Genomic DNA, 128,092 nt, shown 5'->3' on the forward strand with positions numbered 1-128,092 from the left:
AATGCTTGTGGGTGTCAGGGGCAGGGAGAGCAAGCTCAGAACTCCAGCTCCTCTACTAGTCTTGGGGGCACACAGTCCGAGTGAGATCTTTGTTTTGGCCTAAGAAAAAATTCACAAAAATTTAGTATCAACAAGAACAGTTAATTTTTATTAAGCACTTACTATGTACCAGGTACCATGCTAGACACTTTTCAGGTATTATTATTGTGCTTCATTCTCACAACAAAACTGAATTGCATGTTGGTGTTATCTCCATTTACAGATGAGGAAACTGAGGCACAGAGAAGCTAGGCAGTCAGTCCAAGGTGGCAGAGCTAGTAAGTGGTGAGGCCAGGACTAAAATCAAAGCCTTGTAGTAGAATGTGAGCCCATAACTACGTCACTCTGTGCCCTGGAACAGATCTCCTGAGTCTGCATTTCTCAGGAGGGGCTGGCATATATATCTTTAGCATGTTCCTTCCTCTGTATTTCTGTGCACACCAACGTTTGGGATCCACTGGCTCTAGTGAGTGGGGCCAGAGTTCTCATGGCTTCCCATGGCAGGAATTTTCTCATGGGTGTTTGAGTTCGCCCTTCCCATCCGTAGGACCCTGACCTGTGTCCAGGGTGGGGACTCCCATACATCAGGCTTGAGAAGGAGATGTGAACAGTGTGTGCAGAACAGGAAACCTTCTTCAGGATCGTGCTCGAAAATGCTGGAAGTTTGGGAGTTGGGAATAAAGAGGACAAGAACAAAGGAAAGCTCAAGGTCTGGATAAAACACAGGCTGGGGGCTGAAAGATTACTTACTGGAAAAATACTAGACTTTGGAGCCAAATTTGCCCAATCTGAACCCCAGCTCTGCACTTTACTAGTGAGGTGATCTTAACAAGTTTTTCACCATTCTGAGCCTCAGTTTTCTTATCTACAAAAGAGAGATAATAACTTACACAGAATATCTGGAACAATCTCAGTACTTTCCAAAATGTGTGACTAGGGAGGAAACAAAAGGGGAAAAAGCATGACCAGAGAGGAAAGGAGGAAAAATCTGTGGTTTAAGAAAATAGATAAAGAGGGGGCTGAGCCTGCATAGAAAACCTCAAGGCTGAATGAATTCCTGCTAATTATTTGCTTCACCCAAGTCTTAAAATACTATATCAAAAGGGCAGAATATTTGAAATAAAGATAAAATTAACAGCCAGTATGTGTTACCTCCTAACACTGTTTTTAGAATACTGACCCATATTAGAAAAAAGCCAAGCAACTGACAAAGGCTTAATTTACAAATATACAAACAGCTCATAAAACTCAATAATAACAACAGCAAAACCTCCCAATCAAAATATAGGCAAAAGACCTAAATAGACACTTCTCCAAAGAAGATATACAGTTGGCCAATAGGCACATGAAAAGATGCTCAACTTTGCTAATTATTAGAGAAATGCAAATCGAAACTACAATGAGGTATCACCTCATACCCATCAGAATGGTGATCATTAAAAAGTCTACAAATAGGGACTTCCCTGGTGGCACAGTGGTTAAGAATCTGCCTGCCAATGCAGGGGACACGGGTTCGGTCCCTGTTCTGGGAAGATCCCACATGCCGTGGAGCAACTAAGCCCGTGTGCCACAACTACTGAGCCCACGTGCCCAGAGCCCGTGCTCCGTAATAAGAGAAGCCATCGTAGTGAGAAGCCTGTGCACTGCAAAGAAGAGTAACCCCTGCTCGCCGCAACTAGGGAAAGCCCGTGCGCAGCAAGGAGATCCACCGCAGCCAAAAACAAATAAATAAATAAGTCTATTTAAAAAGAAAAGTCTGCAAATAATAAATGTTGGAGAAGGTGTGGAGAAAAAGGAACCTTCCTATATTGTTGGTGGGAATGTAAACTGGTGCAGCCACTATAGAAAAGAGAATGGAGGTTCCTTAAAAAACTAAAAAGAGAGTTGCCGTATGATCCTACAATCCCACTCCTGGGCATATATCTGGAGAAAACTCTAATTCGAAAAGATATATGCACCCCTATTGTAAGCACTACTTACAATAGCCAAGACATGGAAGCAACCTAAATATCCATTGACAGATGAATGGATAAAGAAGGCATGGTACATATATACAATGGAATACTACTAAGCCATAAAAAAGAATGAAATAACACCATTTGCAGCAACGTGGATGGACCTAGAGATTATCATACTAACTGAAGTAAGTCAGACAAAGACAAATATCACACGATATCACTTATATGTGGAATCTAAAATATGATACAAATGAACTTATTTATAGAACAGAAATAGATCCACAGACATAGAAAACAAACTTACAGTTACCAAAGGGGAAAGGGGAGAGAGATAAATTAGGAGTTTGGAATTAACAGATACACACTACTCTATATAAAATAGATAAACTAAAAGGTCCTACTGTAGAGCACAGGGAACTATATTCATTATCCTGTAACAAACCATAATGGAAAAGAATATGAAAAAGAATATATCCATGTAGATATATATACAACTGAATCACTTTTCTGTACACCAGAAACTAACACAACATTGTAAATCAACTATACTTCAATTTAAAAATATGCAAATAGTACATACAACCTATATCAATGGATAATTGTATTAAATAAGGCAATACATTTAAAACCCTCTACTGGAATCACAGTAAGCAGTTAATAAATGTTCGTTATTATTATTTACAAAAAAAGAAAAAGAAAAAAGCCAACATGTAATCAGGTATTTATGATGGCATAATATTATAAGGATGGAAATTAGAAGGCAGAGAACCTGATCTCTTTCAACAGAAGGAGGAAAAATACTCTCTCACAAATTCCTGAATGTAGGAGGCAGTGAGCTGACATTTTCTTAGGTGACCATCTCCCCTAGGCATTCACATCACTTACCCTAAAGATCCTTGAGACCATGTGATCGCCCAAGTCCTGCTTGTGTGTGCAGATTATTATTCTGCTTATTACTTGAGTTTCATGTGAAAGTCAAGTGTGGTTTGCACTGCTGGGGACAAGCTGGCTGGACCCACGGAGCTACAATGCCATCCCACTTAGCTCTCTCCATTGCTTTGAAACATGCTTTTAAGAAGGCACATCATGGGCTTCCCTGGTGGCACAGTGGTTGAGAGTCCGCCTGCCGATGCAGGGGACACGGGTTCGTGCCCCGGTCCGGGAAGACCCCACATGCCACAGTGCGGCTAGGCCCATGAGCCATGGCCGCTGAGCCTGCACATCTGGAGCCTGTGCTCCACAAAGGGAGAGGCCACAACAGTGAAAGGCCCACGTACCGCAAAAAAAAAAAAAAAAAAAAAAAAAGAAGGCACATCATTCTTTGGAAAAGGTGTTTTGGTCAGTGAGTATACAAGGCAGCTTTTAAATAAAGTTAATACTTATCAAATTTACTACTAGTGGTAGTAACAGCTATAATTATTGAGTGTGGACTTTTTAATACTGCTAACATCTTTAGGAGGCATAAGAATGAGATAAGGAAATTGAGGCACAGTGAGGTTAAACATGGTGCCCAAATTCACATGGCGGGTAAGAAGGGAGACCAGACTTGCATTCCGGGCATCTGATTGCAGAAACTCCTCTCCTCCCATAAGACAATCCCAACACATTACCTTGGGGAGATGTTAGCTCTCCACTCATTCCCTGTCCCAACTCACTTGAGGACTAGGTGATTCTGATTGTTCTCCATTGCCCTCCCCACTCCCTGCCCTGGATTTTGATATCACTGGCTTTGACGTTCAGTCTCTTGCCCAACATATACATTTATCTAGTGACTCTGTACACATGCTTAGCCTACACATGACCACAGGATTACATGGGGAGTTTGACTAAATGCTACAAAACCAAAAGTTGTTGCTTATCAGGAACACCAAGGCAAAGGATTCTCTGGTTGATGTGAAATTTAAATATCAACCATGGAGTTCAGTATATTTCACAGGAGACTGCCAATGTATGAAACCAATGTGGCATTAAGCTTCAGAACAAACTGAAGACCCCTTCTACCCAGCTATAAATCTGGCCCCAAACATCACATCTATGTCTTGGGTAACTCATCAGTGTCACCACTGGGTATTGTGAGTGGCCACATGGTGATTGTTTGAGCATTCAGAATTCAAAGTCGGGTGGATATAAGTAGTGAGAAAATGGTGGCAGAAGTCAGACAAAAGCGCAATGCAGCACTCAGGACTGATGCCAATCCTTTGAAACCAAGACCCAGAATGGGGAAGGCAAGTCTCTGAACATGACTGGAGGATCAAATCAAAGGCCAGCTCTCACACAATAAATTGTTTCTAAGGCTCTCCAGTTTCCATGGCATCCATTATACTGACATATTCTGCATTGTTAATGGTAATTGTAGCTGCCAGCCAATATCAAGGTGTATCTGCATTCCATTTTCTTTTCTCCTTTGGTGTGGCAGTGATAACCATCCGCCTGCTTTGTTGAAGTATCTTGTATTTGACCAGATTAACAAAATAAGAAACCCAGGGGCTACTCCTCCCATTCCATTTATTTTTATTTTAGTTAGCCTTTAACCAGATTACCATTATGATTAAGAAAAAAGAATGACCTTGTACATTTCCTGACAAATCTTGTTGGATGACATCAGTAAGACTCATTTATTTGCAGATTCCAAAGATTACTGTTAAGAATTCAATCAGGAGGGGTTTTGCAAATCACTCCTCCCCACCCCACCCCACGCGAGCGCACACACAAAGGCACACTTTGTACCTTTTTTCTTTTCTAAAGACAATCTGGCATTTACAGTGTGATAAATTAACATTTGAATAGTATTAATTAGTACATACATCTGGTTAGATACCATTAAACCTCTAAGGCAGAAATGCAGGTAACTGCAGGGATATTTGTCTCATGCTTTAATAATTTCACATTCTCAGGGATTTGCAATGTCTGCACGAATCCTTCAGTGTGTCAAGAAGAGATCTTAGACCAGCCCACTCTTGGTGATATGCATGTAGCTATGTTTTTAAAGCCAATTTGTGGACTCTAGAGATAATGGCATACTTAACTTATGGAGGCACCAGTGGGGCCTGGCAGTCTAGGACTTTCCCCTAAGAGGGAGGAGCCCACTCAAAGTATCCGCCACTGCGAACTTGTAGGGGTGACAGTGTTACCAAAAGCTTGGCCTCTCTTTTGGTAAAACCGGGGCGGAATCAAATCTCAGAGACAGAGTTCTGAGTGAAGTAGAAAAGGAAAACTTTATTACTTTGCTGGGCAAAGGGGGACACACTGGGCTTCTGCCTCGAAAAACTGCGTAGCAACCCGGGAGGGTTTGATGAGGGCTTTTATAACAATGGGTCAAAGGTGGGGTCTCCAGCAAGATTAGGGCGTGAGCAGGGCTTGCACTTCCTTTATCTCGTCTCAGGTGGTTGGTCTCCTAATCTTGATGAGCGTCTCTGTTCCCTTTAGTCTTGCCACAGGTGGTTTCTCGGCTACTTCTCCCTTGATTAGCAAATGTTCAACTCTGGAACTCAGGGAAGGTCATGGAGGCTGGAGTCTTGCCTACCATGAACAGGGAACAAAGGGGCCTCCGTGCCTGGGAGCCCCACAGGGCCCCGCTTGGTTTCAACAGTAAACCTGCAGCATCTGGCTTTCCCACCTTCCTCAAGGATATTTCCCAGCCCCACCACAACTCTGGCTCTAGGGCTTGCACCCCTCTTTCCATAAATCCCTACTGCATGAAAATCATTGTTGGAAACAAGCTTATATAGAAATGGAAACAGCTTGAGAGTTTGTGGATTGCCTTCCCTGGTGAATGGTTTCAATAATCAATAAAAGCCATAACACAAAGGAACTGAATTCTTGTAATTTTGCCTCTATTGGGGATGTGTATGTGTGTGTGTATGCACATGTGTGCATGTGCATACATGCATGTCAGTGAATTAAGTCACATACACACACTGAATTTCTTGGCCAGGTTACCAGTTTCTTCTCAAATCCCAAAAGGTACACTTAGGGGCTTCCCTTGTGGCGCAGTGGTTGAGAGTCCGCCTGCTGATGCAGGGGACACGGGTTCGTGCCCCGGTCCGGGAAGATCCCACATGCCACGGAGCGGCTGGGCCCGTGAGCCATGGCCGCTGAGCCTGCGCGTCCGGACCCTGTGCTCTGCAACGGGAGAGGCCACAACAGTGAGAGGCCCGCATATCGCAAAAAAAAAAAAAAAAGTACACGTAAAATCCCACTTGATTGGACATCTAGTTGTTTGAACAGTCCCTCCAGGCATCATGTCCTTATGCCCTGCAGCCAAATACCACCTCAAGTTAATCTCTTTCAAGCACAGCTTTGTTTCAGCCACATGTTAACCTTTTCCACTTGAAGCCCCTCCTGACATGCTCACCCCCACTATAAAAACTTCAATAGATCCTCATTGTCTAAAAGTAAAACAGGAATTATTTGACTGACATTAGTGCCCTTCAAAAATTGGTCCAGGGGACTTCCCTGGTGGCACAGTGGTTAAGAATCAACCTGACAATGCAGGGGACACGGGTTTGATCCCTGGTCTGGGAAGAGCCCACATACCACGGAGCAATGAAGTCCGTGCACCACAACTACTGAGCCTATGCCCTAGGGCCTGTGAGCCACAACTACTGAGCCCGTGTGCTGCAACTACTGAAGCCCATGTGCCTGGAGCCCAGGTTCCACAGCAAGAGAAGCCACCGCAATGAGAAGCCCGCGCACTGCAATAAAGAACAGCCCCTGATCACCGCACCTAGAGAAAGCCTGAGTGCAGGAAGGAAGACCCAACTCAGCCAAAAAAAAAAAAAAAAAAAAATTGGTATAAATACACACTAGTGGCTTTGAAACACTATCTTAACTCATGCCACATCTCAGCTAAACTAGGGAGTGAATGTGAAGATGACAGAGGTCCAAACACTTAGTGTGGGTAGGCCAATGCTTAGAGGATTGGAATAAGAGGGGGATTTAGCAAAGGCAAAGGACGGGGCCAGTGAGGCAGAAGGAGAGCCGAGAGAGTGGTGTCCTGGAGGCCAAGGAGACAGTGTTTCCTGGAGGAGGTTGCCTGCAGTTTGGTCAGACCTGGCTGATGGGTGGACTGAGATGAAGATTGAGCGTTACCCACGGGGTTGGGCAACGTGAGCTCACTGGCGATCTGGATAAAAGCGGTGTGGTGGAGGCAAAAGCCTAATGGAAGTGGGTTCAAAAGAATGTGGGATCAGAGGATGCAAAGACAGGGAGTAACAGCTAACTGAGTCTTTACTGTTGCAGGAAGGGAGACCCCTTCCAGGGCCCGAGAGTGGGCTTTTGTTTAACACTCTGATACGAATTGTCCGAGGAGACACGTGCTGACAAAGCAAGAGGCTTTATTGGGAAGGGGCACCAGGGAGGAGAGCAGGAGGGTGAGGGAACCCAGGAGGACTGCTCCGCCATGTGGCTCGCAGTCTCGGGTTTTATGGTGATGGGGTTAGTTTCCGGGTTGTCTCTGACCAATCACTTTGACTCTGGGTCCTTCCTGGTGGCGTGCGCATTGCTCAGCCAAGATGGATTCCTGTGAGAGGGATTCTGGGAAGTTGGTAGGACATTTGGATGGGATCTCCTCTCTCCTTTTGACCTTTCCCGAATTCTTCTGGTTGGTGGTGGCTTGTTACTTCTGCGTTCCTTACCAGGACCTCCTGTCGCAAGATAACTCATGCAAGTGGTTACCATGGTGCCTGGCCCGGGTGGGCGGTTTCAGTCAGTGGTTCCCCTAACGTTATTATAAAGGAGAGAGGAGATATAGGGTGGCAGCTAGAAGGGAGCACAAGGCCAAAGGAAGTTTTGTCTTGTTTTTAAAGGATGGAGGATATTACTGCATATTTAAATGTTGCATGGGGATGGGCTTGTAGAATGGGACGAAGTGATGATGAAAAAAAGTGTGGCAGTTCCAGAACAGGCTCCTTGCCTCTGTGAGGGGCAGGGGGTACTTCGTGCCCAAGCGGACAGCTCCAGACAGGCCATCCGTGGTAGTAATGGAGGGACGAGCAAGGGGGAGACATGAGAGAATTCAGGAAGGCTGGAACACTGGTGTTTTTTTTTTTTTTGCGGTACGCGGGCCTCTCAGTGTTGTGGCCTCTCCCGTTGCAGAGCACAGGCTCCGGACGCGCAGGCTCAGCGGCCATGGCTCATGGGCCCAGCCGCTCCGCGGCATGTGGGATCCTCCCGGACCGGGGCACGAACCCGTGTCCCCTGCGTCGGCAGGTGGACTCTCAACCACTGCGCCACCAGGGAAGCCCAACACTGGTGTTTTAAGGCTGGGGAAGTTATCTTTTTTTTTTTTAATTTTTATTTTATATGGGAATATAGTTGATTAACAATTTTGTGTTAATTTCAGGTGTGCAGCAAACTGATTCAGTTATAGATATACATATATCTCTTCTTTTTCAAATTATTTTCCCATTTAGGTTATTATAGAGTATTGAGCAGAGTTCCCTGTGTTATACAGTAAGTCCTTGTTGGTTATCTATTTTAAATATAGCAGTGTGTCTTTTGATTGCTTCTGTTTTCTCAGTGGAATAAAAAGCTGAGAGGGAGAAAAGGGGAGAAGGTGCTCAAGTATGAGGAGAGAAGAGAAGGTCTTCAACAGCCCTTCAGCCGAGGGGAGCAAGTTGGCTGGGGGATGCGGTAAGACTGCCAGTTGGCCCTAAAGGCTATTTAAATATGTGGGCAGGAATCTAAACTGAGACAGGTCAGCAGGGTTGTGAGTTTTCTCCAACTGAATTCAGCTGGAACTTTGTTTATACTGAAATTTATTCTTAATTCAAGAGTTACGTGGGTTTTTTATTACTGGTGGGAATATAGACCAGGATAAACTGGATATATATATATAGAGATGCTTCAAAAAGGTTTATTCTTTCAACTAGTAATTTGAATTTTATGAATTTATCCTGATGTAACCAGAAGCTTGGAGAAAAATTTTATGTACAAGATTTCCATTGTATTGAATAATATTCATTAAATAACAAGTGGAAACAATCTCAGTATTTAGTCATAAGGACTTAGATTCCTGGAATTTCATTATATGTCAGTTATAAGGAAATAGAATATGCATAGCCCAAGAACAGGCTATTTATATGTCCTTTAAGTATTGTGTTGTTGTTGTTGTTGTTTTGGCTGCGTTGGGTCTTCATTGCTGTGCGCGGACTTTCTCTAGTTGTGGTGAGCAGTGGCTTCTCTTGTTGCGGAGCACGGGCTCTAGGCACATGGGCTTCAGTAGTTGTGGCATGTGGGCTCTAGAGCGCAGGCTCAGTAGTTGTGGTGCACGGACCAGGGATTGAACCCGTGTCCCCTGTATTGGCAGGTGGATCCTTAAGCACTGCGCCACCAGGGAAGTCCAAACTGGTTTCTTATTTATTCTCCCATCTCTAGAGAGCAGGCTCAGTAGTTGTGGTGCATAGGCTTAGTTGCTCCGCGGCTTGTGGGATCTTCCCAGACCAGGGCTTGAACCCGTGTCCCCTGCCTTGGCAGGCGGATTCTTAACCACTGCGCCACCAGGGAAGTCCCTGTGTTTTTTTTGTTGTTGTTGTTGTTTTTTAACTAGAAATTGATACTGAGAGATTCTCACAAAATAGCATTAAGTAAAAAAATCCAGGGACTTCCCTGGTGAACCAGTGGTTAAGAATCCTCCTTCCAATGCAGAGGACACAGGTTCGATCCTGGTCAGGGGAACTAAGATCCCACATGCCACGGGGCAACTAAGCCTGTGCACTCTAGAGCCTGTGCACCACAACTAGAGAGGAGTCCAAGTGCCGCAACAAAGATGCCGCAACAAAGATGCCGCAACTAAAACCCGATGCAGCCAAATAAATAAATATATATATATATTTTAAAAAAATCCATTACAAGAATCCTGGTCAAAGTCACTGTATCATCTTTCACTTGAAATATTGCAAAGACCACTTAGACGCCCTGTATCCACTCCTGTCTGCCACCAGTTCTATTCTCCGTACCATAGCAAATTGTTAATAAACATCTTTAAAACACAAATTTGACACTTCTTTACTTGTAAGCTTTAAATGGTTTCCCACTTCTTGATCTCATATTCTGAATGCTTAATCCAACCTCCAGGGCCCTGCGTGATTTGCCCCGTCCCTGCACTCAAGCCTTTTTGGACCCGTGTTCTGCAGCTTCATCTGCTCCAGGCTCCTGAGCATGAGCATGCTGTTTCTTGCCTTCAACTGGTCTCCTCACCTCCCTCCCGCTTCAGGCCTGCTTAACTCCTATTCATTCCTCAGAACTCACTTTATACCTCCCTTTCTCAGAGAAACCTTACCTGACTCATTTATGCCTCAAATCATCTTAATCACCCAAGCTGTGACAACCAAATTAGTTCAGGTAACTGCAAAATCCAGGGTTAGTTTCTGCCTTGATCCGGGACTCAAAAAGTGTCACCAGGACCTGGTTATCTTCTCATCTCTTGGCCGCATTTCTTTGGTGCTGGTTCCAAAGAGAAGCTCATCTTTCATGCTAAGATGGCTTCAGTGGCTCCAGCTTCCTTCTTCATCTTCAAACCTAGGAGGAAGAGTGGATATACTTCTCCAAGGATATTCCAATAAGTGTCCCAGAATTTAGTCTTGTTGGCTTAGGTTACTTGACTCCAAGCATATGCCTATTTTAGAGCCAATCATCATCACCATGGGAAAGCAATGCTTTGATCCACCAGGACACTGTCAGGCCATGTGCTACTCCTAAGGCTAAGCGTTATGTGTGTGTTGGGTCCCCAAACCTAAACTGGGATTTCAGGAGGTAGGGAGACTGGATCCTGTAGAGGCAAACAACAAATGTCTGCTAGGATTTTTTTTTTTTTTTTTTTTTTGCAGTACGCGGGCCTCTCACTGTTGTGGTCTCTCCCGTTGCGGAGCACAGGCTCCGGACGCGCAGGCTCAGCGGCCATGGCTCATGGGCCCAGCCGCTCTGTGGGATGTGGGATCTTCCCGGACCAGGGCACGAACCCGTGTCTCCTGCATCGGCAGGCGGACTCTCAACCACTGCGCCACCAGGGAAGCCCCCTGCTAGGAATTTTTTTACTACATGTTTGCATAGCACTTTCTCCTTTGTGATAATTACACATTTATGTATGTTAGTTACAGAGAAAATTATCTTCCCTATAGCACTGCACACTCATCTTGGGAGGGACCATGCTTTTTTTTTTTCTCATTGTTCTATGCCCAGTAGCCAACACAGTTCTTGGCACAAAGCAGATGCTCAATTAATATTTGTTCAGTTACCAAAAAAAAAAAAAAAAAAAGCCCCAAACAAACAAAAAAAATCAGTAGGATATAAAACAGTACATATGGTAGGATTCCAATTTTTGTTTTAAAAACTAAATCTCCCTCCTCTCCTCTGTGCCTGTAGAATAAAAATCTGAAAGGAAATATACCAAATGTAACAGTGGTTATTTCTTCATGGTAAGATTAAGAGTGGGGCTTTAAAACAACACTTCCCTGTATTTTCCAAATCTACAGTGAACCTATAATATTTTTTAACTGAAAATTTTCTAAAAATACTCTTTAGAAACATATTGGATAGTGTTCTTTTATTTGGAATAAAAATGTCCAGTTTTGAAAAGAAAAGAAGTTTTCTAAAAACATAAGTCCTCAAACCACAAGTTTCCCCATGACGAGGTGAATTCCTGAACACTGCAGAGGGGATTACTGGAGATGTTGATTGCTTGAGACACTAATAGGAAAGCACTGAAGAACAGCAGGGCCAGGCTTCAATCAGATGTGTGCTGCCATGCAGGAATTGCACAGGCTGGCTTTGAAGTTGGCTTCTCCTTCACTTCTTTTATTTTATTAAACTTGTAGCTTTACTTTCCTCAATTTCTAGAATATCAGTTTCTAGATATTCTGGGTTATGGACTGTCATCATTTTGCTTTATTCCCATGTCCCGGATTTGTAACCTCACCCACCCCACTTCCCCTCTATGGACTCCACGGTGGCTTTTACTGAATTCTCTGTACTTTCTGTTACTATGAGTTATAGAGTGATCTGAGAAGTGAAACTCATAACTCGAGTTGACCTCCTACCAGGGCTCTGTGCACAGAATCACACCAATCTGCTCAGAGGTGGCCTGATCTGAACCACATCCCCCACTGTGCTCCCTGGCTTCTGCTTATGGCAGTAGATTTGGAATCAAAGGCACCTTCAGGATTGGACCATCTTCCCGGTGGAGTATCGTGATATACAGGACCTCTGGGTGCTCCTTGGGGTTGGCCTCATTATTGGTGAACCTGCTGTGGAGTTCAAAAGGGAGCAAAGATGGGATAGGGAAGTCAAGACTCAAAAATGCAAGTAATTCCACTAAGATCCATGAGTATTCTGAATAAACACGGCTTATCCCCCACTGTGTGTCCTGAGTGGCTCTGCCAGGTGTGAGGCTTCAGCGGGAATCAACTTGAGCCTCTGAAACCGTGCACCTGAGATTGCGACTTGAACCCAGCCAAAACCCTGATTGGGACTTGAACCCGACCAAAACCCACAGTCTTCCAACTGAGATAACACACCTGGTTTCAGGACTTAATGAAGCTCAGGTTCTTGATGTCTCATCACAGAAAGAATTCAGTGAAAGACAAAGTGACGGGTAAGAAGTGGATTTATTTAGAGAGAAACACATTCCACAGAGTGTGGGCCATCTGAGAAGGTGAGAAAAGCACCAGGGTATGGGGTTTTCAGTTTTTATAGGGGTGGGTCATTTCATAGGCTAATGAGTGGGAGGAGTATTCCAGCTATTTCAGGAAGGGGCAGGGATTTCCAGGAATTGGGCCATCGCCCACTCTTTGATTCTTATGGTTGGTCTTGGAACTGTCATGGAGCCTGTGGGCATGTCATTTAGCTTGCTGATGTGTTACAGTGAGCGTATACTTAGGCTCAAGGTCTAGTGGAAGTCACTTGTCTCCCATCTTGGACCCATTTGGTTCTAATCAGTTTATGTCATGTCCTTGGGCTATGTCATTCTTTCAAAGGTTGTGCCCTGCCTCCTTCCCTCCTGTTTCATTCCCCTCTCAGAGATTTTACTCCCATATTCTTATGGGAAGCAGAAGGGCATGGTCCATCTTATGTAACTGCTTCAGGGCTGAGTGCGGGTGTGGACCCTGCCTGTCAGGGAGTAAAAATCTCTGGATGACTGATCTAGGGGCCCCAGGGTCAGGGCAGCTCCTTGTTTTACGTCATTATGGGCTGTAATCCTCGCATAGCCATCATCTTGGTGTGGAACTGTTGTAACTGCTTCCATAGCTTTTCTATAAATCTCCTTGATGATGAAGCACTTTTTGTAACAGCATCAGACTACAAGAATATCTATAAATGACAAAAGACTTAAAAGTCATGGTTAAACATCTGATTATAGTGTAATCAATAAGGAAACTTGGTTACAATAACCAGAATTCTGACTGATTACATTTAACTTAACATACCAAATAATCCTAGTTAAATATTTCTCTTTAAGATACCTCAGGGGACCTCTAAAGTACCCCAAAGTTAGCTGGAAATCAAAAGAAACAATTAAAATTTGATACTTGGGAAGTTTGTCAAAAAGTTTTAAAACACTTGGTCAAATAAGATCATAGGTCACTGTGAGACAATACTTATTCCTTAACCAAAGTTACAAAAGATCTCAAAAGCAAATACAAGTCACTTAAAGGCAAAGAAACTCACACAATCTGTTGTCAAAAGCAGAATTTCAAGAATACTTTGGAGGGAGAAACCAAGTCCAGTCTTGTTCCAGCCCATTCCTAACAAAATCCATTTACTCAACTAAATTCAATCCAGTCTTAGAAAATCCTAATCATGAATAACTGTTTTCAGTATTTTTCATTCTTCACACCTTCTTTTACTAAAAACGCATATCTTACTTTTCTTAGAAGTTTTTTCACATTGAGATACTTTTCTTGTTGACAAATTTGTAACAGAGTAAGGTCTTATTTGACCTCTAATAAACCTAGGTACAACACAAGTATTATACTCAACACGGATGACTCTAACTTGCCTGTATTAATCAAACCAACAAGCTTAAGCCACCTTCAATACCAGATATCAGATTAGTACTGAATATTTTCCAGATGACATGAACCTGAAATTCATTCTGGCCAGATTATTTTCTGTTTCTGAGTATTTATATAATTGCTTTTTTTTTTTTTTTTTTTTTGCGGTACGCGGGCCTCTCACTCTTGTGGCCTCTCCCGTTGTGGAGCACAGGCTCCGGATGTGCAGGCCCAGCGGCCATGGCTCACAGGCCCAGCCGCTCCACGGCATGTGGGATCTTCCCAGACCAGGGCTCGAACCCATGTCCCGTGCATCGGCAGGCGGACTCTCAACCACTGCGCCACCAGGGAAGCCCTACTTATTATTATTATTATTATTATTTTAAAGCCAATTAAGTAGAGCTCTTTTACGAATTCATTTTTGGCAATATCATACACCTACAATGCACATATAGATACATATGAACACACAAACACAGAGGCCTCATAGTTCCCATTCCAAAATTTCAGCCCTGAGTCAGGTACAGCATAAAACCATCAGTAACAGGGGGTTGGATTCAAACTGGGCTTCTAGCAGATGGAAAATCAAGGTCACCTACCTAGATGGCTAAACCCTATTTACTCGTGTTTACAGAAAAGACACTTAAGATTTCTATTTATCCTTGACAAGTCAAGTTCTAAATTACTTTACCCTCATTTTTAAAATTTGCAATTACAAAGATGGCAGAGATAAGGCTTTCTGAGAAGACCAGATAGGACATTTTCATCTCAAAGGTACAGGCAAATTCCTCCTAGGATGACTTTGTTTCCCCTTTCTTTAATACTTACAAGCCTCTTAAAATACATAGGGAAGGTTTTGGGGGTGGTAAAAGGATTGGTGGGTTTTGGATTATTTTTGGAGCCACACCTCTGGTCCTATAAAGACTACATTTGTCAAACAAGGACAGTTTTGTTTTCTTTTTCAAAGAATTGGGTGGTTACCTCAATGATACTGAAGGACTGACATACCCATTCACCTAAGTTTTACTTTTCCTCATTTAGCTTAGGGGAGAAAGCCTCTTCCAAAATTCCCATCAGGCTCTGAATATCAGCTATGGTCAGCTTAGTCAGACCAGTGGCCTCCTATTTTGGTAATCTTCTTACAAACATTTTTGAGGATCTTCCCTAGGTTTAAGAAATTTGTACCTTATATTCAGACACTACATAACACTTTTTACTTAATAATCACTGGCTGGATAACTTTGGCCAAGCCCAGAACCTCGATATTCCATATTCCAGGGTCTACTAAGGCTTCTATTTTAGCTTCAGATTTTATCTGTTCCTTTTTGCTTTTTGTTAGAACCATTTGGTGATGAGGGTGGCTCCCTTGCCCCTCAAGAAACAGAGTGGTCCCTAACTTAGTTCATAAATCTCTTGCAATTAAAGGGATGGGACAGTCAGGCATGAACAGAAAGGAATGTAAAAACAGTTGGCCGTTGATCTTGCACAGAAGGGTTCCAGGAAAGTGTGTCCCTGTCTCTTCCCTGACAACCCCATTACGTATTCCTTATGACTGCTAAGGTTTCCAATCCTTTGGGTTAAGACCGAGAAGGTTGCACCAGTGTCTATAAAATAATTTTATCAAGTGGCCCGCCACATCAATGACCACCTGAGGCATGACGTTAGTTATGTAGATGGTACTTCTAGGCAGAGCCACTTTCGGCCTTGGGACCCATTAGTCTTTTGATTGCAAAACCATCAATAGAGGAGGGGGCCCGTCACTCTCTGGCGTCTGGGGCATTCTCTCTTCCAGTGCCCTGGCTGTTTGCAAAGGGCACATCCATCACAATCCTCCTTCCAGTGCCCCTTTTGTCCACACAGGGTAACACTGACCTTGTATGGGTACCCGTGGGCCTTGGGGTCTGTCAGGGCCAGATTGGCCCAGAAAAGCCAGCTTCCCCTTTGGTGGTCTCTGAGCGGACAAAGCTACTGCCATCATTTGGGTCTTTTGCATATTTCTCTGGGTGTGTTCAACCTTTTTGGCTACATCCCTATTACTGAAAACCAAATAAACCAATTGGAACAAACCATTCATTGGAGTCTGAGGACCAGCAGTTGTTTTCTGAATTTTGCACCTGATGTCTGGGGCAGACTGGGCTATGAAATGCATAACAAAAGGGCCTGTACCTCAGGGGAGGAGGGATCCACGTTCATTCGGGATCCATGGCCCTGTAGGGTAGGTCAGTTAAAAAGCCCTCTGTGTCCTTCCTAGAGTTACCCCTCTGAGCTACACACGCCTTAGATTTCTTTTGGGTTTCATTGCCTAGATACAAGGCCGTGAAAATCTGAACATAGGGTACTTCATTTTAAATTTCCTAACTCATATTGTGGCCAAACCTGATAACATAACCTACTAAGTTTTTCCTTTTAATTACTGTTGTCCAAATCTTTCCCAGTCCCAGAGTATATGGTCCAGGGGGCATTGGTTGAGATTGATGCAGCCTGGCCAATTTCAGACAAGCCTGAGCCTAACTCCTGAGCTATCCAAATTCTACTCTTAAGTCAAAATCCACTGCACAGGGCCTCCCAGGTGGCGCAGTGGTTGAGAGTCCGCCTGCTGATGCAGGGGATGAGGGTTCGTGCCCCAGTCCGGGAAGATCCCACATGCTGCGGAGTGGCTGGGCCCGTGAGCCATGGCTGCTGGGCCTGTGTGTCCGGAGCCTGTGCTCCGCAACAGGAGAGACCACAGCAGTGAGAGGCCCGTGTACCATTAAAAAAAAAAAAAATCCACTGCACAAGTTGGTCAAGATTTGCACTTACGATTTTAGATGCTATCCTTTCCAAGGTAGTCTCCCAACCAGGTTAGGGCCCCAGAAGTTGCAAAGAAATGGTGCAGATGTCCCCAGTGGTGTTGACGATGAGTGGGAGTTGGTCTAGCTATAAGCTGGGAATGAAGGGTCAGCACTTGTAAGGGTCAGAGGGACGGAAGTAAAAGTAATAAAAAGTACACCTTGGTGGTCACACAGGTCTTCTGGGGTTAATAGAAGAAAGAAAGAAATAGAGCAGGAATGAACAAGAATGCAAGAATGTAGGAGAAAAACCTCAGAGTCAAGGAGAAGAGTATAGGAATTGACAGTTTTGTCGTGGATCTGCTGTTGGATGTGCAAAAGTATATGGGGTTGACCTGCCAGTCAAAAACGAGCCGACAATCGACAGAGCCTCCTCCCCAGTGTGCCTGGCTCATGGCGTCCCATGGGCCTCTTTAGAACCAAGACCAAACTCTCAACATTTTCTTACCTAATCACTGTCCCTTTGTGGTTGCCAGCTGAAACCGTGCACCTCAGATTGGGACTTGAACCCATGTGCCGGGACTCAAACCCAGCCTAAACCCAGATGAGGACTTGAACCCACGTGGTGGGGACTCGACCCCAGCCAAAACTCAGACTGGGACTAGACACACGTGGCTGGGACTGGAAACCAGCGAAAACCCACAGTCTTCCAACTGAGATCACATGGCTGGTTTCAGGACTTAATGAGGGTAAGAAGTGGATTTATTTAGAGAGAAACACATTCCACAGAGTGTGGGCCATCTGAGGTGAGAAAACCACCAGGGTGTGCGGTTGTCAGTTTTTATAGGGGTGGGTCATTTCATAGGCTAATGAGTGGGAGGAGTATTCCAGCTATTTCAGGAAGGGGCGGGGATTTCCGGGAATTGGGCCATCACCCACTCTTTGATCCTTATGGTTGGTCTTGGAACTGTCATGGAGCCTGTGGGTGTGTCATTTAGCTTGCTGGTGTGTTACAGTGAGCATATACTTAGGCTCAAGGTCTAGTGGAAGTCAACTTGTCTCCCATCTTGGACCCATTTGGTTCTAATCAGTTTATGTCATATCCTCGGGCTATGTCATTCTTTCAAATGTTGTGCCCTGCCTCCTTTCCTCCTGTTTCACCTTGGTGCCTTGATTGTAGGCTCAGCTCGGCCTCATTAGCCGTCTATGGTTGCCTTGGTCTCACCGCCTCTGAGACTCAGGCTCTCATCTGTACAGTGGGCACAGCACCCCCTCTTTTACAGGTTGTTTGAAGGCCAGATAAGACCACCTATGTGAAGTGTCCTGCCCTGAGGGTGACTTTGGCTGTGATGTGGGAATTTGGAGGGAAGAACATTAGAGGGCAGAAGCTCAGGAGAGTGTCCTCTGCCCATCGCAGCAAGGTCGTGAGGGAAGGCAAAGGATGGTCCTATTCTTGAACCAAGCTTTTCCAAACCTGGGCCATACAGTAAGGGAACTTTCTTCTGCTTTTATCTTTTACTTAACTGTCAGGACAAGAGCATTGAGATTTCTATAGCTTTAAGCCTCACCTTTAGCATTCCCATCTCTTTCCACTAGCAACAAAATCCTTAAAGCAGAAGCTCCACAGAATGGGCAAGGTGGGTGGGACAGGGCTGGGCCCTGCCCTGAAGTCAGATAGAAAGGAGGAGGCACAAAGTTTAGACCGAAGCCAAAATGACCAAGAAAGGAAGAAAATGTACCCTGAGGGTAGAATTAGTTTAGAAAGCAGCTCTCCTAAATTTACAGTAAATTGCAGATCATCCCATAGCCTGGGGTTTAATTATTGCTTAAATAATCCTCTTCTAGTTGAGAATTTCCAGGTTGGAGACTGGGGTTGTCTTGGTGGCTTTTAGTGCATGGGTTGCCTTAAGGTAGGGAAGACCCACTCCCTCTTGCCCACCCTTTGACCTCCTCTCACTTAATTCCAGGCACAGAGGCTCTCTTTGGGGTCTTTTGAGAAGAACAACTCTTTTTTTTTTTTTTTTCCTTCAGTGCACTGGTATCTCACCTCCACATCTCATGTCACCTTCTCAGGGGGAGGCTCTCCCTGACACCCCAGCTAAATAAATGTAGCTTCCCTTGTGCCTGTCCCAGCAACCTGTACTCATCTTCTTGGAAATCTTCTCATCTACTTAGCACTCATTACTTTCTAATGATCTATTTATTTGTTTATTATTTGTTGAGCCACAAGAGATTATAAGCTTCAGAAGAAAGTGCTTGTTTATTCCCAGCTGGATCTCCCACCCTCCTTCTGTAGGACTCTGCACAGAGAAAGCACTGATTAATGTGGCATCAACGCACAGATGGATGGAGCTTCCCTTATTTCCAGGTCACCTGGGCTGGACCACACCGCAGAAGGCAGATCTGAGGATTTTCACCAATTTTGGCTTCCAGAAACCACTCAGGCAAAGGTTCTTAACCTTTTTAGGGTCACAGATCTCTTTAGGTATTTGATAAAACCAAATGACTCTCCCAAATGAACATAAAAATGCACTCATAACTCTGCTTACAACTTGGGGGTTTGGAGACTCCTAACGGCCCAGGTGGAAACTCCAGACTTAAGAAAAACCAAGGGGAGAAGGAGAGAGATTAGAGGCACCACGCCACAGTCTTAGGAGACACCTCTTAAAACCGGGCCAGTTTAAAATGACCTATGCCCTTGGATTGCAGATATATATATATATATAATGCATGAATATGTGTGTATATGTATATATATGTGAAAAGAAAGAAATCAGAGGCAAGAAATCGCTTCTTGCCAGCAGAGTTCCAGATCTGCCAAACGCTCCCCGCCTTACGCGGTTTAGGACAGGACAACCAGTGACACTTCCCGCAAGTGTCTCGGGAGATCTCTTAGCCAGGTCTGATCAATGTTTGTGGGATGAATGAATGACACACTCGCTCGCAGAGTCAGGAAAGCAGCCCCCTCGGCGCTCCCCGGGCGGAGCCCGCGGGCTCTGGTTCCCGGCGCCTGGGCCTAAGAGGCTGGAGGCGGAGGCGCGCGCGCAGGTGTATTCTCACCTAGGGCAGCCCACGCGGCGCGGGGCGGGGCCAGCTGCGGCGGGGCGGGGCGGGGCGGGAGGAGGAGGGAGGAGGGAGGAGGAGGAGAGGGAGGGGGGAGGAGGAGGGGGGAGGAGGGAGGAGGGGAAGGAGGGACGTAGGGGAGGGAGGGGGCAGGGAGGGAGCTGGTAGGAGCCGGAGGGGAGGGAGGGCAGAGGCGCGGGGAGGAGTCTGCAAACTTTCGCTTCGAGGGCATTGTGGGAAGCAGCCATGGTCTGAGGCGGGCACCTCACCTGTCAGCCGCGCCGGCTCCTGCGCTCGCCTCTCGCCCTCGAGTCCACCGCGCTCGTCTCTCGCCCGCGGGGACGGCGGCGGCGGCCCGGCCACCATGGTTAGTGCTGGAGAGCGGGGCGGCGGCGCGGACCAGGGCGGACGTGTGTGTGCGCGCTCCCGGGAGGCACCTGCTGCGCCGAGCCGGGCGCGCGGCCGGGTGGGCGAGCAGCCCCATCCCGCCCCGCCGGTCCCCCAGCCCCCCGGCCCGCCCGCACCTGTAGTCCCGGCGCCCGGATGGTGCGGATGCGCCCGGGGCGCTAGGGACGCCAGCTTGGGACTCTCGGGCACTGCCGCTTCATTCATTCCACCGTTTGCTGAGCGCTTAGTCTGTGCCAGGCGCGGTGCCAGGCGGTTGGAGATGTCGCGGGGACCAGGTGGAGTCCTTGCTATTGGCGGCTTACCGTCTAGGAGGACGATGTGGAAGGAGGGAGATGAGTAATATACCAGTAAAATGAAGATAACTTCCGAGAGTAAGTGCTCTAAAGTCTCAAGTACAACCGGATGGAGGGATGGAGAGGCGGCAGCTGCAGAGCGGGCAGGCAGTGAAGGCCTCCTTGAGGAGGTGACCTCTGAGCTGTTGGAAGTCCTAGGGGAGCTCTGCAGGTAGTGGGAGCAGAGAGAGCAAAGGCCAGAGAGAAGGAACCCTTGCTTGTAGTGAGAAAGGTAGACAGGGGCCAGACGAGGCAGGTCCTAATAAACCAAGTTAAGGAGTTTGGATTTTATTTCCACTGAGTGGGGGAGCCTTGGGAGCGGTTTAAGCGTGAGAACTGACTTTATCCCTTCTATACTTTTAAAAGATCGCTTTGGCTGTTGGTGGAGAGTAGCCTGGGGTACGTGTGTGAGGAGGTGTGGAAGTGGAGACAGGGAGACCAGTTTGCAGTGCTCCAGGTGAGAGGTCCTGGTTGCCTGCACTTGGATGGAAGCAGTAGCTTCAGGCACCTCTTGTTCTTGCCTTCTGTTTAGGGTAGTGTTTTGAGAGTGCGGTGGCCTGAACTGCACGAGTTCCACTTCCCCAGCTGAGCTCACTTCCCAATCGGAGGAGGAACAGAAGTGACCTGCACTCTGGGCTTGAGTACCCTCCACAGGCAGGAGGAGGAGGGCCATGTGGGTTACAAAAGTTGATGGACAAGGAGAGAAGTGGAGTGCCAAGCCCCTGGACGGGAAGACCACAGATGCTTTCCAAGGAGAGGTTTGGCTGCACAGACTGGAAGCGCCATTGTTGTTTGTTGAGGCTTCCTTGTAAATATAGCATGATGCAAAAAGGAGGCTGTAAATAATGGAGCAGCTCTCCTGGCTTGCTCAGGTTTCTCAAGGAAGAAGGTGACATGTGTGCAGCCCGCCACATTTTTTGCCTAATGGAGGGTGGAGCAAGGCCCTGGAGTTTCTGAGTAGCAAACATCTTCCATCCCGAGAGCTTGTGTAGGGTCCATGCTGTGGACAACACCTGCAGTGGAATTTTATTTTTTCTTGCTGGTGTCAAATGATGAGTTGATCAGAAATGTGCAGTTTCCCTAGCTTTTCTACTACATCTAGCCCAATGGGAAATATTGATGTTATTGAGTGCCTGTGATAGGAGGATGCTCAACTCTTTACCTTCATGATCTCAGTCAGTTCTTGCAACAACCAACCAAATGAGGGTATCATGCTCTTTGTATTTTACCTGCTCTGACCTGTCCCAGCAATGTGTCCTTGGACCATGACTTGACCTCTCTATGCCAGTTTGCTCATTTGTAAAATGGAGATAATAACTTCCCAACTCATAAGGCAGTGGTTCTCAAAGTGTGGTCTGGGTACACTTAGGAGTCCCCAAGACTTTTTAGAGGTACACAAGGCCAAAACGATTTTCATAATAGCACAGAGATATTATTTGCCCTTTACACGTTCATTCCTACATGACTGTACATGACGTTTTCTCAAGGCTAACGTGACCTGGGAGAGTGCAACAGAGTGAATGCAAAAGCGGTAGCAGAGTCCAGCTGTCTTCTATTGAGCCAGACATTAAGGAAATTTGCCAAAAAGTAAAACAGTGCCACTCTTCTCACTATTTTTTGTTTGTTTGTTTTGGAAACTATTGTTACTCTTCATCAAAGAGTTGTTTCTGATAATGTGTAACAGGTTGATTATAATTTTAAAGTGAATCAATAAGTGTCTAAAATGTTTCTCTATTTAAATTTACAATACCATACAGTAAATTCACCTTCCCAAGCTGAACTGTGAAGTTATTTCTTTATCTGAATTTATGTTAGAAACAGCATGAGTGCTTCCCTTTCCTAAATAGGGTAATTCCAAGTTTCCCATGTTCATCATAATCTCACTGTATTACAGAGAAATAGGAACTGTGAGAAGCCGAGAGGGTGAGGGTGGAGATATCTAACTCTGAACCTGGAGATCCTGCTGTGAACCCCTCTCCAACACCCAGTATATCAATTTTATTGTCTGAGGCTTAAGTAAATTGTGATTAGTATGTATTGTTATTTTGGTGGTTTAAATTCCAGCTTGAGTGAGGAAGCCTATTATGGCAGCGGTAGCGGGCGCTGTCCTCCACTGAGACGTGGTCTGGGCTGCTGGCCAGCACTTACTGTGGGGTTGAGGGGTTGGGAAGAGACCCTCTTTGGTGTTCAGTTATCCCAAGAGGGTTCACCCACAACAGGCCCTTCCCACGGGCCTCCCAACAGCACCAGTGAGACTTGTGTTTACCCCTCCCCAGGGTTGTTACTTCTGAGTTCCCATTACTGGTTTCTGTGACAAATACTGTCAGCAGCTTACAATTTTTGTGTGGTATTTTATTGACAACAGCTGGCAGGAAATGGTCAGCAGATTGTGTATTTGCCCCACTGTTTCCAATGTCTGTCCTTTTGGGTCCCATGAATTATTTTATTACGGATGAAGACATAATGGATAAAGTCACCCCTTCCCCTAACACAAATAAAGAAAGTTCCTGTATGAGTCCCCAAAGATTAGCATTCCTTGACATCTCTATGAATAATTCTTTCAATTTTATTTTCTTGTTACTGTACAGAGATTCTCCGAGTGAGCTGAGATTTCACTGGTGTTCCTTCTTTCCTGAGGCCTGTCCTTGCCTCTCTCTCTCTCTTTTTTTTTTTAATGTTTTCCACAGCAGCTACACCATTTTATTTAAATTATTTATTTATTTAATATTTATTTATTTATTTGTTTGCACCGGGTCTTAGTTGCGGCACGTGGGCTCCTTAGTTGCAGCTCACGGCCTCCTCAGTTGCAGCACGTGGGTTCCTTGGTTGTGGCATGTGAACTCTTAGTTGTGGCATGCATGTGGGATCTAGTTCCCTGGCCAGGGATTGAACCTGGGCCCTCTGCATCAGGACCGTAGAGTCTTATCCACTGCGCCACCAGGGAAAGTCCCCTTGTCTCTCTTATAGTCTCCCTTTCTCACGTATCTTGTTTTTCTCTGATGGAATTCTTTGTTTTCTAGCCCTTTACCCAGGAGAAGCTCCCTTTCCAGATCCTGTGATGTAAAAGAGTGTATGCAGAGATCAGAGGCAAACACCCCTAAAATCCTCTCAAGGGTGTACTAAAGTGTCTTGCCAGTACTCTGACTAGCAAAAGAAAATGTACTTCTTGCATGGCTGCTAACGTGGGATAAATTAAGAATTTTTACAGTGGAAAGGGGGTACTGCACACTGTTTCAGTTAGAAGTGAAATGCCACTGACCATTATGAGGAAGCTGGCCTTCAAAAAATCTCCCACAAAGTCCCAAGTCTGAACACTTCCCAACAGGTAGAGCTGGGTTCTGAAATAGCTCTGTAAATAGTTTCTGAAAACTGCCTGGGGAAAAATAATATAACCACTTGTTAGTCCCTCAGTGCGATGGGGCGTAGACCTATATTACATTCAGTCAAGAGCATAGGCATGCAGGATTCCATTTTTAATGTCCTTGTTGGATCTTCTCTAGCAGGGCTTCTGGGCCGGTAAGAAATGATGGGTGTGTGGCAAGGTTCAGTGGCCACTTAAATGCTACAGGAGCCTTCCTTCTACACTGGGTCTATTAAGAGGAGGAACTAAGGCCACAGTACAAACTGTGGTGCTTCTGCCCTTTGTATACTTGCCCTTGTCGAGGGGGGACCTTCAGGGGTAAAAACAACTCATCCAGCTCATTATCGACTAAAAAAAAAAAAATTTTTTTTTTACATTAAAACATCAATGTATTTGGGTCCAAGAGGCAAAACTCCCATAAACTTTAAAGATAAAAACCTAAGAAATAGTTCGTTTATGGCTAGTTGCTTAAGGCTGACCCTCCAGGTCTCACAAGGCTACCTGCCTTTTCTGCAGTTCTAATTATTTGGGAAGAGAAATTTGAGACAGTGTTCTAAGGCAGGTGTCAGAGATTTTTCTGTAAAGGGCCGGATTGTAAGTATTTTAGGCTTTCTGGGCCTTACAGTCTCTGTCACTATTGCTCACCCCCTCTGCTGTAGAGTGGAAGCAGCCATGGACAAGGTGCAAATGGCTGTGACTGTGTTTTAATAAAACTTTATTTACCAAAACAGGTGGAGGGCCAGAATTGGCCTGGAGGCTGAGTTTGTTCTGTAGACCCATGGTTTTAGGCAACTTCCATTAATTCACGCATGTGTACCTTTGACAAATAAATTGGACACCTGCCCTATGACAAGCAGTGTTCCAGGCAGGACTGGCTATATAATTTGTGGTGCCCAGTGCAAAATGAAAATGTGGAATCCCTCGTTCAGAATTTATTGGGAATTTCAAGACAATGGCAGCAGAGCATTAAATCAAGGGTGCTCCCTTTGTGAACCCAGGGCTCTGGTGTCCACAAAAGCCAGCCCTGGATCTGGGCCCCAGCGGTTGTATTGAACAAGCCAGAAGCGCTCCTGCTCTCCTGGAGCCCACGTTCTTGGCGGGAAGTTCTCTAAACTTTCTTAATATGTATTTTGTATCAAGCATACAGAAGAGGATTATACTATAAAGCACTGGTGAGTCATCATCTCATTTTTACATCATGGAAGTTGTAGATGATTCCCAGGCAGGTGGCATGGGGACCCGAGCAGTGCTGATCCTGGTGGCTACGTCAGGCCCTGCCATCCCTTCCCTTCTTGTCCTGAGGTCGTGGGGCCGTTCGTCCAGCTGGCTCGGACTGTACTTGGTCATTTCCTGAACCAGTTCTGACTGGATGGGGAGTTCTCAGCCATACCCATCTCCCCGCGTTTGCTGTTGGTTAGATCCTTAGGTTGTTAGTGCTTCTGCTGCCCTCATTGCCTCTGTCCACGTCCCTGTGGAGCCCTGGGCACGGGATGCCACGGCTTCCCCAGCTCTTCCTGGGTCTGCCCTGATTGTCAGGTGTGGTATAATTTGTCAGCTTGGACAAATGTGTGTAAAATAATGACACAGATATACCTGCAAATAAACAGAAAACTTGTAGAAGGGTACGCTAGAGACAGTGATTGTTTCTGGGAAGGGCTCTAAGCATCTGGTGTTGTAAAAAGAGTCACTTTTTATTGTGTGTTCTATTAGACATCTCAGTTTTTTTTTGTATTTGAACGTAGCGCCTTTTAAATTATACGAAAAATGACTTTTAAAATGTTCCCATTTATATTACTTCTCCAGCAAAACTCTGCTTTGTTTTTCCCTATGTTTTGTAACTTCTTAAGCCTGGATGTGTCTGGAATTGGATGGAAGCAGGAGTTTCCTTAAAATACGTCCACACACACACACAGACACACACATACATGTACACACACATACATGTGCACATACATACATGTACACACACAGACATTTTCTCTCTTCTCTTCTCTTTAACTTGGGCTCTTGGTCAGGCTTCCAGGACTCCTGTTTGTACCTTGTTTTTTTTTTTTTAATTAATTTATTTTATTTATTTTTGGCTGCACTGGGTCTTCATTGCTGTGCACGGGCTTTCTCTAGTTGCGGTGACTGGGGGCTACTTTTTGTTACTGTGCGTGGGCTTCTCATTGCGGTGGCTTCTCGTTGCGGAGCACAGGCTCTAGGCATGTGGGCTTCAGTAGTTGTAGCACATGGGCTCAGTAGTTGTGGCTTGCAGGCTCCAGAGCGCAGGCTCAGTAGTTGTGGTGCACGGGCCCGGCTGCTCTGCGGCACGTGGGATCTTCCCGGACCAGGGCTCGAACCCGTGTCCCCCGCATTGGCAGGTGGGCTCTCAACCACTGCGCCACCAGGGAAGCCCTGTACCTTGCTTTTGAATGAGAATCGAGACTAGCTGAGGGGGAAAAAATTGTGATCCATCTTTCTCACTTCAGCGACTCTGAAAACTTTTGGTAAAAAGGTAAAATAATATTGCTAGTCACTTCACAGGATGGAAACATGAAAGCACAGAGATGCTTGTCAGATGAACTAGGGTTGGCCTCACTGTGTTCAGTAGACAGCAGAACATTCTAGCAAGATTGAGAAGTCCTGTCCCTGAAAGAGTCAGGAAGGACCAGTCAAGCCCGGTACCAGTTTCAGATTGTGACTGAATAGTTCAGCCCCCAGTTTCAGTGTCTGCTGCCCACCTACAGCTTCTCTTGGCTTCCCTGAAAAAAAAAAAACCAGGGCAGCAACTTTTCATTATGTAGGTGAGGCTGCAAAAGGCCTGAAAAAGATGACTGTTTCTTTTAAGAGAAGTCTCAGAACTTCCTTGGGAGGCAGAAGTGCTGTTGGAGGAGACATCTCTGTTGTGTAAATGTTGAGCTACACGTTGCCTGTGGAGGTGACATGCCTACAGCGTTTCAGGAAGCCTGCCTGTGCTCATTTCTAAAGGCAGCTGTGGGATGCAGGTGTGATGTGGTGGTGAGGCAGAGGGCGCTGGGCTCCTGGGTGCAGACTCTGTGATCTGGGAGGCTCTCCTCTTTGCTCTCGTAACCAGGCCCGCTTCCTAAATTTCCCTGAAGATTGAATGAGCCAATCCAGTTCAACCCTTAGCTTGGGGGCTGGCACCTGGCATACATTCCATGAATGTTAGCCAGGACATTTTTAAGGGAAATAGGAAAAAGCTAATGAAAAACTTAAAAATAGTTCTTAAGTTTTTTCTTTTTTGAATGAGAAATTTATTTGAACGGATGAAACAAAGCAACAAAATATCACAGACTGCAGATATTGGGGAGGTGGGAGAAGATAAGGGTTATTGTACTATCACATTTTAAAAAATGTGCTTCTAAACTCAGAGTGTGTATAGAACGTTTTCCTTTTATTTCTGAAACAACTGCTTGCCTCCAGTTTCTTTGTAAGAAGTCAGGTCCTCAGTTCAAAGTGTCCTGTGTATGAGTCCTACCTTTCTAAGTCTGTTTGGCTTCACGATTTGGATACTTTAAGAATTCAGAAAATCTAGTCTACGCTGACAATCTTTGTAAAAAAAAAAGGGGAAAAGAGGAGGCTTGACAATATAACAAGGCAGGTCTGTCTGTCAGATTGAACCTGAATTTTCAAAGAGTGTGATGGATGTGCAATCTCCCACCTCTTAAATTTTGTGCAAAACCATTGGCATGGTTGTCAAGGTATAAAGGCCCTGGGGACAGATTTTTAATGAGTGTGGAGTATAGGCCGCAATAGGAAGAAAAAGGAAGGTTCTTAATAAACGTTTAAGTGATCATTACGATGCAGGGTGCTGAGTTTAGCATAGTAATCATAGCAAGTTGTTCCTGGCCACAAAAAAATTCACATTAAGAAAGATCAAATAAGCATCACTATGAAATATGAATGGGGTCCCAAGTTATTAAGGTTTCATTCGACTTCAAAGGCGAATTGAAAATTGCTTGGAATTTCTGCTCCCTTATTTCTAGGACCTTTTCCTCCTTGAATGATCTGAAACAGAACCAAAGGCCAGCCTGCCTCTCAAAAGCCTCCAGGAGAAAACCTAATTAGGGACATATTGACTATAAGACAAAATTAAACCACCAACAGGTATTGTTGATTTACCCTAAGTTGATTACCTTGTCCAGATGAAATGATAAATGGAGAAATAGTACATGAATCACTTTTCAGGGTTTTTTTTTCTTCTTCATTTGTTAATCCTTGTGTTCTTAACCAAGGAGGTTATTAGAAAAGAAAATCCCACAAGTATGAGATCTGTTTCTTGATTACAAGAAACTTGTGTTGTTGGGAAGAAATTTCTCACATGCATAGCAAACCTAGATGAGTATGGGAGTAGATAATTAAGCTGTGAAGTATGTCATTCAGATTACGTAATTGCTGCAGGAATTCCGTGCAGGAGGACATGGGAGGGGCCCATGGGAGAGACAGGCGTGGGGCTGAGCCCCGGAAGAGCAGGTCACCCTGCCTTCAGCTTTTCAGAAAAGGGTGTGGGTGTCTGGTATGTATGTGAGTGGGAAGGGGTTAATAAGTAGACAACACAGAAGGTGATATTAAGAGAATGTAAGTCCTGGAGGAGGGCCTGCTGAAGGTTTACCATGACAAACTGGTTTCTTTCTTTCTTTTTTTTTTTTTAAAGATGTACCTTTTTTCTTAATTAGTTGTAGTTCATTTAATTAATTAATTAATTAATATTTTTGGCTGCGTTGTGTCTTCATTGCTGCACACGGGCTTTCTCTAGTTGCAGAGAGTAGGGGGCTACTGTTCGTTGCGGTGCGCCGGCTTCTCATTGAGGTGGCTTCTCTTCTCTTCTCTCTTGCGGAGCACGGGCTCTAGGCGCATGGGCTTCAGTAGTTGTGGCATGCGGGTTCAGTAGTGTGGCACACAGACCAGGGATCAAACCCGTGTCCCCTGTATTGGAAGGTGGATTCTTAAGCACTGCTCCATTAGGGAAGTCCAAACTGGTTTCTTATTGATTCTTCCATCTCTAACTCTGCCCTCCAGTCAACCCCACTAAGAAATTCTTTATCCAGTATTATCAGGAATGACATTTCTCACTGACTTTACAGATAACAAAAAAGGACAAACTTTTTATTTTAGAGTTAAAAAAATGTTAATATCTTACTTAAGCATTTGGGAAAATGAGTCAAAAGTAGCTTGAGGCTTGTCCAGAGTCCGGAGGAGCCTCACTTCACTCAGCTGCATAGTTTTGGAGATGGGTTGCCTTCTTAGCAGCCAAGAAACAATGTTACTGAAGTTGCAAGTGTGTTTAGGGATGTGTGTGTGTGTTTTGTCTCTGAGTGGGCTAGTTTCCTTCTGTATCTCTAAGAAACAATTGCTGTTACCTTCCTCCATCACTCTAATGAATGTTTTGAAAAGGAAAGCTTATTTTAATAGCAGCCGAAGATAAACATCACTAGAAAGACAGAAGAGCATGATGCTTGGAAGGATTGCTAGACTGGAAGATAAGGGGATTCGGGTCCTGTACCCAGCTATGCCAGCAACCATGACCTTTATTTACCACGTTACCTAACTTCCCGGGGCCAGTCCTCAGCTGTCTCTTGAGGTGAGAGAGAATCTTAAAAATCCTTTCTGGCTCTCACAGTTTGTAATCAGCTACAAGAAAGTCATATGCCTCTCCAAACCCAATATACATTATTTTCTGCATGTGTCAGGTCCAGAAGCAGGGCAAGCCTGATGCTGAACTGTTGACCCATATGTTCTTGTGTTGCTGTTGATCAGGAGCTGGGCTCCTCGTAAGTGCAGCTTGAAGGTGGGGTTGTCACGTACCATGAAGGCATACCAACCAAGCTCATGTAACTTTACATCGAATCATTGCATTGCTCACACATCTATTTGTGTGTGTGTTTAGGCACAGGTTTAAGTCCACTTTTGGCTTCAATCAAGTCAGGTGTAAAAGAAGCACAGCATTATTATTTTGCTATAGGTAGACATTTACTGAATACCCACTGTGTGGTCTGTACCCTGAATTGGAGATTCTTAAGAGATATAAAGGAGACAGAAATGATTTATGCTTCTTATCCCACAGGGAGGGAAAACATAAATAGTACAACTTGCACGTTTCTTTCAAGAATGTCGAAAATAGAGATGTAGCTGGGATGGGATAGGGTACATGGGGACGTGTAAATTTTATGAGATTCTGAAAGGATGTTATAGACTTGGTTGGGTGAGGAGTATATTTCGGGCATGGGAGAGGGAGGAGGAATGGGGTGTGAGATGCATTCTAACAAGGTGTGTTTCAGGGCCTGCAAGCAGATTGGCGTGGCTGCATCTGGGAATCAGTTTGGGAAACATACACACACAGAAACCTAGTTCCCGAGAAAAAGTGGAGTCATTTGGTGGAGGATGTTGAATGCCAGAGGAGATTTTCTCCCTGTCATTTGTTAGGAGGACAGTTCAGGAAGGTCTGGCTTTTTTGTTTTCTGTTCAGAAAGATTTTATAGTGAACTTTAAAGTTTTATGTTCATTTTCTTTTATAGTAGGTAAGTTGAACAACCACACCCATATCTCAGAAAAACTTGAGTCTATCTTTCATAATTTTTTCTTTTTTCTTTCCTCTTTATTGAGATGAACCTCCTGATCATGAGGTTGGGTGTTGGGGCAAAGGCAAATTGCTATAAAAAATGTTTTTTGAGATATAACTGACATATAACATTATATTAGTTTCAGGTGTAACTAATATAACAATTCAGTATATGTATATATTGTGAAATGATCACTGCAATAAGTCCAGTTAACACCCATAGTCATTTTTTAAAGGAAATTCAGGCCAAATATATTTATTTATTGAGCAGCTATATGTCATTGCTTGTTAAAATTCAAACCATTAAACTTATTGAAGAATAAAATATTTTAAAACATAATGGACCAATGTGAAAACTTCAACTCTTGCTTCTGTGTAAAGCATTTGGAAAAAGACTTATCCTATGTCAATTGTAAGACAAATAACTTTTGATCTGAGAAAAAACCTTTTTAAAGTGACTTGCTTTGTAATAATGGGCTTGTCTGATTAATTGATGTTGATCCATATTTATTAGTAAAATCAATATCAAAAATGCCTTTTAAATCATGATAGAAAGTAATTTTTGGAACAACTGCTTAGCAAACATTATGCCAATAAAATTTGTGTTAGCGCCATCTCTGCTGCACATAAGTCAGTTTTGGGATCAAAACATTGATATTTTAAAGACCCCACTAAATCTTTCTAAAAAGAATTATGTCAAGACTTTTAAACAAAGTCAGCTTTTAAATCTCATTTTTCTGAGCTCCTTTTTATAACCAGTGAGGACAATTGTGTTTTATCAGTAAGAGCTCAAGAACAGAATATTTAAGATAACTAACTGCAAAATCATTATATTTTAAGCAAATATTTACAACATGAATGCTTCCATAATATACTTCCAATTTAGAATTATATTCTGTACTACAGTCTTAGACATGGAAGCTAAAAATTTTGGACCTTGAAAAAGTGACCAAAAAAAAAAAAGGCACAAATTATTTTTTAATTAACTGTGAAATAATCACAAACAGAATAGAACTTTTCTTTCCAGAGCTTCTTTTTTCTTCCCAGTTTTATTGAGATATAATAGACCAAAGCATCTTGGAGTGGTATTTTTTTGGTAACATCCTTGAAAGATTTATAATTAAACATCAGTTTTACTGCCAACTGCCATATTTATTTATGGGTGCCAATGACTTTACAGTTTATATTGTAGTTATACATTGCTAAAATTAGGTTAGATTTCTGAATTTTAGATAAGTATTTAAAATGTTAGGCAAGGGAAAGAATTGAGAAAAATAGAGTGTCCTTTTCTTTCATTGCCTGGTTTTTCTCTGCTGGATGACGTAAAGAATGATTATTTCCCACAAAAGTGACCCCCCAAAATATCTGTCGCATCCTCCCCTTAAAAAAGTCATACTATTTGTCATGTCTAATGAAAAAAGAAACAAGTTTTCAGACTTGAAGATGTCAAGTCCATCTTCAGCCTGCACATGGCCGATTGCCATGAACCCAAGATGGGCCAGGCCAGTGCTGGGTGTTGTCTGCTGTTCCCTGAGCTATTGCTGTGTAGGGAGCCGGAGACCGCCAGGTAGAGAACGGGTGCACTCTAGCCCGTGCGCATTTATTTACTGCCCAGCCTTAGTCTCATCACGTTATAAGAATAGAGAGAGCCCAGAAAGGGGTTATATAATGAGATTTGAGCAGAAGGCCAGACTCACTATCATGTAACTGCCCTGAAATTACTTTGTTGGCAATTAAAATATATTTAAACTATTTCTCCATGACTGAAGCTTAAATCTGTGACTATTAAATAAAGTCCTCTTCAAAGCAGCTGGTGATTCTTAAAGTTTTCTGGGATCAGAATCCTTTCGGAAATCTGCTAAAATTTCTGCACTTTGTCCTTAGAGCAATGCTCATAAATCCAAAATATACTTTTAGGAAGTCTACCAACAAGTCTACCTTTCCTCTTCCAGATTATCCTTAGACCTTGGACATTTCTTGTAAAGCTATAGAATGCTACCTGAATTCAATACTTAGCCCTGCCATCTATAGCTTGATGACTCCGGGAAAGTCTTTTAAGTGTCAGAAACTTAATTTATTATTATTATTATTATTGTCTTTAATGTTGGTACATTGTCTCGATATGTGTATTAAACAATATAATGCATATAAACATAGCCAGCATTGTGCCTGCCATGCAGTGGGCCATTTCTACTGATTAATAGAATTGTCATGTGGAACACTGCGTTCATTTTAGTTGGTCAGCAGATTTGCATCTTCCTGGAGAAAAGTCCCCTTGAGAAGTTAGATGATGACCAGAAGATTTTTGGGGAGCTTAGGACCGGAGTAGTGAGAGTTGGTGGGCCGGTGACAATGTCTCTAGTGTCATAAAACTCATAGCTGTTTACATCTGTCTCCACTTAAGGTAAAGAAGTCAACAGCAGATAATCACAGAGGCCAGATGGGGGCACCTTTGCCCCTGGAGATGTGTTCACAAATTCTTCCAAACTGTCTTCTTTTTCAAGGACTCTAAGCAGACCACTGCTGTTAACACAGCTTTCTTCAGACAGGCTCCTGTAGAGTAGATCCTGGAGCCACTTTCTTGTTGTCATTCCAGCCATGTCGTCCTCTGACCACACTGTGGTTGTGTTGATTGGAACATGTCTTCTGCAGAGGGCTAATCACGCTGCCTGTGGACTATTTGATTTTAATTGCCAAGTTATGGGGATTGCATGTAGTCATTTGTGAACAGTCTGCAGTACTGTTGAGCCTAGTGTTATGCAACACAGACTCAAAAGACTCGTGTAGTGTAAAGCAGTCCCATCTACACCGTGCACATATGAAGACTGCATTTTTGTTTTTGTTTTTGTTTTTGTTTTTGCGGTACGCGGGCCTCTCACTGTTGTGGCCTCTCCCGTTGGGGAGCACAGGCTCCGGACGCACAGGCTCAGCGGCCATGGCTCATGGGCCCAGCCGCTCCGCGGCATGTGGGATCTTCCCGGATCAGGGCACGAACCCGTGTCCCCTGCATCGGCAGGCAGACTGTCAACCACTGCGCCACCAAGGAAGCCCTGAAGACTGCCTTTGATTGTGGGAAGGACTGATGTGTGGATAATGGGAAGACCTCAGGCTTTACAGTCAGATCTGTGTTGGAATCCCTCTCTGCCATTTACTAGCCTTACAGCTCCGTCATTAATGTAGGTATTATGGTGCATCTATCCATGCCCTCAAATGAACACTCACTATCTGTTCCTTGCTGGTGGTTATCTTGATGGTGATGGCTTGTGACTACTTACATTTCCTGCTTCTTTTAGCAATGCTGCGTGTTCTTGCCTGGAACTCTGGCTTTGTGCAAAAAGGGGCATCTGATCTGTTGATTTGCTTTTGACAAGTGACTAGCTGAAGTAGTTTTTTCAAATGAATGGGGATGGAAAAAATAATCATCTACTATCTGTCATAGAGATTTATCATTGAATATATTACTTATATTCCTAATTTAACCAATTAACCTAGCTGACGACAAAGTTCATTCTAGTAGTATTGTGTTCCATGGAATGCAGAATAATGTATAAATAAGAATGGTTTATGCGCTTGGATTATTTGCTGTGGAATTTTAAAAAATTTAGATTTTAATCAACTAGGACCCATTGCCTTAGTTTTTCTTACAAGGTTCACGTGTTAGGTTGGTTTCACAAATCTATGTAATATTCATTTTAGGCTTTTTTCTACCACAGTCCTTAGGAATTTGAAGTTCGTTCATAAACTTAGGAGGGAAAGTGATTGTTATCTGAGAGTTGAGTCAGACCCTGAAGAATCATTACTTGGGTCTGTCTAGAATTTAACCCAGTCTCTGCTTTCCTTGAATTACATCCAAAATCAATCCTGGATGGTTTCTTCCAGAATGAGTTCCTTCAGACTCTTCCTCTCAAAGAAAATGTGTCCTACACTGGAGGCCACAACTGAAATTTACCAACCAAGGAGACCCAATGAATGTCCTAGTTTTATAGCAAAAGATTCTCAAAGGTTTTCCAATGTGGTTTATAGAACGTTGATATTTACTTTCAGAATCAATGGTATTGTTTTCCTAACTTTATCTATCCTATTGGTAGAATGAATTAAAAGTCCAAATGAAAAATGAAATCACATTCATTTAAAATAAAGATTGGGTCTTTGTTATTATTGTCAGCCTGAAATCTCCTATACAGTCTTAGTATTTTTTTGTTTAATGTACAAGCCTCGTTTTGATTGAAGTATGACTATATTTGAAACATGAGGCTACATATTTTGCAAATGGTGGCTTTTTACATGATCAGTGAGAATTTTATTTGTGCTATTTGGTAGGGTCATTGGAAAACCTGTCTTGGCCACATGCCCCTGATTATTGTGGCCTAGAGGGCGTCCAGGGATGGTTTAAATGTTAGCTTCCAAGCATATTCAGTTTCAGAATTAGGTGATGTCTGAGAAGCAGAAAGGCCAGCCCTTTGTCGTTTTTGTCTCTTTGTTAAGCTCAGTACTGATGGGCATGGTCTCTGCTCCTAGGCTGTGAATTAAACAGAGCAGAACAGAAAATGAAAGGCAGAGAACAGCTGCTTACCATTGTTAACGGACGAAACAAAGAACGGAGGGTGGGATACTCAATGATGCCAGCTGTGCCCACCGCGGTCTCTTCCCTGTGATTTTTCTCTGACTTGCTCAACGCAGTCTTCCTGGCAATGAGAGCCACAGGGGGTTAGAGGCTGGGAGGCAGAGAGGGCACAAAGCCCAGGCCACTTCCATAGTCTAAACATGTGACAAAACAAAGAAGTGCCCAAACAAGGCTATAAGTATTGTGGCACCTTTTCAAACCTTATGCCTAACAAGATAATACATGCAGTATTCATAAAATTCTGTGCACTTCCATTTTGCCTTTTGTGAAATATTTTAAGGATTTATAAAACTTTATTGATTCATTGTGTATGCCAGGATCTTGAACTGGTAGTGGGATACAAGCTTATAGCCACATAAAGAATGCCTCTTTCAGACTCGTTGGGTTTTTTCTGTGATGGTCTGAGTAATGCATGATTCTAAATTTCATTCAGTGGGCTTACCTCCGATTCCGAGGCTGATTTGTCTGTCTTTGCAGTCCCACACATTAGCACTCATAGTGTCCATATTTTGGAAAATGGCTTACAAGGGACATGCAGGCGCCGTGTCAGAGTGGGCTTAGCCAGGCTGTGTCCTCCAAACAGGACTATAGTTGGTAAAAGTTATTCAGAGTTGGGGATCTGCTGCCAACCTTCCTGGCTTCCAAGCCCAATTCTATCAACTATAGCTGTGTGACCTTGGACAAGTTACTTAACGTCTCTGTCCCTCAGTTGCCCCAACTTAAGAAATGGAAACTGACTGGTAGCAAATGATATTCCAAATAATGTATAATGGTAAGAAATTACTGTTATTTGTTGGACTATTTATTCTTCTCCCCAAGATTTTAATCTGTTTGTTCTCTTGCTCTTGGGCTCAGGTAGGAGATGAAGGCCCATGAATATACCGCATGGAGATGCTGTACTCCATCTCTAGGTATCAATTCTAAACGACAGGCTTTGAAAGTCATAGAAAAATCGCTCACACAGATTTTGCTCTCTGCTCTTGATCCATATAGCTCTTTTCTAATTTCTAAACCGAAAAAACTCCAACATTGATTTTGAATGAACTATAGGAAGCCTAGTGGACTCAGTCAATAGCGCTGACTTGAGAACGGCCATGGTCAAAGATGTAAAGGCCTCTTGATTTTAGAAGGTGTTCTATTACATCGTTCTCCGTATTACTGATAGCAGCATTATTGAGAAAACTGTTATGAAGCCCTTGATGCTAGTGCTGATGGAATCAGTTATTCACTCATTCTAGCGTTCTGCAGCTGGTGGACATTGATGCTGTTCTGTGACTTGTAGGACACCTAGAAAAATCATAAGGAGAAGAGAAGGGGATGGATGGTGACAAAGGCTTGGATCCCCATTCTGAATTTAGTGGCTTGGAAATTAAAACTTAAGTTTTTCCAGAAAAACAAAAAAGTAAAATGGCTACCTCTAATAATGTCTTTAAGAAAACTCTTAAATTTCAATTCATACTTACCTACAGTTTCAAGGGTCCTTAGGTAGAGGCTTGTTTTCTACTTTTGTACAGTGGGAATTCTCATAATCTAGGTGCATCCCAGATGCACAGCCTAGTCTACTTTTGTGTTGTCAAGACTTTTCTTTTGGCCATTATTTGTTTTCTGATTGTTTATTGTCTCTGTCTCATTTTCTAGGAGGGGATAATGTTGAATGTATTGGAAAAACAGATATGTGGTAGCCAGTTGGAAAAGTTAAATGCTCATTTCTTCGTTTTGAGTTCAAGTAAATGTTCAGTCCCCATGGCAGTTACTTTATGATTGTTAGTCTTACCAATAAATGGGCTAAGGGAGGTTTTTTTTGACTTTGCTATGATGGATCATTGCATCTTTTTTTTTTTTTACAATGACATTTACAGGAAGGAAAATTCATAGTGTTTTCATGTTGCTTTTAGTATGTTGTCCTAGAATTATCCATCAGAGGTTGACACCAAATATACTTGTACGCTGATAGTACATCAACAATTTCCAGAAAAACTTAATTTATCTCCTCTCCCACAGGCAAAATCTGCCATTAAAATGTGAGGCAGCAATGGATTTAGACATAATTCGAAACCCATCAATATTCTAAACATTAATCTTCTGAATTCTCACAGTTCTATTGTAAGTTAATTAAGTAAATACATTTTACACATTATATTTTCTTTTTTGTATTATGGAACTACTATTAAGTAAATTGTTGCTTTATCATTTTCACACAAGAGTTGATCTGCCATAGAACTTCATCCATTCATTCAGAAGGTATTTCTTGAGGACCTACTATGTGCTGGTCACTGTTCTGGAAGAGTGGGAAACAACAATGAACAAAAGAAAAAATCATTGGCTCTGGAGCTTACATTGTAGGGTGTGGAGTAGCAACAACATAATAAGTAAAATAGTAGGTCAAAAATACTGTGAGGCTTCCGTGGTAGCACAGTGGTTGGGAGTCCGCCTGCCGATGCAGGGGACACGGGTTCGTGCCCCAGTCCGGGAAGATCCCACATGCCGCAGAGCGGCTGGGCCCGTGAGCCATGGCCGCTGAGCCTGCGCGTCCAGAGCCTGTGCTCCGCAATGGGAGAGGCCACAGCAGTGAGAGGCCCGTGTACCGCAAAAAAAAAAAGAAAAGAAAAAATACTGTGAAAAGTAATGGAGTGGGGTTCAGTAGTAGGGGTGTTGAGGTAGGGTAGTGAGAGTGGCGCATTTTATACGGAGTGTTCAGGGTAGGCCTTACTGAGAAGCAGATTTTTTAATAGACTTGATGGAGGTGAGGGAGTGAGGCAAGCGGATATTTGGGGGAAGGGAGCATTGAGCAGAGGGCAGGAGTAGATGATGATCTCAGAGGTAGAAAGGGGCATGTGGAGTAAGGCCTCGTGTAGGTCATGGTAAGGACTTGGCTCTTGCTTGGAGAGAAGGGTTTGAGGAGGGGAATGACCTGCTCTGACCTACACTCGATCTGGCTGCTGAATGAAGAACAGATGGTAAGGGAGCAATGGTGGAAGTTATTGTTATGATCTTCCTAATGAGCTCTCCTAAAACTTCACCAGCCTGTCAAAATTTATTGAAAAGAAAATGTTGAATATTTCCAAGGAAATTTAGCTGCATTGTCTTCTAGTTCATGATTCTAGTGCATTCTATTTGATTTGCCATCAAAGAATCAAAATGTAGGGGCCTATTTAGGTCTGCATTAATGAAAAGATGTCATTTAAAATTAGAACTTATATATCATACAACTTTCAAATGAAAAGTGATTGGAAAGAGTCCTTCCTTCTGTAATGCTTCCAGCGGCCTATGGAATGACCAAAAAAAAGAAGAAATTCCCCTTCCATGTAGCATTAAATCCACCTTAATTAGCCTAGAATTTAAAACTCATCCAAAGGGATGGGGCTACACAGGGAGGAGAAGAAGCAGTAATCCTCAGCCTGGCTTCCCAGGGCCCTCAGGGATGATGTTGGTTAGCAGCTGCTGGTGATGACAGGGTGACAAGATGGGCTTCTCCAAATCCTTGAAGCCCTTTCTACCTATGTCACCTTCTTGTGTTCTCAGGCCGTATCTTGCCATTGGGAAGAATTTATGTTACCAATTTTTTCACTTCTGATTAAGGAAATTCTTACAAGTATTAGTCTCTTTCTAAACGTAAGCCAAACATCAGCAAAGCCATATTTTCTTGGCTGGAGTGTGTTGGGGCATGGGCTGGGGTGTGTGGCAGAGTCCTTGCTCCGGTGTCCCTGAGTAATAGATCTGCCTCTAGCTATCCAGCATTCCAGAAAGCCCAGTTCTTCCCTTCCTGTGTTGGATTAGCTACTATATTCTATATTTCCCTAGGAATTGTAACTTAAATTTTTTTAAAATTGTGACTAATACATAATTATTATAGAAAACTTGGAAAAAAACCCAGAAATGTGAAGAATAAAATAAAAACCACATGAAATGATGCCTTGGGAGAACCACTGCAATGTTGTTTATACTGTTACTTTTTTCTTCAAATACTATAAAAAGTAAACATGAACAATATCTCAGCATATATATATATATATATATATAATATCTATATATAAGTATTTACATATATTCTGAATAGTGAGAGTATAAAGTTTACTTCCAAAAATAAGAAAAGAAAAAAGGGAAATCTAAAATGATATAAAATGATATACAGCTAAAATGATATAAAATACAGCTAAAGGACATAAAATTATATAAAAACAATCAGCTAAATGATATGAAAATATATACAGCTAAAATGATATAAAAATAATTCTTCCCTTATACCAAAAACTGAAATATGACCTTGAATTTCACAAGACGTGCATTTTGCATTTACTGGCGTGATTACCAGGAGGGGTTATTTGGGTTTGGCACTTTCAAAAGTGAAAGCATCCACTCAGTTGGAACCTGTCTGGTTTCTTTTTAACTTGGCAAGCATACCTGCTAGAGAGCTATGCAGTTTTTCTAGTGTTTGTATTCAAGTTTGTCTTTATTTTTGTTTTTCTAGAAGTTAAAAGTTTGACATTCTTTCTCTGTCTCTCATTTGTTAAAACCTTTACTTAGTACCACCCACTCTCCTGTAACATTTGATTCTGTACTTGATCAGTGTTAGAAATGGAGGTTTCTGGTATACTCAAACTAGTGAAGGCACAGAAAGTATTCAGATTTAACCTCAGATTCACCATCGTTTGCAAAAGTTCTGAAAAAAAATTGTAACTCAATTATGTATACTACTTGGGTGAAACAAGTAAAGCAAAAGGGGAAAAGAAAACCCTCTCTGAGACTTCAAAGCAAAGTAGGTCAAGGAACAGCCTGTGAGAAACCAAAATACTTTTTTTTAGAAGTATAAGAAGTTAGATGTGGCTCTGAATGACAACGAGGTATTAAGCATATATTTGTTAAAGTAATTTGGAATGGTATTAAATACACATCTAAAGTATCCGATGGATCACTTACCAAGCAGAATAAACTCTGAGACTAAATAATTTTGTCTTGACACCAGAAGTGTAGCACCATATATTGTAAATATAAAGGCACAATCTTCAGAAGTATTTTGGAAAATTGTACATCAATATATGTTAAAGCTGTAATGGTCACTATTTCCTACTTCCCACTGACGGATTTAAAGGCTTCTGTTCAACGTTGGCCTTTTCTTTGCTGGCCATTCAGAGGCAGATTCTTACTTCACTTGTTTCTCCAGGAATGTTTTCTCACAGGTTCGTTTTACTTGACTTGTACACATATGAGCTTAACGCCTGTATAATTTTAGCTGTTAGTTTAAGGTGGTTTTCAACTAACTAGAAACAAAGTGCCCATTCCCTACAACACTGCTGCAAAATTAAGACTTTATCTAAGATTCAGTATTCAAGATGGACATACATACCAATGCAATTTGTAAATTTTACCATTAACATCCTTACTTTAGAAACTCCCCCTCCTTTCATTTGATCCAGAAGAGTCTTGTCTTTTCCAACCTCCCCTAGTTTGGAATCAGGGACCTGGAAAACTGGAAGAAAGGTGATTATGGCATTGGCAAAGCACGCATGCTCACTTGAGAGTGAATTGTGGAGATAATTAGTGGTTCCACCTCCGTGTTGGCAGCGTAGATTTGCAGCGACTAATTTGGCTTTGGGATGTGTGCTTAGCCACTGGCTGCTGTGTCATGCTAGAGTCATGGGTGGGACCTAAATTTAGGGACATGAACCTAGGCGTCAATTGGGAGGTTTTCCACGTCTAGCTTTACCTGACTCTCATCACACATTGTTTTTTGTTAAAGGGCCATTATTCAGCCTATGGAAAATGGGAGATGCAGGGTAGGTTGGGTCAAAATCAACATTCTACTTAAGTTTGAATGGACATCCTTACACTCCACATTTGGGCTGTCCATTCCACCTTTCAAAGGTCAGGAAAATTGTACTCATTATTATTTTTTGGATACCTAATTTTCAAACCAGATAATCAGTGACCTGCCATCCTGGGACTTCTTAAGAACAATTTTCTTTGAGTCTGACCTGTCACTTGTACCCTCATGCTAGGTGCCATGCTATTAGGGTAAAACCAATTAATTACTGCATGAAATGGAAGCACTTACATATGGAATGCTGAGCAGTAACATTTAGTGACACTAAACTTGCACCGTGAAATTGGGGCATTATAAACCTTATTAACAGTCTCTAATTTTTGCCTGCCATTTTGGTGCCTCTTGATCACTTTGGATATAAATTTAAAAAGTTAACTGGTTGCATTCAACTTTGAATAAAGCTTTAGCTTTCTAAAAGAGGAAGACTGATAAGTGAATTGTTTGAGGATAGATCTTGGAGTTGGGGTGGATTGTCTTCAGTGTGTACCAATGATTTACATGAAGAAAACACTTGACTGCTGATGTGTGTTTATTTGCATTTGATAACATCATTGCAGTTTAAAGTTACCCTAAACAGCGTTCAAGTAGTCATAGAAAAAGGTTGGTCTGAACTATCAACCAATACAGAAATTTTGATTGATGGAAATGTTCAGACTTTAACACAATTAAGTAGATTGCCATAACTGGAAAACCATCTTACGTTGGTTCTAGCGTATACTAGTTTATATAGCCAAGGAGGTAGATGCTTATTTATTGCAGTTTCATCTATAAAAAATGCTTAATTGTTCTAAAATATTTCTGGATTATCTATATTGCAGAAAGATATTTCTTTTGAGAACTGTGGATGGTGGGGAGGACTAAACACTTCAAAAAATGCTCCTTTTTGAAACCATTGATGAAACTCTTAATTTACTTGACACTGAGGTTCAATAGAGGAAAACAGTTTGTCTTTGCTGCATTTGGGATTTGTGTGGTTTTTTGGTTAAAATTGTGTAAGTGCTACTGTTCTTTAACATAGTTCACATTATTGCTTAAGAATGTAATTTATGATTTTGGAAATTATTTTTTAAAAATGGGATTCATTACTGGGAATCAAAAAGGCAAAAGACCATTAGTAATTTTTACATTGTGTTTTATAAGAAAATACTTTTATTTGTCCTTATTTTGAAAACCTTTGAAATGGCTATAACAATCTAGCAGAAATCACTATGAATTTTTTTGCATGTTAAAATAACATTAATTGGGACCCTGCATAGAAGCATTGCTGATTACATGGTTTATTATTGGAAAGGGGTTCATTATTGTGAAGTACTGAGACACTCCCAATCGACATAGTATTATTTCTTTTTTCCTGAGACATTTTGAAATGTTCTTTAGTTTTTTATTTCTTTTATTTTTATTATTTTTATTTTTATTTATTTTTTTTATTAATTTCTGCTTCATAACAGAAATGTTCTTCTTTAGTGAATCCAAAATTTAAAAAGAAATAGATAAGCAACACAGGATATAACTAATGCTGTCTTTCTCTCCAGGTTGTACAGATTGGCTCTAGGGAGGTGATGGGAAGGGGTAAAAAGTTTGACTCTTACTTCATGAGAAGCACTGTAGGGTGGTGAACATGGGCTGGATACAACATCTGATTTTACTCACTTCCTTTGTGGTCTTGGTGAGTCATTTCCCATCTCTGTGCCTCAGTTTCTTTATTTAAAAGCATGGGATTAGAGCCAGTGATTTAAAAAGGTTCTCCTCACTTAACTCTGTTCTAAGCCTCTGCTGGAGAACAGTCTCTACATTCCAGAGGATCCTGAAGCATGACCTGGTTGAGTCTCCAAGCCTGTTGCCACCGCCATGACTGCCCTGTCCTCTTTGGTGGTTTATTTCCTACTCTTCCTGGGTTCCCTGGCTCAGAAAATTTGCTACCACTCTTGGGAATTATCCTTGACCCTTCTCTCCCTCTCACACCCACAGCTAAACAAGTCCCACTGGTTCTACTACTTAAATAGCTTTGACTCCTTTAACTTCTCTCCATCCTCACTGCTACAGCGATGGAGGCCACTGTTGTCATCTATTGCATGTGTTACTCCATTCTTGGGCTTCTTTATTCCCGTTTCCCTTAGACTAAAGTCCAAGCTCCTTACCCTGGCTTACAAGACCCTCCTTCTGTTTGCCTCTGCCATCTTTCCTGTGCCATTTCTCCCCGCTCTTCCTCTCTCAGTCAACCAGCCATATGTGCTGTGCTCAGTTTGCAGAAGATGCCATAGCCTTTCCTTCCTGTGGCTTTCCTGTCCATTGTTCCCTCTGCCTGGTCATTCTTACTTAGCTCTACCCTTTCTGTTCCCTGTTTCCATTTGGCTGATCCTCTTCATCTTTCAGATCCTATCTTGAATGTCACTTCCCCAAGGGTTCCCTGACCGTTAGACAAGGTTATTTTATTTTCCCATAGCTCTTTGTGCTACTTGTGCTTTAACGCATCGGGCTCGGATAGAATTCATACTGTTTAGTTGTCCATCTCCCTCTGTTAGAAGGTGTGCCCCACGAGGGTAGGAGCTTTTCTGTTCTGCTCTTGGTGGTATCCTCATCTCTTGACACAGTACCTGGCACATAGTAGATATTCAGTAAATACTTGCTGAATGAATACGTGAAAGAAGGAAAGAAAGGAAGAAAGGTAAAATTCTATGCATTTGCAATAAGAAAGCAAGCCCAGCAGGCAGCAGCTGTACCTTCTTCCTCTCTTTTCTCGCCGTCCTCCTCCCTCCCTCCTACCCCATTTCTGTTAGGTACAGGGACTTCCCTACCAATACAGGCCCTGTTTTAGTTATCACCTCAAAGGAAGTAATGGCCTTCCCTCTCAGTAATGTTACAGACCCTGAGTAGAGCTATCCATGCAAATTTTTCCCAGGTTCAAGTTCCTCATTGGTCCCATTTATATGAGAAGTGATACAGGCCCATGTTGGATCTACCTAAACTGCATAGATGGCTTTAGATGATCTTTCTCTGCTAACAAAAAGTTTCCAGTCCAATAAACTTCGCTTAATACTTTCTCTACCCATCTTGATGTCATTGCTGTGATATGTTTAATAGTAGTGACTCAGAGTGATTCAGTGCTAATGTCATTATTATCTTCAGTTGAATATTTATTTGTCTTATTTTGATTTCTATAAGTACAGACCTTTTGGCCCTTCCTGCTCATTTTTAAAATTGTTACAGAAGCTCTTGGTATTGGATAAGGCAGGGACAGCTTCAAGGACTACCTTCTAGTTACAAAAATGGTCAATATCATGTTGACTTTAGAAGTGGGTGAATCTAGCCTCATTGGTGCCTGTCTGTATCTGTGCTGTCTCCCCATGAGGTGATGTTGCAGAGCAATTTAAAACGTGGGCTCCAGGGGCTTCCCTGGTGGCGCAGTGGCTGAGAGTCCGCCTGCCGATGCAGGGGACACGGGTTCGTGTCCCGGTCCGGGAAGATCCCACATGCCGCAGAGCGGCTGGGCCCGTGAGCCATGGCTGCTGAGCCTGCGCGTCCGGAGCCTGTGCTCCTCAACGGGAGAGGCCACAACAGTGAGAGGCCTGCGTACCGCAAAAAAAAAAACAGTGGGCTCCAGAATCAAAGCCCACCTCTGGAACCTTCTTGCTGATTAACTCAGAGCAAGGTCTTAACTTTGCTGGGACCCAGTTTCCTTACCAATCAAATGAGGGTAATAATAGTATCTACATCTTACAGTTTTAATGAGGGTTAAATGAGGTACTGCATGTAATGTGCTTAGCGTGGTGTTGGCAGGTGTTCAACACATGCCAGTCATTGTAAATAGGTCTCTGGGATTAGCATAAGACTCGCCTATTGTAATTATTTGCATAAATGGGAAAAAAAGTAGTAGTTAATTAGCTTTGCCGGAAAAAAGTGGTTTAAGGTGCCAAGTGCAAAGAGCCTTGGGCTGGGAGCCGGGAGATCGTCTTAACTCTGCCACTTTCTAAGTACCCAACTGAGGGTCAAGTTACCAGCTCTCTGTCGTAAGATGAGGTTTGCACCAAATCAGCTCTGCTGTCCTTTCTAATGTTATTAGCATTTTGTGAGTCCAGGAATGAGCGGTTATTTCATTTTAAATACCTCACTAGGGTAGACACTGAATAAATATTTTCTAAGTTGAATGGAATCTGCTGACTTTATCTCTGGAATGCAGATGATTCTTTTAAAAAGCTTTTTTCTGCATCTATTGAGATGATCGTATTTTTTTTTTAAATAAATTTATTTATTTCTGGCTGTGTTGGGTGTTCGTTGCTGCATGCAGGCTTTCTCTAGTTGTGGCAAGCGGGGGCTACTCTTCGTTGTGGTGTGCGGACTTCTCATTGCAGTCGCTTCTCTTGTTGCGGAGCACGGGCGCTAGGCACGCGGGCTTCAGTAGTTGTGGCTCGCGGGCTCTAGAGCGCAGGCTCAGTAGTTGTGGCACATGGGCTTAGTTACTCCGCAGCATGTGGGATCTTCCCAGGCCAGGGCTCGAACCTGTGTCCCCAGCATTGGCAGGTGGATTCTTAACCACTGCGCCACCAGGAAAGTCCCAATGATTTAGTTTTATGATATTGAATTGTAATGACAGAAAACAATGGTGGTGATTTTGAGATTTAAAAAAAAAAGAAAGACAAAATGAAAAGCCAGAGACAAGCTGTATATCAGGGCTGTTGTAACAAAGTACCACACACCGAGAGGCTTAAACAATAGAAATGTATAGATTCACAGTTGTGGAGGCTGGAAGTCCAAAATCAAGGTTTCAGCAGGGCTGATTCCTTCTGAGGATTCTGAGAGACAGTCTGTTCCATGCTTCTCTTCTAGCTTCTGGTGCTTTGCTGCCAATCTTTGGTGTTCCTTGAGTTCTGCTGCATCACTTCGATCTGCCTTTATCTTCACATGGTGTTCTTTCTGTGTGCATGTCTTGTCCAAATTTCCCTTTTTTTATAATGACACCCGTCATATTGAATTAGGGGCCCACCCTACTGTAGTGTGAGCTCATCTCAACTTATTACATCTGCAGTGACCAAGGTCACATTCTGAGGTGCTGGAGTTAGGACGCACGTCAACATATGAATCTTTGGGTGATGCAGTTGAACCCCTAACAGGATGCTTATTCTGTCCTTTTTGTATAGCTCTCCATCTCTCCATCCTTCTTTCTTACCTTCCTTCCTTTCTTCCAATAAACATTACTGTGCAGTACAAGCAAATTGATAACAGACAATTTTAGAAGCATCTTTAAAGCTTTACATAAATGGCCTCGAGCTAATTCTCAGCAGTTGACTTTTTAATTTGTGGCTTACTCATGACTTTTGTTTCTATCTCATTTCCTTTTTTTTTTTTCTCTTGCTGCTCCTCTTACTTTACTCTTCCTAACTCTTTCTTCTTCACCCAATTCACCTAATTTTCCTTCTTCACTGAGCATTTCACTTGTTAGAAATAGATAGTTCTGCCACCAGATGGTGTGCAAGGACTGGGAAAGGATTTGAAACACACTGGCCGCTGTGGCAGCTTTTCAACATTTTATCTCAGGAAGAAAGTTGACGTAATAAGCCAAAAATGAGACCCTGAGATTGTGTAGATTTTACTTCTCTATATACAGTTTCTCTTCCTGTACTGTGCAAGCAGAACCCTGAGCTGGAAATCTTGAGGGAAAAAAAAAAAGTGAAAAATTTTGATGAATAAGAGTTAACAGGAGACACTGATCTGAGAATAGTTTCAACAATAATATTAGGCTGAGAGGTGGAAGCAAGGTTCTGGGGTCTGGGGGCCACTTCCTCAAACAGGTAGATTTAGAAACCACAAAAAAAGGGGAAATCTGTTGAGCGCAATAAAGCTGTAGAAAGGCGTTCATGAAATAAGGCGCTTCAGCTGTCATTTAATTCAGCAGTTTCAAATGAGGCCTGCAGCCCAAATGCAGCTCACAGACCACAGCCACTCACAATGTGCTTTGCTTGGCTTGCACAGGGTTTTGTTATCATTATTCCTATTAATTGCCAATATTAAAACAATCCTGGTATTTCACATAATCATCCAGGTTTCAGGCTTCTTCTGGAAAAAAAAAAATCTGAAGACCTGGCAATACTGGCTGAATGTTTTTCTTGGCAATGCCTTCCTATGGCTGAGTTGAGGCTGGCCCTTCAGTTGGAACTTGTGATTTACAGTTTGACTTTGTGTCTTCCACCCGTTCTGAATACGGAACCCTCACCCTCATTGAAAATGTTGCCTGCCTCTGCCCAGCCTGTGAAAGGTATTTGACTACGTGACCCTGCTCTCCTGTTTCTTAGAGGAGGAGATGAGGCCCAGACAGGGGAGCTGACAGCTGATTCAGTGCCACACCTGCCCTGGAATTCCCACTGAGCCCTGTTGCCCCTTGAAAGAGAAACTGGTGGGGAAAGTGTGAGCGTGACCCACCACAGAAGTGTGATGCAGTTTAAACAAAGAGTCAGCAGGGAAGGTGAAAAACCTGAACACCTCTTGTTACTCAATATAGAAAAAGAAACTAGAGCCATACACAGACACACAAGTGAAAAAATTGAGGAACCCCCAAGTAAACACCTTACAGGGAACTTGGAGAGAATTAACAAATACACGATCAGAACGCCACTGGTCAGCCGTCCAGAGAAAGAAAGGAACCCTAAAGGACTATCTGCACGTTTGGGCTATCTCTGGACTAAACTTATTTAAGCATTGAGAAGGTGGTTGATGAGAGAGAGTGACTGAGAAGGCAAAGTAGCACATCAGCTAGAAATTGGATGGTTTATTATCCAAAGAAACAGCAGAATGCCTTTCTGGGCACCTATGAAATGGCTGTCACAGGCACTTTCCATCAGAATGTGGGGACCAATTAGTGAAAAAGTGATGGGGTAGACATGGGGTGATTCCAAAGGTGGAAGCAGGGAATTTTTTGCTTGCCTCAATGAAGATAAATGGGATTGTAAATGGGCTGGTCTGACTCCTGGATGATTCATTAGCCATAGCAAGTATTTATGGAGAGCTTACTCTGTGCTAGGCTCTGCACTAAAAGGTAGACGTGTGATATCATTGTATCCCTCTACATTACTGATGTCATTACTCTTGTCATCCCTATTTTATAGATGAGGAGACTGAGGACCAGAGAGGTCAGGGAACTTTTACAAGTCCACTTAGCTCACAAATGACAGAACCTGGATTCAAATGCAAACTCTCAAGCTGCCTATCACCAGAGTCTTCCCGTGTAACAACCAACCTGCTCTACTGCCCCCCAGCCCTGGCCAAGGCCTGGCCTAGTGATAAATGCCTTTCATGTCCTGAATCCAATTTGGGTTGGCCTAGTGGTAAATGCACAGCATGTCCTGGATCAAATCTGAAACAGTGGTGGAGGTACACCATTTGGATTGGGTGGCATATAACGAGTTTGAAAACACTAAAATTTAAATTTCCAGGGAACTCCTTGGTGATCCAGTGGTTAGGATTCAGTGCTTTCACTGCCAGGGGCCTGGTTTCAATCCCTGGTTGGGGAACTAAGATCCTGTAAACCGTGTGGTAACGGCAAAAAAAAAAAAATTCCAGCATTCAACTAGTTTGTTTCAAAGGGTCACTAAGTTAGAGGTCTAGCCAGTTGTCAATGAACCTTTGTCCTAAGAACACGAGTAAATGACTTCTGGGAAACTTTGTGGTCTGACATCTTATTTCCACCTGGGGCATGCTGGTAACATCTATAATAAAGGTAGATCACTAGAAGCTTAAGCAAATGACCTTTTTAGAGAGAAGGAAACTTGGCTTGTGGAAGAGGGAACTGGAACCCAATGAGAAGGTGAATCCATGAGGCTGGTGAAGAAGCAGTGGATATCCCTTCTTTCTACATTCTGGAAACCCCTCTGATAGGGGTTCCGACCAAAGGGAGATGCATGAGAGGCAGCAGCCTTGGAGGGTTCGTCTTGTCGCTTTCAGAGCAGGCTTAGAGGAAGGAAATCAGGCTAATTGTTAAAGGGATCATTCCTACGTGCAAGTATAAACTGTGGGACCCCGAAGGAATGAGTGCCCAGACCAGTTGTGGGTAACATTTTTTACAACTGATCTAGCAGAGAGAATAGGGCAGCTGGAGCTCTTGGTTTTTAAATGCTATTAAGCTCTTTTGGCCAGAGAACTGTTAAGCCAGACAGGATAAGCTGCCAGAAGATCTGGCAAATACAACAAGTGAGAGTTGAGTTTATTGCATCTGGAGAAAAGGAATCCCAGTTACAAGCATATGATCCCAATAAAACCCCAAACCACAGTGTTCTCTAACCCTTATAGAAAACCCAGTTCTGTACTCAGAATATTAATGCAGGGCTAGTTGCCGTTTCTCAAAATTCAACACTTTCACCAATATTTACTAAGTCCCTGTTATGAGCAAAAAGTGGAGTTAGACATGATCCAGGAAGAAACATGCAAAATGATAAGGGAATTGAGAAACCCATGGTATGAAAAGAAGTTTCAGAGGTGAACGTCTTTGCTGCACAGGTGAAAGCTAAGGGGGATGTATAGTGAATTGTTAGTACATGAAGGATAGGTACAGAATCTGAAGAACCTTTTTAATCCGTCCTCTCTTTTTAAAAATTATATTAGGAACAGTAAAATTCTGGTCAAATGTTATGTGATTGAAGTAAAATCAGGACATAAAATGTATTATTCCACCTGGAAGCTAGTAAACTAATGGCACTCTTATTCATGAACTGGTACAGGTTGAAAAATAAAACTGCCTCAGATAAAATCAAATGAGAGCTCATAACTGATAGTTTAGAATAGTTAATGTATTTAAGGATTTTTCCCTGTAAATTTCAGAGATTTTTTTTTTTTTTTTTTGCGGCACGCGGGCCTCTCACTGCTGTGGCCTCTCCCGTTGTGGAGCACAGGCTCTGGACGCGCAGGCTCAGTGGCCATGGCTCACGGGCCCAGCCGCTCTGCGGCATGTGGGATCTTCCTGGACTGGGGCACGAACCCGTGTCCCCCGCATCGGCAGGCGGACTCTCAACCACTGCGCCACCAGGGAAGCCCAAGAGTATAATTTTTAAAGTAAACCCTTCTACTGTTTTTAACTTTTTTTTTTGGCTTGTGAAGGAAGAATTTAATATTTTCTCAAAAGAGTTCTATTCTGCCTTGATATATTTTTTCTCACTATGAGTTTGTGACTCGTAAAAGAAAACTTATCTCTCTCCTATAGTATAAATAAGCTATGTTTGTGGTGTATACCTTTCTTTGTTCTTTTTGGGTTAAATGTAATTGTCAGATGGGATAGTTTTCATGCTGGTAATTATTTTTTTCCTCTGTTCAGAATAATCCTTTGTAAACCCTGCTGCTGTATTTTAATATCTATGGTAGAATGATTTGGCTGACCAAATTCTGTTTTTTTTCTCTCCTTTATTTGTTCTAGATTCATTTCATATTGCTCTTCAGTCGACAAGGGAAATTACGGCTGCAGAAATGGTACACTACTCTCCCTGACAAGGAAAGGAAAAAGATCACCCGGGAAATTGTTCAGATTGTTCTCTCTCGTGGTCAGAGGACAAGCAGTTTTGTTGACTGGAAGGAGCTAAAACTTGTTTATAAAAGGTGTGAGTAACTTCATGAGAACTGAATTTCTTATTACTATTTGGTTTGTTTAGTCCTGAGCCTTTTAGATTGCAACACCAATTCTATCATTTACTGAAATCTTTGAAGGCTGGAGCCCAAATGTGTGTACCAGTAGACTAAATAGAAGAGAACTCTCATTTATTGAAAGGCTTTCCATATGCCAGGATGGATTCTAGATACTTATTCTAGATACTTAATTTATGTGTTGATAATGCACACATGCATTCAAGAAATTATAAGCATCTATTATATTTCCAGCACTGTTCTAATGACTGTGCATACAGAAGCAAACAAGACACAGAACATTCCTGTTCTCTTGGAAGGTATTCATCTGTTAAGCAAACAAAACAGTTTCAGTTAGTAACAAATGCTATAGAAAAAAGGTTGACGTGATAGAGAGATGGGCAGCTCTTTATTATTCATGTTTGCAGATGAGGAAACTGAAGCTGAAGAGAGTTTAAGTAATTAGTCCCCAGTCACAGTAATTGAGTGGTAATCAGCAGAGCCAGGATTCAAATCCAGATTTTTCTGACTTTAAAGACTGTATATCCTCTCTTTACTGTACCTACTTGCCATGGCAAGACCATACTAGAAAGGGACCTCAATTTTTAGGTGAGGAAACTGAGGCCCTGAGAGGTAAAGTCATTTTGCTCATAAAGACCCAGATAGCTGATGCCTAAACCAGGACCAGAACACAGCCGATCTGACCCTGCATCCAACATCATACTGCAACTTTCAGAGGGAAAACACACATTAGAAAGACTCTCACAAGGTGTGTTTATAAAACTGGAAGGGGAAAGACAGAGGTAACATCAAAGGCTGTATTCAGGGGAGTAAATTACCAGGAAGTGCCTGGACCAAGCTTCTCTTGCTGGGCCCAAGGTCAAAACTTTTCTTACTAGCATCGTGGGAGATGTCAGCAAAGGCCTCTTATAGTAATAAGCATCCCAGGGATAGAAAGACAGAGTCCCAGGAAATCCTTGCTGACAAAAGGCTTGTCCCTACTCTCTGCCTGGTTTCTACAACTTGGGGTTCAATTGTGATTTAAACCATTACCTGAAGAATAGGCTTCAGCAGTTCTCTCAACAGATATCTATAACTACTGGGTAGACAACGGTGAGCAACGCAGACTCAGTACCTGCCTTTGGGAAGCCATTGGTTTAGTGGGGGAGAGACAGGCCATGAAATACGGAATGAAGAGCTCTGGATGCTCTGTGAGGGAGGCACAGGAATGCATAGCAGGGACATCCAGTGCAGTCAGAGAGGACAGAGATTTACTGGAGGAAAGGACATCCAAGCTCAGAGATACAGGAGAATAGGAGTGAGCCACATGTGTGGGGTGAGGAGGGTATTTTAGGCAGAAGAAACACACATGGGGGGGGAGGACTTGATAAGCTGAGGATGGGAGACACACTACAGTACAGTATGAAGTAAGAGACACACTACAGTACAGTATGAAGAGACACACTACAGTATGAAGTAAGAGGGCCCAAGTGGGCCCCTGGGCCCCTTGGTCAGGGCTCTGGAGTTTAGAAAGGACAATTCACAATCCAGGGAGGGGCATGAACAGGCACCCTGATTACCATGGGTCAAAGAACTCTGTGTCCCCTGATCACAGCTCCTCAAGGTAAAGTTCTGAGGACCTTTCACATAATTAACAGAAATAACCCAATCCCCACATTACTTTTTATATATTCTATTTTACATTTTGGGAGGCTATTGGATATGATGAATAATGATTTCCCTCTTGGATGTGGACAGGAAGAATCCCTGGAGAGGAAGCGGTTAACTGCATATTCATGGAAAAAACCATCTTCAGGTTGTGTAATGTGTCATTATATTTTATGTTATCTTCTTTTCTTTTCAAGGTATGCTAGTTTATATTTTTGCTGTGCAGTAGAAAATCAGGACAATGAGCTCTTGACACTAGAGATTGTGCATCGTTATGTGGAGTTGCTGGACAAATACTTTGGAAATGTAAGTGGTGTCCTGGTCTCTAGAATGAGTCAGCCTCCACCCCAGCTCTGACTTGAGTTCTGTCTGTTTTCACATTCCTTCTCTCTCTCAGGTCTAAAATATGAACTGCATTTGCACTGAGGATCAGAATGCAAGGCTTTTCCCCTTTCCTGTAATTCTTAGTAAATGGAAGATCCAGAGCTTTCCAGAGGCAGGTGGTGTGTGTATGTCCAGACCACAGTCACACTAGACACCTTGTTTCAATAAACTAGAATTTAATTGTGAAGGATTCCTTGATATTTTGTCCTTTACTCCCCACTGACTGTCTTCTCTTTTCTATTGTGACTTTTTATCCTTTGGTTTCCTTTACTAAGCTTCAAGTGTTCTTTAATATTATTTATACATAAGAAAAAAAAAAAACACCAAACAAACAAAACCAAAATCCTTTTCCTTCACATCGCTATTCAATCTCCATGCATTTACTGCCAAGTAATACACTCTACGAGGTGCCCTGATCCCCAGAACACATTCACTCTGCGGCAGCTTATGTCTTGGCTTCACCTTTACTCCTCCAAGGAAATCATAATGGTCAACATCAGTGATGCTGCTTTAATCTTCACCTGCCTTAACCTCTCTGCAGCACTGGACCCTTGCTCAGTGCAGTGCTTTCTTTAAATCTGCTCCTCTTTATTTTGCCCGGACACTGAGTTCTGCTAATTCTCATCCTGTGTTTTTGAAGGCCCCAACTTGGTTTCTTCCCCAGCTCTCTCCCTCCCCCGCCCTCTAAATGCCCTCCTGCTCTTTCTTTCTTCTCTCCTGTGTGTCTACTAGACTCTGTCTCCTGGAAATCCATCACCAGATGACTCTTCTTCACTTTGCTGATGACGCTCTTCACTGGGCTTCTCACACTCACCTCAGTCTTAACGTGACAAGAACTGAAAATCAGCTACTGAAAACCTATTCAGTCTTGTGCTTGAAATTATGATGTCCTAGGATCATTCAGTGCAGAAGGACAGTGTTCCTTACATATTTCTCCACCCTTTACTTAAGTCTGCCTCTGTCTATTCAAGTTGGACGAAAATTCATCTCCTTTCACTCTCACTAGTATAGTTTTACTTGGGATTACAGTTTTGCTTTTCCTTTAAACCTCATCTCCCCCTTTCTGCCTCTGGGCTCATCTCTGCTCGCCTTTCCTGGCCTGTTTGTTAGCATCATCCTTCCAATGCACAGATCTCTGGTGACATTCGGTCACTCTCCTCCATCTTTAATGAATACAATTCAAATTTCTTAGCTTGGCATTTACTCATTGTAAACATTGGTCCCAGACCACTGCTCCAACCTTCTCACTTCTCTGTCTTTTTATCCCTGATATATCCAGTGCTCCAGCGACATGGAGCAGCCTTGTATTATCCTCAACTTGTACAGGATTTGCCTGACCACCAAATTGCTAGTATCTCGAGATCATGACCTGGGACTTATTTGTTCGTTTTTTCAACACTTGGAACCAGCTCTGGGCCAGATTTTAGAGAATGTTCCAGAAACATTTTATCTAGTTCACAGTCTCAAGAAATGAATCAGTGGATTAGGAAAATGTTTTCTTCTCAGTAATACTCTCTTCCCTATTTCCTGGCTCACTGAAGATTTTTTTTTTTTTTTTTGTGGTACGTGGGTCTCTCACTGTTGTGGCCTCTCCTGTTGTGGAGCACAGGCTCCGGATGTGCAGGCTCAGCGGCCATGGCTCACGGGCCTAGCTGCTCTGTGACATGTGGGACCTTCCTGGACCAGGGCACAAACCCGTGTCCCCTGCATCGGCAGGCGGACTCTCAACCACTGGGCCACCAGGGAAGCCCTCTGAAGTTTTTTATTAAATGCTGTTAAGAGAATTTGCTTTCAGAAGAGTTTTCTGTGCACTGTATTCTATATAATGGAATGAACAGCAGTTGAAGTATTGGTTAAGGTTTTATCAGATTTGTTGCAACAGTTTTCACAAGGATGAGTACCTGAAAGTTTTCTGAAATAATTTTCCCTCCCTTTCTCCCTCTCTTTGATTCTTCTTCTTCTTCTTTTTTTTTTGTCTTTGTAAGTTATGTTATAAGACCTAAATATTGCTTCTGAGATTTCAGTTTGTTGGTCAGCGTATAGAAATAATAAGACAGACCATTTTTCTTTTGCTGTCTCCTGGTTCACCAAGTTTATTTTCATGTTTTTAAAGAGAGATTTGCAAATATATAGTGGCAAGTTTTCAAACCTGAGATTATTTAATTTTATGCTTTCAATTATTCAGAGGAATTCTGACATTGCAGTACTTTCTTTTGAAATAAACTGCAGATTTGGCCTTTAGCAAAGCCCTGAAGGAGTTCTCCTGAGGCCCAGAGATTCCCATAGCCTGCCTTTTCCCCCTCATTTCTGCACTCTGGTTTGACTTGTTGTGTTTTCTTAGATTTATCCAACTGTGATAATGTGAATTGGGATTGAATTTTATCTCAATCTTATCTGACCAAATATCAGATATTTCAGAACACGTTGCTTTCTCAAGAGAATTTGAATCAACTTCACTAATTCTAAGCCCAGTTAAAGTGTCAGCAGAATCAGGATGCATTCCTATTTCTCTAATATTATTAATTTTTCATCCTGTTTTGGCATACCTTTAGAAGCTATGTCTTTGTCATGGACCAAAATTTAATTCACTAAAAAAATTCAATGAATCTTTCATTAAGCTAACAGCAGCTAAGAGCAGTTCAAGCCTCTGTGCCCAGTACATGTTAAATTCTTATTAATTAACTGTGATGAGTAAGCCCAGCAATACTGATTCTTATGACATTGTCTCAGGAATGATATATTTCTCTTTGGTTTTCTTTTCCTCTTGTGTTAATCCTGAAGATTTCCTTGAATTTTGCCCTTATATTATCCCAGAAAAAAACTCTGTACTGAGTTTCTCGTAAGACTAAAAAATATTACCTTCCTATGACAGATAAATCAAAATATCTGCCTACTAATTTATGGGTTTTTTTTTTTTTTAGCACTTTTCAATTTCCAGGAGATTTACAAGAATTAACTAGTTAATCTTTTGGTCTTCAGTGAGTAGCATGAAGCCCAGTTTATAGAGGCTAAGAGGCAATGCCTCAGAGTCTCACAGTAGATAAGGGTCAGTTTGAGGACTTAGACACCTGCCATATTTTCCCATTATAGGCTGTTATGTGAGGTTTTACTGATGCACCCAGATGGTGCAGAGGTTGCTGTGCTGGCGAGGTTCTGTCTTGATTCAGGGAGTTTTCTTGTTGTCAGGGGAGGGGTGCTCTATGTCCTGCTGGATCCTGGTGTCAGCTGGCTTTCTCACCAAACCCATGATTTGACTCATCATAGATCTCTATTTCACAGATAAGAAAAATGACATTCAGAAAGTTGAATAGAAATATTTACTCTGCTAATCTCACGGGGGCTATTATGAGGCTCAAAGACATAGTATAATTAACAATATTTATAAACTGTCATTTGCTATGTAACTGTACTTTGCATTATTATTTTATACATCCTTTTATGCATTTGCTGTACATAACTTGAACTTTTTGTACTTACTTTAGAACAGAATTCAGTAAGGGAAGCTCCTTCTTAGATTCTATCCAAAAAGATGTAGTTATTTAAATGCCAGAAATAATCTCACTACATCATGTATTATGCTATAACAGAAGTCCCTCAAGCCAAATTATAGTAAAATTGTAGTAAAGCACAAGGCTAGGAGATCAAAGGTAACATTAAATTACCACTGTTTTTTTCTTTTGCAAGCTTTCTTCCAGAATAGACATGAGAAAATGAGAAAAAATAAGGAAAGAAGCTCATGTGTTTATTAACACAGAAGCCACGTGCTTTTGCGTAATTAGATGGAGTGCAGTCATCTGAGCATCAAGGGTACATTTCTGATATACTGGGGCAGCACCCTGAAGGTAGAATTAGAAGTAGTATTTGAGTAATTAGGCAGTAGCTGAAGAAATCTACATTATGTCTCAGGTTCTGAGGTGTTTTCTCTTCTTACTCTCAGGTACAATAACCCTTTGGGGTTAGACTCAATAGCAAATAGAGTAGTATTTTGAAGTTGCTGTATATGAATGACTTGTTTGTAACATTCTCTATAAGGCCAGTAGAACTTGTGTAGCCATTTCCCTTATGATCTGGAGATAGTAACTGTATAATCAAGGGGTATGTGTGTGTGTGTGTGTATCTGTATCTGGCTTTGCATATTACCTAACCTTATCCCTACCCCTTGAAACTAGGTGCAGTAAATTAATTGCCCCATGGCCATTGGCGAACCCTACAGCCTTGGGGATGGGTTGCTGCTAGGAGAATGGAGAGTGGGGTATGAGAAGTTCCCAGAGAACTTGCATTAGTATCTGTCAAGTTCACTTTGCAGGATTCCGGTTGCTCGTTTCTTCTCATGAGGTTCCTGTCTGTCCTGGATTCCTGGTCTACACCTGCCTTGAACTCTGGGGTTCCCCAGCTCTTGCTACTATAAATCCTGATTTCCCACCTCTTCTGATCTCTGGTAACTGCTTACTTCTTGTACCTTCTTTAATGTGCATGAATGTCTAATCTACTGTGCTTTCTTTCTGTTTATCTATATATTGTTTAAAATTGCAAAATAATACATATTTTTACATATCCTTCTAGACTTATACAGTTTTTTAAATAAAAAATGGTATTGTATTATACATATTATTCTGCAACTTTCTTTTGTTTCCCTTACCAGTCTATGTTAGAGCTATTTCCATGTCTATCCATGGAAATCTACTTCATTCTTTCCAACTTTATGCATAGAATTCCCATGGTATATAATATGATACACAAGTAGGAGTAGACCATACTTTATTTAAGCAACTCCATTATGGCTGGATTTTTGAGTTGTTTCCAATTTTTATTATAAATGATGCTGCCATCATCCTTGTTATTAATATATATTATTATGCACTGGTTTGGGTATAGCATAGGAATAAATTCCTTGCGGAATTATTGGGTCACAGTTTTAAATTGTACATTTAAAATTGATGGACACTACAATTTGAGCCTTCAAAATGCCTATAAAATTTACAAATTCCACCAACAGTGAGCGCGAGTACCTATTTATCCATGCACTTAACCAGCAATGGATATTATCTCTTCTTAATAGTCAGATGGTCATTAATTCAATTTGCATTTTTCTGATTACTAGTGAGGCTGTATATATTATTAGATGTGCATTGGCCTTTTCCATTTCTTGCCTTGTCTATTAATTGCTTCTTGACAGCCTTTATTTCATTTTTTATGTTGTGGTGTTTATCTTAGGGATTCCTGAGAATTCTTTCTATATCATGGATACTGTGCTTTCCTTTCTGTTATATATGTTGCAAATATTATTCCCAATCCATTGTTGTACTTTTAACCTGTACTCTGATCTCTACATTTTTGCCTGGGCAGCTTAATTCTCGTCTCATTCAAATTCCTGGAGTGAGTGTTCTAGAAATAAAAGGGTTCATAAGCTGAGAATATTTCCTTTTATGATGCCATCCTTTTTCTGATGGTTGTTCTCAAGAGGGAATCCTAAAGTTCTGGGGAAGTCCTGGATTATAGTATCATGTCCCAGTGAATTAGACTCTTATTTTCAACTGGTTTTACACATGTATGTGTGTGTATGTGTATGTGTGGAGAGAAAGAGAGAGAAAGAGACAGACCCTGTAGGGAGGGGGAAATTAGTGTGTGTGTATACACACACACACACACACACACTTGTTGATTTGATGCTGTTTTCTAATGAATGAAGAGACCATAACCTTTGCAGATTCATTAGATTAGTTTTTCTGAGTTGGCCATTTATTATAGTGGTTTTGTACTTATTTGTTCTTATGCTTCTAGATTCAGTTGGATCTGTCAATATAAACCATTTTCCTTGGAGAGTCTGCAAGTTTATTGACCTAAATCCTAAATATATGGAGCAATTTGTTAAAATATTGACATCCATTGTATGTTAAGTCATAGGATTGTCTATCTGGGAAGCCATTAGCCCCCAGCATCATAAAAATAAGGCCTGTATGGTAGCCGACTCATTCATTTATCCTGAGAACATTTATTGCGTCCTACTATGTGCCAGGTTCCAGAGGTATATGGATGACTAAGACAATTTCTGTACCTGAGCTCACAGTACAAGGGGAAGTGATTGATAAGTAAGCGTATACTTGGGCACACAAGATGTAAAAGAACACAAAGGAAGTAATGTAGAATCTCTATGTGAGAAAAGAGGATTTGGGGGAATCATTGTGCTCATACCTTTTGAATTTGGCCTTGAAAAATGAGTTTGATTTTGCCAGCAGAATAAAGGAAAAGACATTTGGGGAACATTCCAGGAATTTCTGGAATGTGCAAAGGGCAAAAGCATGAAAGAACGGTGTGAGTTTGTGGAATGTGTAGCTTTAGCATGGTGTGGGTACCAGCACAGGAAGCCAGAGAGCTGGGCTGTAAAGATTCCTACATGCCATGCTGAGGAATCAAAACTGTCCTGAACAGAAGACCTCACCCAGGAAAGGACCCAGATCAGCATTTTAGCAAAGTGCTAGTGGTCATTGGCCTCACGTGGGTAGACACCACCTAGAAAGTCACTGCAGCACCCCAAGCGAGAGACGTTGCAGGCCTTAGCAGCAGCAAAAATGGACAAGAGGTTAGGGGTTTATTTACAAGATGGAATCAATAGAAATTGGTGATCAAATTGAGAGGGATGAGATCAAGGGGGAGAGAGGAATGAGAGGGAGGGGAACTTAAGCTGAACTGTAGAATGAATTAGATTGAGCCACGAGATAGAGCTTGCAGCTACTAAGCAAAATAGGGACTAAAGGGAAAAGAATATGCTTGACTCAGTTTGGAATATGGGGATGTAGATTGAGGAATATCCAGGCAGAAATGTCTGGTTAGTGGGTGAAAATATTGGATTAGCGCTGCAGAGAGAGATCAGGCCCAGACAGATCTCACTTTGTTAAGCCACCTGCATGGAAGACCCAGCTGTAGAGAGTCAATGAGATTATCTAGGAGAATGTATGTGTTGCAAAGAGAGAAGAGGCTCTCTTGGGAAGCACCAGTCTTTAGGAAGAAGGTGGGTCCCTAGAATGTAAGCAACCTGCTGCAGAGATGCTTGTTTTGCTGATTGATGTGTTCCAAGCATTTTGTAAATACTTCTTAAATGAATGCAAGTTTCAGGGGGGGAGATAAATCATCCAAGGAGCCTGAGAAGGGTCATTAGAGATGGAGGAGGAAAACGGGCACTGAGTGGTATTGCCAACATCAGGGCGTAAGCAAGAGCAGATTTTCAAACAAGGGTTGGGTGAAGTGTATCAGATGCTGTTGAGCCATAAAGGTGGGAGAGGACTGAAAACTTTCAGTGAGCAGACCTTCCGTAAGGTATGGAAAGCGAGAGTTGAGGAATATGTGAGAAGGGAAACAGCAGGGATGGTGCCTGAGTGGCTGTCTGGTTGAAGCATTGGAATTGAGCCTTATTTGGATTATGGGGAGTGGTCTTGCTACTTGCTACATTTAACCAAATCTATCAGACTCTGCTTTGGTCTGTGACAGTGGTAGCGGTTCTCGACGTGTGGTCCCCACACCAGCATCATTAGCATCACCTGGGAACCCATGAGAAGTTCAAACTGTCGGGCTTTACCCAGACCTACTGAATCGGAAACTCCAGGGTAGGGCCCAGTAGTGTGCGTTTCAATGAGCTTTCTGGGTGATTGGGATATACTCTGTAGTTTGAGAAGCACCGGCCTGGGACATAATTTTGAGAAAGATTAACACAACTGAGCTAATTTGCCTCTGAAGAATGAGCTTCTGAGAGTTCTAAAGCTAGGAGCCAAATTTACAGACCAGAGGGCAGGAGCAACGAAGCACTGCCCTTGTGCCTGAAACGCAGTGGTGGCTCAGCTTTTATCTGTGCGGATGGAGAGGTGAGCTGGACAGCTTCACTCCTGGACTGAGTCTCGAATTTCCTGTCGTGACATTAAATAATATTATCTAAGGACATGCTCTGCTTTAATAGAATGTGGTTTTACTTGTATTCAGGGCCCGGATTTCCGTAGTTCTACTTTTCTGGCTTTAAAATACCATCTGGTATTTTTATCTTTGGTGTGCCACGTGGGTGTCACTGTTGAAAAGCTTGAATCACTGGCCCATGTTTCCCCTGATACTACTGCAAGTTTATCAAAATATTCATTTTTGTCTTACCAGGTCTGCGAGCTAGATATTATCTTTAATTTTGAAAAGGCTTATTTTATCCTGGACGAGTTTATAATCGGTGGAGAAATTCAGGAAACATCCAAGAAATGTGCTGTTAAAGCCATTGAGGATTCTGATATGTTACAGGAGGTCAGTACACAGTTTCTCTTGCCCTGGGAAAAGATGATGGTGGTGCTGTGATGGTGATGGTGGTAGTAGTGATAGATTGGCTGACACTTACTGGGTGTTTACTCTGTGCTGGGTAGAGTTTTGGTGTTTTTTTTTTTTAAGGTAAATTCTTTATTTTTTATTTTATTTTAAAAATTTTCAGCTGCATTGGGTCTTAGTTGCAGCATGCGGGATCTTTCGTTGTGGCACGTGGGCTCCAGAGCACATGGGCTCTGTAGTTTGCAGCACACGGGCTCTAGTTGAGACGCACAGCCTCAGTAGTTGTGGCGCACAGGCTTAGTTGCCCTGTGGCATGTGGGATCTTAGTTCCTTGACCAGGGATCGAACCCGAGTCCCCTGCATTGGAAGGATTCTTTACCACTGGACCACCGGGGAAGTCCCAGGGTGCAGTTTCTAAGTACGTTACGTGTATTAACTTATTTAATTATCACAGCAGCTCTAAGAGGTAGGTATATTGTTACCCTCATTTTAAAGATGAGTAAACTAAGACACAGAGAGGTTTAATGACTACTCAACCTCACACAGCTAGTAAGCATGGGATAGAGATTTGAACCCAGGTAACTGGGCTCCAGAGTCTTTGCTCTTCCTGTCTGAGCTTTTCAGTGAGGATACCACACTATCGAAAAGGGATTATATAATTGGTGCTATTCTTTTCAAGAATAATTCTATGGGAGGTATAAAAAGCCTTTCATTAAAATATCTGTGCTGCCCTGGGAAAGGAGAATAGCAATACATCATTATTTTACTTGCCAGGGATACTAGAGCTTTATTATTGAAGATGGCGATCATCATATTAATTAGAATTTCCTACCTTCCTGGGAGGCTGTATGTGTGCTCCTATTTGCATAAATAAATTGAGAATTCTGTGGCTTGCTTGTCAAGAGATAAATGGGCCCTGCAGCAGCCATTTGGTCATGTTCCTGACTCTGTGATACTTATATAAAATAGACTGGGGCTTTTCTTGTAGATACAGTCCAGATTTGCATTGTCCCTAATAAGGGAACGTACCTACATTAACCCTTTCAGCCCTCCCGTGGGCACTGTGAGAAAGAGCGCTTCACCCCACTGAACTTTGCCCTCCCAAATGAGATGATCTGACCAGCCCCTGCTCAAGCATGCCTTTGGGGACCTGGGTTCCATCCCAGCTCTGCCACCTCTAGGTTCTTCTTCTCGCAGCATCATTGAATCTATCTTTCTGTTTTCATGATAGCTGGTCAGAAGATTCCAGAGCATTATCAAGTGTCTTTTAAAAATTGGCATTAAAGCCATTCTTGCTGCTGTTTGGAAATAACAGCCTGCTTCAGTTACTAAAACATTAGACATGACTTCCAAGCAACAGTTTTGGCACATCTTTGAGCTGATTACTTGCTCCTGCCCATCTAGGGAACCAGTCCTCAGGTGAACAGATACCAAGAAAGATACAGGGTACCCCTGAGCCTCTGTGCTTGCCTATTAGGAAGCTGATGCATTTATTTCTAGACGTGTTATCACCTCAAAAAAAGGCATTTAAACTTTCTGATGTTCACTTGGCTGTCTCCAAATGACACAGGAAGGGAATTTTACAAGGTACCTGAGAAATCAGTGGTTTGGAAATTCTATATAACCTTTCTTAAAATATGCCAGCGGGTTATTTATAATTCTATCCTCAGGGTCCTTACTGTGGAATCACGTTACAGGAGAAACAGACATTGAACAGGGTCTTTGGCACTTCAGTAATTAAAGCTCCTTGAATTAGGGCCAAGCTACACCTGGGTTATTTTGAATTTCCCCTCTGTAGGAAGTAGAATTTTAAAGGGCTTGCGGGTTATCTGGTGCTTCTAGTTCCATTTAAATCTGGGAAGCAGGTATTGCCTGCTATTTCAAGAGAGAGGGCTTTCACAATTAAACATTAATTGGTCGTTCCCTGGTGATTGAGTGGAAGGTCTTGATAGGTGGGTCTCAGGGGACCCTCCATTTAGCTGCCGTGTCCCCATAGTGAGCAGGCAGTATCATGACTGACCTCTAAATCTTTCACTGAATTCACAACACCTGCCAAATAGAAGCAGTGTTACCAGTGTTCTCTTGGGATTTGGTACTTCAGCTAAGTCAATGAACATCTGGGGAGCTGGTTGAAAAATTGACTTTGTATATATGGTTTGCTTTGTGTATCTGGTCAGAGCAGTTGAGCATATGAATAGGCACAAGTAATATAATTGCATAAAGAGAAAAAATAATGCTTTCTTTTTTCCCTGTCCTTTGGACTTGAGCACGTATTTGTATTGAATACAAACTTAGTTGCTTACGTTTAAGGGAGGCCTTTGTAATATTGCTTTTACTTTTAGCACAGCTGAAAATCTCAGAGTAGGCCCTGGACTTTTCCCTGACCCTTACCCAATAAAAGTTTTTTAGAATAAAAAGACTGTCTCTACATTTTTAGTAAGAAGATACGTAGTCTTAAAGCCCTAAATGCTCAGAGCTTATTCTGAGTGTACTGGGGCTAGATGTTGATAATATGGAAAGAAAGGAACAGTTTAATTGCTTGGGGATGACTTTAAGAGGTACCTTATTTTGAAGGTACCTGTGGACAATGGTGCAAAGATGATTAGAAGGAAAAAGAAACTCTGAAAGGAGAAGGTAGTGATCCTTAAATACAGAGGTTGCAATTCTTGGGATCATCAGTGGGGGCGACAAACAGAAGATGTTCCGACCACAGAATAAGGAAGCAAGTTAAGAAGGGAGGGTCAAATGGTACCTCATTAGGTCAAACAATGGGATACCTCATATGTGTATGTACGGATTCATGAGAACTGGCTAGGTGCACCCCAACACTGTCACCCTTAAAAACACAAACCATGTTAAACAGCTATTGCATTATGGTTTAACCAGGTTAAACCATAATGCAATAAAAACTCATAGCATGCATAGTGCTGAATGCACAAGAAACACTGCTGTGCTGGATGGATAACTGGGGTCCCAAGATACCCTAGTCCTCTTGTGAAAGGCTAGGGCAGAGCTCTTTAAGTTTGTGCCAACCTTAAAAGTCTGTTCTAACCTTTAAAGGGGCAAGCCCAAGAAAGTACCAACCTCATATGTCATTGGCTCATGTAACACTAAGTAACAGCACAGCTCAGAAAGGGCAGCCAGCACAGTCTCAGGCAGATTGACTTATCTGGTGGTGTGAAGCAGTGCCAATAGCTAGAGACCAATGAACTGTGAAGCCAGTGAAGTGGCAACTCCAGGGCCTTTCCTGGCCCAGAACTCTTCTAAGGCTGCAGGCTCATATGGTCAAATTTGCAAAGGCTCAGCTGCAAAGAATTTGTGACCATATAATGAATATATAAGATATTATAGAAGTGTGTCAGGCACTTAATGAATGAAACCCATTCTGCTATTGTTCTGGATTTTGTGATATTTGTAATTTTTTTTTTTTTTTTTTTTTGCAGTACGCGGGCCTCTCACTGTTGTGGCCTCTCCCGTTGTGGAGCACAGGCTCCGGACGTGCAGGCTCAGTGGCCATGGCTCACGGTCCCAGCCGCTCCACGGCATGTGGGATCTTCCCGGACCGGGGCACGAACCCGTGTCCCCTGCATCGGCAGGCGGACTCTCAACCACTGCGCCACCAGGGAAGCCCTGATATTTGTAATTTAAAAAAAAAAATTGTAATCTACTCTCATTTTTTTCTCATTCTAAGTAAATTTATACCCAATTTTATATTTGTAATTTTGTATACTCTTTTAAATGGGCTAAACTCTAGGTACCAAAAAACAGTCATGGGCCCCTGGCCAATGTGATACCCCTGCCAAGTTGACAGACATGGGCAGTATCTGTAAGAGGATAGACAGGGCAGAGGTCTTAAGGTGTGGGCTTCTCTTGACCATGCTCTTCCAGGAGGTGTAAGAGCTTTATAAGAAAGTGTGGATAATGGACCACAAGTATTTTCAGCAGAGGAGGACTGGAGTTCTAAGTAGAGCTGGTGAACACAGTTAGAAAACCTGATTTCTAACCCTAGTATCTTCTGAGCAGTCTTGCTTAGCCATGGTCTTGGTCTCTTTGGGCAATGCTGGTCGATGTCTTCCCTGGCAGGTGCTCGTGAACCACATCTCCTGGGGTTCAAGCTTAAGAACAGGTTAAGCATTGCTGGTTGTGCTGTGACTTCCATGGAAGAGGTAGGGGTGTTACCAAAGGCTGGCCCCTTGAGCTCCCTGATTGATTCAACCCAGGGGCCTTGTTACACAAATATATTTGTTACACAAACATATGTTTATAACAGGAGAGGGTGGAAGAGGAAGTCCATCCATCATGCATAATAAAGGGCTTGCAACATGACTGTAACTTTGAACTCTGCCTGTGGTTGTGAATCCATTTAAACTTTTTTTTTTAAGTACAGGGAAAAAATTAGGGCCTTGTGGCATGTTAGCAAACTTGGTAAGTGATGAGGAGGATGAAGAAACATAATTTATATACTTTGGAGGAAAGCCTTTTCAAAATACATGAAAGAAATTCTTAAGAATTATGGTCTGTTTATCCCTTATGTCTTGGCAATAAGATGTTCTGTATCTGTAATGATACATATGTTATGTATGTATGTAATGATACATACATTATACAAATACAATTCAGATTTCTCTAATACCTGTGTCTGGAGGTAGTCCTCATGGTTATTTTAGCAGGCACATTTTTCTGAAGTCAACAGTGATAGCTTTGCAGCTGTTGCTTTAGCATTTCTCTTATCAGACATTCCTTTTATGGTCAAGCTTAGCCATTTTTCTGTTGAAAGTTATTTAATTCCAGCCATATGGATGTGTATACAAATTATACTCAAACTTTGAACCACCTTTCTTGATTAGAATGCAAAGATTTATGACCATGTACACTTCAAAAACTTCTTTTTGGGAATTCCCTGGTGGTCCAGTGGTTAGGACTCTGGACTTTTACTGCTGTGGGCCTGCGTTCAATCCCTGGTCGGAGAACTAAGATTCCACAAGCTGTGTGGTGCAGCCAAAACAAAAACAAAAACAAAAACTTCTTTCTTCTAATGGCAAAATAAATGAGTAAGAGAATGAAGAATTTTCACAGTCTGCTAAAGGATGTGGTTTAAGGGAAAATTTCTCTAATCTATGGTTCTCTTTCAGACAATGGAAGAATACATGAACAAGCCTACGTTTTAACCATGCATCTACTTGAAGACTCCAAGTGCTACATGTTGTGAACCTGTAAATAAGCAGTACTTTGCATCCAGTTATTTGACAGAGCCTCTGGCACCATGCCAAAAATAACTTAAAAGGGATTTTTTGTTAATTAGCAAAAATTAAAGTTGTTTAACATAATATATTTATCATTATTCATGTCTGTATTATACTATATATGACTACTTGGATGTTAAAACAACTGCTTCATTGCTCAATAGGCTGAATGTTTTTTTTTGTTTTTTTTTTTTTTTTTTGCGGTTCGCGGGCCTCTCACTGTTGTGGCCTCTCCCATTGCGGAGCGCAGGCTCCGGATGCGCAGGCTCAGCGGCCATGGCTCACGGGCCCAGCTGCTCCACGGCATGTGGGATCTTCCCGGACCGGGGCACGAACCCGTGTCCCCTGCATCGGCAGGCAGACTCTCCACCACTGTGCTACCAGGGAAGCCCTAGGCTGAATGTTTGTTTGCAGTGTTTTAACTCCATGTCATATTTTTGAGCTAATTTAAATAAATTTATTACAATGTGTTTTGTTGCATTTGGTCCTCTACTGACAGGGTGTAAACTATATTGTCATAATCCATGATTTTGAATGTAAAGTATATCTTATATCAATACTTTTTCTGAATGTTTAGCTTTTTAAATTGTATAATGATTCAAAATTATGTTCATAGTTCAGAGTTCATACATGATGTTAGACTTTTTTAATACACTTAATACTGTAATTTCAGTCCAGATGCAGTGTATCTGATTTTAATGTCCTGAATTCATTAATTTTTCAGGGCTGGAATTAAGGACAAGAACCAAAGATAGTATAGGCCTTAAGTGTTTTTGATGCCTTGGAAGCTGCTATCTAGGCTGAGGTTTTAATTTTACCTTTTAATTGAATATAAGGGGCATTCCAATAAGGTTGTGTTTTGTACAAACTCTATGTATTTATTAAGGTTTTGAGACATCTGAAAAAGTGTCTATAACTTCCCTTACTATAAAAATAGTATAATAAAGATTAATAACAGTAGCAATAATACTTATTAATACTACTATTTTAATAACCTTTTATGTTACAAGCACCCTTAGTTGCTTGAGAGATTTTTGTTTCCAGTATGTTTTCATGTATATCTAATATATTTGAAGACATTGTTTATTAGGCTTACTTGGAGCATTTAATATTATTGCAGCCTATATAGTAGGTGCCTTTCCTCCTTTTTCTTTCCTCATCTCCCAAAGAAAATATTTGCTGCTGACTGTTATTATTGTGACTATGTCGCATTCATGCTTCCTGGAAAATTCTATATAATCAGGTGGTGGAAGTGATCAGACATTCTAGGGAAATAGCTTGTACTGTTCCGTCTGGTGCCCCGCTTTTGATGTCTTACCTGTGCATTTTCAATGTTAGTTTTGAGGTCAAATGTCATCATGTTGCAGTGGTTAGGGACCTTCTAGTATTCTTCCTAAGAGAAGAGTGTGCTTGCTGTTGGAGAATCCAACATGAGGGGAAAATGTCCGCTTTGATTCATCGTGCCGGACATATTTAGGGAAAGGATGGCAAGACAAGAGTGGAAGAACATGAGGAAAAATTGACCAACTCCAAAATATAACCATTATTAAAAGGAAATACTTCAGGTTAGTATATGAAGTAATTATGGAGCTTTTAACATCTAATATTTCCTCAAATTAATCATGTATTTACAATTAGGGCATCAGATTGAAGTTTGTCATTTTTATCACTTTGTTTACTTTAGATCTTTGATTTTGTGCTTTAGTTGTTTTTTTTTTTGCGTTACGCAGGCCTCTCACTGCTGTGGCCTCTCCCGTTGCGGAGCACAGACTCCGGGCGCACAGGCTCAGCCGCCATGGCTTACGGGCCCAGCCGCTCCGCGGCATGTGGGATCCTCCCGGACCGGGGCACGAACCTGTGTCCCCTGCATCGGCAGGCGGACTCTCAACCACTGCGCCACCAGGGAAGCCCTAGTTTTTTTTTTTAATATGGCAGAACTCTTTATTTTAAAAAACACTGTGTAAAGATAAACTTTATGTAAATTGATGTAAGTTTTTCTGGTTCTTTTGAAGCTCTCTACCATTTTCTGGATAAAGGTATTGATTGAATCGCATTCAAATGTACTCCACATATTCTGGGGAATTCCATATTAGACACTGTCTAGTTATAGCAGGGGGGTCCTCAGACTTCATGTCAGTAGCACACATAGGGTGTGAACATAATGATATGGCACTCTGGGGTAAATTTGAGGGATTTGGGGGACATCTTACATGGACTTTGGTGAAAATAATCATTATGTTTTCTTTATATCATATAATTGTCATTATGTTTTCTTTATATCATATAACTGTAATAAAACCACCAAGGGAAAGGAAAGACAATATTAAACTTGTATAAATACTTCCAAATAAAATTTTTTTCAAGTTTTTTATTGAGGAACTTAAGCGTGTTTTTATGAATATAATTTTTTTTAAATCAGACTTTATGCTTGAAATTGCTACCCATAATTCTTGCTGAAGTCCTTCTAATATAACCTCTTCATTTTTTAAAAGTTTTTTATTGAGGAACTTGAGCGTGTTTTTATGAATATAATTTTTTTTAAATCAGATTTTATGCTTGAAATTGCTACCCATAATTCTTGGTGAAGTCCTTCTAATATAACCTGTTCATTTTCTAGGCAATTACCTATCAAGGTGTAACTTCATAAGCAGGTGACAGCAAATGAGAGAAGAGAATTTATTGTTTTGCTCCTTTTGGCTTTTTTCTCACCATTCACCCACATTTTGATAATCTGATCTCTTTACATATAGTTAATGACTCAATCACCCTTTAAATCTACTAACTCCTTTTCTTTCATTAACAAATGTAAAGTTGACATTTCATATGATAAATCAAGTGAATTTTTAAAAAAAATTATTTTATTTATTTTTGGCTGCATTGGATTTTCGTTGCTGCGCTCAGGCTTTCTCTAGTTGTGGAGAGCGGGGAGCGGGGGCTACTCTTCCCTGACGTGCGTGGGCTTCTCATTGTGGTGGCTTCTCTTGTTGCTGAGCACAGGTTCTAGGCATGCAGGCTTAAGTAGCTGTGTCATGCAGGCTCAGTAGTTGTGGTTTGCAGGCTCTAGAGTGCAGGCTCATTAATTGTGGCACACGGGCTTAGTTGCTCCGTGGCATGTGGGATCTTCCCGGACCAGGGCTCGAACCTGTGTCCCCTGCATTGGCAGGAGGATTCTTAACCACTGCACTACCAGCGAAGCCCAAGTGAATTGTTAATTCAAACTTTTTCCCATATCAAGTCTTCTGAAATAGTATAAAGCTTTTTCATCAAACATACAACAGATGTTGTTCTTCTACAGCTAGTACTTCTTCTTTAGGATTTGTATTATAATACCCATGAAATATCACTCAGAACTGTCTTTAACTTTACTTTTCTAAGTTTTCATCAGTAAACTTTATTGGTAAGTGTTAATATATTTTTTTCACATGGTCCCTGCCATGTTAAATTAAGTTCAGTAGATGCTCTGGAATGTGAGTAAGCAAGCCAATGACTCTTTCAATAATTTGTGAAGGGAGGGTCATTAAAAAAATTTTTTTTTAATCCTTATTGAATGTTTTAAGCATTTCCCTTCAGGGCTTAACAGCATAGTTCCTAACAAGGGTAGACTTAACCATCTTCTAGATTAGATAGAGTTGTTTTCATGTCGTTGACATGTCCTTTGTTTAACTAATAGTATTATTCCAAAGTGGTAATTTTTACTCATTCCTTTGGAAAATAGTGAGTGTTTCCATGGAGGGTGGTAAAGAGAGCATTTATGCAATTGTGTGAGTTAATGTGGGCTTTTGCTGTTGTTAGCATGATCTTATAACTACCTTTATGAGCTACACCTGATATTGCTATAATTTATAAGAGAACTTTTCTTCTTAATTTATACTTGTGCATGTTTAAAATGTTAATCTTGTGTAAAGTGGATGTTTAGTAGAAAGATGCCAGCATAGTTTACTTGATAATATTTTGAAGTAAATAAGACATTTAGACTGAAGAAGAGGAAAAATTATGAGAACACTTGGTTCCAAATGTGAGGTAATCCTCATACTGCTTTAATAGTGATTTTAAACTCTCTTTTATACTGTTTTTTGGAGGGAGAGAAATCTGTTGAATTTGTGAAGGCTCCAGTTTTAATAAAATTTTTCCTCTACAGTGGAAAAATATCTGTAAAATTTGAGACTATATAAATGTGAAGAAAAAACCTAACGGACTTGTAAGGGGTTTATGGTCGAAAATAGTTTAAAGAATAATTTAAGTTTTTATGTTTTTAAGAATGGTACAAAAATATAATTTTGGAAATGAATGCAGTCAGTGTTGGAAGTATTAAAATATTAATTTCCCTTTAATAAAATAAACTTCTAAAAATGTCTTAAATTATAAACATTACTTTCGCTTATGTAGGATTAAATAATTTTGGAGAATCTGTATTTAAAGGATTAATTATATTTTCCTGTTTTTAGAAATAAGCATTTTTATTTCTTGAAGCCAAATTTTAATGCTCTTTTATTGGGTCAGAGTTTGGCTAATTATAATATTAAAAGCTAAAACTGAAACGATGGATGGATGAGTGAATAAACCAAGGCACATAATAAGAAAAATGGATAAAATCAATTATGTTCTACTTAAAATGTCTAATCTTATATGATGATAGTAATAGTTGTAAAGAAAATGATGTGTACATACTTCCGCTATTAATTGAACACTTCATTAAAAATGTAAGAGCAGAGAGCAAATTAAGTTGGAAGAAAATTTAAATTTTTTACCTACACACAAAGAAGCTCAAGAATGATAAATCATAAAGTAAAAATCAGACTATAACTCATCTGGAAGTGTTACATGTGTGTATATTTTATTTATGCCCTATCAGTTCTCTGTGCTTTCTGTATTCAAAATCGTATGAGCATAATTGCTGAATTTAGGAATTTTTCTGAGACAGCCATCCAAATGCTATTCAAATATAAGTTCAACTCTTGTGAACTTTTGAATCGATGGGAAATAATTGCTTATCATTTTAAAATCTTCTGTATATGATTTTCATCCATCAGTCTCAGAGCAAGCAAGTGGGTTTTCTCTCTGGTAGGGATGTTCTGAGGCATAAGACTAAGTGTCATGATGATGTTTAGAGCATCGAAATGGACTAGGGATTGGGAGCCTTCACTCTTGTACTGAATGTTCCACTGGCAAGGTTCATGAACTTGCTCTTTGGAATGGATGGAATGTCAGAATCAGATGGGATCATGGAAGTGAGCTAGTCTGAACCACTCATTATACAGAAGAGGAAAGAATAATCATTAACATTTATGTTTTAATCAGGTCCCAGTGCTAATCATTTGCTTAATTAAATCTTGCCTTGATCAAAGGTGTTACCTCATGAAAGTATTTGATGAGCTTGTTTCCTGGTATGAAATAAAAGCCTAATGACATTCAAGCATGTTTTTCACCCTTGTAAATGATACAAGTGAAGTATATTGAGTGCACTTTAGATGAAGGGTGCCATTATAAGAGTAGAAAGAAGAGCTGCTCTTGGAATACAGATAAAGAGCGAATCACCAAGGTTGCATTGTTGAATTTTGGAGGTGGAATATCTTACGTGTTTTAGGTGAAAGGAGAGAACAGAAGAGCAATACATTTTTTGGCTAATGTGAATAAAAGGGACTAATGATCTAGAAAAGTCATTGAATTATGTTACTTTTCTTGCATTCAGCTAAAGCTTGCCATTTCAACCTTGTTTATACCTAACTATGAAGTAAGACCTTCACATGTAGTTCTGAGTCAAGGAGCCAGTGCTGGATGAAACCAAAGCACTGCTTGGAAAATATGATAGATACCAGATGTTCATTTACCAGACCATTTCCTGTTTCCTTCTGGGTTTACAGCTGGACTTCACTTCCCATCCTTCTTGAAGTTTGGTTTATCCATAATGGAATCATAAGCAGTGGCATGTGGGCCCAAGTAACATATGCCCAACTGCACATCTGACTCTTAAAACACTCCCACGTGTGACCCTCCATTCTCTGTCTTTCCCGGTTTATAGCCAAAGGAAAATACTCTAAGATCCAGAGAAGGCAGAGAGCCATGAGATGGAAGGAACCTAAAACTGTTGTCAGGAAAGCCAACCAAGAAGGAATAGTCACACTGGACAGAAGTAAACATGTGTGACAGAAGTAAACTTCTATGATGTTAAGTTCCTGAACTCCTGGATTTGTCGGTTACAGCAGTGAACCTACCCTGACACATGAAACAATCGTGGGCTACCATCAGTGGGACCAGGATATGTTTAATCAGGGTTTTCTTCAGAGAATGGAAAAACATAGCACCCTTTAGAGTTAATACACACAACTAATTATGTAGAAGAGGTAATTAGATAATAAATCTGACTGAGAGAATTGAGGCTGCTGAGGGACTTCCCTGGTGGCACAGCAGTTAAGAATCCACCTGCCGATGCAGGGGACATGGGTTCGAGTCCTGGTCTGGGAAGATCCCACATGCTGCAGAGCAACTAAGCCCATGTGCCACAATTAATGAGCCTGTGCTCTAGGGCCCATGAGCCACAACTACTGAGCCCACGTGCCACAACTACTGAAGCCCGCATGCCTAAAGTTCGTGCTCCACAGCAAGAGAAGCCACCGCAATGAGAAGCTCGTGCACTGCAACGAAGAGTAGACCCCACTCGCTGCAACTAGAGAAAGCCCGTGCACAGCAATGAAGACCCAACACAGCCAAAAATTAAAATTAAAAAAAAAAAACTAAATAAATTTATTTTTTTAAAAAAAGAATTGAGGCTGCTGAGAAGTAGAAAGTTAATGTTACTATCCACACAAGAAGTCAGTTTTGTAGAGGTACAAATTGGGTACCACAAGCTACCCTGAGCCTGCATACAAATTTCGTTTGGCCTTCACTGTATGAAAAATGGAATCAATTTTGTGATTTTATATAAAACTTAGATTTTTTTCCCCTTCTCTTGAAAAATTGTAAGAACTGGCCACTTAGGCCCTGCACATCTGCATGCAATAATCAACTGAAGCTGGAGGGTGTGCACTGCTGACTCCCATAGTCCCCACCACTATACCTGCCCACCTCACCAATTTGCACACTTGTCACTGTGTACTAAATTTTTACCTTGCTTCTGTGGTTGCTGAGGCAGCTTCTTAGTCTGGCTTTTAAAACCTTCCATGATCTGAACTCCAAGTCACATATCCCATCCTTTCACAGGTCGATGTATTACTCTTCTTGGCTGTTGCTTGTTCTACTTTTTCCTTTTCCCTGAAATGTTATTTAACCCCTCCCTATGTCCAGATTCTTTAATACCCAGCTCAAGTGTCACTTTCATGACTCCTCTCTTATTCCAGCCTTCCTTCCTCCTCTAAAACCCCTTTGTTTTACAATAGTACCTCTCAGGGTACTTATTATTTTTAGTATTATATTATAAATATTTATATACATGCCCTATCTCTTGCTGACCTGCACAATCCTTGAGAGCTGGGTGTGTGTGTGTGTTTATGTGTGTGTGTGTGTGTGTGTGAGTGAGAGACAGAGAGTCAGAGAAAGATTGCTTTTCTGAATCTCCTAAAGGGCCTGTTAAAGTCTTATATTCACTGACACAATTTCTCATATAGTTATTCCTTACTTTTCGAAAGTTCGCTTTACGACCCTTGGCTTTTACAAAAGACCTGCATTAGTACCTGTTTTCTATAACCAAAAGAAATCTGAAGAGGATTTTTGATTTTACAAAAAAGCAGAAAATGAAATAAGGTTCAGTGTGTGTTTTGCGGGGAGCCATTATAAAGGCAGCGGGCACCCTGAACAGGAGACTGGCACTACCAAGCTCCTTCCCCAGGAGCTACAGTCAGCATCTCAGCCTCAAGCTGCCATAGCTTTGAACTGTGTCTATAAGCATCTGTGCCTTATCTGTTTTTATACCGTTTTGGCTTACGAAATGTTTCATAGGACACCCTGCTTTCGGATAATGGAGGAAACCTATAGATATCAAACCAGAATCTGAAACCCCCCCTTTAAAAAGGTATGTTTTCTGGCAATTCCCTGGTGGTCCAGTGGTTAGGACTCGGTGCTTTCACTGCCATGGGCCTGGGTTCAAACCCTGGTTGGGGAACTAAGATCCCACAACCCGCATGGTGTGGCAAAAAAAAAAAAAAAAAAAAAATTAAAAAGGTATATTTTCCCTAACACTCCCCGATTGGAATGTTTTTGAAGAACCTTAAGAAATTCATTAAAAAAAAAAAGAAAGAAATTCATTAGACCGGCAAGCAGTCTGCTCATTTCTAGAGGATCACAAGAATAGTTCATTTTTGATCAAGATATACTATCTCTTGTATTGTCTTGAGTTCAGAAATTAGGGACTTCCCTGGTGGTCCAACAGGGAACTAGATCCCATGTGCTTGCTATAACTAAGAGCGCACATGCCACAACGAAGATCCCACGTGCCTCGACTAAGACCCGGTGCAGCCTAAACAAACAAACAAACAAAAAAACAAATAAGAAACAGCATTAAAATCTTATATTTCTGAAGCACGACAGGCTCCCAAAACTTCAGGTGACACTGCTGCACTTCTGTCTGCAGCTGGGTCCCCAGAAATTTTATCAGTGCCTGACACTCAGTAAAATATCAATAAATGTTTGCTAAATGAAACTGGATGACAAAAAACTAAATTCAATATGGCAATTAATTGACTGCAGTTGTTCCTGTGATAGTAAAGGGATCAAGGTTTTTTTTTTTACATCATTATTGGAGTATACTTGCTTTACAATGGTGTGCTAGTTTCTGCTTTATAACAAAGTTAATCAGTTATACATATACATATGTTCCCATATCTCTTCCCTCTTGCATCTCCCTCCCTCCCACCCACCCTATCCGACCCAGGTGGTCACAAAGCACCAAGCTGATCTCCCTGTGCTATGCGGCTGCTTCCCACTAGCTATCTATTTTACATTTGGTAGTGTATATATGTCCATGCCACTTTCTCGCTTTCTCACAGCTTACCCTTCCCCCTCCCCATATCCTCAAGTCCATACTCTAGTAGGTCTGTGTCTTTATTCCTGTCTAACCCCTAGGTTCTTCATGACATTTTTTTTCTTAAATTCCATATATATGTGTTAGCATACAGTATTTGTCTTTCTCTTTCTGACTTACTTCACTCTGTATGACAGACTCTAGGTCCATCCACCTCATTAAAAATAGCTCAATTTCATTTCTATTTATGGCTGAGTAATATTCCATTGTATATATGTGCCACATCTTCTTTACCCATTCATCTGATGATGGACACTTAGGTTGTTTCCATCTCTGGGCTATTGTAAATAGGGCTGCTATAAACACTTTGGTACATGACTCTTTTTGAATGATGGTTTTCTCAGGGTATCTGCCCAGTAGTGGGATTGCTGGGTCATATGGTATTTCTATTTGTAGTATTTTAAGGAACCTCCATACTGTTCTCCATAGTGGCTGCACCAATTCACATTCCCACCAGCAATGCAAGAGTGTTCCCTTTTCTCCACACCCTCTCCAGCATTTATTGTTTCTAGATTTTTTTATGATGGCCAGTCTGACTGGTGTGAGATGATATCTCATTGTAGTTTTGATTTGCATTTCTCTAATGATTAATGATGTTGAGCATTCCTTCAGGTGTTTGTTGGCAGTCTGTATATCTTCTTTGGAGAAATGTCTATAAAAGTCTTCTGCCCATTTTTGGATTGGGTTATTTGTTTTTTTGTTATTGAGCTGCATGAGCTGCTTATAAATTTTAGAGATTAATCCTTTGTCAGTTGATTCATTTGTAAATATTTTCTCCCATTCTGAGGGTTGTCTTTTGGTCTTGTTTATGGTTTCCTTTGCTGTGCAAAAGCTTTTAAGTTTCATTAGGTCCCATGTGTTTATTTTTGTTTTTATTTCCATTTTTCTAGGAGGTGGGTCAAAAAGGATCTTGCTGTGATTTGTGCCATAGAGTGTTCTGCCTATGTTTTCCTCTAAGAGTTTGATAGTTTCTGGCCTTACATTTAGGTCTTTAATCCATTTTGAGCTTATTTTTGTGTATGGTGTTAGGGAGTGATCTCATCTCATACTTTTACATGTAGCTGTCCAGTTTTCCCAGCACCACTTATTGAAGAGGCTGTCCCTTCTCCACTGTACATTCCTGCCTCCTTTATCAAAGATAAGGTGACTATATGTGCGTGGGTTTATCTCTGGGCTTTCTATCCTGATCCACTGATCTATCTTTCTGTTTTTGTGCCAGTACCATATTGTCTTCATTAGTGTAGCTTTGTAGTAGAGTCGGAAGTCCAGGAGCCTGATTCCTTCAGCTCCGTTTTTCTTTCTCAAGATTGCTTTTGCTATTTGGGGTCTTTTGTGTTTCCATACAAATTGTGAAATTTTTTGTTCTAGTTCTGTGAAAAATGCCAGTGGTAGTTTGATAGGGATTGCATTGAATCTGTAGATTGCTTTGGGTACTAGAGTCATTTTCACAATGTTGATTCTCCCAATCCAAGAACATGGTATATCTCTCCATCTATTTGTATCATCTTTAATTTGTTTCATCAGTGTCTTATAATTTTCTGCATACAGGTCTTTTGTCTCCTTAGGTAGGTTTATTCCTAGATATTTTATTCTTTTTGTTGAAGTGGTAAATGGGAGTGTTTTCTTGATTTCACTTTCAGATTTTTCATCATTAGTGTATAGGAATGCCAGAGATTTCTGTGCATTAATTTTGTATCCTGCTACTTTACCAAATTCATTGATTAGCTCTAGTAGTTTTCTGGTAGCATCTTTAGGATTCTCTATGTATAGTATCATGTCATCTGCAAACAGTGACAGCTTTACTTCCTCTTTTCCAATTTGGATTCCTTTTATTTCCTTTTCTTCTCTGATTGCTGTGGCTAAAACTTCCAAAACTATGTTGAATAAGAGTGGTGAGAGTGGGCAGCCTTGTCTTGTTCCTGATCTTAGTGGAAATGGTTTCAGTTTTTCACCATTGAGGACAATGTTGGCTCTGGGTTTGTCATATATGATCTTTATTATGTTGAGGAAATTTCCCTCTATGCCTACTTTCTGCAGGGTTTTTACCATAAATGGGTGTTGAATTTTGTCAAAAGCTTTCTCTGCAACTATTGAGATGATCATATGGTTTTTCTCCTTCAAATTTTTAATATGGTGTATCACGTTGATTGATTTGAGTATATTGAAGAATCCTTGCATTCCTGGATAAACCCCACTTGATCATGGTGTATGATCCTTTTAATGTGCTGTTGGATACTGTTTGCTAGTATTTTGTTGAGGATTTTTGCATCTATGTTCATCAGTGATATTGGCCTGTAGTTCTCTTTCTTTGTGGCATCCTTCTCTGGTTTTGGTATCAGGGTGATGGTGGCCTCGTAGGATGAGTTTGGGAGTGTTCCTCCCTCTGCTATATTTTGGAAGAGTTTGAAAAGGATGGGTGTTAGCTCTTCTCTAAATGTTTGATAGAATTCGCCTGTGAAGCCATCTGGTCCTGGGCTTTTGTTTGTTGGAAGATTTTTAATCACAGTTTCCATTTCAGTGCTTGTGACGGGTCTGTTCATATTTTCTATTTCTTCCTGAATCAGTCTTGGCAGGTTGTGCATTTCTAAGAATTTGTCCATTTCTTCCAGGTTGTCCATTTTATTGGCATAGAGTTTCTTGTAGTAATCTCTCATGATCCTTTGTATTTCTGCAGTTGTCACTTGTTACTTCTCCTTTTTCATTTATAATTGTATTGAATTGAGTCTTCTCCCTTTTTTTCTTGATGAGTCTGGGTAATGGTTTGTCAATTTTGTTTATCTTCTCAAAGAACCAGCTTTTAGTTTTATTGATCTTTGCTCTCATTTCCTTCATTTATTTTTCATTTATTTCTGATCTGATCTTTATGATTTCTTTCCTTCTGCTAACTTTGGGGTTTTTTTGTTCTTCTTTCTCTAATTGCTCTAGGTGCAATATTAGGTTGTTTATTTGAGATGTTTCCTGTTTCTTAAGGTAGGATTGTATTGCTATAAACTTCCCTCTTAGAACTGCTTTTGCTGCGTCCCATAGGTTTTCGGTTGTTGTGTCTCCATTGTCATTTGTTTCTAGGTATTTTTTTATTTCCTCTTTGATTTCTTCAGTGATCACTTCGTTATTAAGTGATGTATTGTTTAGCCTCCATGTGTTTGTATTTTTTACAGAACTTTTCCTGTAATTGATATCTAGTCTCATAGCGTTGTGGGTGGAAAAGGTACTTGATACAATTTTAATTTTCTTAAATTTACCAAGGCTTGATTTGTGACCCAAGATATGATCTATCCTGGAGAATGTTCCATGAGCACTTGAGAAAAATGTGTATTCTGTTGTTTTTGGATGGAATGTCCTATAAATATCAATTAAGTCCATCTTATTTAATGTATCATTTAAAGCTTGTGTTTCCTTATTTATTTTCATTTTGGATGATCTGTCCATTGGTGAAAGTGGGGTGTTAAAGTCCCCTACTATGATTGTGTTACTGTCGATTTCTCCTTTTATGGCTGTTAGTATTTGCCTTATGTATTGAGGTGCTCCTATGTTGGATGCATATATATTTACAATTGTTATATCTTCTTCTTGGATCGATCCCTTGATCATTATGTAGTGTTCTTCTTTGTCTGTTGTAATAGTCTTTATTTTAGCGTCTATTTTGTCTGATATGAGAATTGTTACTCCAGCTTTCTTTTGGTTTCTATTTGGATGGAATATCTTTTTCCATCCCCTTACTTTCAGTCCATATGTGTCTCTAGGTCTGAAGTGGGTCTATTGTAGACAGCATATATATGGATCTTATTTTTTGTATCCATTCAGCCAATCTGTGTCTTTTTGTGGGAGCATTTAGTCCATTTATCTTTAAGGTAATTATCGATATGTATGTTCCTATTCCCATTGTCTTAATTGTTTTGGGTTCGTTATTGTAGGTCTTTTCCTTCTCCTGTGTTTTTTGCTTAGAGAAGTTCCTTTAGCATTTGTTGTAAAGCTGGTTTGGTGGTGCTGAACTATCTCAGCTTTTGCTTGTCTGTAAACGTTTTAATTTCTCCATCAAATCTGAATGAGATCCTTTCTGTGTAGAGTAATTTTGGTTGCCGCTTTTTCTCCTTCATCACTTTAAATATGTCCTGCCAGTCCCTTATGGCTTGCAGAGTTTCTGCTGAAAGATCAGCTGTTAACCTTATGGGGATTCCCTTGTGTGTTATTTGTTGTTTTTCCCTTGCTGCTTTTAATATGTTTTCTTTGCATTTAATTTTTGACAGTTTGATTAATATGTGTCTTGGCGTATTTCTCCTTGGATTTATCCTGTATGGGATGCTCTGTGCTTCCTGGCCTTGATTAACTATTTCCTTTCTCATATTAGGGAAGTTTTCAACTATAATTTCTTCAATTATTTTCTCAGTCCCTTTCTTTTTCTCTTCTTTTTCTGGAACCCCTATAATTCGAATGTTGGTGCACTTAATGTTGTCCCAGAGGTCTCTGAGACTGTCCTCAGTCCTTTTCATTCTTTTTTCTTTATTCTGCTCTGCAGTAGTTATTTCCACTATTTTATCTTCCACATCACTTATCCATTCTTCTGCCTCAGTTATTCTGCTATTGATCCCATTCAGAGTATTTTTAATTTCATTTATTGTGTTGTTCATCATTGCTTATTTCATCTTTAGTTCTTCTAGGTCCTTGTTAACTGTTTCTTACATTTTGTCTATTCTATTTCCAAGATTTCGGATCATCTTTACTATCATTATTCTGAATTCTTTTTCGGGTAGACTGCCTATTTCCTCTTCATTTATTAGGTCTGGTGGGTTTTTTATCTTGCTCCTTCATCTGCTATGTGTTTTTCTGTCTTCTCATTTTGCTTATCTTACTGTGTTTGGGGTCTCCTTTTTGCAGGCTGCAGGTTCGTACTTCCCGTTGTTTTTGGTGTCTGTCCCCAGTGGCTATGTTTGGTTCAGTGGGTTGTGTAGGCTTCCTGGTGGACAGGACTAGTGCCTGTGTTCTGGTGGAGGAGGCTGGATCTTGTCTTCCTGTTGGGCAGGTCCACATCTGGTGGTGTGTTTTGGGGTGTTTGTGGACTTATGATTTTAGGCCACCTCTCTGCTAATGGGTGGGGTTATGTTCCTGTCTTGTTAGTTGTTTGGCATAGGGTGTCCAGTACTGTAGCTTGCTGGTCATTGAGTGAAGCTGGGTGATGGTGTTGAGATGGATATCTCTGGGAGATGTTCACCGTTTGATATTACGTGGAGCTGGGAGGTCTCTTGTGGACCAGTGTCGTGAAGTTGGCTCTCCCACCTCAGAGGCACAGCACTGACTCCTGGCTGCAGCACCAAGAGCCTTTCATCTACGTGGCTCAGAATAAAAGGGAGAAAAAGTAGAAAGAAAGAAAGAAAGAAAGAAAGAAACAAACAAACAAACATAGAAACAAATAAAGAAAGGAAGGAGGGAGGGAGGAAGGAAGGAAGGAGGGAGGGAAGGAAGGAAAGAAAGAGAAAAAGAAGATAAAATAAAATAAAATAAAGTAAGATAAAATAAAATAAAGTTATTAAAATAAAAATTATTCAGAAAAAAAATTTTTTAAGGAAAAAAAAAAACAACACAGATAGAACCGTAGGACAAATGGTGGAAGCAAAGCTATACAGAGAAAATCTCACAGAGAAGTATACACATACACACTCACAAAAAGAGGAAAAGGGGGAAAAATAATAAATCTTGCTCTCAAAGTCCACCTCCTCAATTTGGGATGATTCGTTGTCTATTCATGTATTCCACAGATGCAGGGTACATCAAGTTGATTGTGGAGCTTTAATCCGCTGCTTCTGAGGCTGCTCGGAGAGATTTCCCTTTCTCTTCTTTGTTCTCACAGCTCCCGGGGCTCAGCTTTGGAGCCCCGCCTCCGCGTGTAGGTCACCTGAGAGCGTCTATTCTTTGCTCAGACAGGACGGGGTAAAGCAGCAGCTGATTCGGGGGCTCTGGCTCACTCAGGCCGGGGGGAGGGAGGGGCACGGAGGCGTGGCGAGCCTGCAGCAGCAGAGGCCGACATGACGTTGCACCAGCGTGAGGCGCGCTGTGTGCTCTCCCGGGGAAGCCGTCCCTGGATCACAGGACCCTGGCAGTGGCGGGCTGCACAGGTTCCCCGGAAGGGGGTGTGGAGAGTGACCTGTGCTCGCACACAGGCTTCTTGGTGGCGGCAGCAGCAGCCTTAGCGTCTCATGCCCGTCGCTGGGGTCCGTGCTTTTAGCCGCGGCTCGCGCCCGTCTCTGGAGCTCCTTTAAGCAGCGCTCTTAATCCCCTCTCCTCGCGCACCAGGAAATAAAGAGAGAAGAAAAAGTCTCTTGTCTCTTCGGCAGGTCCAGACTTTCCCGGACTCCCTCCCGGCTAGCCGTGGTGCACTAATCCCCTGCAGGCTGTGTTCACGCCGCCAACCCCAGTCCTCTCCCTGAGCTCCAACTGAAGCCCGAGCCTGAGCTCCCAGCCCCGCCTGCCCCAGCGGCCGAGCAGACAAGCCTCTCGGGCGGGTGAGTGCCGGTCGGCAGCGATCCTCTGTGCGGGAATCTCTCCGCTTTGCCCTCCGCATCCCTGTTGCTGCGCTCTCCTCCGCGGCCCCGAAGCTCCCCCGCTCTGCCACCCGCAGTCTCCGCCCACGAAGGGGCTCCTAGTGTGTGGAAACCTTTGCTCCTTCACGGCGCCCTCCCACAGGTGCAGGTCCCGTCCCTATTCTTTTGTCTCTGTTTTTTCTTTTTTCTTTTGCCCTACCCAGGTACGTGGGGATTTTCTTGCCTTTTGGGAGGTCTCAGGTCTTCTGCCAGCATTCAGTAGGTGTTCTGTAGGAGTTGTTCCACGTGTAGATGTATTTCTGGTGCTTCTGTGGGGAGGAAGGTGATCTCCGCGTCTTACTCTTCCACCATCTTCCCCTCGTCTCTAAAGTGACCAAGTTTAAAACTGAGCACTTACTGGTGGTACCATAAAGATATATTTATTTTCTTGAGAAAGAAGAAACAAGAAAAGAACACAAGTAAGTTGGGACCGGAAGTTAAACTATCACATTTCCAGGTCAGCCTTACTTCAATATCTTTTATGTGAGTGACACTGAGCTTTTATGTTGAAGCCATTCATCTGGGTGGCAAACCCATCACCAGCTCTTAACAGCAAGGGGAGAGAACCCGAGGGTTTTGTTGATGTGGTTGTAGAAAGAACAGCCTCCTAAAAATATATATATATATATGGTTCACTTCTACCCAAAGGTGTACACTCTTTGTGTTTTTAACTGTGTCACATGGACAATGTATGACTCTTCTATGTGATTATTACAGGGGTTGGCTTTTTGTTAGAATGGAACCTCCCTTTCTGATGATTTTTTTCTAACTCATGGAGTAGAAAGTAGTGATGTGCTAATTCATCTCTGTCTCTTCAGCCTTGCTTTGCCCTCTGCTCCAAAAATGAGTTGACTTGCTTTTTAGATACCATGTGAGATCTGTACAAATGCAAGTGATGTGAAAACAAAGGTATGAAGGCACATTGGTAAACAGAAATGGAAAAACACCTTTCAAAGAAGCTTACCATAGCAGAAGGTGGTATTTGCCTTGGGAATGGTAACCACCAATAAATTACAATTCACACTATACCTAGCTAAGATATTACTTATAAGGGACAAGAGGGGCCGTTTCTTTTAAAAATTTAGAACGGATGAGCAGGTAAGGAAGGACAGGCAGCATAAAAGAGAATAAATTATTTTGTGTTGGTAAATGTAAAGGTTCTCCATTTATTGATTCTCTCATTTCATGCTCCTGTTAATAGATGAAAAATAGTAGCATAAGAATTTAGAATGAGCAAAAATTGTCAAGGAGGTCTGAGAGCCAAGTTGGACTATTTTTTATGAGTGCTATGGTGTAAAAAATGTTGGGAAACTGCCATAAACTACCCAGTAAAAACTAGCCTTACAAAGTTGACCTTAGAGAGAGGACTTAGAAGAGTCCTCTTTTATATGATATCATGTAAATAATGAGGACTTAGAAAAGTCCTCATTATTTATGATAGTCCAGAAACCCCCAGTACACTGAGCTCTCTGTCTCTAATACAAGTGCTGTACCCTTGGCTTGAAAATCCTACCTTTTCCTTTCCTGCCTTGAGGGTACCCTACCCCCTGTAGACCTGGCAATTCTTGGCCACCACCTGGGCCTCAGTTCAGGTGTCAGCTCCTGTGAAACTTCCCCCATTACCTCTTCCCCAGCATTAATGGATGACATCAGATGCTACAGGAGCAGAGAACATTGTGGGTCAGAGATACATGATAATATGTTGACAACAGGGTGCCTCTACCTCAAGATTGCGAGTGTCTTCAGGTCAGAAGCTGTGAGCTTCATATTGCTATCAAGATATCTACTTAATGTTTGTTACATAAATTAATACTTTTGAACTTCCGGTGGAAGTTCAGGTTAAAACCTTGGTCATGGGGTTTCCACTGAATCCATGTGGTTTGGATTGGTCCCATTGTCCCTTTTTATTCCAAAAAAGCATTTGAGGGGATCTGTCTTTTTCTCAGATCACAACTAGTACAGGAAAGGGTTAATTCAGCAGGTCTGGGTTGCTTAGACCCCGGCACATTCTAAATAAAAACCTGCCTCCAGCTGGCTGGCTCTAGGGAGATAACCTCTGAGCCCTCAGAGCGTTCTGCCTGATAAGAGTGTTTTTTATGCCTGAGGGATGGGCCATGCTACTGCAGTGTGACAGTATATCCTGACAATGTGATTGATGGTAAACACCTGTTTTTTTTTTTTTAAACTCTGGGTTGGGGCTGAAGTCTGAGTACCTGAGATCAGTCACATGGGCCCTGCCCACCTTCAGGACTGATCCGCAGTAGAACTCCTGGATACCAAGGCCCAGTGAGCATCCCCAGTTGACAGCACTTAGCATGTTTTGTGCACATGGCTGCTGGGAGAATTAAGCGTATTCCCATGTGACACTGAAACCGTGCAACTCAGATTGGGTCTTGAACCCATGGTTCTCTAAGTTAGATCACACACCTGGTAACAGGACTTAATGAAGCTCAGGTTCTTGATGTCCCATCACAGAAAGAATTCAGTGAGAGAGATATTAACTAGAGTTATCGTGATAATCATTGTGCAATACATACAAATATTGAATCAATATGTTGTACCCAAAACTAATATAATGTTATATATCAATTATTCCTCAATAAAATATTACACTATATATTGAAAAAAAAAGAGTTCAGTGAGAGACAAAGTGATAGGTAAGAAGTGGATTTATTTAGAGAAAAACACACTCCACAGACAGAGTGTGGGCCATCTCAGAGGCGAGAGTGGCACCGGGGTATGGGGTTGTCAGTTTTTATAGGGGTGGGTCATTTCATAGGCTAATGAGTGGGAGGAGTATTCCAGCTATTTTGGGGAGGGAGTGGGGATTTCCAGGAATTGAGCCACTGCCCACTTATTGACCTTTATGGCCAGCCTTGGAACTGTCATGGAGTGGGTGGGTGTGTCATTTAGCTTCTTGATGTGTTACAGTGAGCATATACTGAGGTTCAAGGTCTAGTGGAAGTCGACTCATCTGCCATCTTGGACCTGTTTGGTTCTAATCAGTTTATGTCATGTCCTTGGGCTATGTCATTCTTTTAAAAGTTGTGCCCTGCCCCTTTCCCTTCTGTTTCAATGCCACCAAGAGGGGACACATCGAAGCTTGTGCCTGGTTTCTCTTGGACTTTGCCCCACATCCCTTTTCCCTTTGCTGATTTTATTTTCTATCCTTTTACTGCCATAAACTGTAACTGTGCCTCATAGCTTCTGAGACTTGTGAGTCCTAGCAAATTATCGAGCCCGAGGTTGGTCTTGCGGACCCCCAACAACAACCTTAGTCAGATGCTATCACTTAGGAGTATGGTATTGAAAACAAATAATTATGGAGACCAGTAAGGGGAAAGCCAGGGAAGGTGTTTTGGGGGCAGAGTGTAGTGGGTCCTGTGAGGAGTTTGGGTCTCTCCTCTTTACCGGGATTACATAGTTAGAGCCAGAGATGAAGTGGCTGGAGAAAGACTCTTAGCTCTATTTCTTCTGACATTAGATGTATCTCCATGTTCCCAAGGGGAAAAGATGAGGTAAACAAAAGGTATGTATGTAGAACTGACAATTTTTCAGACTTGGGGTTCTAACTCTGCCTGGGGAACATTGTCAACATTGCTGGGACTGGTCCCTATGAGGATCAGGAAAGGCAGACCTGCATGGGAGCAAGGGGAGAGGTGGGTCTTTCTCAGCTTCTAAGACCAAGGGAATCTCTTTACATATTCCATTTTATAAACTCTTGAAATTAGTACCTAGAATCTCTGAATTGATAGTAAGGTGGGTTTTGGACCTGGAACTTCAGGATTCAGTCACACACCAGTTGTGTGACTTCAAAAGTGCTTAGTCAATGCTGATGTTGGTTTCTCTTCTGGATCATCTTGAGGCAGGAGATAGATAGGTCCCAGGCTGAGCAGTGAGGTCTGTCCCCTGTAGACAGATACTCCAAGATAAAGACAATGTTGGGGTGGGGTGGGAAGGAGGAGCTGAGTTCTGCCCAGATAAGAGATAAACAGACCACATATTTCTCATTCTTGAGGTCAAGGAGAACTTCCTGACTACACTTGTCAAGAAGTGAGGTGTGACTCTCTCTCTGAACCCGCCCGCGCGTCCATCCACAAGTACTATACTCTTTTTCCTTCTATTAAACACCTTACTTGCTTCACTACTTTCCATCTCTTTGTTGAAATTCATTTCTACAAAGCAGACAAGCCAGGGCCTTGTCACTAGCCACTGGCCCTCATGGCCTAGTGGTTAGGATTCAGTGCTCTCATTGCTGTGACCTGGCTTCAACCTCTGGTCAGGGAACTGAGATCCTGCTTCAAGCTACTGCCAATCCAGGCCATCTGAGATCAGTGTGATAAGTGGCAGAAGAGCTATCCCAACTCTGATGTTGGGGAGATGGTTTGTTGTGCCTAAAATAGCTTCATGGAAGAAAAATAGAGCATCCTGTGAGTTTACGGAAATTAGAGATTACAGAAATTGCACTTGAATGCCAGTTCTTACATACTGAATTCAAAGAAGAGGATCCCTTTAAGGCAAACATGGTGGTCTTCCTCCTCCCCCTGTCCCTGTGGGGTCCTTCCTGGACTCCTGCCTGCAGCTGTGATGGGGGCCAGGACGAATTGCTTGTTTCACTGGACAAAGGGAGCGTGAGACTAATATCACCCCTGAGACCAAGAGGACAAATTTGACACAAGATGAGCTTTAATCATAGGCAAACTCTAGGTTTAAAATAGTCTCTTCCTTTGACATATTCAGGATAATTCCCCAAAGAAAAGCTAATTTTTACATAGCTTGGAAAGGCCACATGCTAGCCTTGGAGCATAATATCCTCAGTGTGCTGAGGACCTGACGTGACATGGTACCTTCTATGATATGGTTAGGCTGCCTCCCCATGATACAGTTAAAAGAAAGGCATAGGGGGGCATTTTATTTTTCTAGGGCCATGGGCTCCATTTCCAAACTCTTAAAAGTTTTAGTAAAATTGGAATGATAAGAATTTCTGGCAAAATTTCTTTAATGAAAATTCAAGTCATATTTAGCAAAAAAGGAATGAAAACTAAACATGACACCCAATGTTGGATGCCACAGGTGAACAACATACATTGCTGAAGAAGCAATGTTAGTGCATGTAAATAACATTTTAATGATCATATCTTTTGACCCAGGAATTTTGAGAATGTAATGCAGGGGTTGGCAAACTGATCCATGGGCCAAATCCAACCCAAGGACTCTTTTTGTATGACCAGCCAGGTAAGGATGGATGTGCAGTTTTAAAGAATTATTAAAAGAGGAAAGAGAAAGAAAAAGGAGGAGGAGGAGGAAGACTGCATGCCCCACAAAACCTAAAATTTTTGCTATCTGGCCCTTTCCACAATAAATTTGCCTATTCCAGATCTTACTTAAGCAATAATCCAAAATATGGAGCATCTACTTGAACAAGGATGATCTTTGTAATAGTTTTGCAATAGTTCAAAAGATTAGGACCAATCTAAATGGATAGATATAGATCTATTGGTCCTAGGATAGAGGGATAGATATGTAACTATTAAGTAATTCATGTGAGGATGTTTTATCACCAATAAAGTGATGGCTAGTGAGGGCCATGGGTCTGTGATTGTGAATTTTGTCTGTCTTAGGAAGGCTTTATGGATTGCCATGGCTCACCCACGTCTTCTCACTCCTAAGTGCTCAAAGCAGACGTTGGATAAACTGCACATTTAAAAATTTGAGGATGTTCTGCCTTGAGCTTAAGGAATACACCTGACAGCTCCTGATACCTGTGCTCTGGCTTTTAGGACCCTTGTAGCAAGGAGGTGACCAGGGTTGCACAGTTTACTTGGAGAGGTGTTCAAGCTCAGGACACTCTATTCTTCATTTTCACTTAAAGAAGCTTCTCCTTTTCCCAGAATCTCTCGGGACCCCTTCCTCCACGTTTCCACAGAGTATGCTGTGGGTGCATGGGATTCTTATGCTCTTTAATTGATTTATGTCTTTCTGAAACCAGATACTGTATCTCATTGTTATATGTATCTCATTGTGGCTTTTGTGGTTATTTCTGTAAAAGTCTGTCTTCAGAACCTTGACCAGGAATATAATCATGGTCACATTTTTGTTCTGTTGAAAAACATCAGATATAGTTCACAATGTTTGCCCTTTTTCAGAGATAGAGACATTGATTGTTTCAGTCTTTCCAATGAAGAATTTGAGAGGAATTTTCTAACTCAGGTCCTGTGCCAGTGATTTCTTTGGGACTGAGCAAAGCACAGCTAAGATACTTTTCCCTCTGTTACTCTAAACTCTGCCGTGGTCCCCTGGTGCCAGTAAGATAATGTCCAAACTCCTTGGAGTGGAACGAGGTCTTGTCCCAGTCTCTCTACCTCAGTGATCCCAGTACGCCCCATGTAACTGCACCTCCAACATGTGATAAGCTCTTGCTTTCTTCTGAAATTTTGCATGTTTTAGAACTTACTACCTACATGTCACCTCCCCAGAGAGTTCTTTGTTGATCACTCCAGGTAAGTTGCAATCTAGCTCTCTCACCCTTAACACTTTCCCATACCCCATGTCTTTATTATAATAGAAAACCTTTTGAATAAGTTTAAAATAAATTTATTTTCAGCAAGTGACTTTCCTGTTGGATAGCGAATTGAAGAGTTGGAGCTGGAACCCACATCTCCAGATTCCTTGTTTAGTGCTGAAGTTAGACCAGAATTCTTTATTCAATGCCACGTTTAGACTAGAATTCCTTATTCGATGTCATATTTAATATTGAAGCTGGAGCTGGGTTTGAATCCAGCTCTGCCACTTATTCTCTGTGGGACCTTGTGTTTTGCCTAACTTCTCAATTTTTTCATCAGTGAAACTGAGGGGAAAAATATCCCCTTTTTGTTTAAGGTTGTTGTGGGAATTAAATGAAGTAAAGCTTGTAAGAGCTTGGTTCAATGCCTAACAATCAGAAAGTCCTCAATAAATGTCAGCTAAACCCAGTTATGGGTACTTGAATGAGTGGAATTGAGCTGTTGCAGTGACAGACATTCTTCTGAGACAGCCACACTGCAGTCAGGAAGTAAATTGGTCCAGGATGCTGGTGAGTGGGTAGATGATAAATGTGTTGAGGAACTTTGCCAAAGAAACAGCTGAGTGAAAGGTCACATTCCTGGCTCACAGTGTTTTTAAAAATGGACTCCTGCCTATTCCTAGATTGTCCAAGAATGTGCTCAAAATGGAAGAATGGAAGTTCGACCAGAAGGAGGAGGGCAAGAGAGGAATGTGGTTGTGTCTTTCAGGTGCTTCCAAGTTCTGGATGTCCTTGGAGATAGACACACAGGGTCCTGCACAGGGTCCTCCGTGGACTTCTGACCTAGAGTGAGAGAAATCGCTGTGGGTTCAAGCTAAGCCCGTGCAACACTGAGAAACAAGTCATTCACCATGCGGCCCATCCCTGGCTCTTCTCTGCAGACTCCTGCTTGGAGTCCCTCCCTGCCCCCAACCTTCTCCAAGGGGCCTCTCCATGTTTACTGCTCCAGCAGAGGTACCCCACTTTGGTGCAAAGTGACGCATTTCTGTCCCGTTGGCAAATCCATGAAAACATCCCAATCATCTAAGCAGCCCTTGCCTCTAAGAGGCCCTGCCCCAGCCCAAATAGAACATGCCAAGCCAGAGATCAGGAGAAGGACACAGGGTCACAATTCCGTAGTCACAAGGTTTGCTTTGAGCCAAGACTGAACATCACTCCCTCTCTGTCGACCTGTGCTCATCCCTGGCTCCGTATTCCCTCTTTTCTTTTGTTGCCCCCAGCTTTGGGGCCCATAGAGGTGGGGTTTTCCAACTCTGATCTCTGACCACTGACCTCAGGTTCCTTGCTTGCATTCTCCTCCCAGTTCCGTATGGCTCCAGAACCTTCCCTGGTATTTGACCTCTTGGAATTGGCCTCAGAGTCCACTCCTCTGAACCACCCTTCCCAGCATCTTGAAGGCTGAGACTGGACCTCATCATACCCACTTCCCTGCAGAGAAAGTGAGTGGGTTAATGGTTTTTTTCTCCTGAGTATTTACTAGGGCGTCCTTGGACCACTCTGCTTTTACCCCACTCCTCCCCCAGGTGTGAAACATCCAAGTCTTTTTTTTTTTTTTTTTTGATAGCCAATATTGCAAAACTCATTTGTTCATGGAAATATTTTTAAAAATCATAACATATTGGAGGAAAACCAACATATGGGATAACATCCAAGTCTTTGCAGGAGATACTCAAGAAAATAAGGTCCTGTGATGAAAAATGCTTTAGAAACATTCAGAAATTTTGCAGTCTCTCCTCCCTCGTGGAGAGTCACAGTACATCTGAGCCCATTGCAGGCTTGGGAAACTCCTACTGCAAAGAGACCTTTTAATCTGGTGTTTCCTAATTGTATTTGAGTGATAGAAACATTTTTTCCAGAAAGTACTTATTCACAACCCAGAGAACTAATGCTTCATGGAGGATGCTGCCTTTGCTTCATGTAAAGTTGGTGCTCCAGTGGGGAGAGGGTCACACCATGGTAGGTGCTCATCCACACAGTCTTCCCACTTAGTGCTCAAGAACCCTACAAAGTGGACATTATTACCCCCATTTAATTTTCTTATTTTTTAGGCATTTTTAGGTTTACAATAAAATATCAAAGGAGGTATAGATGTTTTCCATATACTCCCTACCCCAGCACATGCATGGCCTCCCCCATTATCAACATCACTCACCAGAATGGTACATTTTTCTTTTTTTAACCAAGGATGAACCTACATTAACACATCATAATTACTCAAAGTCCATGATTTACTTAAGGCTTCTCTCTTGGTGTTGTACATTCTATGGGCCTGGACAAATTTATAAAGACATCCATCCATCATTATAATACCACGCAGAATATTTTCATTGCCATGAAAGTCCTCTGTGCTCTGCTTTTACCCCAATCCTGGAAACCACTGATCTTTTTACTTTCTCTGTAGTTTTGTATTTTCCAGAATGTCATGTACTTGGACTCATACAGTACGTAGCTTTTTCAGATTGGCCTCTTTCACTTAGTAATTTGTATTTAAGTTTCCTCCATGACTTCATGTCTTGATAGCTCATTTCTTTTTAATGCTGAATAATATTCCCCTGTCTGGAATTTATTTATCCATTTATTGACTGAAGGACATTTTGGTTGCTTCCAAGTTTTGGCAATTATGAATAAAGCTGCTATAAACATCCGTGTGCAGGATTTTGTGTGGACTTAGGTTTTCAACTCCTTTGGGTAAACACCAAGGAGTGTGATTGCTAGATTGTATGGTAAGAGTATGTTAGTTTTTTAAGAAACTGCCAGATTGTCTTCCAAACTGTACCCTTTTGCATTCCCACCAGCAATGAATGAGAGTTCCTGTGGCTCCACATCTTTGCCAGCACTTGCTGCTGTCAGTCATTACTTCCATTGTAAAGAGGAAGTTGAGACCCAAGAGGTGAAGTAGTTTTTCAGAGACTGTAGAGACAGGGTTTAATCCCAAGACTGCTGACCCTGAACCTGCTGGGTGTGGATTCAGTGTTCCCACTGGCAATCAGGGGTGAGGGACACTCTGCTTTATGTCTAATCTGCTGATGCCCCCTGTCAGAGCGGAGGAGAGGGGCAATGTCACCTCTCTGGACAACTGTCAGAGGGGCTAAGAAGGAAACCCAATCTATGTTGCTGTGGGGCTGACTGGTGAGTCCAGCCTGAAGAATCTGCTTCTAGACTTTGCTTATCCCTCTCCCTCACCTCCAGCTTAGCTCTGAGACCTGTCAAATGTCTCTTCAAAAGCTTTTAAAAATGCAGACTATTTTTGTCACCTATGCCTTTACTACACTAGTTCAAGCCACCAAATTTTTAAAAACATTTTATACAATTTTTAAAGGTTACTTTCCATTTACAAATTATTACAAAATATTGGCTACATTCCCTGGGTTGTACAATACATCCTTGAGCCCATCTTACACCCAATATTTTGTACCTCTCCCTCCCCCACCCCTATATAGCCCTTCCCTCCCCTCCCCACTGGTAACCATTAGTTTGTTCTCTATATCTGAGTCTGTCAAGCCACCAAAATTTATTGCCTGGATATCATAAAGGTCCTTTAGATGGCCATTTCCATTCTTGCTTTACTACAGTTCATCCTGTAACAATAAGAGTGATCTTTTTGAAATAATAATCACATCATGGCACTTCTTTTTTCAAAAGCCTCCAAAAGCTTCCTATCACACATATATCAAGTTCAAATTCTTTATCATCATCTGCATGAACCTGGCTCAAGCCAACATCTCTGCCTTCAGGTTGCTCTCCTCTTTGGTTTACTGTGGCCATATTGGCTTGCACCCCTGATTCGTGATGGAGCCCAGCCAAGATCAGCAGACACCTAGCTAAGCCCCCTGGACATGTGGGCAACACAAGCTCAGTGCTATATTCCACAGAGGTTCCATGCTTGTTTGTTATAGGCACCATTTGTCAATAAAGAGCCAATTATCTGTTATTGTACAACACAGGGAATATAGTAAATATTTTATAATAACTATAAATGGAGTATAACTTTTAAAAATTGTGAATCACTATATTGTTTACCTGTAACATATAATATTGTACATCATCTGTACTTCAATTAAAAAAAAAGAATGTTAAAAAAAAAAGCCAACTGTCTGACTTCCTCACTTTACTCATTTATATTTGAATGTCTCCTACTCAAAGTGGTTGTTCCTGACTGTTCCATATTTTCTATTTCTTTATTTTTTTATTATTATTTTTAATAAAATAAATTTATTTATTTATGTTATTACCTTATTTATATTTCTTCAGAAATTCTTTCTATTTCCTTACCTCACTTTAGTTTCTTTTAGCAGTTATCAGTACCTAAAGTGATAGTATATATTTATTATCTACTTATTTATTGTCAGTCTCTCTCAATAAGCTACCTGAGGGCAGGGGTTCTGTCTTATTCATTACTGTATCCCCAAGGTTGTGCAGATAAATGGCTCAATAAATATATATATATTTTTTTTCAGATGTTGGGGGTAGGAGTTTATTAATTAATTAATTTATTTTGGGCTGTGCCGGGTCTTCGTTTCTGTGCGAGGGCTTTCTCTAGTTGTGGCAAGCGGGGGCCACTCTTCATCGCGGTGCGCGGGCCTCTCACTGTCGCGGCCTCTCTTGTTGCGGAGCACAGGCTCCAGACGCGCAGGCTCAGTAGTTGTGGCTCACAGGCCCAGTTGCTCCGCGGCATGTGGGATCCTCCCAGACCAGGGCTCGAACCCGTGTCCCCTGCATTAGCAGGCAGATTCTCAACCACTGCGCCACCAGGGAAGCCCAAATATTTGTTGAATAAAGGACTGATATTAAATTACTTCTACCTCAGCCTGTATGTTACCCTCAAGAGGCCTCCTCTGATTCCCCCTACTCAGTAGTAATGTACTCATATACTCAGGCTTGGTACTTCTTTACTCTGTAGTACTTCCCTGGCTTACCACTTTCATGCTGCTTGTCTATTTATCCGTATTCATCTCTAGACAATAAGTTCGTGGAGACCAGGGGCTCTGTGTTGGTTGTCCTTTTATCCCTAGAGTTTAGCACCAAGGCTTCGTATATGGCAATGGATGCTAAATATTTTCGGACGGTATGAGTATATACTCAGCACACAGTCTTTTCTGGGATAAATGAGTTTGTCTATTATGCTAAGGGAGGATGCAAATAGAGAGAAAAATACCCCAAAAAAGGAGAATAAGGTGCCCTTATGTTCATTTGTTTTATTGTATAGGATCTATTTTACAAAAATTGAAAAAGTTACTTTTAGTTGGCTGAACTGTCTACCCACAGATGATTTAAAATTGTCCCTGAAGAAGGAATGATGCAGAAAAATAAGAATAACTGGTGTTCATGTGTGAATTATACCCCTCAAAGACACTCAGCAGCCTGCATATCAGGTACATCAGGCTCCTCTTAGTTACTGTATTTATGATGTGGACTTGAATTCAGAAGACTAAATATAGCTTCAAAACCCCCAGGCAGTTTATAAGAGAGATTACCAAAAGTTTATCTCAGGGTTTCCATCTAGCTCCCATTCGAGCCTGTCCCTTTTAATCTAGTTTTATCTGGATAAACTGGGAGCAAGAAGTATTCTATTAAAGATATCCTTATTTAAGGTTAAAAAATACCTCCACCTGTGACTTGCAGTGCAGAACATATTCAAAGCTGATTTCGTTTGCTTGTTTTTGTCATTTTCTCCCTCCCTTTCTTCCTTCCTCCCTTCCTTCTCTCTCTCTCTCTTCTTTCTCTTTCTTTCTTTCATTCTTCCTTTCTCCCTTCTTTCTTCCCTCCTTCCTTCATTTTTCTTTCTTCCCTCCCTTCTTTCCTTCCTTCCTTCCTTCCTTCCTCTCTTTTCTCTCTTTTCTCCCTTTCCCCCTTCTCCTTCTCCTTCTCCCCCTCCTCCTCCTCCTTCTTGGAGCACTGAAGCCTCATTAAACGAGTGGAAATACAACCACAACAGTAATTAGATCTCTTGACAGTGAGATTGCTAACCAAGGTCCATGCTGAAGTCAGTCCCTGTTCCAAAGGGCAAGTTGTAAAAGCAAGTCTGTGTTGCCTTGGAAGAGTCCAAAGCTTTTGTTCAGTTTTGGGAAAAAGTCCAAGGTCATGGTGTGACGATGTGATCTATCCTATTGTTTTCTAAGTAGAAAGACTGAAAAGAATTATAGACATGAGTAGCTAATGGAGTAATGAATTATTCATACCTGTGCACAATTTTCTAATGCAAGACTGTGAATGTGGGTAACTAAGACAGTTGAAATTAAAATCTCATCTTCATTAGTTACATCTGGCTGGGAGAGCAAATGACATGATCCACTGAGATGGTTAGCACATTGCCTGGTATACAGTGAGTGATCAATAAATGCTAGTTGCAATTATTTTGTTGCTGTTGTTATTATTGCTACTATTTACTGAGTTCTTACTATGTGGGACACACTTTTCTAGGGGCTTTGTATTTCTTTGTGCATTTAATTCTTACAACAATCTTATTAAGTAGATATTCTTATCATTTCCATTTAACATTTGAGGAAACAATCAGAGAGTACAAGATCACACAGCTAGTAAGTAAGTAGTGGATTATCATCATCACAAGCATCATTATTACCACCATTACTTATATCTGGCTTTGGGAACTATATATGAAGGAGGATTATTGTGTAGCTATTAAATAGGATAAGGCTTTCTTTTGAGAGGATCTTATTTATTTATTTTTTAAATCTTATTTTATTTTTTGGCCATGCTGCATGGTTTGTGGCATCTTAGCTCCCTGACCTGGGATCAAAACCCATGCCCCCTGCAATGGAACTGTGGACTCCTAACCACTGGACCACAAGGGAATTCCCTGAGAGGATTTTTAAACAAGATTTATTCAAATTATAAAACAAGTGTAAGTTCATTAGAGAGAGTTTAGAAAATTAAAAAAAAATTAATTAAAAAAAAGAAAATGAATCCTGCTCACTATCCTACTGTAACAAGAAGACCTGGATTATACTACTAACACTGGCTTCAAGCCAATTCCAAAATAATGTATTTACAGCCTTCTCAAGGATCTTTTCTATAAACGGTAGCTTTCTTCTTATATAAAGTAGTCCCACATCACTTAATTTTGTACATCATCATACCCTGTTAATGATTGTATTACAGTTTATCTGTGTACATGTACTTCTACTGGACTGCCTCTTCCAGAAAAAAAACACTCCTTGAGGGCAGCCCTCTTGTCTCATTATCTTTTCATCCTTTGCTCAGTGCCTGATACATAGTAGTGCTGAGAAAAATATCATTACTGATTGATTTAAACACATACACACGCGCGCGCGCACACACACACACACACACACAGAGAATCACAGGTATATACTATAAGTCTTTCCCTAAGCCTTTCACAAAATGACCTCAAAGACTTGTAAAATGCAGGGGTGGTAAAATCTATTATATCCGCATTTTTCTTGCCTATTTGGTTTATGCAGAAGGAAGAGAGATGTGAGAGAATGCCTGTGGATTATTATAAACTTAATCAGATGGTGACTCCAGTTGTAGCCTCTGTTCCAGATGTAGTGTCTTTACTGAAGCAAATCAGAAAGCCCCTGGTGCTTGGTATGCAGTGATTGACCTCATGACTGCTTTTGTCCCTACGCCAATTTGCAAGGACTACTAGACGTAGTTTGCTTTTACCTGACAGGGCCAAAAGTATATCTTCTTAGTATAGGCTCAGGGTTGTGTTCACTCTCTTACTGTCTGCCACAATGTAGTATGCAGAGATGTTGATCATCTTGATATTCCAAAAAATAATACACTAGTCTACAACATCAGTGACATTGTGCCCATTGGACTTAGGTGAACAGGAAATACCAGTTACTTTAGGTACCTTACTAAAGCAAATGTGAGTCAGTGAGTGGGAAAGAACTTCAATTTCTGGGATCAATAACTGTATCAGTTTGGATTCAGTCATGAAAACATATCCATAATTTTAGCAGAAAGAATTTAATATAAAAAATTTGTTGGACAGGGGCTTCCCTGGTGGCGCAGTGGTTGAGAGTCCACCTGCTGATGCAGGGGACACGGGTTTGTGCCCCGGTCCAGGAAGATCCCACATGCCGTGGTGCGGCTAGGCCCGTGGGCCATGGCTGCTGAGCCTGCGTGTCCGGAGCCTGTGCTCCACAACAGGAGAGGCCACAACAGTGAGAGGCCCGCATACCGCAAAAAAATAAATAAATAAAAATTAAAAAAAATTTGTTGGACAGGATGGAAGGTTGAAAAGGCTAAAAGGGAATCATCATGTGTCACAGAGTTAGTTCACAGTCTTATGGAAAAGAGGAAAGAGGTTGGAGTTACTGGAACCTAGAATCTTGGAGGAGGAATATTCCAGAGCTGGGCCTGGGCCTCCAATGAGTTTCAGGACTTGGGGGTTGGGGAAGCGGTGGCCCTGCAGAGTTACTGACATTCAGACCTTCCACCAATGGAAGAACTAGAGAAATAACAGTAGGAACTATTGTTGCACAGAAAATGAAGGTTCATTCAAGGGTGTTGGAACATCAGTTTATACTTACCATATTGGGAAATTTATTCGACTTGATGTATTTCAGGAATGGGATGAAGAAGTAAATATATAAGATGAGGTAATATTCAAGAAAATGTAGGATATATTTCATGCAGATATAGCTCATTTTTATTCCACTTTAGCATCGATGTTGGCAGAGATGAAATGCCTACAGAAAACAAGTAGAAAGTCAATAGAAATACAGTGACTGATTCCTGGAGGTGAGAGGCAGCAACCCACGGGCCCAGCACATGGTGGGAAATACAGAGAAGCATCTGAGCCAGATAAGAACTTAGTTCAAATCTCAGCTTTATCACAAGCTGTGACATTACTCACATTATTAAACCTTGAGATAATTATTACACCATCACACATTGATTTTACAGAGTTAAAATTTAAGTGCCTTTATTCCTCCTGCACTTATCACATGCTTCATTCTGAGCCTGCTCTTTCCCTAAAGATCTCCCGTGTAATAGCCATGAACCACCTGTCTTTTTCTGATCTCTAATAATAATTTTTTTATGATGAAGATACTTATGTGGATGATATATGAATGTAGCTAGAATACTGTTGTTTTCTTGAATGTGAATTGAAAAATTGCAGTATTTTTAATGATATCTTATGATATGTGGTTTTATTTATTATTATTATTTTAAAAAATTTTTATTACAGTGTAGTTGCTTTACAATGTTGTTAGTTTCTACTGTACAGCAAAGTGAATCAGTTATATATATACTCTAGTAATTGTTTATGATTCTCCCTTTTTTCCCCAGTAGATGCTGAGAGTTTGGATCTCTTTAGGATGAACTCCTGTAACTGATTCACTTTCTAGACACACACCCAAACTTGGGACATTCCAGATTGAATATTGAATACAAAGGGTTAGAGGCTCCCAGGCAGATGTTCCTCAGGGGTCTATTGGTCAGAGTCTCAGTGAGAGTGATAATAGTTAACAACCAGCACAGCAATGACCCCCCTAAAGACAGGGGGAAAGGAAGAGAGTTTTGAAATAAAATGCAGATATAGAATTCAGAAGATACAGATTTACATAAACTTTAGAAAAAGGAGTCAGAGAACAAGAATTGGTCTTGGTGACTCTAGGCATTTCCCAAAGATTGGGGTCCCACTTTCAAGAGACCAAACTTTTATCCGTCTAGAGAAGGACAGGGCAATTCATCAGCTTTCCAAAGCTTGTTGAGAATATCTCTGTTTAACTCTTATCCGATATTCATCAGGCATCTACTTTTTGTTGTAATTTGCTTTCCTTAACAAACTTGTACTCTAGGAAGTGCCCTCTGCTAGTGTTGTCGTGCATAGGCTAGGGCCTTCTCTCATGATGTTAACAACTGGTTTTCTGTTACTAATCAGTCCTGTGTGAATTTGGGGGATGATGTTACACTGAGGCTTAAGCTGGGGCAGGACTGGCATCAAATTAATGAGCTTCCCACATCAATAGTGTATATGTGGATATGTGAAGAGGTCCCAAAAGTCCTTCTTACCCTGAATTATCTTTCTTACCCACTTACTATAATATCTGAAATGCTACTATTAGATTTATGTCATTAGACTATAGTTCCAGAGGTCACCATCATGTAAATTATATTTAACCTCAAAAACTCTTATTGGGTGAACTTTTAGTGCAAAGCATTGTGATGGGTGCTCTGAGTAAAAGAACAAAAGAAAAATTAGGATGATGATAAAGTAAGTTTACCTCTCTCAAGAGCCACAAAACAAACTGTAAGGTACAATGAAAACTTAATAGTATATCAAAAAATGCTGAAAGGCGTGGCAAAGACCTTTATGAAATAGAAATTCAGAGAATCAAGTGATCTGTGGGTGCTGGAGTTGACGGTTACTTGAATGGAGATTTCAGAGGAAGACCAAGTAACCCATTAACAATCATCAATTTAGGCTTGATCTGTTAATTAGATATCTAGTTTCCCTGGAAAGAAGAGAAGGATTTAGAATAGATCAGATGACCCAGGGGACTAAACAATGAGACAGCCTGGGTGGGAGGCCCCAGGACCAATATCAAAGGGGACTGAACTGTGACATGGCCAGAAAGTTTCCAGGGGCACATTTGTTTGACTTTTTTGACTATTGTCAGAGCTTTGTTGAACTGTGACCCAGGGGTTACTTGGTGCACTTGAACCTCTGTTTGAATAAGTATGATTAAATTGTGGAATGGCTCTGTGCATCCTGGTAAAGTCCTTGGAAATCAGGAAGTAAAAGGCAAACTGGAAATTATCACTTTTAATATGTTGTAAGTAAATTATTATTTACTGCATGTTTGTGTCCCTCCCAAATTCATACGTTGATGCCCTAACCCCCCAGTGTGACGGTGTTTGGAAGTGGGGCCTTTGCACCTTCATTAGGCTTAGATGAAGTCATGATGGTGAACCCCCAGATGGGATTAGTGTCCTTATAAAACGAGGAAGAGACCAGAGCTCTCTCTCTCTCTCTCTCTCTCTCTCTTTCCATCACATGAGGATATAGCAAGAAGGCAGCCATCTGCAAACCAGAAAGATGGTCTTGGTCAGACACCGAATCTGCTGGCACTTTGACCTTGGATTTCCCAGAAATAAACGTCTGTTGTTTAAGCCATCCAGTTGGTGGTATTTGATATAGTAGCCTGAACTAAGACACAAATCAATACAAAACACACCATGAAAGGGACTGCATTCCTTCAGCATTTTCCAAAGAGAAAAAAACTCACAACAAACATTGGCTATTACTTGACAGGAAGAAAAACTCCTGTTTTTAGTTTTCCAGTCAACTTGACAATGAAGTTGGAGTTTTCACAGCTTAAACTTTCTTTGGGTTGAAATCATCATCAGGCGGGGGAGGAGTAAGCTGTCATGACCCACACAGACTCATGAGGGCATCTGGGTCATTTTACCCAGGCCATTACCATTCTCTTCCTACTCCTCTGAAAGGAGCAGAGGCTTTGATGTCAGGTGCAGATGAGTCATCTTTCCTCTTGGGGCCTCTGCCTGGGATTTGCAGGCTGCCTTTGCAGGAGCTATTCTGTTAGTCATTCACAAAAAAGGGCATATTGGAAAAGCTGAAGGGAAATGCTTGGATGAAAAAGAGATTAAATTTCTGTTTTCAAAGCAGAGAACCCACTTGCTTGCTCACAAAAACAGTCTCATCCACTACCAGGCACCCTAAGGGCACACAGTAAATACTTGTTGATTGACTGACAAAAGCATCTGCTTGGTCCTTGTAAATCTTGGTGCTGAAACTGAGTTTTCAGGTATGATGATGTGGTTTGAATAGAGAGGTTTGTGCTTATTTACTCCTTAGAGCCGTGGAATGTCACTCAGCTTCATCAGATTTACATAAAGAAGTTAATAACATCCCTGGCTCCATTATCATAAACATTCTGAAAGGAAAAATGAATAAGGACTTTTCTGGAACTTTATCTGCAGGCCACATTCAGTGGAAGGAAAACTGAACTGTGTTCTAAGAATAATTCTGTTTTGCTCCAAAGCCCTCATCAGTCCTTCAACCTATTTGAGAACCTGTTAGGGAAAAGAATAAAAATATCTCCTTACTCACCAACAATGTAGAGGAATGATCAAGAATGAATAAAAGGAATTCCTTCAGCTTGAGACAGGATGTATCATTATTGCTTTGCTTCCATTGAACTGGTAGGGAATCTGAGACCCAGAAAGGGATGGTGAACTAGCCAGTGACACCGAGGAACTATGGTCTAAGCCTTCTTCTCTTCTTTACTCTCTTGGGGGATCTCTATGGCTTTGTAGACCATACATGTCGATGACTCTTACATTTCTTTCTCTAGCCCTAGGGTCCAACTGCATATACAACTTTGTGCTTTACACCTTTGACTGAAGATTTGATTGGTATTTGAGTCTTCATATTCAAAGTGGAACTCATGACTTTTGCCCCCAAATTGCTCTTTCCTTGTCTCCCTTAGGAGGGACCACCATTTGTAGTTATTTAATCCAAAATGTCTAAGAGTCATCTTTGGTTTTCCTGGCCTCATTCTCTACATCCAATTCATGAGTAAGACTTTAAATTTATATCTTTATTTCCATCTCTCCATGTCCCATGTCAATACTCTAATGTAAGCCATCGCCACTTCTCACTGGGTTGACAGCAGTAGCTCTGAACTGGTCTCTCTTCTTTCATTCTTTTTTTAAAACTTTATTTATTATTTATTTTTGGCTGCGTTGGGTCTTCGTTGCTGCACACAGGCTTCTCTACTTGCCGTGAGTGGGGGCTACTCTTCATTGTGGTGCGTGGGCTTTTCATTGCGGTGTCTTCTCTTGTTGCAGAGCATGGGCTCTAGGCACGCGGGCTTCAGTAGTTGTGGCACATGGGCTCAGTAGTTGTGGCTCATGGGCTCTAGAGCCCAGGCTTAGTAGTTGTGGTGCACGGGCTCAGTTGCTCCGCGGCATGTGGGATCTTCCCGGACTAGGGCTCAAACTCATGTCCCCTGCATTGGCAGGCAGATTCTTAATGACTGCACCACCAGGGAAACCCTTTTCTTTCATTCTTGACTCCTATAATCTATTCTCCACTGTGAAAGTTAATGTGAAACTCTAAAAATATTAACCAGATCTTTTTACCCTGGTTCTTGTTTTAAAATGTTCACTGGCTTCCCGTTGTTTTTCAGGTGACATTCAAACCTCCCATCATGGCACAGGGTCTTAAATGATCTGGTTTATCTCCCTTCTCTTTCATCTTCTTGCTATGGATTCCTTTAGTCCTCCCATGCACCAATCTTGCCCTACCTCAAGATCTTTCACCTGCTATTTCCTCTGCTGGGAATCTTTCCCCTTTTCACAGAGCTGTCTCTTTTCCATCTTTTAAGTATAAGTTCTAAGGCCCCTTCCTCAAGAAGTCATCTCTGAATACTCTTTCTAAATCAGTGTTCCCCTGCCCACCCTTAATCACTATTCATCACATCACTCAGTTTAATTGCTTTGTAAGACTAATCTCAAATGACAATTATCCAGCTTATTCATTTACTTGTTTATTGAATTTCCACCACCTCCCTGCCTCTTTCCAAGTAAGTTGTAAGCTCTAGGTGAGCAAATGCCTTGTCTGTCTTCAAAGAGGCAGTATGGAGCTCTCACATCCTGGAGACAGATTTCTTGCATTCCAAGTCCAGCCTTGCCACTTTCTAGGTATGTGGCCCTGGAGAAATTGTTTAACCTCTCTGACCTCCATTGCTAAATGATGGCCACAAAAGTTCCTGCCTCATAAAATTGTTCTGAAGAGCTCACTACGCATAAGATATCCCTGGCACAAGAGTACATCCTCAGCCAATGTTAGTTGTCTTTACTGTTAATCACATACTTGCTTAACACGTATTTGCTAAATGAACAATGCATTAACTTATGTATTCAAGGAAGACTTCCGCTATGTCACAGAATTTAGAATACGTATTGCAAGGGGTTCTCGCCTGGGGGCTGAGAGTACAGTTCTGTCATCCTTGGAAGCTGTTGGGCTGGGAGAGCTGCAGCTGGGGAGAGAGGTGGGAGTTGGCATGTTGAAATGGAAAATGATAATAATAGAAGCCCAAGTTTATTTAGTACTTATTCTGTGCTAAGTACTGTGACCCATTTTTCTATTTTTTCCCTCAAAATGACTGATGCATTACTGTGCTGTTATATTATGAAGCACTTCTTATGGCTCCTATTACACCAACCTTCTGCAGAAAACAGAAGGTTCGTACAGTCCATTCCCCTACCCGATTACTCTGCTCATCCTCTACCCCATGCCTAGTTACCAACCATCTTCAACTCTCAACCACAATGCCATTTCCTTCGGGAAGCCTCATCTGACCCTGATGGAATGCTCCAGATCTCCCTGTAATATGTGCTCATCATGCCACCTACCTTTCCTTTCTTGCATGCTCCAAACTTACATTAATTTACATGATTATTTAATTAATCTTCTGACTTGATTCTATACTTTGTGAGGTCAGGTTTCTGTCTTGTTTTTCTCACCATTTTATCCCCCGAGTCCAGCAACACCCCTTCCCAGTGGTTGGCACACAGAATATACTTACTGAATAAGAAGTGGGTATCAGTACTGCAGCAGAATGAACTCCCCTCCCAAACCTAACTGTGACTCTTCTTTGAAGACTGAAAAATGCAAAAGCCAGTTTTATTTGAATTGAATTTCTGTGCTTATCAACTCCTATGCTTCTCATTTCTTTCCCAACTGAACTTAACCCAAGATAATGATGAAAAACAAAATTTGCCTTAAGCTCTAAAAGAAAAGAGAAGTCACAGAAAGAAGGAAATTGAAGAGAGATAGCAGAGGGAAGTGAAAGATAAAACCAGGACACTTTCTAGCATCTTTAAATTTTTATTCTATTGAGAATATTTAAGAAAAAATGATAAATATTATATTTTCCTCTTTGCAACTAAAAAGACACAGTCTCATCTGAATCTTATACAGAGTTATCTGTACATTCATTATAACTGCTCTAGAAGAAAAGCTTGATTTTCTTTAAAATTTTAAGTTCTGCTGACAGCATGAAACATATAAATGAAAAAATAGCACCGGTCCAATTAACATTATTTCTTAAGAGTCTGGCTCAACAAAAAAATAATCAAACTCAAAAGAAAGAATAATCAAATAAGCAAAGAATAATCAATAGCAACATTTTTTATCATTTGATAAGAAAGGTCATTCAGTACTTTATTATTCCCATTAAAATAAGAATTACTTTAATTCATTGTGAACCACATAAAAGGTTTTGATCGTTCATGCCAGTGATTTCCACTAGGGCAGATGGAATTCAGAGAAAAACACCCAATATCACAATGATGGCAAAAGTGAGGAAATGACAAAAAGAAACTTGTTTACTCACTCAAGTGACGGTTTATGAGAAGGAGAAATGCTTCTGAGGGGAGAGATCAGATGGTACCTCTAGGAGTTCAGAAGGAAACATGACAGGTTTGAATTCAAAGACAGTTCGTAAGACACTGATCAAGTCCAATTGTGAAGAGACCTATTTCAAATGTAAAGCCAAATCTCTGGTTTGGAATTTGAATTTTTCCTAGCCTTTATCAAATTAATATTTTAAGCAGTAATAAGATTTTCAGAAGGGCATATGAAAGTTATATTTTCCATTTGGGATTAGATGTAAGGCCAATAAACTGAAATTACATTATTGATAAAGTTACTGGAAGATCTTCTAATATGAATTGAAGCCAAAAAAGAGAAATTTACATGAGAAAATTCTTTCTGAACCAGTGTTCAAGCTGAAAAATATGGAGGGAAATAGCAGAAGAGAGTACCAGGAAAAAAATAAAATGAATCAAAATGAAGAACTTCAGAATAAGTGGGGAGTCTAGAATTCAGCTTTTTGATTTTTCAAAAGTATTTTTTGTTCTTTTTTTATTTTTTTTATTTTTTATTTTTGCTTTATAACAAATTTAATCAGTTATACATATACATATATTCCCATATCCCCTCCCTTTTGCGTCTCCCTCCCACCCTCCCTATCCCACCCCTCCAGGCAGTCACAAAGCACCGAGCTGATCTCCCTGTGCTATGCGGCTGCTTCCCACTAGCTATCTACCTTACGTTTGGTAGTGTATATATGTCCATGCCGCTCTTTCACTTTGTCACAGCTTACCCTTCCCCCTCCCCATATCCTCAAGTCCATTCTCTAGTAGGTCTGTGTCTTTATTCCTGTCTAACCCCAATGTTCTTCATGACATTTTTTTCCCCTTAAATTCCATATATATGTGTCAGCATACAGTATTTCTCTTTCTCTTTCTGACTTACTTCACTCTGTATGACAGGCTCTAGGTCCATCCACCTCATTACAAATAGCTCAATTTTGTTTCTTTTTATGGCTGAGTAATATTCCATTGTATATATGTGCCACATCTTCTTTACCCATTCATCCGATGATGGACACTTAGGTTGTTTCCATCTCTGGGCTATTGTAAATAGGGCTGCTATGAACATTTTGGTACATGTCGCTTTTTGAATTATGGTTTTCTCAGAGTATATGCCCAGTAGTGGGATTGCTGGGTCATATGGTAGTTCTATTTGTAGTTTTTTAAGGAACCTCCATACCGTTCTCCATAGTGGCTGTACCAATTCACATTCCCACCAGCAGTGCAAGAGTGTTCCCTTTTTTCCACACCCTCTCCAGCATTTATTATTTCTAGATTTTTTGATGATGGCCATTCTGACTGGTGTGAGATGATATCTCATTGTAGTTTTGATTTGCATTTCTCTAATGAGTAAAGATGTTGAGCATCCTTTCATGTGTTTGTTGGCAGTCTGTGTATCTTCTGTGGAGAAATGTCTATTTAGGTCTTCTGCCCATTTTTGGATTGGGTTGTTTGTTTTTTTGTTATTGAGCTGCATGAGCTGCTTATAAATTTTGGAGATTAATCCTTTGTCAGTTGCTTCATTTGCAAATGTTTTCTCCCATTCTGAGGGTTGTCTTTTGGTCTTGTTTATGGTTTCCTTTGCTGTGCAAAAGCTTTTAAGATTCATTAGGTCCCATGTGTTTATTTTTGTCTTTATTTCCATTTCTCTAGGAGGTGGGTCAAAAAGGATCTTGCTGTGATTTATGTCATAGAGTGTTCTGCCTATGTTTTCCTCTAAGAGTTTGATAGTGTCTGGCCTTACATTTAGGTCTTTAATCCATTTTGAGCTTATTTTTGTGTATGGTGTTAGGGAGTGATCTAATCTCATACTTTTATATGTCCCTATCCAGTTTACCCAGCACCACTTATTGAAGAGACTGTCCTTTCTCCACTGTACATTCCTGCCTCCTTTATCAAAGATAAGGTGACCATATGTGCGTGGGTTTATCTCTGGGCTTTCTATCCTGTTCCATTGATCTATCTTTCGGTTTTTGTGCCAGTACCATACTGTCTTGATTACAGTAGCTTTGTAGTATAGTCTGAAGTCAGGGAGCCTGATTCCTCCAGCTCCGTTTTTCGTTCTCAAGATTGCTTTGGCTATTCGGGGTCTTTTGTGTTTCCATACAAATTGTGAAATTTTTTGTTCTAGTTCTGTGAAAAATGCCAGTGGTAGTTTGATAGGGATTGCATTGAATCTGTAGATTGCTTTGGGTAGTAGAGTCATGTTCACGATGTTCATTCTTCCAATCCAAGAACATGGTACATCTCTCCATCTATTTATATCATCTTTAATTTCTTTCATCAGTGTCTTATAATTTTCTGCATACAGGTCTTTTGTCTCCTTAGGTAGGTTTATTCCTAGATATTTTATTCTTTTTGTTGCAATGGTAAATGGGAGTGTTTCCTTGATTTCACTTTCAGATTTTTCATCATTAGTATATAGGAATGCCAGAGATTTCTGTGCATTAATTTTGTATCCTGCAACTTTACCAAATTCATTGATTAGCTCTAGTCGTTTTCTGGTAGCATCTTTAGGATTCTCTATGTATAGTATCATGTCATCTGCAAACAGTGACAGCTTTACTTCTTCTTCTCCGATTTGGATTCTTTTATTTCCTTTTCTTCTCTGATTGCTGTGGCTAAAACTTCCAAAACTATGTTGAATAAGAGTGGTGAGAGTGGGCAACCTTGTCTTGTTCCTGATCTTAGTGGAAATGGTTTCAGTTTTTCACCATTGAGGACGATGCTGGCTGTGGGTTTGTCATATATGGTCTTTATTATGTTGAGGAAAGTTCCCTCTATGCCTACTTTCTGCAGGGTTTTTATCATAAATGGGTGTTGAATTTTGTCGAAAGCTTTCTCTGCATCTATTGAGATGATCATATGGTTTTTCTCCTTCAATTTGTTAATATGGTGTATCACGTTGATTGATTTGCATATATTGAAGAATCCTTGCATTCCTGGAATAAACCCCACTTGATCATGGTGTATGATCCTTTTAATGTGCTGTTGGATTCTGCTTGCTAGTATTTTCTTGAGGATTTTTGCATCTATGTTCATCAGTGATATTGGCCTTTAGTTTTCTTTCTTTGTGACATCCTTGTCTGGTTTTGGTATCAAGGTGATGGTGGCCTCGTAGAATGAGTTTGGGAGTGTTCCTCCCTCTGCTATATTTTGGAAGAGTTTGAGAAGGATAGGTGTTAGCTCTTCTCTAAATGCTTGATAGAATTCGCCTGTGAAGCCATCTGGTCCTGGGCTTTTGTTTTTTGGAAAATTTTTAATCACAGTTTCAATTTCAGTGCTTGTGATTGGTCTATTCATATTTTCTATTTCTTCCTGATTCAGTCTTGGCAGGTTGTGCATTTCTAAGAATTTGTCCATTTCTTCCAGGTTGTCCATTTTATTGGCATAGAGTTGCTTGTAGTAATCTCTCATGATCTTTTGTATTTCTGCAGTGTTAGTTGTTACTTCTCATTTTCATTTCTAATTCTATTGATTTGAGTCTTCTCTCTTTTTTTCTTGATGAGTCTGGGTAATGGTTTGTCAATTTTGTTTATCTTCTCAAAGAACCAGCTTTTAGTTTTATTGATCTTTGCTATCATTTCCTGCATTTACTTTTCATTTATTTCTGATCTGATTTTTATGATTTCTTTCCTTCTGCTAACTTTGGGTTTTTTTTGTTCTTCTTTCTCTAATTGCTTTAGGTGCAAGATTAGGTTGTTTATTTGAGATGTTTCCTGTTTCTTAAGGTAGGATTGTATTGCTATAAACTTCCCTCTTAGAACTGCTTTTGCTGCGTCCCATAGGTTTTGGGTCGTCGTGTCTCCATTGTCATTTGTTTCTAGGTATTTTTTTATTTCCTCTTTGATTTCTTCAGTGATCACTTCGTTATTGAGTAGTGTATTGTTTAGCCTCCATGTGTTTGTATTTTTTACAGAACTTTTCCTGTAATTGATATCTAGTCTCATAGCGTTGTGAGTGGAAAAGGTACTTGATAAAATTTTAATTTTCTTAAATTTACCAAGGCTTGATTTGTGACCCAAGATATGATCTATCCTGGAGAATGTTCCATGAGCACTTGAGAAAAATGTGTATTCTGTTGTTTTTGGATGGAATGTCCTATAAATATCAATTAAGTCCCTCTTGTCTAATGTATCATTTAAAGCTTGTGTTCCCTTATTTATTTTCATTTTGGATGATCTGTCCATTGGTGAAAGTGGGGTGTTAAAGTCCCCTACTATGAGTGTGTTACTGTCGATTTCTCCTTTTATGGCTGTTAGTATTTGCCTTATGTATTGAGGTGCTCCTATGTTGGGTGCATAAATATTTACAATTGTTCTATCTTCTTCTTGGATCGATTCCTTGATCATTATGTAGTGTCCTTCTTTGTCTCTTCTAGTAGTCTTTATTTTAAAGTCTATTTTGTCTGATATGAGAATTGCTACTCCAGCTTTCTTTTGGTTTCCATTTGCATGGAATATCTTTTTCCATCCCCTTACTTTCAGTCTGTATGTGTCTCTAGGTCTGAAGTGGGTCTCTTGTAGACAGCATATATATGGGTCTTGTTTTTGTATCCATTCAGCCAATCTGTGTCTTTTGGTGGGAGCATTTAGTCCATTTACATTTAAGGTAATTATCGACATGTATGTTCCTATTCCCATTGTCTTAATTGTTTTGGGTTCGTTATTGTATGTCTTTTCCTTCTGTTGTGTTTCTTGCCTAGAGAAGTTCCTTTAGCATTTGTTGTAAAGCTGGTTTGGTGGTGCTGAACTCTCTCAGCTTTTGCTTGTCTGTAAACGTTTTAATTTCTCCATCAAATCTGAATGAGATCCTTGCTGGGTAGAGTAATCTTGGTTGCAGGTTTTTCTCCTTCATCACTTTAACTATGTCCTGCCACTCCCTTCTGGCTTGTAGAGTTTCTGCTGAGAGATCAGCTGTTATCCTGATGGGGATTCCCTTGTGTGTTATTTGTTGTTTTTCCCTTGCTGCTTTTAATATGATTTCTCTGTGTTTAATTTTTGACAGTTTGATTAATATGTGTCTTGGCGTATTTCTCCTTGGATTTATTCTGTATGGGACTCTCTGTGCCTCCTGGCCTTGATTAAGCATTTCCTTTCCCATATTAGGGAAGTTTTCAACTATGATCTCTTCAAATATTTTCTCAGTCCCTTTCTTTTTCTCTTCTTCTTCTGGAACCCCTATAATTCGAATGTTGGTGCATTTAATGTTGTCCCAGAGGTCTCTGAGACTGTCCTCTGTTCTTTTCATTCTTTTTTCTTTATTTTGCCCTGCAGCAGTTATTTCCACTATTTTATCTTCCTCCTCACTTATCCGTTCTTCTGCCTCAGTTATTCTGCTATTGATCCCATCTAGAGTATTTTTTATTTCATTTATTGTGTTTTTAATCGATGCTTGATTCATCTTTAGTTCTTTTAGGTCCTTGTTAACTGTTTCTTGCATTTTGTCTATTCTATTTCCAAGATTTTGGATCTTGGAAATAGAATCTTGGATCATCTTTACCATCATTATTCTGAATTCTTTTTCAGGTAGACTGCCTATTACCTCTTCATTTGTTAGGTCTGGTGGGTTTTTATCTTGCTCCTTCTCCTGCTGTGTGTTTTTCTGTCTTCTCATTTTGCTTATGTTACTGTGTTTGGGGTCTCCTTTTTGCAGGCTGCAGGTTCGTAGTTCCCGTTGTTTTTGGTGTCTGTCCCCAGTGGCTAAGGTTGGTTTAGTGGGTTGTGTAGGCTTCCTGGTGGAGGGAACTAGTGCCTGTGTTCTGGTGGATGAGGCTGGATCTTGTCTTTCTGGTGGGCAGGTCCACGTCTGGTGGTGTGTTTTGGGGTGTCTGCGGACTTTTTATGATTTTAGGCCACCTCTCTGCTAATGGGTGGGGTTGTTTTCCTGTCTTGCTAGTTGTTTGGCATAGGGTGTCCAGCACTGTAGCTTGTTGGTCGTTGAGTGAAGCTGGGTGTTGGTGTTGAGATGGAGATCTCTGGAAGATTTTCGCCGTTTGATATTATGTGGAGCTGGGAGGTCTCTTGTGGACCAGTGTCCTGAAGTTGGCTCTCCCACCTCAGAGGCACAGCACTGACTCCTGGCTCCTCAATTTGGGATGATTTGTTGTCTATTCATGTATTCCACAGATGCAGAGTACATCAAGTTGATTGTGGAGCTTTAATCCGCTGCTTCTGAGGCTGCTGGGAGAGGTTTCCCTTTCTCTTCTTTGTTCTCACAGCTCCTGGGTCTCAGCTTTGGATTTGGCCCCGCCTCTGCGTGTAGGTCGCCGGAGGGCGTCTGTTCTTCGCTCAGACAGGACAGGGTTAAAGGAGCAGCCTCTTCGGGGACTCTGGCTCACTCAGGCAGGGCGGGAGGGAGGGGCACAGAGTGCGGGGCGAGCCTGCAGCGGCAGAGGCCGGCGTGACGTTGCACCAGGCCGAGGCGCGCCGTGCGTTCTCCCAGGGAAACCGCCCCTGGATCCGGGGTCCCCGGCAGTGGCGGGCTGCACAGGCTCCCGGAAGGGCGGTGTGGACAGTGACCTGCGCTCGCACACAGGCTTCTTGGCGGCGGCAGCAGCAGCCCCAGCGTCCCACGCCCGTCACTGGGCTCCGCGCTTTCAGCCGCGACTCGCGCCCGTCTCTGGAGCTCCTTTAAGCGGCGCTCTTAATCCCCTCTCCTCGCGCACCAGGAAACCAAGAGGGAAGAAAAAGTCTCTTGCCTCTTCGGCAGCTCCAGAGTTTTCCCGGACTCCCTCCCGGTTAGCTGTGGCGCATTAGCCCCCTTCAGGCTGAGTTCTCGCCGCCAGCCCCAGTCCTCTCCCTGCGCTCTGACCGAAACCCGAGCCTCAGCTTCCAGCGCCGCCCGCCCCGGCGGGCGAGCAGACAAGCCTCTCGGGCTGGTGAGTGCCGGTCGGCACCGATCCTCTGTGCGGGAATCTCTCCGCTTTGCCCTACCCAGGTATGTGGGGAGTTTCTTGCCTTTTGGGAGGTGTGGGGTCTTCTGCCAGCTTTCAGAAGGTGTTCTGTTGGAGTTGTTCCACGTGTAGATGTATTTCTGGTGTATCCGTGGGGAGGAAGGTGATCTCCGCGTCTTACTCTTCCGCCATCTTACCCGGAAGTCTTGTTCTTTTTATTTATTTTAATTTATCCAAGCAATTTATAAACTTTCTGTATTTCTTCTACAGCAATATATCTCTTTGAACTCTCTATCTAATGAGTCAACTTTGGAAAACTGTATTTTCCTACATAATTATCCATTTCATCTAATTTTTCAAATGTATTTGTATAGAGGTCTGCAAATTAATCTTATTTTAAAAGTCTTTCCCCCAATACATTAATTTTGTATATTTGTGCTTTCTCCTACAATTAAGTTAGTGTTTTATTCATTTTGTTAATTTTTAAAAAAATAATATTTTGTCTTACTAATTAGATATGCTGCTTTTCTGTCATCTCCCTCATTAGTTTCTGTTTTTATAGTTATTATTTCTTTCCTTATTTTATATTTTGGTTTATTTTTTTTTAAAGGCTTTTAAAAATTTATTTATTTTATTTATTTTTGGCTGTGTTGGATCTTTTTTGCTGTGCACAGGTTTTCTCTAGTTGTGGCGAGCAAGGGCTACTCTTTGTTGTGGTGCACAGGCTTCTCATTGCGGTGGCTTCTCTTGTCGCAGAGCACAGGCTTTAGATGCGCGGGCTTCAGTAGTTGTGGCTCGCTGGCTCAGTAGTTGTGGTGCATGGGCTTAGTCACTCCATGGCATGTGGGATATTCCCAGAGCAGGGTTTGAACCTGTATCCCCTGCATTGGCAGGCAGATTCTTAACCACTGCACCACCAGGTAAGCCCATGGTTTATTTTTTGTTGTAGTGGTGGTGGGCTTTTTCTTTTCTTTTGGCTTTTATGAGTTGGGAGTTTAGCTTTAAATTTTTTTTTGTATTGATAAAGTATTTAAGGCTTCGAATTTTCCTCTATTAACAGATTTAAATTTATCCCACAGATTCTGAATTGTAGTGTTTCAACCAATTATAAAGACAATGAGGGATGGTGAGTCTTCTTTTGGATTCTCTTACCTATATATTAGGCTCTATGTCAAAATCTCTCAAGCACTCAGTTTTGCTATCATAATTCTTTAATAATATGGCTTGTAATACTGATTTCAGTGTACAGACATTAGAAAGTTTAATAGATTTTTTGAGGTTTTATGAATGATAAGTAGGCCCATTGGTCATGTCTTAGAGAATAATAAATATCTGAGTCAAAAATAATATAATAATTTTTAGAAGTTCTGTTATTTTGGTTATAAAGCTCTTTGTACTTAATAGCTATTTGATAGCAGTGTTTTTCAATTGAAAAATTTTAAAACAAACTTTTTATTTTGGAATGATTTCATATTTACAGAACTGTTGCAAAGATAATACAGAGTTCCCATATAGTCTTCAACCAATTTCCCCTGTTGTTAGTATCTTAGGTTATCATGGTACATCTGTTAAAACTGAGAACCAATATTGGTACACTATACTGTGAACTATGCTCCAGACTATTTGGATTTTTCAGTTTTCCATGAATGTTCTTTCTGTTCCAAGATCCAATCCAGGGGACCACATTACATTTAGTTGTCATATCTCCTTAGTCTCCTCTGGCCTGTGCCAGTTAAATAGCAGCTTTCAAATTTCCAGGAGGAAGGGTCTTTCAGCTTTTTAAAAAATACTTTATTAATAATTACTGATTTTATTGCATTGTCATCAGAGAGTTATTTTTCTGTCTTATGCAACTTACTATTGCTTTCCTTGTGACCTAATATTTGATCACTTTTGTAAATAGACTATGTGTTCCTGAGAAGAAAATATGTTTTCTATTATCAGGGTTAAAGTTCAGTATAGGTCTGTAAGAGCTATCTTATTAAGTATGTTATTTAGGTCTTCAACATATTTATTTATTGTCTATTGATTTATCTTGTACTGAGAGTGGAAATCTCCTGTTATTAGTATGTTTCCTTTTCTCTTTGCATCTCCTATGGTTTTGCTTAATAAAACTAGCTTTGACCTTATTTGGTGCTTTGATCCTCAGAGATGTTTGATCTTTTTTGTGAATTTTAAAACAGTATTTATATGGACCTTGGTTATCTTTAATGCATTTTGGCTTGAATTCTATTTATTTGAGACATCAGAATCTGAAAACTTCCTTTCTTATTATTTATATTTTCCTAGTATATTTTTGCCCATTTCATTTAAACCTCTGAATCACTTTGTTTTATGTGTGTCCCTTGAATACAGCATAAAGTTAGGTCTAGCTCTGTGAATATAATTGAGATTTATTTATTTTAATAGGTGAGTTAAGTCCATTTATTAATAGGGTTTTTGTGTTTGGTCTTAACTTTTTCAAATTATTTTCTATGTACTATACTGATTTCCATGTTTCTTTATGTGATGTGTTTTTTTTCTTTAATTTTTTTTCCCTTTTGATATTCAGGAAGGTTTTACTTTTCTAGTAGTTACTTTTGCACTGTTATCTTTTTGAAAGGCCTCTGTTCCTCTGTTTTATTATTTAATCTTCACTATCTGATTTGGGAGTTTTTAATGTTAGCCTTTGATACCCACCAACTGCCTACTCAACAATCAGTGAACTCACTCTGCTTTCCTCACTGATGAGTGGGCACGTGAGTTGTTTCAAGTTTTTGGCAATTATGAATAAAGCTACTATAAACGACAAAAAAGGGATCTCCAGGTAAAGATTGTGGGGCACATTTATAGGTTTTCGCTGATCGCATTCAGCCTATATCTAAAACTTGTCCAGATTGAATATGCTTCGTCTGCTGTAGCTGAAGGAGCCCATTCAGTGGGAATTATAGCTGCAAATGGTGTGGTATCAGCAACTGAGAAGAAACAGAAACCCATTCTGTAAATAAGTGAAATGTGCACAAAGTGGAAGTGATGACCAAGCATAGAGGTTTGGTGTACAGTGGCATAAGTCCAGATCTCAGAGTGCCAGTGCACAAAGCTGGAAAACTAGTTCAGCAATCTATCTTGTTTACCAAGAACCCATTCTCACAACTCTGCTAGTACAGAGCTTAACTTCTGTGATGCATGAATACACCCAGTCAGGTGGTGTGCCTCCACTTGGAGGTGTTTTTTTTTAATTATTTGTGGTTGGAATGAGGGATGACCATATTTATTTCAGTCAGATCCACCTGGACCTTACTTTGCCTGGAAAGTCACATCAATGGGAAAGAAGTATGTGAATGGGAAACCTTTCCTTGAGAAAAGACATAACCAAGATCTGGAACTTGAAGATGCCACTCATACAGCCAAATTAATCCTAAAGGAAAGTTTGGAAGGGCAAAGGACAGAAGATTACATAGAAGTTGGAATCTTCAGTGAAGCCAGATTTACAAGTCTTACTCCAGCTGAAGTTAAGGATTACTTAGCTGCCCTAGCATAATAATAAAGTGACTGAAAAATCCAGAATGTCAGACAGTCTATCTACTTAAACATATCTAAATTATACTTTGTCTTGTCAGCTTTTTGCATACTTATTTCTACATAGTTTAATGGACTGATATATTTAAAATGACACATAAATCATAATAAATTGTTAAAAAAAGTGCCCCACACACTTTTATACCTCCATTCTTTCCTCAATGGTCTTCCCACTGATGAGAGAACTCCTCTGCCATAGTGTGTGACTCCTACATTTTGTTCAAAGCTCAGCTCTGAAGGAAACTCATTTATGAAATTTTCCTGGAACTCCCCACAGGCTGGGTTAGGTGCCCCTCTTATATTCAGCCCTGTAGCACAAAATTTGAAGCCTCCCAATAAATCTAATCACAAATTATTTTCCAGCTTTGTCTCTGACTATGGTCCATCATATGTTTATAGGCAGGTTTGCGTAGTGGTTAAGAGAGAGGACTCTGATATCAGACTGCTAGGATTAAAATTCTGGTTCTACTATTTCTAATTATGTGACCTTGGGAGAATTTCCTAATTCTGAGCCTCTTTCTTTTTAAAAAATTAATTAATTAATTGTTAATTATTAAGTTTTGACTGTGTTGGGTCTTTGTTGCTGCACGTAGGCTTTCTCTAGTTGTGACGAGCAGGGGCTACTCTTCGTTGCTGCACCCAGGCTTCTCATTGTGGTGACTTCTCTTATTATGGAGCACAGGCTCTAGGTGCATGGGCTTCAGTAGTTGTGGCTTGCGGGCTCTAGAGCACAGGCTCAGTAGTTGTGGCACACGCACTGAGTTGCTCCGCGGCATGTGGGATCTTCCCGGACCAGGGCTCGAACCCTTGTCCCCTGCATTGGCAGGCATATTCTTAACCACTGTGCCACCAGGGAAGTCCCTGAGCCTCTTTCTTTGTAGGAAATATGGAGAGTTTAATATCACCAACCTCCAGATAAAATCAGGTGCCATGATAATGAGGTAATTCACTTATTAAGTTGTCTCACACTTACTAAGCACTCTCTACCTATTAGCCGTAATGTTACTATTAGTGATAGTTGGAAATACTGTATCTCATGCTGGACTTTGCTTGTTTTTCCTAAAGTCTGATTGACACTGGAAGCCCAAAACCTGCAGTTTGAGAACTTTCTACCATATTAAAAGTTCAACCTAGAATTAAGTCCACAGGGAAGAAGGAAGTCAAGATATGTATAGTGATACAGAGGAGAAGACAGTGGACTCAACCTGTGAAAATATATCAAGAGTGGGTTAGAGCTCAGAAAGAAATGCTTTGTAAGGCTTATTCTAATGGTGGAGAGAAGATCAGTCTGGCCAGAGGAGACATTTGCACCAACACAGGAGTGGTATTTCAAGTTATCCTTAGAAGAGGCTTTGGATTAGATTATACTAAGATTTATTTTAAGGGACTAAAAATCATCAGAATTTATTATTTTATTTCATAAACCAAATTATAGATATAATATATTATATGTATTTTATGTTTCAATTAAGGAAAAAACCTTAAGTGATTCACATACTTTGATGAATTTTCTTTCTCCTTATGCCAAGAATTTATAAAATAAAATGGTTGGATGGGATGATTACTAAGGCAGTCTATAGTCTTTCAAGATTACCTCTACCTCTGACATTCTATGACATTTCAAAAAATTCTCGTTTCCTAAGAAGATTTCTATGGTAGAGAAGGAATTGTAATATAGCAACAATCTTCTTAATGTGCTTTCCTCAATGGAGGGTCATTTAGAGTTTAATAGGATTAATTTGGCTGACATGTTCAATTTTAAAAGGAATCTCTGTTCTTGTGCCAGCCAGTATGGATTTTGACAGGCTAAAAGCTCAGATCCTGCCAGTTTCTCCCAAGAGTATGGCTCCTTAAGCTGGGGCTCTGGCTGAAAGCTGCTTGCAGACACTGGTTGTGGAGATGATGAATAGATGGTTGGATGAAACATTCTGCTCCTGGGCTCCCATATGGAGCAAATCCTCCTTGACCTCCAGGCTATCCTAGCCCAGTCTCTGGGACCCTCTTCCTAATCTGCCCTAATAGGATAAGCAGATTTAGAGGGGAAGAGAGTTCCTCCACCACAGGCCTCATGCACAATTGAAGATGGATTTCATACTAAGAAAGCTCATCCCAAAAGGCAATGGAAAAATTTTCCAGTTAGGGAGGCAGCCTTGGCAGCCCCATAAATTCTCCTCTCCCTCACCAGCTCTTCTCTTTCTGTATCTTCAGGATCATGGAAGAATAGCTTTCTATTGGTGGTACTGGCGTTTTCAGTAGCAACGGTTCTTTTATCTTCTTCCAGGTCTGGCAGGGATACTTTTAAACTCCAGCTGCTTTAAAATTTTTACATCATATTTAAAATGGATAACCAACAAGGACCTGTACTCTGCTCAATATTATGTAACAACCTAAATGGAAAAAGAATAGGTACATGTATATGTATAACTGAATCACTTTGCTGTACACCTGAAACTATCACAACATTGTTAATCAACTATACTCCAATATAACATAAAAAGTTAAAAAAATTTGTTTGCATCTTATGCTTCTTCCTCTGGATAGGAGTGACCTTAGCGACTGAGAGCAGGGAAGCGATAAATAATTAGGGCCAACCCAGCAGAAGCTGAACCCACTGGGATATAAGATAGATTGGTCCCCTTACACAAGAAAATATTGCCAACTAGCTAGATTCCATCTTTATCTTTCCTCTAAAGCTGAGGGTGAAGGAGAGGATAACAGAAAAAAACAGGTATTGATCCATGGAAAACATTTCTATGACTACCGTGTTTTGGCACATTGAACTTAATTGATTGGAGAGGACTTGTCCTGGAGTAAAGGCATGGTGATGCTGTCAGGTTACCTTATGACCTTAGTACCTGACCCTGGAAGGCAACACTTGTATTGGTTAAGACTTTGACTTGACTTCAATCTAGGCCTACTGTACATATATGCGTTACCTGGACAAGTTACTTAACTTCTCTCTATATTAGTCTTCTCTTCTCTAAAGTTAGGGTAATAATAATGTTTCCCTCATAGAGTTGTAGTAAGATTAGATGAATTAATTTAAATGCTCAATGCATACCAATTAATTTAAGGCCTGGACAATATCTTTTTTACCTCTGTATTCTTTATCCCCAAATCCAGGTTTCTTGGCCCAAAGTAATATGTTCTGTAGCTTGAATTAGATTGGAGGCAGGGGCAAGGGAAAGAAAAGGTTAGTTTAAAGAAACTTTGCAATTAAAAAATAGTCAGGACATGGTCAATCCTTTTATGAGAGGTAAGAGGAAACCAAGCCTCATTTTTAAGTTTGGAACTTCAGAGACAACGACAATGGTGATACTAGGGAGTGAGAAGTTAGGAGAGAAAATGTTTCAAGACAGAAGATGACTTTAGCTGCTGATACATAGAAACTGAGGCATTGTTAGCACACCCAGAACAAATGTCCAGCAGGCAAATGCAAGAACTAGGAAAATAATTTTTTTTGTTTACCTCTAGAAACTAGGAAAAGATTCTGAATATAATATGATTTTGATGACTTTATTTTGGATAGTTTTGCTCAAGATTTTAAATAGTACATAATTTCCTTCTTCTGTCCACCAGCATTTGAATGCATTTTAAACTTAATTTTTAAATTACACTTTGCTTTTTGGAGGAATTTTACATTATAATTCTTTTCCAGGGGGTGTAAATTTTATTGTTTTCCTCTAAGAATTTTACCTTTATCTGGACATGTTTCGATCTTTATTTTAACTTTAATGTCAGCAGAGTCAATGAATAAAGTACATGTTCTGGGACCTAGGAGTTCTAACTACACAGGAGTGTGTTCATTATTTATCATTTCATTGATTCACAACTCAGAAATATCTTTAAAAGAAAGTCCATTAGGAAATGTTTCCCTTTCAAAAGAAATGTTCTGAGAATAATCCTATTAGGCTAGAAGCTTGCTAAGCTTATTAACTCTAGACACATTTCTCTACAAAGAGGAGAAAAAATGCAAATAGAATGAATGTGACAAGTAAATGTTGATAGAAAACATATGTCAGTTTCATGCCAGGACAAATTTGATGACCTTGTAAGATCTAAGCTTGATAACATTTAGTTGAAAAGTGAAAAATCCTGTCTATCTTCAAATATTTGGATCAATGTGATTCTTTAAATAGTCATATGTATTTTTAAATTTAAGAGAAAAATAATCTCTTACATATTTGCATATATTTTTCAATTTTAATACTCTATTTCTTCCTGAAGATTTAGGTTTCATTCACTTCAGCCTGAAGAACTTTACCATTTTTGGCAGTGCAGGTCTGCAGGCCATGAAATCTTAGTTTTCTCTTATTTGAAAATGTCCTTATTTGATCTTGATTTTTGAGGGATAATTTTGCTGGAGATCACATTTTGCATTCACTATTTAAAAAAACATTTCAGCACTTTAAAAATCATTGTTTCTGATGAGAAGTCAGTGATTCTTTTTCCTTTGTGAGCAATGTGTTATTTTTCTTTGTCTACTGTTAAGATTTTCTCTTTGGTTTTCACCAGATTGACTATGATGGGTATAGGAATAGTTCTTTTTGCATTAATTCTGCTTGGTATTCACTGTAAATTTATTACTTTGACCAAATTTGACAACAATTCACTTATTGAAATTGAAAATTTTTTCAAATATTTTTTCTACCCCATACTTTCTCTTCACTCATTCTGGGACTCCAATTACACATATAGTAGGCCTTTTGATATTGTCACACAAGTCCCTGAGGCTCTGTTCCTTTCATATTTTCAATCTTCTTTTCTACTTGTCTTTATTTTTTTAATATTTATTTATTTTATTTACTTATTTAATTTATTTTTTTGGCTGTGTCAGGTCTTAGTTGTGGCACACAGTCTCTTTGTTGTGGCACGCAGGCTACAGTGTGAGTGGGCTCTGTAGTTTGTGGCAAGCAGGCTCTCTCATTGAGGTGTGAGAGCTCAGTAGTTGCCCCACAGCATGTGGGATCTTAGTTCCCCGACCAGGGATTGAACCCACATCCCCTGCATTGGAAGGCAGATTCCTTACCACTGGACCATCAGGGAAGTCCCTCTACTTGTCTTTAGATGGGATCACGTCCACTGATCTAGTTTCAAGTTGGCTGATCTTTCCTCTATCATCTCCACTCTGATGCTAAGCCCATCTGGTAACACTTTAATTTCAGATATAGCATGTTCTAGATGAAGAAATTATATTTGATTCCTTTATAGTTTTTATTTTTCTGCTGAGATGTCCTAATTTTCACATACTATGAGAGTATTTTCCTTTACATCCTTGGGCATAATTATAGTAGCTGCTTTAAAATCCTAGTCTGCTAATGTCAACATCAGAGTCATCTCAGGACTGGTCTATATTATATTGTCTTTTCTCTTGAGAATGGGCCATGTTTTTCTATTTATTTATATGTTGAGAAATTTTGTATTGTATCCTGGACATTGTGAAGAATCTGTTATAGAAACTCTTGATTCTATTATGTTCCTTTGAAGAATATAGATTTTAAAAAAAATCAGGCTGGTAACTTGGCTGAACTGAAATTGAAAATTTTTGTCTCTCCTGTGGTAGGTGGCAGCTCAAATTTCAATTCAGTTCTTTTATCCTTAAGACTCCCATCCATCAAAAAAAAAAAAAAAGACTCCCATCCATCAGAAAGTTATAAAACTAAAATTTTACCTAGTGCCATTCTCTTTTTACAAATATTGACTCCACTCCATTTTCTGCCTGCTTCTGTTCACCCTTCAGTACCTTCAGTTAATTGTTTTATACCTTGTCCAGAGTTTGTAGTTGTTATTTACTGGAGGGTTTGTCTGATAGGAGCCACTCAACCATACTGAAAGTAGAACTACACCACCTCTTTCCCAATTCTCCAGAAAATGGAATGGCTGTTTGCAATAAATTCATTGTCTTGAGCACTCTTGTTCTTCTCTCACCTATTATTCCCTTTTCCTTTTCCTATTACCTTCCTAAAAATAGGGAGTGGTCTTGCACATGTGAAGGATAAAATGTTTGAGCAGATGACAGAAAGTATCCACTCTTTTTTGTTCTCTTCATGTTATTAAACTGCAGGGAATTTACCTATATCTCCGGGCAGGTAACACCACAAGAGGGAGTGCATTGAGTATGTTATATAGATAGAAATAAAAATGCAATGCAAGTCTGAATTGCAGAGATTATTTGAAATCAGCAGCTTTTCTTCATGCTGGGAAGGCTAATATTATCCCTTTGACTAGAAAAAAATAGGTGATGTGTATAAGAAAATCAATTTATTAAAAAATGTTATGGGAATTCCCTGGTGATCGAGTGGTTAGTGCTCTGCACTTACATTGCAGGGGGCATGGGTTCAATCCCTGGTCGGGGAACTAAGATCTTGCATACCACACCATGTGACTAAAAAAAAAAAAAGCTATATTAAATATATTACACTAATCACAATTATAAGCATTTCCCAAATTTTGTTTAGATGAACATGTAGACCAAGACAGTTCTTGGAAAAAGGTTATGTGATTCAGTACATTTGAAAAAACAGTTATTTGGGGAAAAGAAAAGTGGGTTTTTTGCCACTCACATATTATAGATTCACCAAGATTGGGAGTACAATAAAATCCTCTTAGCACTAGTTAACTATGCTGAATGTGATTAGTTCTTTCTTGGATGATTCAGAAAGTACATCAAGATCTTTCCTTGTCTTGCTTTCTCTTTTTACATCCTCTGCCTAATTTCATCCATTTCTATGGCTTTAAATGCCATCTATGAGTTGATAACTCCCAAATTTATCTTTTTAGTCAAAAACCTCTTCTCTGAGTACATTCAACAGCCTACCTGGCAGTTCTACTTTGATGTTTTATAGACATTTCAAAATCAACATTCCAATCTAGAATTTTAATTCTAACCCCAGCCACAAGTATATTCCTACCTAGTCTTTCTTATTTTAATAAATGGCATCACCATTTACTTATGCTGAAAAGTTTAGAGTCATCATTGATTCCTCTCTTACATTAGTGAGTCCTATTTGCTGTTGGTTCTCTTGCCAAAGTATACTTTGAACCCATCTACTAGTTCAAGACATTACTATCAGTTAAATATGGAGGAAAAGATGTTTGTCATGTTATTCTCTGAGAACAAAAGTCCTATGGATTATTCTCATGACTGAATTTTACTGTTTTATATTTTTCATTTTCTCATTACTACCTGATTAATGAAGAGTAGGACATGTAAAATCACCTGTGATAATTTAGATAAGGGGTCAGAAAAACTACGTCTATGGGCCATATTTGACTTACCACATGTTTTTGTAGATAAAGTTTTATTGGAACACAGCAAGGTCCATTCTTTTAAATACAGTCTATGGCTGCTTTTGTGTTACAACACCAGAGAAGTTGTGACAGAGGCTGTAAAACCCACTATACTTAAGATATTTACTATCTGATCACTTATAGAAAATGCCAATTTGCCAATTCCTGATTTAAATTAGTGAATCTTTGGGTCATCATCATATTTTTTTTTCTACACCAGATGAGGTTACATTTCTCAGGAGATGTCAAGCCATGGAGATCAGGAATGGAAAATAAAAATCTTGAGCAGCTATTTGATTTCCTACCTATCAAAAGTAATTTGTACATCCTGCCAACACCTTTAGGTAATGATGATTGATCAAATATTTTATTTATTTATTTATTTATTTTTTTTTAAGAAGATGTTGGGAGTAGGAGTTTATTAATTAATTTATTTATTTTTGCTGTGTTGGGTCATCGTTTTTGTGCGAGGGCTTTCTCTAGTTCTGGCAAGCGGGGGCCACTCTTCATCGCGGTGCGCGGGCCTCTCACTATCGCGGCCTCTCTTGTTGCGAAGCACAAGCTCCAGACGCGCAGGCTCAGCAGTTGTGGCTCACGGGCCTAGTTGCTCCGCGGCATGTGGGATCTTCCCAGACCAGGGCTCGAACCTGTGTCTCCTGCATTAGCAGGCAGATTCTCAACCACTGCGCCACCAGGGAAGCCCGATCAAATATTTTAAATAAATGTGTATATATTTAATGTATGATGTTGCATATTGAAGCCAAGAAGACAAATAACAAGACAAGGATAATAACAAGATGACTATAGTAAGTCCTTACCTATCAAGAATTACTTTAAATCTAAATAAATTATTTATCCAGTCAAAACACAGAGAATGGCTGAATGGATTTAAAAAGGACCCAACTATATGTTTCCTACAAGACTCACTTCACCTTTAAGAACAGACATTGGGTGAAAGTGAAGGGATGGAAAAATATATTCCATGTAAATGGAAACTAAAATAGAGTAGGGGTAGCTATACTTATATTGGAAAAATAGCCTTTAAATAAAAAGTTGTAACAAAAGACAAAACAGGTTATTACATAATGACAGAGGTGTCAATTCCACAACAGGATACAAAAATTATAAATACAAATTCACTAAACATTAGAGTACCCAACTATATTAAGCAAATGCTAACAAATCTGAAGATAAAAATAGACAGTGATGCAATAAGAGTAGGGGACTTAAATACCCTACTGTCAACAATGGATAGATCATCTAGACAGACACTCAGTAAGGAAATACTGGTCTTGAAGTACACTTAGACCAAATGGACCTAGCAGACATTAGAGAACATTCCATTCAACAGTAACATTAATATACATTCTTCTTGAACACACAGAGAACATTCTCCAGGATAGACCATATTTTAGGTCACAAAACAAGACAACGAATTTAAGAAGATTGAAATGTCAAGTATGTTTTCTGATCACAATTGCATAAAACTAGAAATCAGGAGGAAAACTGGAAAATTCACAGATATGTGGAATAAAATAGCACCCTTCTGAACAAAGAGTCAAAGAAGAAATCAAAAGGAAAATCAAAAAGTATCTTAAAAAAAGAAAAATGGAAACACAACATGCCAAAACTTATGAAACACAGAGAAAGCAGTTATAAGAGGGAAGTTTATAGTGAAAAAGGCTTACATTAAGAGAAAATAAAGATCTCAGATAAACAACCTACATTTACATCTTGAGGAACTAGAAAAAGAAGAATACACTAAGCCCCAAATTAGCAGAAGAAAGGAAATAATAAAGATCAGAGCAGAAATAAATGAAATACAGACTAGAAAAACAGCAGAAAAGATCAGCAAAACTAAGTGCTGTTTTTTTTTAAATAAACAAAGTTGACAAACCTGTAGCTAAACTGACTAAGAAAAAAGGAGAGATGACTCAAATAAATAAAATTAGAAGTGAAAGAGGAGATATTACAACTGATATCACAGAAATACAAAGGATCATAAGAGACTGCTATGAACAATTACACACCAACAAATTGGATAACCTAGAAGAAATGGAAAAATTCCTAGAAACATACAACCTACCAAGAGTGAACCATGAAGAAATAGAAAATCTGAAAAGACCAATTAGTAGTAAGATCGAATCAGTAATTAAAGGTCTCCAAACAAAGAAAAGCCCAGGATCAGATGGATTCCTGGGTGAATTTTACTAAAAATTTAAAGAAGAAGTAACACCAATCTTTCTTGAACTTCCCAAAACTGAAGGGGAGGGAAAACTTCCTAACTCATTTTATGAGGCTGACATTAACATCATACCAAAGCCATATAAGTACGTTACAAGCAAAGAAAATTACAGGCAATATCTTTGATGAACATAAATTCAAAACACTTTAATGAAATATTAGAAAACAGATTCAATAGAATGTTGAAAGGATTAAACACCATAATCAAGTGGGATTTGGGCTTGGGATACAGGGATGATTCTATATAAGCAAATCAATAAATTTGCTAATATACCACATTAACAGTATAAAAGGCAAAAATCATATGATCATTTCAATAGATGCAGAAAAAGCATTTGACAAAATTCAATATCCTTTCATGATAGAAATTCAACAAATTAGGTATAGAAGGAATGTACCTCAACATAATAAAGTCGACAAATGAAAAGCTCATTCAACAGTGAAAAGTTGAAAACATTTCCTCTAAGATCAGGAACAAGACAAAGTGCCCACTCTCACCACATTTACTCACACAGTGTTGTAAGTCCTAGCTAGAGCAATTAGGAAAGACAAAGAAATAAAAAGCATCCAAATAGGAAAGGAAGAAGTGAAATTGTCTCTGTTTGCAGATAACATGATCTTATATATAGAAAACCCCAAAGAATCCACCAAAAAACTGTTAGAACTAATAAACACATTCAGTAAAGTTGCAGAATACAAAGTAAATATATAAAACCAGTTGTGTTTCTATATACTAACAATGAGTTATCTGAAAGAGAAATTAAGAAAACAACCTCTCTAATATCATCAAAAAGAATGAAATACTTAGGAATAAATTTAACAAAGGAAGTGAAAAACCTGTATGTACACTTGAAAGTATAACATGGATAAAAGAAATTGGAAAAGACAAAAATAAGTGGAAAGATTTCCTGCATTCATAGTTGGAAGAATTAATACTGTTAAAATATCCATACTACCCAAAGCAATCTAGAGATTTCATGAAACCCCTATCAAAATCCCAATGGCATTTTTCATAGAAATAGAAAAAATAGTTCTAAAACTCATATGGAACCACAAAGACCCTGGATAGCCAAAGCTATCTTGAGAAAGAGGAACAAAGTTGGAGACATCACACTTCCCAATTTCAAACTATATTACAAAGCTATAGTAATTAAAACAGTATGGTATCAGGATTAAAAGCAGACACATAGGTCAATGGAACAGAAGAGAGAGCCTGGAAATAAAACCCCATACATGGTCAACTAATCTTTGACAAGAGCTCCAAGAACACACAATGGGAAAAGGACAGTCTCTGCAATAAATGGTGTTAGGAAAACTGGACAGCCATATGCTGAAGAATGAAACTGGACCCCTATCTTCTACCACTCACAAAAATTAACTCATAATGAATTAAATACTTAAATGTAAGACTGAAACCATAAAAATCCCAGAAGAAAACATAGGGATAAATCTCCTTGACATATGCAGCAAAAGCAAAAATAAAGTGAGACTGTATCAAACTTAAAAGCTTCTGCACAGCAAAGGAAACAATCAACAAAATTTAAAGACAACCTATAGAATAGGACAAAATATTTGCAAACCATACATCTGTTAAGGGGTTAATATCCAAAATGTATAAGGTGCTCAAACTCAATAACAAAACAAACAAACAAAAACCCCAAGTAATCCAGATAGGCAAATAACCTGAATAGACATCACTCAAAAGAAGACATAAAAATGGCCAACACATACATTAAAATGTGCTCAACATCACTAATCGTTAGGGAAATACAAATCAAAACCACAGTGAGATATCACCTCACACCTGTTAGGATGGCTGTTATCAAAAAACCAAGAAATAAGCAAGTGTTGTCGAGGACGTGGAGAAAAGGGAACCCTTGTGCACTGTCGGTGGGAATGTAAACTGGTGCAACAATAATGGAAAACAGTACAGAGGTTCCTCAAAAGATAAAAAATATAACAACCATAAGATCAAGCAAACTCACTTCTGAGTTTATATCCGAATAAAACACGCACTTCTGTGTTCATTGCAGCATTATTCACATAGCCAAGATATGGAAATAGCCTCATTGTCTTGATAGATGAATGGATAAAGAAAATGTGGTATAAATATATACAATGAAATATTATTTAGCCAGAAAAAAAGCAAATCTGCCATTTGTGACAACATGTATAAACCTGGAGGACATTATAAGTGAAATAAACCAGACGGAGAAAGAAAAATACTATATGGTCACATTCACATATGGAATCTTAAAAAAAGGTCAAGCTCATAAATCAGAGAATGGTGGTTGTCAGAAGAGGGGGAGGGGAAGTGGGGAGGTGTTGGTCAAAGGGTACAGACTTCCAGTTACAAATAAGTTCTGGAGATCTAATGTACAGCATGGTTACTGTTGTTAATAATACTGTACTGTATACTTGAAATTTGCTAAGAGAGTAGATCTTAAACATTCTCACCATACACATACACCACACACACACACACAGTGTAGCTTTGTGCAGGGGTGGTTGTGTTAACTTGATTAAGGCTATCGATACATAATACACATTTATCAATTCCTCAAGTTGTACACTTTATGTACAATTCTATTGGTCAATTATACTTCAATAAAGCTGGAAAAAAAGAAAATATGTTCTATCTTCAGGGTCTCACTTTGCTTTAAAAAGAGATGTTTATTCATTATGAATATGAATCCAAGTGTTTGGATGAATATAAGAGAACAAAATGCGACAGAAATTTAAGACCATATTTTCCTTTAACGTGAAAAATTTGGTATTTTGTATTTCATTGGATAAATTATGAATCATTTTCTAGACCCTGAGGTTGTATATTTTATGATGCGGCTGTGACATAGCTGCCATGATTGGCTTCCTTTTAATGCATATGAATTTTTATGCCCCACAGGAAGAGAGCATAGATTATTTCATTGTATTTATGAGTTTCCTGTAATTTGAATAAATTCCATGATCAATGCAGATGTTTACTTGGAAAAAAAAGAACAAAAGAAAATAAAAATCTCTTGGCTCTTGAGAGTAAACTTCATTATAAAGTTGGATCTCAAGTTACAGGATCAAGAAATGCATGTTATGTTGATAAATGAATATATTAACAATAGTAATAGTGTTCAGTAAGTTTACAAACTGAATGTCATATTGGCTGATTTTGGTGCAGAAGCTCAAACAGCTACATACTCCATCTTATGACTCATTTCCTCTAGTTAGTCACTGAGTCATAACTCATCTTTGTTCATCATATCCACGCAAAACGTCTCATGATGAACTCCAAAGTACCTTATGTTCTTTTTAACTAGGTAGGGAGGTATCTAAATACATCTTCATTTTCTTTCAACAATATATTAAGTGACTCATGGGCAGCACCATGAGTTATCATTAAACATTAATTGGATGGTTCAGGCTCTTTCTCCTCATTTTCCTTTCTTTCATACTTGTCCTCCTTTAAACTTTCTCTAACTTTCACATCCCCTTTTCTGCCTCTAACACAATCCAAGTAAACTAACTTTGTGCTTGGAACTGATTTGAAATTTTCCCATAATTGAGGTCAAGTTTTACAACTGAGTCAAAGATCCACTCCATTTCAATTGTTACCTACCTCAAGTTACCTGACAATTACCCCACTCTTTCCTGGATTTAGCTTCTGCACCAAAACAATATTTCCTCCCTGTCACATCTTAATGCCCCTCTACCAGGGAGAAGGGCTAGTTTCTGAGATGGGATAATAAAGCCATTCCTAAGAGGACAAGGTGGCTGGATTCAAAACACAGAGGCAGGAGTCTGAGACGTAGATGACTTGAATTGGTTCTTGTATTGTAGTCAGGATGATAAAGACATTAGCTTGGTATGTGTGTGCAGACTGAGTCAATCTCCATTTCCTGTGTTGGAGAGAAGGAGACCTTAGAGAAAATTTGGTTGAATGACCAGGAAAGAGTAGAAACAATGTGTGCTAGATTTTATGAAATTGAGAGACTTCAAAAGGTGCTAAGAATAGATTGGGGCATATTTTCTAACAGTATTTGTACTTCTTTGTAATGAACAAAAAACCCTGCCTTCTTCATCTGAATGAATGTCATTTGGAGGTAAGAAATAACCTCTGGGAAAGGATAAGACTTTGGGTCCATATAGCTTAGATCTCAGTTTGTTCCAAGAGTCCATGCAAAGTCATTTTAAAGAATACATCCTATAGTTTCTCTTTCTTTAGGACAGTGATGACATTATTTAGTGACCATTTAAGATCTGTTAATGACAAGAAGAAGCACTGCTAGGGGAAGAGCAGGATAAACAGTCTTTCTCCTTGAGCACATTCTGCAAATGTAGCTCCTTTTCAACAATATTTTTATAATAATATGTTGCCTAAAGTTAACAACACTGTATTGTGCACTTAAAACTTTTGTTAAGAGGGTAGATCTCATGTTAAGTATATTT

The 128,092-nt window shown here is 40.6% G+C and overlaps 1 protein-coding gene and 1 pseudogene across 2 annotated transcripts; both read left to right on the plus strand.

Moving 5' to 3' along the window:
• The first annotated feature begins 20,106 nt into the window (after positions 1 to 20,106).
• Positions 20,107 to 66,580, plus strand: AP1S3 (adaptor related protein complex 1 subunit sigma 3). Its single transcript, XM_079709782.1, has 5 exons — positions 20,107 to 20,185; positions 50,321 to 50,499; positions 52,389 to 52,497; positions 60,712 to 60,849; positions 66,000 to 66,580. Exons 1-5 carry the CDS (start codon positions 20,183 to 20,185, stop codon positions 66,033 to 66,035), a joined length of 465 nt encoding a protein of 154 aa, XP_079565908.1. The 5' UTR covers positions 20,107 to 20,182; the 3' UTR covers positions 66,036 to 66,580.
• Positions 66,581 to 82,788: 16,208 nt separating this feature from the next.
• Positions 82,789 to 114,080, plus strand: LOC307057454 (proteasome subunit alpha type-2-like; annotated as a pseudogene). Its single transcript has 2 exons — positions 82,789 to 82,796; positions 113,393 to 114,080. The product of its transcript is annotated as a proteasome subunit alpha type-2-like (transcript).
• Positions 114,081 to 128,092: the final 14,012 nt, after the last annotated feature.

Source organism: Hyperoodon ampullatus, assembly GCF_949752795.1.
Source record: "Hyperoodon ampullatus genome assembly, chromosome: 8".
Taxonomy (NCBI): Eukaryota; Metazoa; Chordata; class Mammalia; order Artiodactyla; family Ziphiidae; genus Hyperoodon; species Hyperoodon ampullatus.

Excerpts from the sequence above, each read along its gene's own strand:
- AP1S3 (XM_079709782.1), top strand. Across the intron at positions 50,500-52,388 it reads CTAAAACTTGTTTATAAAAG|GTATGCTAGTTTATATTTTT; the intron begins GTGTGAGTAACT and ends TTTCTTTTCAAG. Across the intron at positions 60,850-65,999 it reads ATTCTGATATGTTACAGGAG|ACAATGGAAGAATACATGAA; the intron begins GTCAGTACACAG and ends GTTCTCTTTCAG.